The 144,179-nt window shown below is 39.7% G+C and overlaps 4 protein-coding genes across 7 annotated transcripts in view; 2 read left to right on the top strand and 2 right to left on the bottom strand.

Moving 5' to 3' along the window:
• Positions 1 to 5,202, top strand: part of LOC137247846 (uncharacterized) — a 26,812-nt gene extending 21,610 nt beyond the window's left edge. Inside the window, exon 2 of the mRNA XM_067778780.1 lies at positions 4,132 to 5,202. Coding sequence (XP_067634881.1) covers positions 4,132 to 4,859 — 728 coding nt within the window. The 3' untranslated portion in view covers positions 4,860 to 5,202. The remainder of the gene's footprint in view (positions 1 to 4,131) is intronic.
• Positions 5,203 to 18,338: 13,136 nt separating this feature from the next.
• On the top strand, positions 18,339 to 26,608 carry mei-9 (DNA repair endonuclease XPF mei-9). Of its 3 annotated transcripts, none has more exons than XM_067778778.1 (9): positions 18,339 to 18,766; positions 18,836 to 18,997; positions 19,072 to 19,668; positions 19,718 to 19,872; positions 23,196 to 23,806; positions 23,884 to 24,207; positions 25,140 to 25,379; positions 25,551 to 26,123; positions 26,291 to 26,428. In XM_067778778.1, exons 1-8 carry the CDS (start codon positions 18,459 to 18,461, stop codon positions 26,118 to 26,120), a joined length of 2,967 nt encoding a protein of 988 aa, XP_067634879.1. In that variant the 5' UTR covers positions 18,339 to 18,458; the 3' UTR covers positions 26,121 to 26,123; positions 26,291 to 26,428. The 3 variants fall into 3 exon arrangements, with proteins under 3 accessions (XP_067634879.1, XP_067634880.1, XP_067634878.1); XM_067778777.1 differs by having other exon boundaries at positions 18,340 to 18,766; positions 25,551 to 26,069; positions 26,291 to 26,608; XM_067778779.1 differs by lacking the exon at positions 25,551 to 26,123 and having other exon boundaries at positions 26,291 to 26,608.
• A 30,417-nt stretch (positions 26,609 to 57,025) lies between these two features.
• PPP4R2r (Protein phosphatase 4 regulatory subunit 2-related protein) lies at positions 57,026 to 110,751 on the bottom strand. 2 transcript variants are annotated; one of them, XM_067781339.1, is made up of 3 exons: positions 109,520 to 110,751; positions 64,316 to 64,504; positions 57,026 to 59,737 (listed from the first exon to the last, which is right to left on the bottom strand). In XM_067781339.1, the coding sequence occupies exons 1-3, from the start codon at positions 109,734 to 109,736 to the stop codon at positions 57,642 to 57,644; spliced, it is 2,502 nt and encodes an 833-aa protein (XP_067637440.1). In that variant the 5' UTR covers positions 109,737 to 110,751; the 3' UTR covers positions 57,026 to 57,641. The 2 variants fall into 2 exon arrangements, with proteins under 2 accessions (XP_067637440.1, XP_067637441.1); XM_067781340.1 differs by having other exon boundaries at positions 57,026 to 59,734; positions 109,520 to 110,750.
• Positions 110,752 to 136,608: 25,857 nt separating this feature from the next.
• LOC137249641 (uncharacterized) lies at positions 136,609 to 141,055 on the bottom strand. Its single transcript, XM_067781341.1, has 2 exons — positions 140,354 to 141,055; positions 136,609 to 139,326 (listed from the first exon to the last, which is right to left on the bottom strand). Exons 1-2 carry the CDS (start codon positions 140,390 to 140,392, stop codon positions 139,036 to 139,038), a joined length of 330 nt encoding a protein of 109 aa, XP_067637442.1. The 5' UTR covers positions 140,393 to 141,055; the 3' UTR covers positions 136,609 to 139,035.
• Positions 141,056 to 144,179: the final 3,124 nt, after the last annotated feature.

Genomic DNA, 144,179 nt, shown 5'->3' with positions numbered 1-144,179 from the left:
TTTCCGGGATAGTTTTTGCACCCTTCCGGGATCATTTCTGGATCTGTGCGGGATCCCATCTGGGTCAATTCCGGACTATTTCGGGATCATTTTGGAATCCTTCCGGAATCATTTCTGTATGGTTTTCGCGATCCATCGTGGATCCCCTCGGAGCCATTTCGGAACTTTTTTTGGAGTTAGTCGGTATAATTTAGGGACCCTTCCTGGATACTTTCTGGATGGTTTCTGAGATCCGTCCGGGAGCCCGTCAGGGTAATTTCGGAACTTTTTCGGGACTATTTCGGGATCAATTTGGTACCCTTCAGGCATCATTTCTGTGTGGTTATCTGGATAAGTCTAGAATCGTGTCGTTGTCATTTCGGGTTTTTTTGAGACTACTTCGGGAACTTTTGGAAACACTTCCGGGGCGTTTCTGGATGGTTTTCGGGATCCGTCCGCGATAGCGTCGGGGTCATTTCGTGGCTTTTTCTGGATAATTTCGTTATCATTTTGGGATCCTATCAGGTTATCAGCTCATAGAGTTCTTTTGTTTACTCAATTACAAAAATAAAATGCATTAGACAGAAAAAAAATTTTAAACAGATAACTTTATAAGCAGGCTAACGTGAATAGCCCACATATTTCATTTTCTCCTTGCGGACGGGGCCGCGGGTAAAGGCTAGTATATTATAAATGGGAAAGTTTGGATGTTAAGATGTTTGGATGTTTGGATGTTTGTCCAGACGTTTGTCTTTGTGACTCAATCACGCAAGAACGGCTGGACGGATTTGTATGAAATTTGGCACGCATATAGCCAATAGTCTAGAAGGATCTACTAGCTATATATTTTTTTAAAAGGGGCGTGGTCTCCGCCCCCTAGGAATAGTTATAATTTAATTATTATATTTTTTTGTCTTTGCGACTGAATCACGCCAGAACGGCTTCACGGATTTTGATGAAATTTGGGACAGAGATAATAGGCTACTGGCGAAATTTTTTTCGAACATGGAAAGGGGGAAGGGGGTCCCACGACCCCTTCGAATAATTACTTTTTAACAATTTTTACACATTATAACTTTACGTATACTGACCTTCACCAATATTACAAACTCAATGGGTGAAATAAGTCGAGGGCTTACAAAGTGAGCAGTGATACACCCCCCCCCCCTCCTTTCCCCTCTCGTGCAAAATCTATAAATTGTTATAACTCAATGTAAATTTTGTCCTAAAATCAATAATTTTTGGTATCTGGCTCATACAGATCGAGATCTAAACAATTTTGGAAAAACGATCAGTGGTACTCTCCTCCTCCCGCCATCCGCCCTCCATCAATTGTTTTTATTAGCACGCTTTTATTAGCTTTACCTGTATGTTTCTTTGTAACTCTTCATTCGCTCCAACGCGCCTGTTGCCTTATTAACATGGTTTTATAATTATCTTCACCCTATTTGTAATCCCGTTTGGGTCATATCGAGACCCTTCTGGGATCATTTCTGGATGGTTTTCGGGATCCGTCCGCGATCCCGCCGGGGTCATTTCTGGACTTTTTCGGGACTATTCCGGGATTATTTTGGGACCCTTCCGGGATCATTTGTGTATAGTTTTCGTGATCCGTCCGGGATTCCGTCGGGATTATTTTGGGACAATTCCGGGATCATTTCGGGACTATTTCGCGATCATTTGGGAACCCTCCCGGCATCATTTCTGGACGGTTTTCGGTATCCTTCAGGGTAATTTTGGGACTTTTTCTCGACTAATACGGGTTCATTTGAGGTACCTTCCGGCATCATTGCTAGATGGTTTTCGGGATCCGTCCAGGATCCAATCAGGGTCATTTCGGGACTATTTCGGGATCATTTGGGGTACCTACCGGCATAATTTCTGGATGGTTTTCGGTATCCGTCCGGGATCTCGTCGGTGTAATTTCGGGACCTTTTCGGGATCATTTGGGGCTCTTCCGGCATCATTTCTGGATGGTTTTCTGTATCCGTCCGGGATGCCGTCGGGGTAATTTCGGGACTTTTTCGCGACTAATACGGGATCATTTAGGAACCCTTTCGGCATCATTTCTGGATGGTTTTAGGGATCCGTCGGGATCCCATCAGGGTAATTTCGGGACTATTAGGGGATCATTTGTGGACCTTTCCGGCATCACTTCTGGATGATTTTCGGTATCCGTTCGAGATCCCGTCGGAATCAATGCGGGACTTTTTCGGAATCATTTGGGATTCCTTCCGGCATCATTTCTGGATGGTTTTCGGGATTTGTCCGGGATCCCGTCGGGGTTATTTCGGGACCTTTTCGGGACTAATACGGGATCATTTGGGGATCCTCTAGGGGTCGTTTCGTGACTTTTTCTGTATTATTTCAGGATCATTTTGGAACACCTTCAGGGATCATTTCTGTGTGGTTCTCTGGATACGTCTAGAATCGTGTCGTTGTCATTTCGGGTTTTTTTGGGACTATTCCGGGAACTTTTGGAGACCATTTCGTAGATTTTTCTGGATAATTTCGGAATCATTAGGGATCCTATCAGGTTATCAGCTCATTTAGTTCTTTTTTTTACTCAATTACAAAAATAAAATGCATTAGACAGAAAACAAAATTTTAAACAGATAACTTGATAAGCAGGCTAATGCGAATAGCCCATATATTTAAATTTCTCCTTGCGGACGGGGCCGCGGGTAAAGGCTAGTATTATATAATTAAATATGGATATATTGTTTTTTACTTTAATATTGTATTTGAATTTATTAAATATATCAAGCCGTTTGGCCAATTTGTGGCATAAAAAATATTATATAATATATAATTAAATATGGATATAAAGTTTTTTACTTTAATATTGTATTTGAATTTATTAAATATATCAAGCCGTTTGGCCAATTTGTGGCATCAAAAATATTATATAATATATAATTATATATGGATATAAAGTTTTTTACTTTAATATTGTATTTGAATTTATTAAATATATCAAGCCGTTTGACCAATTTGTGGCATAAAAAATATTGTACTTCATTGCGACTGCAGTGTGGAAAATCACCTTATTTCGGCAGTTGTTTCGGAAGCGGCCTATCTCAGAAAACGTTTGAAGAAATCCATATTTCAGATTTTGTTTAATAACGCCTTATCTGACCTCAAATTCAATACATTTTGACATTATGCATAAAATCCTGAGATAGGGCGTTTCGGAAACAGCTGCCGAGATAGAACGATTTTATATGGTTAAACTTAGATTAGTTGTTTACATTAGTAATGTATTTGAATTTATTAAATAAATTATATAATTTAACTTCGACGAGTTCCTTGTAGTGCAATATCATTCTGCCATGACACGGTTCCTTGAGGTGAATTGAAGTAGTCCTTAAGTTTATCCCGTACCTGTATGGCGTTATTGTGCAGAGCACAAGTGGCCAGGATGACATTATCTACGTGTTCTGGGCTGAGGCATATTTTTCGATAGTACACTCGAAATTTCTGAGATAAAATTCCGAACGCATTCTCGGAAACTCTTCGGACTCTGCTGTGCCTATAATTATAGACCTTTTTCTTCATATCGGTTAGTTGTGAGCCAGGATAAGGTCGCATAAGATAGGGTTTCAAAGGGAAAGCTTCGTCACCAACTATAACGTGTGGTATTTCAATGTTAGTTCCTGGCAATTTTTTTGTGCCTGGTATATTCAAACTGTTATTTTCCAGTCGCCTAGCCAAATCTGAACGCGAAAATATACCAACGTCGCTATTTTTCCCCAAATCGCCTACATTGACATAAATGAATTTGTAGTCTGCGTCTACTAGGGCGAGCAGAACAACAGAAAAGAACTTCTTATAATTGAAGAAGAGGGAGCCCGTTTTTGGGGGAGCGAAAATCTCCACATGTTTTCCATCGAGTGCTCCTATGCAGTTACTATAGTTCCATTTTTCAGAAAATTCCCTTTCTATTTTCTTCCATGTGCTCTCATTAGGTGTTGATTACTACTTCTGACAACACGTCCCATAATGTTTTGCAAGTGGAATGCACTATATCTGCTACTGTTGAGTTTCCCAATCGAAAAGAAGACGCAATTGTCTTGAATGAATCGCCTGTTGCAAAAAATCTAAAAAAAAAACAAAGATATAATATGAGTATTGTTTTTTTTTTATTTCTAGAAACTTTATGTAAAGAAAAGGGGAAATCTCTAAGGGATAGCTATTCGAGAAATATTAAAAAACGAAAAACCAGAAGTGGAGATGGTGCGTCCGCCTGTAAAAGGTGGAAGTATGAGCGTCAGATGGAATTTCTCCGCCCTTATATACAGGAACGACAAAATAAAACAAATTTCCAAAGGTCCGAATCGGCTTATGAGAGCTTTAGTGAAGAGTCTTTGCAAGATGACGATACTATAAGCCTACCCCGAACTTCTTCATCGACAACAAGAACATCAACTCCTAGTGCCAAGAAAAGAACTCATCAGTCGCAACCTTCAGTAGGTAGTGTTTTACAAAATTTTTTAACCAGTCGGCAAACAGAAGTACCGCAATCAACAGCAACTGGAAGTCCAATACATTCCTTCTTCAAGACAATGGCAGACTCCGTTTCAGTTTTACCCTTGGACTTGCAATTGAAGGCAAAGAATAAAGTTTTTTCAATTGTGCCAGAAGTGGAAGAGGAACATTTAGAAAGGAGCTCAAGGAGTACTCAGCAGGTCTACGATGATCGTTCGCGAAACTCGGCAGATGTACATATTCAACAAGTTGAAGAACGTTATATTGAGCACCCCGAAGATCCTTACAGTGAATATATTGAAGAGGATCCACGAGTACATGTTCAAGAAGACCCCCAAGTATGTTATGTTGTTGCACCAGGCGGCTGTTTAGTCCCACAACGCAACACATAAAATGTTAAATATAGGGCATGATTTAAATTTGAAAAATATTTCATGCCTATATGACACTACTTTCTTTTCGTGTATTTTTCTTGTATTTTTTTCTAAATTTTTTATCGTGCTCCCTCTCAATACGGCTTCAGTACTGGTGTAAGTGAGTAAACTATGTATATTCAAACAAAGAAAATACAAGAAAAATACAATATGTTTGTTAAAAACAAATCAGCCAGTTTGAATTTCGTTAGGTTTTTGTGCCATTTTAACAACCAAAAATTTATTTGGAAAAATTTGTGCATAAATACAAAACGAAAATCAAAGTCCTGGAGAAGTCATTTAAACCAAAAAGGAATCCATAATTTTCACTCATTATTTTCTTTCGTTTTATTGTGAAGAAACTTCACGAAAAATAAAGTTTTCAAAATGAACAAAAACATGTTTCGCTCATTTATTTTGTGTGTAATGTTGGTCTCGTCTTCGCATATGAGTTATTGTTATTGTAATTTGCTTTTCCGATAAAGTTTCGTCCGCTTTTCTAGTTTGGAATCAAAGACATATTCATATACGGCCTTATTAACCAAACCTTATTAATCAAAACAAGAAAGAATCAAAAAATTTCGTAATTGTAGCAGCATAAGTATGACAAGAAAAAATTTTAATTTAGGTACATTCGATTATTGAATATAAAAGCATTCAGGCTGGGTGCGAGTTCGCCTAAATTGTAGGTACCTGAACTAATATCCCACTGAAAATTTCCAGCACTGTCATAACTTAGGAAAAAATCTATCGAAACTGTTCGAGTTTACTTGACAGTTTATATTGTTAGCTTTTAGGAAAATTTAAAAATGTGCAGTGTATTTGCGTATTTGTTGGCGCTGTTGTAAATTTATTAAAATATTGGTAACGTTTTACAAGACATGGTTTTCTGTTCAAAGAAAAACTATGAATCGGGCCCCCATTTTCAATATTCCCGGCGTTATTTTTCATAAACATTTGGTATTGCGGCGTTTATAAAACATTACCCAAATATTTCATTGTGCTACCCAACTGTAACGTTTCCGGTTGATATCCTTTCTTGCCTTTTGACATAGATATTCTCCGATTCTGTCAAGCTTATTTGGCGAGCTGAGCTAGTAAAATGTTAACTTCTTCATGTTTGACTTAACAAGACTATCCTTCGGATTAACTGGAAATATATTATCTACAAGCCGTTTGTAGCGGTGATTTCTGTCGAAAGATATATAAAAAAAACAGAAAACGATCCCGAGAGGGTCCGAAATATGGGGCCCTATCCATAGTTTTTTGCACAGAACACCTTTTCGCGTTGGCGGTTTTCGACCGCGATTTAAAAAAAATAAGGTAAAAGTCTAGTTGAGGGGTCGACTGCTAATACGCGTCCAAAATTATCGAAAAAGGTGTCAAACGACGCGTCTTGACATCAGTATTAATAATCCGAAGGTGATAAATAAAACTTTTAACTTGTTCAATAAATGTTAACGAAAAACCGAAAAATTACCCCGGGTCCTTCCGAAACGTGGGTGCGATCCATACCCTAGGACTGGACCATATACTCCAGCTCAGCATGACATCAGAGTAATCCATGGAGTAACCACATGAATAAACATCGTGTAGTGATTACAACCGTTAAAAACGATCAATGATGGGCTTATAATATGTTCGTGTAGAAACATGAGTTGGTTCATTGCTGCATTACAGTGGAGTATAATGCTAAGTACTCCAGTATGACACAAGTGGACCACATCATCTAACCATTTTTGCAGGGTAATATTTTTGCGCTGAACACCTTTTTGCGTTGGCTTCCTTTATCCTCGCTTATAAGAAATCACCCTGGCCGGTCCACCAATGGAGTGGGATCAAAAATAAATCCGTGCAAAATCCCTTTGTACACAAAATTTTTTTTCAGTGCACAACAACATGACAACAGCCACATGAAAATCACCAAGAAAAATTCCAAGCATAACTTACCTCAAGGTTACCATTAGTCTTTCTTCCGGACATATCGCTCTTCTAAAAAAGGTGTCCTCTTTTTTAATGTGAGGCAACATTAAGGCTAACAATTTTTTAAACTTTTCTTCCATCATGCGAAAGTAAGTGTAGAATTTTGCACCATCTTTTTTTAATCTTGGCAAAAGAGTGTGGAACTCTCCTTCCTCATATCTTGAGGATGAGATGTCGTGCAACCATAACCGCGGTCTTTTTCTTTTCCTTTCCTCTTCCTCGCACAAAAACGAAATAATTACAGCTTCAAAAACTGTGTCGTCCATTTTGTTTTTTTTTTTGGGGGGTTTTGGGAATTGAATCTTTCAATTCCAAAGATGGCAAGAGGACCTTAAATTGCCCCTTAAATCGCCAGGTTAACAAACGAATAAGGGTAATATACTAGCAACATTTAGACGTGCCCAAGCAGCTAACACATATCGCAAAGTAAAAGCTCGTAGCACAAACTTTTTCCCTGTAATTATTGAATATATGGCTTGTTGTACTTTATCAAGAATTGTAATTCTTCGGAAATTATATTTTTGTGTCATTAATATATAATTAGGGTATTTCAATCCCGTTACTTGCACTTTTTGTCCTTTGTGGAATTATATGTATGTTTTCACAAATTATACGTTATCCATTGCTTGGTAAAATCACTACAAAAAACGATGTTTCTGCTTCGACGGTATACTTGCGAGTGTCTTCCATTTTGCAAACAAAAATAAACTCAAACTTTTGCCGCAATTTGTCGCTCGATTGCCGCTTAATGTGAATTGCCAAAATATGTCGCTCTGTGAGGCGCTGCTGCTGCTACGTGTCGCGCAGCGTAATGTGCGCGTACCTTTAGTTATCATTCACAATGCTGAATGCCTTTATGAAATTGTTGGTATTATAGTGGCGATTGATAGTCGATAACTATCGACGGGTATTGATCATGATGGAATTATAGAAGGTAGCGCATTGCGCATGTAAGCATTAGTTCAGCTGTTTTTTCTGAGCAATTTTTACGTCATTTTCCTTTAGCTCTTGTTTTTTTCTCCCTTTCTTTCATTCGCTGAAGCATTTAAGTGTGACGTAGATGCACAGAACGAAGGAATTTTGAACTCGTGAATGCACAATCTTCTGTGTGTGATTTGGCGTGACTAAGTTGTGTTGACGTGACGTGACGCAAAATTTGTGAACATAGTTTTTGGTGATGACAAATACGAAATTCGGCTATTAAATTTGGTAAAATAAGCTTTATTTAATATTATAAATACACGTTATACTATTTTCACACAGACGGCTTATTGAATAATAAAGGCAGTTTTCTACATTAAGACGCTTATTGAGCTCAATCTTCCCTACAAAATTCAAATCTATAATTATTTCATTAGTAGCTAATCGAATGCCTAATGAAGTCAAAAGCACAATGCAACTCTGTTGGCCGCATTCCGTTTCTTAGTTTTTGGTGTGTTCAGTGCTTAAAAATTCCATTTGTCAAAGCAAATGTCATTGTCTGCATGGCGGAACGATACAAGGTGGCCGCACCGAACAGCTGATTATAACCTTTTTTATTTGATTTGATACATCAACTACCGGTGCAGTACAATTTTGACATTTGTCCATCGAATTTACAAGTACATGGAATTTTTTTTGTTTGTAGGTATGTCACCATGCTCCCACCTTGTATCGTTCCGCCATGATTGTCTGTCTCAGCCTTCATACTAATCGAGCAGTTACTTCTGTGTGAAAGCAAAAAATTTACGATTTCATTAGCAGGTGAAATGAGATCATTAAGTTTCTGTGTGAAAACAGTATTATTTATTTATTTTAAATGAAATTTCAGAAAATGGTAAAAATAACCAACAACAACCAATTCACGGATCTTGTTGCAGAATTGGAAAAGAATCCAACCCTTGCCAAGGGATTTAACAGGGGGACAGTTCCAACAAATTTTAAATAAATTCTTTATATTTTGGCTGAATGGAGAAATGTGCGGTAATCGAAATCAGCAATTATAGGACTAACTTCCTATCTGGCAAATTTAAAATTTCAGACCTTTGGCGCACCTCTTTTCTTTGGAGAAATAACATCTCCTTGCACTCGTCACTACTTGAAGTTTCACTCTCCGATACGAAAAACATTTTAAATTACAAATTTTACATAATTACCAAATAACCACTGAACAAATTGTAAATAAACAATTTTCAAAAGTATAGTCATCATAGTTTTATATAAAATTATCGATAACACATCAATGTCAATACATTAGCCGTGTTTTTTAACACGCGCGTATACGTTTCGTTTTCGCGTGTAAAAAAACGCCTATCTTCGCTTAGATAATGCTTAGGAGACCCATCTAGCGGCTGTGGTTAAACAACTAGCTACAGCAACAGGGTGTACCGAAAAGCGGAGACGCAACGCTCTGATTGCCATAACAAAGAGGATAAATATAATAAGAGCCGTCACTCGTTATTTTTTAAGCATTTACTCGATGTAAACTGTGAGGTAGTCGCTACTTTTTTTTTGGGCGAGATGTTTATAAATGTCTTCTATACATTTTCATGGGGTATTTGTGTCTATTTTTCCGACTGTATTTAATTAATTACCACCGTGGTGTGATGGTAACGTGCTCCGCCTATCACACCGTATGCCCTGGGTTCAACTCCCGGGCAAAGCAACATCAAAATTTTAGAAATAAGATTTTTCAATTAGAAGAAAATTTTTCTAAGCGGGGTCGCCCCTCGGCAGTGTCTGGCAAGCGCTCCGATTGTATTGCTGCCATGAAAAGCTCTCAGTGAAAACTCATCTGCCTTGCAGATGCCGTTCGGAGTCGGCATAAAACATGTAGGTCCCGTCCGGCCAATTTGTAGGGAAAAATCAAGAGGAGCACGACGCAAATTGGAAGAGAAGCTCGGCCTTAGATCTGTTCGGAGGTTATCGCGCCTTACATTTTTTTTTTTTTTTTATTTAATTAATTATTTAATTCTCTTTCCAAAAAACATGTTTGCATAACGTGACAACACCGCATCGATAAATGGGAGGCAATTCAAAAATGTCCCTCATAAAACAAAAGTAGCGACTACCTCACAGTTTACATCGAGTAAATGCTAAAAAAATAACGAGTGACGGCTCTTATTGTATTTATCCTCTTTGGCCATAGGGTATAACCAAAGAGTATATATTTGTTAAGAGGTGTCACTCGATACTTTGTTGTTGCCAAAGCAACCCTGTCATGTCGAATGTGATTCTCAAGGAAGTTTTGTTTAGTTTTTTTAAATTTAATCCTATATAGTTATGCGGTAAAGTGACTTTGCATAATTACGATTTTTGGAAAGAGAATTCATTAATTAATTTAATACAATCAATAAAATAAACACAAATACCCCACGAAAATGTATAGAAGGCGTTTTTATAAATACATCTGATAAAAAAAACCAACGACTACCTTGAGAAAACATCGAGTAATTTGCTTTGGCAACAACAAAAGTATCTAGTGACGCCTCTTGACAAATATATACTCTTTGGTATAACATATAGTTGAATCAGTTGCGATGAATTGTGGACACACATAGAATACATAGAATTAGTGTAGAGGGTGAAACAAAGACACATATTTCAGTTACATCTGAGTATAATGCGTATTGAAATTTAGTAGGACAAAATTTATGCGCAGCAATTTCAGAGGTGTATTTATAGTTTGTCGCTTAGCAGTCAATATAAAGTTTAAGCGTAAACGGATATATGCGTGTTAAAAAACACGGCTATTGTTTTAGTAAATACTCATTCCGCATTGACGTGATTTTGATGTCGATACGACGTGATGTCGACGACGAGGTTAGGTTAGGTTAGGTTGCAAGGGCTGAGCTGGACACTATGGTAACAGCTCACTACTTTGGCCACCAATGGGCCCATTGTAATACACTATACGCTCTCAAAGAGGACCCCTACCCTGCCTAAGGCGGGTCTAACCACCTCGCGGAAATTATAAATTTTGCTAGAGCCTTTACTTCATAGCTAGAGACCTCAGCGAGGTCATGTAGAAAAGGTTTACCAAGGATGACCAACCTACGCCTACTAAGCGCTGGACACTAACAGAGAAGGTGCTGGACAATCTCTTCCTCTTCTGTACATCTGCAGCTGCGACAAGGTAGGTCGTTGCCCCCATTCTAGCACCATGCGTGCCTATTAAGCAATGCCCTGTTAGAACCCTTATCAGGGACGATAGAACTGATTTGTTTAAAATCAGAAGCGCTCCTGTGCGCCCCTTGTCATATGAGGGCCAGGTTTGCCTGGATGTCTAACACGATGATATGGCTGACCATAGTCCATTTGCAATTCTTATAGTGCTTGTGTCCACACGAAGCCTGAAAGTGGCCATGGGAAGGATATGGTCGGTGGTGCCTCTTCTGGCCAGCTCTGCTCTGTAATTGCCTTCAATATCCCTGTGCCCAGGTACCCATATTAGGCTGATACTGAAGTGCTGAGCCATCTCGTTAAGAGATTTGCGGCATTCAGTGACCGACTTTGCATTGTCGACGAATGAGTTCAGGGCCTTTAATGTGGCCTGGCTGTCGGAGAAAATAAACACCCGTTTACCATCCTTAGGCATAGACCCGAGATGGTTCACAGTCCTGTGTATTGCCAGCATTTCCGCTTGGTAAACACTACAGTGATCTGGTAGGCGAAAAGAGACCTCTAGTACCAGATCCGGCGAAAATAGGCCTGCTCCCATCTTCGCGTCAAGCTTAGAACCATCCGTGAACATGTTGATGGCATCTGGTACCGTATGTTGTCTGGTATTCCAGTCCTGTCGCGATGGTATATATATACTATAGTTTTGAACGAAGACGTTCTTTGGCGTGCAGTAGTCAGTGCGCACCGGTATTAGGACTAGGACGTTCGTGCCCAGGATTGTTGCGTGTCCACTAGATCCATTTGACCAGAGACCTGTTTCCCTTATGCGTAGAGCGGCGATGACCGCTATTTCCTTCGCCACCAGGTCAAGAGGTGGAAGGTGTAGCATTGTGTTGAGTGCTTCAGATGGAGTGGAGCCGAGAGCCCCGGTGATGCAGAGCTCCGAACTCCGTTGCACCTTTTGAAGCGTTTTAAGATAGGTAGCTTAAGCTAGTGCAGGCCACCAGACCAAGGCACTATAAAGAATTATCGGGCGCACAATGGCTGTATAAATCCAGTACGTCACCTTAGGGGAGAATCCCTAGGAGGTGCCAATTGCCCTCTTGCAGGTGAACAGCGCTGCTGCTGCCTTCTTGCATCGCTCCACTATATGGTCACTCCATAATAACTTCCTATCCAGAATGACTCCCAAATACTTGACTTGATCGCTAGACGCTAAAAACGTACCTCCAATTCTTGGCGGCGTTAGATTTGGTACCTTGTACCTCCTCGTGAAGAGGACAAGCTCGGTTTTATCCGAGTTGGCTTCCAAACCTGTGGCTGTGGCCCAGTGGGAAATTTTGGATAGTGCTCCTTCCACTAGGTTGCAAAGAGTTTGCGGAAATTTCCCTCGCATGGTGACGCATACGCGATCACTTGGTGACCTTCTGATTCCATGAGGCGTAGTAGTTGGTTGACGGTAACCCCCCAAAGCAGCGGAGAGAGAACACCTCCCTGTGGAGTGCCTCTGTCGACCGGTCTGCGGATTACGCATCCACCTAGCTTTGTTTTAATCTGCCTACGCGTAAGCAGATTGTATATAAACTCCACCAGGCACGCTGCCGAGGTGATGGCATCCGGGAGAACGTTGTTGAAGGCACGCGCTATATCTAGAAATGCCATCAATGTGTATTCCTTGAGAGCAAGGCCGTGTCAGTTGACTTGCCCTTAGTATAGGCATGCTGAGCTTGCGAAAGAAGCGACATCTCAATTCTCCTCCTGATGTAGTCCTCTAGGGGTCTTTCGAGTGCTTTAAGCAGAAAAGAAGATAAGTTTATAGGCCTATAATCATTTGGTTTAGAGTGGGAGGGTTTCCCTGCCTTGGGGATAAAGACCACGTTGACTTCCCTCCACGATACTGGTACGTAATGGAGCCTAAGACAACCTATAAACATACTTTTATACAGGGCCTTATAAGTTCGGCAGTATACTGTAGCTGAGCCGGAAAAATTCCATCCGGCTCCTGCGATTTATAGGGCTTGAAGGTCTGTAAAGCCCAATCTATCCCTTTATCATCTGTGATTTCGCTTATCAGCTGATCATTAGGTGACCCTCCACTGACAATACTTGAAGACAAACACGTCTAGCTCCTCCTCGCTTTCTGGGGCTCACACCTCTTCCGATAGCTTGTTACTTATTATCTTCTTATAGTAGCCCCAGTTCGTTCTTCTAATATTTTGTATGTACTTAGGACTTGTGTGCGCCTGTGATATAGAAAAGCTTATATATCTATGGTCAGAAAAGGAGTGCTCCTTTAGAACTCTCCATGAAACGATCAGGTCACTGAAAGAGTCTGTGACCAGGGTTATGTCAAGGACCTCTTCGCAGTTCCTCGTAATGAAAGTGGGATCATTTCCCCTATTACATATACTTATATTAGTACCTAAAAGATAGTTAAATAAAGACTCACCTCGGTCATTTGCATCACTGCTGCCCCACTGGGCGTGATGAGCATTAGCGTCGCCTCCGAGTAGGATGAAATCGTTGCGTGGATTTGCCGCTCTCACGAACTCCCTGAAATTATCCGGTGGTAATGAGCCTTGGTGATCGTGCGCTAGGTAGAAGAAGGAAGTTTAAAGCTCCTCCCTAGCACCTCGACGCTAACCGCTGTCAGATCCCCATCGCTAAAATTGGGTAGAAGAAAAACATTAAGAATAGACTTAGCCAATATACATGTGCGAGGCTTACCCTTTTCCTGAGCGCTATAAAGCTTATACGTTGGTGTCCGCAGGCCACAGATCCTATTGCCAGCGATCCACGGCTCCTGGACTAGTACGATGTCTACCGCACCTGAAGACAGGTGCAGTAGGAGTGCAGCTGATGCTGCTTTGCAGTGATGCAGGTTTATTTGGAGGACCCGAATCACTGTTTGTTTGCGTTCTCCTCCGTGAGCATCGCGTCCGAATCGCCATCCTCCAGAAGCTGACCCTCAGAATACAACCCTCTGAGAGCCAAGCTTCCGCTCGAGCCTGCCGAAGCATAGCCACCAGCTTCTTCGCCCTCGTCTACCTCCATCTCGTCTTCAATGGGGGGAGTTCAACCACCTCCGTACGAGACGCAAGGTTTACCAAGGCTTCAACGGCAGCCTTATAAACCTTAAGGCTTATATTCTTGAAGCCGTAGCTTACCCTGAAATCCTGCCTTTTCAACACTTCGACGCTTGCGCTGTCGAGCAGTAGGACTATCTGCATTGTGGTCCGTTCAGTCTTCTCCACGTTAACCACCTTCCAGTTTTTGGTCGGTAGACCCGGGTTGTACTCCTGGAGCAGCTCCAGGATATCAGCTGGGTCCGTTGGCGTTACTACCCAGGCTCTCGCCCCTGGTCGTGAGGGGTTATCACACGCCTCCACTACCTTGAGGCGCGCGCCTGGATACACCTCACCTATCAGCGAGACGGCGGCTTTGTAAAGCTTCGCTGACATGGCGTCGTCACATGCAATTAGTTTAATATTGCCCTGGAACCACCCCGCATCGGTATAAGAAGGCGGCAGACCACGGTTGTCTTTTTTGACAGTGCGCTGCCTCAATCCACTTCCACTGCTGTTTCGGGATCCTGCCATCTTCGCTGCTCTCGTCCATAACACCAATGATCTGCCGATCCTTGGCTATTTCGGCGAAAGACCGCGTCCAGCCTCCCTGCGTCTCGGCCCTTTTCGGTGCCGTAGGGTTGGATTCATCCATAGACCGCTGGCGCTTCGAAGCTTCATCGCTCTCGACCCAGTCCAGCCTGAACTCCGGCAACATCTGTTTCGCCCAAGCAAGGTCATGCCGCGCCTTCGCCTAGTCCTCCGCGGAAACTTCCCCCTACCTTATCGGCGAGGAGGCATTCCTGCGCATGATCCGGACAGCCCAGCGCTTGTCCTGGTGACTGGACTTTTTTACTCCCTTGACCCTAGAGCCGGCAACACCCGCACATCCCTGGAGCCCCCAGCAGCCAAACCGCCAGACGCTTGACGCCGAGTGGCAGCCGTGCTGGTGGCTACGAGATGGGCGGCCGCCGACCCCCCCCCCCCCCCATCTCCCTGAGGCCCCCCGAAGTCGACCCACCAGACGCTAGTCGCTGGGTAGAGGGCCTCCTGGTGGGGGCCAAGGGAGGGGCGGTAGTAAAACTGATGGCCTCCCGTTCAGTACCCCTTCCATGAGAAGTACTGGCCCTCGGACTACTCGAACCGGATAATCCTCGGCCCTTTTCTGTCTGTCTGCCGCTGCAGCAGCCAACGTCTGAGGAGTTCTCTCAGCTAACTTGAGGCCCGGCTGAGCCGTAGCCTTTGCGGAGCAAGCTCCTGTCGGCTTCTTATTAGGAGAGCCGCCCTCCTTATTATTTTTATATATTTCCTCCATACTAAATTACATCACGGGTATCGGAGAAGGGGAAAGGTTCACCCGGACAGAGATCCGCGATGTCCGGGTAAGGCTTAATACAATCGAAGGTCGGTATTCTATGCACTCCGTTAGCGACTGGGCTATTTATGGGCCCCCAGCCAGACTGATCCTCGGCACGGGTCGTATAACACCTTGATACAGCCCATTAAGGAGGAAGGGAGAGAAAAGGGAAGAGAAAAAAGAAAGGAAGATAGGGTTAAGGGGGGTGGGAAAAAACGTCGTCGCTCGAATTAGTCGCCGAAGTGTTACCAGGTGCCACCACGAGGAGGCTCCGCCCCTACGTGAGGGAGGGAGGGTGTAAAAACACCTACGAGTCGACGATTTGGAGTGACGCCGGTGAGTGCAAGGAGCAACACACCCATGAAAGGCACCCAACGACGATACGAAGTGATGGTTGACGTTGACAACCATAATAAGGGTGAATAAATATCTTTTGTACTTCCTCCGTGACAACTGTGATACAAATATCCCAAACCACAGAAGAGTAGGTCATTGGAATACAAATATTACTGGCAATCGCCATAAACCACCTATTGCGAAATAAAAAGAAAGGGCCTCACAGGGTGACCTTGGCTTCTTATCTAGAAAAGCAGCTCAGAAATTTGGGTAATAGTCTAGAACAGGGGTCCACGCTTATACGCGTCCATCGGGAGAGGTGTCAAACGATGCGTCTTGGCATCAATATTAATAATCCGAAGGCGGAATACACAAATTTTAACATGTTCAAAAGATATTAACGAAATCCCGAAAAACTACCCCGGGTTCGTCCGAAACCGGGCGTGGGATCCATAGTTGTTGTTGTTGTTGGAAACTTGCGTTTCAACATGGGTGGACCATAAGGAAAGGGGTGTTAGAGGCGTTGGTTCCACATTACAATTGAAGAGATGGTTGGTGGCATGTGGGGACACATTGCAAGCGGGGCATACATTTTGTATGACGGGGTTGATTCTGGATAGGTAAGAGTTTAACCTGTTACAGTATCCAGAACGAAGTTGAGCAAGAGTGACACGCGTTTCCCTGGGGAGTATGCGTTCCTCTTCCGCAAGTTTTGGATAATTTTCGTTAAGTACTGGATTCACCGGGCAATTCCCGGCATAAAGGTCCGACGCCTGTTTATGGAGTTCACCAAGGACCTGCTTGAGTTTTTTCACTTCATACGGCTGGGTTCTCAGGTGCCGTATTTCCTCAAAATGCTTACGGAGATGACTCCTTAAGCCCCTAGGCGGTGCTGGTTCATCAATCAGATGTCTGTTGGGATGCCCAGGTTTCTGGGTATTCAACAGGAACTGTTTGGTCAGCATCTCATTTATCTCCCTGATGGGGAGTATTCTCGCCTCATTATGCAGATGGTGTTCTTGGGACATAAGAAGACAGCCCGTTGCGATTCTGAGAGCAGTATTTTGGCAGGCCTGTAGTTTCTTCCAGTGGGTGATTTTTAGGCTTGGCGACCATATGGGTGACGCGTAGCACGTAATCGGCTGGCTAATTGCTTTGTATGTAGTCATGAGCGTCTCTTTATCTTTTCCCCAAGTACTGCCAGCGAGGGATTTGAGGATTTTGTTACGGCTCTGAATTCTCGGAACAATTGCGGCTGCGTGCTCACCAAAATGTAGATCCTGATCAAACGTCACACCCAAGATTTTGGGGTGTAGGACAGTCGGTAGCGTAGTGCCATCGACGTGGCTGTTCATTTTATTGCATAGTGCATCGATCTTTGGGCCTGGGCCTGTGCCCATTATTGTGCAGTCATCGGCGTAGGAAACGATTGTGACTCCTTCCGGTGGTGAAGGTAGCTTAGATATGTAGAAATTAAACAAAGTGGGGATAGGACACCACCCTGTGGCACCCCCTGTTTAATTCTCCTTGGTTTTGATGTTTCGTTTCTAAATTGCACCGATGCCTGCCGACCACTCAGATAATTTGCGGTCCACCTTTTAAGACATGGGGAAGGGTAGACCCTTCCAGGTCCTGCAGTAACGAGCCATGGTTGACCGTATCAAAAGCTTTTGATAGGTCTAGCGCTACGAGTACTGTTCTATGGTGGGGGTATTGATTTAAACCGCAATTTATCTGGGTGCTAATGGCATTTAGCGCGGTGGTAGTGCTATGGAGTTTTCTGAAGCCATGCTGATGAGGGGCTAGCTGCAAATTTGCTTTAGTACTTTTGCGCAGAATACCCCTTTGCGTTGGGGGCCTTCGGCCGCTCTTATAAAAAACTACCCTGGCCGGTTCACAAATGAGGTGTATCAAAATTAAATCCTTGCAAAATCCCTTTGTACACGACTTTATTTGCAGTGCACAACAACATTACAACAACCACATGAAAAATTACAACTTCAAATGCAAATGCCTCCAGACATTTTTGGAGGCGTATTAGCAGTCGCCCGTTCTAGATTTTTACTGAAATTTGCTAGACGATGTTTAAAAAGACAGAATTTTCCAAAACTATTCATGCAGCTTTTTGACATTTTATCTAGTTCTTATTTAGTGACCGCGAAATGTACGTAGGCAAAACAAAAATGAAGGGAGATTCGCATGATTACGTTACGCGAATGTCGAATGTAAATGGGCCGGATTTTAAGCGACTATATTCCTAAATATAAATAAACATTAGTTTCACCAAAGAAATTTCAATTTCTTTAGTTTCACCCTGTTCAAGGTTGACACATAGTGTACAAGTACAAGTGTGTTGACTTATCTGTCAAGCATTCTGACAGGCACTCGCTGGATTCGGAATGACAGCGAATTCAAAATGGATACCATTACCGAATGCTCCGAATGATTGAAAAATTGAAAAAGTCGAGACGATTGGTAGACAAAAATGTTGTCGTTGAGACCAAAAATGCGACTCTAGACCTGAGATTTCCATCAGGTGAGCGAGGCTGTTTGTAGTTTTGACGTTTATCGCTTAGTGAACACACTTGGTATAGGTACACTATGGGTTGACAGAGCTCTTGTATTTACATAGGTGATGACACGCCCTCCTCGCGATCCAATCATATTTCATAAACAAATTCACAGTTATTTCAATTCAGCAAGATCGCTATAATTTACTGATATTTATCAATAAATATGGATTGTGTAGATGACGATAAACCCAGCTGTAGTAAGTATAGCATGCGAAGCATGGAAGTTAGGACAGAATCATGTTCAAATAGCGACATCGCACAAAGAAATAATGCGGGTGAATCGGCTGGCCATGAGGGAAGCAAACCTCCGGCAAATCAAGAGGAATCTAGATTCCAAGACGATGATGAAACTTTAGCAAATATTATGACCGCTGAAGAATACCTCCAACATAAGGATATACAAATGCTCGAGTATGAACGGCAAATTTTTTTGGATATGGTGAACTCTGATGGTTTGCTAGTTTGCGCAAAGTGAGTGAATTGCAGCTTTTTGGAATAACTACTATCCATTTCTGCACTTTACTATATATTGTTTAATAGGGGTTTGCACTACGATCGCATACTTACAAATATATTAAAAGTGTACAGCGATGCAGGCAATTTAGTGCTTGTAATAAATTGTTCAGATTGGGAGGAGCATTATTATAAATCTAAATTGGAGCAGAAATATATTCATGAAGTAGCGAACACAGCTACGGAGAGGTAAGTATCTGAGACATTCTATAATTTGATATATCCGTAACGTATTTTTTATTGTTTTGCTTAATTTTTTGTAGAGAACGCGTTTACTTGGAAGGCGGCGTTCAATTCATAAGCACGCGAATTCTAGTTGTTGATCTCTTAAAGCGTCGTATACCCATTGAGCTGATAACGGGCATCGTTGTGCTACGCGCACACACTATTATTGAATCCTGTCAAGAAGCATTTGCTTTGCGTCTTTATCGTATGAGTAATAAAACTGGTTTTATAAAAGCATTTTCCAACAGCGCCGAAGCTTTCACAATTGGATTTGGTCATATTGAGCGCACTATGCGTAATTTGTTTGTAAAACAATTATTTATTTGGCCACGTTTTCATGCTATTGTACAACAATCACTGAAGCCTTATGAGGCACAAACTATTGAGTTGCATGTTCCCATGACCCATAAAATGACGCTAATACAAACACATTTGCTTGATATAATGAATTATTTAGTGCGTGAAATTAAGCGTATAAACAGATTGGTCGATTTGGAAGAGATCACAGTAGAGAATTGTATAACAAAAAAATTTCATAAAATACTGCAAGCGCAGCTGGACTGTATTTGGCATCAATTGAATTCGCAGACTAAATTGATAGTAGCTGATTTGAAAATTTTACGCAACCTTATGATGTAAGTTGTTTTAAAGAATAACCCTTACGTGATCAGAGTATATTTTTAGTTCCAATATATATCATGATGCAGTGGCCGCTTATGCACTAACCAAACGTTATCGCACTACAGAGTATGCGCTTAGTAATTCAGGTTGGACGCTTTTAGATTCAGCTGAGCAAATATTCAAATTATCCAAAGAACGCGTCTACAATGCACAAGGTGGTATGTATAAAATCGTAATGCTGTTGTGTTAGCTTTTACCAAACTACAGGACAGGGATTATATCATACCCCAGCGGGTTAGGGGATCAGAATATACCCGCGGTAGGTATGCCTGTCATAAGAGGCGACTAAAATACCAGATTCAAGGGGCTGTGTAGCGCAACCCTTCAGGTTGCCAGCTTAATATATAGCTTCTCCAAACCCAATTGTCAACCTCACCTATCCACGGCGAATCCTGTTTCACTAACAGACGAGGCTCTGGCGACCCCAAGCTCCTCTTGGAACTTGGGGGTGGGGAGGGGGGAATGGCCTGAAGGTTTAATGTGGCCACATAAATCGTTCCCGAGATGGTCGGGCTAGCACCTTAATGGTGCTGTGGTACCGGAGCGTACCGGATCTGTATCCGGCAAAGGACCATCACATCGATAACACTCCCCAAAGCCTTCGGGGAGCAACCTTATCGCTACAACAACAGGGATTATATTATATGCAATATTATATATTTGATCCTGACATCGACCGCAGAGACAATGTCTTAGAACGTCAAGGCCTATCTGTCGGGTCAGGCGATGCAAACCTAGAAATCATCAACATCTACATCCCTCCTGCCACCTGTTGCTCCAGTGGATACCGCCCTAATATCAGCGCCTTACTCACTGGCAACAATCGCATTATCTTAGGCGATTTCAATGCCCATCACGATCTATGGCATTCAAATTGCGGGCGGACAGTAGGGGTGAGATGTTGGCGGATCAAATAGAAGAAACGACGTTCTGCACAATAAACGGAGACAGCCCCACACGTATGGTAGGAAGCTATCACAGTTCGCCAGATATCTCAATCGTGAGCGCAGAACTCGTAAACTGCGTCTACTAGCAGCCGATGTTAACATTGGCATCCGACCACGTGCCTATACTTATTACGCTCGAGCGTACCGCCGACTTCATCGTCACAGAAAAACGCACTTTCATAAACTTCAAAAAAGGAAAGTGGGACCAATATAAATCTTTTACAGACAACCTCTTTGCTGTCCTCCCTATCCCGACTGATGCCCGCCAAGGGGAGCGTACCTTCCGCGAGGTCATTGAATCCGCCTCGGCACGTTTCATTCCCGCCGGGAGAATTCCTGAAATTCGGCCCCACTTCCTGGCGGAGGCCGCAAACTTAGCGAGAGAACGTGACCTTATAAGACAGCTTGATCGAGGCGATCCCCAAATAAGGGATATAAACCAACGCATCAGATTGCTTGTGGATGAACACAAGCGGGCGAAATGGGAGGAGCACCTAAGAGGTTGTAACCTCTCTACCGGTGTGGGTAAACTTTGGTCCACCGTAAAGTCCCGATCGAATCCGTCTAAGCACAATGAAAAAGTTTCCATCGCCTTTGGCGATAAAGTGCAGTCGGATGCGAAAAAATGCGCGAGCGCTTTCTGCCGACAATATATAATGCATTCTCCGGTCGAGAAGATAGTTTAAATCAAAACCCCCACCATAGAACAGTACTCGTAGCGCTAGACATATCAAAAGCTTTTGATACGGTCAACCATGGCTCGTTACTGCAAGACCTGGAAGGGTCTACTCTTCCCCCATGTCTTAAAAGGTGGACCGCAAATTATCTGGGTGGTCGGCAGGCATCGGTGCAATTTAGAAACGAAACATCAAAACCAAGAAGAATTAAACAGGGGGTGCCACAGGGTGGCGTCCTGTCCCCACTTGTTTAATTTCTACATATCTAAGCTACCTTCACCACCGGAAGGAGTCACAATCGTTTCATACGCCGATGACTGCACAATAATGGCCACAAGCCGTCGATGGCACTACGCTACCGACTGTCCTACACCCCAAAATCTTGGGTGTGACGTTTGATCAGGATCTAAATTTTGGTGAGCACGCAGCCGCAATTGTTCCGAGAATTCAGAGCCGTAACAAAATCCTCAAATTCCTCGCTGGCAGTACTTGGGGAAAAGATAAAGAAACGCTCATGACTACATACAAAGCAATTAGCCAGCCGATTACGTGCTACGCGTCACCCATATGGTCGCCAAGCCTAAAAATTACCCACTGGAAGAAGCTACAAGCCTGCCAAAATACTGTTCTCAGAATCGCCACGGGATGTCTTCTTATGTCCCCAGAACACCATCTGCATAATGAGGCGAGAATACTCCCCATCAGGGAGAGAAATAAGATGCTGACCAAACAGTTCCTGTTGAATACCCAGAAACCTGAGCATCCCAACAGACATCTGATTGATGAGCCAGCACCGCCTATGGGCTTAAGAAGTCATCTCCGAAAGCATTTTGGTGAAATACGGCACCTGAGAACCCAGCCGTATGAAGCGAAAAAACACAAGCAGGTCCTTGGTGAACTCCACAAACAGGCGTCGGACCTTTATGCCGGGAATTGCCCGGTGAATCCAGTACTCAAAGAAAAGTATCTAAAACTCGCGGAGGAGGTTCGCATACTCCCCAGGGAAACGCGTGTCACTCTTGCTCAACTTCGTTCTGGATACTGTAACAGGTTAAACTCTTACCTATCCAGAATCAACCCCGACATACAAAATGTATGCCCCGCTTGCAATGTGTCCCCACATGACACCAACCATCTCTTTAATTGCAATGTGGAACCAACGCCTCTAACACCCCTTTCATTATGGTCCACCCCAGTTGAAACAGCAAGTCCTTGGACTCCCGTTAGGGGATATTGATGACAATTTGTGATCGGTCGCGGCTGTTAGATGGGGCGAAGCACTGCTACAACAACAACAACAACAGAGTAACCAAACGCAGATAAAAAGGGTCAAGATTGGTTGTCATTATGAGTAATTGTATCAGCTTATAAATCGCTACTGCCCTATTTCAATTTTTTACAAAAGAAATTGTTGCTCACCAGCGTCTTATGGTTTGTCCTCTTAGGGTTCTGGCTGCTTTAGAGGCGAGTAGTTTCCCTATGCTAATATGATACACACCCGACAATTTAGCAACTAGTGCTATCGACATAATCGGACACAACACACTTTTTCAAGACCTTTACTATTAAATTCTTATTGATGTCCGACTATGCTTGGTAGATGCCGTTGCCGAGATGGAATTAAACATGTAGGTTCGCCACTAAAATTTTAGTGGTAGGTGTAGTTGCAAATTGAGTGCGCTATGCCAAAAATTCATTAGCAAAAAATATTTGTGGTAGCGGAATTGAAAGTTTAGTGTACTGTGCCCAACTATGACTGAAAAAGTTCGATATAACTTTTAGAAGTGCTGACACAGAATAGGTCTCTTTGTCTTAGTCAAAATTTAAATTTTTAACAAACATATCTTTTTTACTAAGAGTTCGAACCTGAACCCTGTCCCAAATGGAAATATTTAGCTGAAATACTCAAAGTTGAAATACCGGGCGATATGAAACGTTCACATCCCGACAGCGTAGTGCCACCTAAAGTCCTAATACTTTGTCAAGATACACGTACCTGCTTTCAATTGAGACAATTTCTCACACAAGGTGGTGAACGCTTTCTCTTATTTGCTGCAATGCAGCATGAAATACCAATTGGTAAACTAGCTGATTGCTATAATAAGTTAAAGAATGTTAAAGAAATTGAAAATGCACTAACGCAATTTGAGAAAACTCTTAGCAGCAAAAACACAAGCACACAAAAGATGAATAGCACGCAACAAAATGCGAAAGAGAATGACGTTCTAAAGAATGAAGCTTCGGACTCAGAACAAAGCACACCTATGGATGAGCTGACGCAGCTGTTGACTGGTGCTGATGGTGATGAAGATCTTGCAGCAAAATATTTTCAAGAAAGTTATATGCTAACTATTACACAATTAAGTGATGCTGATGAAGCTTTCACTTATGCTGGCGCGGATGCAAATGCTAGCGGGGCTACGGGGACCTCTAATATGGATACCTCGGTTTTCGAGCCATTTCCAGAGGTATACACACCCACTCATATATATTTTGCATAAATGTGTTCAATGTTTCAATACTATCAATCTGTGTCTCCTTGCAGCTAGAAGACCTGGATATAACTGCCGCTGTGGCGGCACGTAAACAACCACTAATCTGCATACAAACATTCAAAACAGAACGAGAGGGTGCTATGTCACTCGATCGCATACTCGATGAAATACAACCACAGTATGTTATAATGTATCATTGTAATGTGACCGCAATAAGGCAATTGGAAATATTTGAAGCACGTCAACGGCGCGCTCCGAAAGATCGTATGCGTGTATTTTTCCTTTTACATGCTCGCACCGTAGAAGAACAATCGTATTTGACTAGCTTGAGACGTGAGAAGCAAGCATTTGAAATGATTATTGAAACGAAGCGTGTAAGAAAATTATTTGAACTTTTGTATTATGTAATTGGAAAATGCTTATGAAATAATAATATTTTTCTTGAAAATGGTTCGTTTTCGAAGGCAATACATCCACTACATCCTTCACAAAATGGTTGGCTCGTGGAAAACATGGTATATTTTCAACCAAAATTTCGCTGAAGTACTATTTATAGACGGTAAAAAATGCTGTCGCTTGTCGCTTCGACAGATTCTGTGGCAACGTGAAAATGCTCATATATAATTCACTTTTAGCAATACCAATGTTATCGATTTTGGTCCAAGAGCTTTACGACCCACCTGGCTTACTTACACATATTATTTTCCACACCAACGCTTTCGCAAGCGTCCTTTTCGACTTGAAAAGCCCATACATAATTCACTTTTACAATCCCAATGTTATCAATTTTAATACAAAAGAGCTTTACGACCTATTGTGGAACCAACGCCTCTAACACCCCTGTCATTATGGTCCATCCCCGTTGAAACAACAAGTTTCCTTAGACTCCCGTTAGTGGATATTGATGACAATTTGTGATCGGTCGCACCTGTTGGATGAAGCGAAGCACTGCAACAACAACAACGACCCACATAACTTACGTTATTATTTTCCACACCTACGCTTTCAAAAGTTCATCAATATAATATAAACAGGAAGCTGTGCCTACTCCTTTTTTCCTAGCTTAGATCCATTCATAAAATACGAAAGGTGTAAGGTTGTCTTACAGAAGGCAATAGAAAATAGAAACCTGACTTGGAGTCCCTGAGCTGTTTTCCGGTCTACGTCTATACTCGCTTTGCAATCTCTGCTCTTAGCATAAAGCTCACATTTAATATAAAAATTTCGTCTGCACATTTCATTTACCACAAAACTTTGAAGGTCTTTTATCGTATTATATTTGTACATTGTTGTTTTTTTTTTCAAGGTTATGGTTATACCAGAGTATCAAGATGGCAAAACAGATGAAGCTTTCATGTTGTATAAAACCTATGCAGAAACTGAAGGCGTGGAAGAGGCTAATGCTGCTACTCGTGAAGCAGGCGGTCAAGTGAGTCTCATACCTTTTGCTTCAGCCAAAATTATTGTTGATATGCGTGAATTTCGTTCTGATTTGCCATGTTTAATACATAAACGAGGAATGGAGGTGCTACCAGTTACTATAACGGTATGTTTTTGTCTTTCTTTTTTTGTTTTTTTTTGAAGAAGCACTTGTTAAGAAACATGGGACGAGGGGTATCAAGTTTCGGCAGCAAGACTTTACCAAAAATACTTGTTCTATTTTTTGAAAAATTTCGGTACACAAACTTAAGTTTCACCTTTTTACTCCACTTCCTAGATTGGCGACTATATACTCACATCAGATATTTGTGTTGAACGTAAATCGATATCCGACTTAATTGGTTCTCTAAATTCCGGACGCTTATATAATCAATGTGTACAAATGCAACGTTATTATGCCAAACCAATTTTATTAATAGAATTCGATCAAAACAAACCATTTCATTTACAAGGCAAATATATGCTGTCACAAAATACCTCATTCTCACAAACAGATATAGTACAAAAACTGCAACTATTAACTATACACTTTCCAAAGCTACGCTTGATTTGGTCACCGAGTCCGTATGCTACAGCACAATTGTTTGAGGACTTGAAATTGGGTAAACCACAACCCGATCCGAAACAAGCTGCCGCTGTAGGTTGTGATGATGCCCCAGGCGGTGCTGGCGAAGAGCTGAAATATAATCCAAATATTTATGATTTTTTGTTGCGCTTGCCTGGCGTGAATACGCGCAATGTACACAAGCTAATGCGCCAAGGTGGCTCGCTGAAAGAGCTGTTAAAGTGTACGCAGGTTTGTTTGAAAACAAATGGAGATAATATAAAAGCAGAAGAACAGGGGTAGAGGGTGAGCAGAAACCTCATTTTATAGAGCGTAATGATGATAGCTAACATTGGCTTAAAAAGAGAGTAGAAACACTTGCTCACTTTTCGTTCACACATCTTTTTGTTTTAAATGCTCATCACACGTATTGAGTACATTTCATTATTAAATAAATCGAATTTTCATTTCAGATTGAAATTGGTGAAATGTTGGAATCACAAGAGAATGGTCGCATGTTGTGGGATGCTCTGCATGTAGCGCATTTACCTGAAAAGGATGAGGTGTCTGGTGCTGCAGCTTTGGTTGCAGGCAAAAATATTGGAAACCATTCACGCTTTCGGCGCGGTGCAGCAGCTAAAGTGGCGGCGCGTGGTGGTGCGCAGTGGAGATTAAAAAATTGATTATTAGCTTTCTATTTGTACTAATTTTGTTACCTTGCGCTTAAGTCTAAATGTTATATTTATGTACGATTAAGGTTTTTAATCTAAATATTGTTTTGTAATAGAAAACGATTTATTTATAATCTTTGCTTTCAAATCAGAGCCGAGTACTTAAATAGATCACCCAAAATGAGTTCTGAGAACACGAAATGTGACAGATCTATAAAAACAATTAATCTACATAGTCCAGCGAAAAGGATTAGAAATACAAAATCTTAAGACGTAGAAATAAAAGGGGTCAGGTACTTCAAACTCACAGTAGAGGAAAGCAAGCGCGCCACTCTAGAACGACTTCGATCTGGATAACGTAACAGGTTAAACTCTTGCCTATACGGAATCAACCACGACATAATAATAGGGAACAAACGTCTATTGTTGTTGTTGTTGCTCTTGCAGCGATAAGGACACTCCCCGAAGGCCTTGGGGAGTGTTATCGATGTTGATGGTCCTTTGCCGGATGTAGATTTGGCACGTGGCGGAAACAAGCACCATACTAGCCCAACATCTCGGGAACGGTTTGGTATGACTACATGCAACGTACTAGGCCATCCCGCCCTCCCACCCCTACATCCATCAGGAGTTCCAGATCGCCAGAGCCTCGGCTGTTAATGAAACAGGATTCGCCACGGGTAGGTGAGGTTGACAATTGGCTTGGAGAAGCTATATATTGCGCTGGCAACCCCTTGATAGGGTTGCGCTACACAACGCCTTGAATCAATTTAGTATTTTAGTCGCCTCTTAAGACAGGCATACCTACCGCGGATCTATTCTAAGCCCCCTAACCCCGCTGGGGTTCACCCCTCTCTGGTTCACTCCTGTTGAAACTGCAAGTTTCATCGGACTACCTTTAGAGGATATTGATGACAATTTGTGAGTAGTCGCACCTATTGGAAGAGCCAAAGCAATGCTACAACAACAAAAACTTAGAAATTAACACAGTTAAAAAAGGGCAAAGGCTCCGAATTCATATTCCGAACGAAATAACTACGAGTTCTACCCCCAAATTCCAGCTTTCGTTAAAACTCAATCGCCAAAAATATCTCAAACAGTATAAAGTGCACAGAAAAGTATGCAACATTTAGTACCATTTGATCATAAGGAATAACTGACTAAGGCACGGTTTTCAGAGCGAGTTTAAAGTATAGCTAAAACTGACTAGAGTTCAACTTCGCCACTTTGTTCGATAACATAAAATTTTGGTGCTCATCTCAGTGGGGGCATATCTCTAAAGCATTTCTTATCGCCGTCGATGAAAAAATTCTTAACCGGCGACCACAGAAAAACAACTGGTACGATGAAGAATGTTACAAGGTGCAAAGGAGTTCGGAGCTCTGCATTACTGGGGCTCTCGGCTCCACTCCGTCTGAAGCACTCAACACAATGCTATACCTTCCACCTCTTGACCTGTGGCGAAGGAAATAGCGGTCATCGCCGCTCTACGAATAAGGGAAACAGGTCTCTGGTCAAATGGATCTAGTGGACGCAACAATCCTGGGCATGAAAGCCCCAGTCCCAATACCGGTGCGAACGCCAAAGAACGTCTTCGTTAAAAACTATAGTATACTAGAAGACCCGGCAGACGTTGTTCTGCCCTAAATTTGGCCTATCTGCATACATTTTAGTAAGCTTTTTCCGTCTAACTCTGCCCTCCCCCCTTTCCACTTTTTCCAAATCCTTTTATTCACTCCTCCCTCCGTCTTTTTCGCTTCATCTATCTCCGTCTCATTCTATCTCTTTCTCAATCTCCTCTCTTTTCTATTCTCTCAATTTCTTCTCATTCTTCTGCATCCCTTATTGCCTGTCCCAGAGGGGTTATGTATTTTATTCCAGTCCCAGTGCCAGTCCCACTCAGAGTTTCAGTCCCAGTGCCAGTCCCACTCAGAGTTTCAGTCCCAGTCCCAGTCCAACTCCGAGTCTCAGTCCCAGTCCTAGTCCTAATCCCAATCCCAGTCCCAGTCCCAGTCCGTCTCTGGATAATATATTACTCTGTACTTAAGCACTCATCAACAGCTTTCATTTGATATAAACACATTCTAGGGGTACTCGGGTCCATGTTTCGGCCTATATCTCGAGACCCTGTCCTATGTAGTATGTAGTAACCACCGTGTGAGGTTTACGCAACTTGTGTGAAAGTTTGAACAAAATCGACCGACGCATCTCTTCAAACACCGGCGACCAACTAACACACATTTTAGCCTTTCTTTTTATATTGTAACGAATTTACTTGCAAATCCTCTTATTTGCAATCCTCTTCGAATCACTAAACTGTTGAATAAATAACTCCAATTTGTAATAATGCAAAATGGCCTTTATTAAAGTACTTCACAATAACACTCAAACTGTGCAACGAATAGCTTGCTTAATAACCAAACTGATTGATAGCTCAAATGAACTCTACTATTCAAAATAATACTGCTATTGCTCGCTAGATATCGTCTTAATCGAAACTGCTTGACAACTCAAATCAAACTGAATTCCAGCGCCTCTACAATTGTCGTCTTTTATACTCTTTGATTTCAACCTTCGCATCTTCTAGGTGCTTCCAGAATCTACTAGTCCAGTAGCTCTCAAACTTCTCAGCTGTAACTACAATTGCACAATTTTATAGTTTTTCTCATTGCATACTTATAGGAGTATCTCAGATATATGCATGTATTTGTGCATTGACTCTCCGCTGCTCGTATACGTACATGGTACATATGTGTACACGCAGTTATTGTTTCGTTTATGTAGATACATGATGATTGAATTATTGATGTGCATTCACGTAACTGCTTAGCATCGGCTTAGAGCTGGCAGCACTCCTTAGTTTTGCTAATATTCGTAACAATATAATTATAGATTTTTATTTTTCACATTTCACTATAATATTAAAACGAAATGCAGATTTTCGTTGCTTTTGAAATTCGACCTAAAAATTGCACAACTAAGGAATCTCCTGAATTAAAAAAAAATGTCACAGTACCTCTAAATCTTGGGCCCCCTCAGAAACCCCCACCCCCTCGGCGGGCCTGGTGATGTGCTGTACTTGATATCATTCGCTATAATATTGATAAGCACGTTGTTTAATTAAACACCAACCAATTACACGGAAGTATTTCCGCAACACCTGAAAATGTGAGGTTTACGAATCGGAAATGCTGGCAATACACAGGGCTGTGAATCATCTCGGGTCTAAGGATGGTAAATGGGTGTTTATTTTCTCAGACAGCCAGGCCACATTAAAGACCCTAGGCTCAATCGTCGACAACGCAAAGTCGGTCACTGAATGCCGCATATCTCTTAACGAGATGGCTCAGCACTTCAGTATCAGCCTTATATGGGTACCTGGGCACAGGGATATTGAAGGCAACTGCAGAGCAGACGATCTGGCCAGAAGAGGCACCACCGACCATATCCTTCTGGGAAATGATTTGGTGGGTATACCCATGGCCACTTTCAGGCTTCGTGTGAACACAAGCTCTATAAGAATTGCAAATGGACTATGGTCAGCCATATCATCGTGTGAGACATCCATGCTAACCTGGCCCTCATATGACAAGGGGCGCACAGGAGCGCTTCTGATGTTAAACAAATCAGTTCTATCGTCCCTGATAAGGGTTCTAACGGCATTGTTTAATAGGCACGCATGGTGCTAGAATGGGGGCAACAACCTTCAACTATTGTCGCAGCTGCAGATGTACAGAAGAAGAGGAGAGTGTCCAACATCTTCTCTGTCATTGTCCAGCGGTTAGTAGACGTAGGTTGGCCATCCTTGGTAAACCTTTTCTACATGACCTTGCTGACGTCTCTAGCTATGAAGTCAAGGCTCTAGCAAAATATAAAAATTTCACGAAGTGGTTTGACCCGCTTTAGACAGGGAAGGGGTCATAATTTGTATAGGGTATTACAATGGGCCCATTGGTGGCCTAAGTAGTGAGCTGTTACCACAGTGTCCAGCTCAGCCCTTGCAACCTAACCTAACCTAAGAATACTGCGTTGTAGCCTAAAGAAACGACGCTGCCTTTACAACTCCCAGCGGGTTAGGGGGCTTAGAAAATACTCACGGCAGGTGTGCAACTAAAATACCAAAGTTATTCAAGGAGTTGTGTAGCGCAACACTTTAAAGGGGTTGCCAGCGTAATATAGAGCTTCTCCAACCCAATTGTCAACCTCACCTACCCGTGGCAAATACTGTTTTTTTAACAGCCGCAGCTTTGATTTGAATAGAATATTTTATGTTGTCATATTACTTATCAATACCGACAATTAAAAATCAAGGCCACATGCGCTGATAGATTGCCTGCGGAGCTTTCCCAATACGGGGGCGAGGAGTCGGTAAGGCGCTTGCATCAGCTTTTTGCAAGATATGGTCGGACGTTTGCAATATATCGCAAATAAGGTCCTGTCAAGCGTGTTGTGCGAAAGATGGAAGTCCATCGTGAATCGGCAGATTGGACCTTATCAGTGTGGCGATGTGTATCGACGAAGCTTTCACTATGCGCCAAATCTTGGAAAAATTGACACACATCATCTCTTCGTCGAGTTTAAAGCCGCATAGCACGAAAGAGCTGGCTATATGCGACTATATCTGAATTTGGTTTCTCCGCAAAACTTATATGGCTATGAAAACTTACGTTGAGCAACACCGTCAGTTCAGTCAGAACTGGAAGGACCTCTCCGACCCGTTTGAAACTAAATATTCTGCGACTACTTTAATTCGATGCTGGAGAAAATTTTAATAGCTGCAGAACTTAACCGCTCAGGAACAATATTCTAGAAAAGCGTGCAATTACTGGCGTATACTGATGACATTGATATCATCGGCCTGAAAAACCGTGCGGTAAGTTTTGCTTACCTCAAACTGGAAAAAGACGTGGAAAAGATGGGTTTGATGGCGAATCAAAACAAAACGAAGGACCTGCTGTTATCGAGCAAAGAGTCAGCGCATATGCGCCTGGGCACCACGCTACTGTTGGCAACCATAATTTTTAAATAGTGAAGGACTTCCTTTATTTGGGAACCAACAATGCCATCCTCGAAACTCAGCAAAGAATCACTCTTGCCGATAAATGCTACTTTGAACGTAGTAAGCAATTAACGGACCTCTACGCGTTGGCGACGGAAAGTACCGAAGACGATATAGATATGAGCTTTACGGACTTACGCAGACATTATTCCATTTGTAGATGGTACTGGAGAGATTAAGTATGGTTATACGGAAATAGTAGACCCCGAGTAATTTTTGGCATGTAGAGCTGGCTCTGGTTGGAATAAAAGAGAGTAAATGCTTCCTACATAAAATATATACACTTTCTCAATATTACTAGGCGTGTATACTCATACAAGTCTTAAGGATCAAAATATGTATTATTTTTGGTATATCATTTTTTATTTACATACATATAATAAATACACTTAACTTTGCTTAATCTACTTTGCGAAATTCAGTAATGCACTCATTCTCTACCGTCTGCCATAGACGCGTCCATTCGGATTGAATGGCGGGGTTCCTGGTATGCGTACTGGACCACCGCCTCTCTTTGGACTGCGATCAACGAAAGGTGCTGGCTCAGCGTGAGCTAACTGAGTTACCAAAGCTATTACAGCTACTAATAGAACAGCGAAGAAGATTTTGCCGAACATTTTGAAAAGACTTCCGTTTAATATTTCTTTATGTTCTTTGTGTTTGAATATGGCGGAAACTGAATGATTTGAAAATCCAATCGATAGCTCAATTTATACGTTCGCATTTAGTAAGTGCTTTCGCTTTCTTGAATGCAAAAATCCCCTCGCAAGCCGACGCATAAACCATTTTTATATACACATACATATACACAGGGCCTGATTAACAAGTAGGCAGAATAGGGGTGCCCCCGAAAACTGAAAAAGACTTCTAAAATTTTCTTACAAACATAAAATTCTAGAAAGTGAAAGAGAAATATAATCAGAATTGAAAATAAATTTTACTCAAATAAATAAAACTCATTAACCGCATTCAAAAGGCGACGACCGACGAACTAGACAAGGTTCCTAAAAATGACATTTCCAACTCATTTGAAAATTGTATGGGCATGCAAAGAAGTGTATCGAAGTGAAAGAGTATGTTGAATAATAAAAAAGAATTATCTCAAAATGTACACTAGTTGTTTTTATTTTGAAAAATTTCGGTTATTTTTGGAACAGAGGGTGTAGAAGAAGCCCTCAAGTGGAGATTTAAACTAGACTGATGAATGAGTCAATGATTAATGATGGATGACAAATAAATGAATGTATTGTAACAAATTTGGGGATTTCCTGATATTTTTGTACGGATCGTTAGAAGAGAGTTTAGTTTCATTCCGTGAAATGTTTAATGATTTCGAGGAAAAAACAATTATTACCTGGTGTAGGTTATACAGAAATCATAAAACGTACTCGTCGTAGAAAAAAACAACCTAATAGTAATAATACACTAATGCACAAAAAACTCATAGTCATTTGTATAAGATTCTAATGGAAGATCAATTAGCCGATGTATTTCCTAACACAGAAATAGATCTTGGGATTTTTTTAATATTAATGATCACAAATTGTTCTGCCGAACGATCCTTCTCGCAATTAAAAAGAATCAAAGCTGCTGAAAGAGCTACTACGCGACAAGAGCGACCCGGGATGTTAGGTATACTTTGCATTAAGTCACATTTATTGAACAACAATTGAATTTGTCGAAAACAAATGTGGAAAACGACATGTTTAAAATGTAGATAGTAATTTTATTGATATTATTGCATAGTGACAATAAAATTTTTATGAAAGATATAAGTTAATATTTTTTAACCGAAAAAGAAGGGAACGGACGTGAAAAAAGGGTCCCAAATTGATGGTTGCCTAGGGCCCCGTTGAGGGTTAAGCCGGCCCTGCATATACACGTACACAGCCATGCATGAATGGTTTGCGAACAAATCGGGTCAGTGGAGGCGGAGAAAGTAAACTGATAACAGTCACTTTGGGGGATTCGCTGATGTTATTTTTGTAATACGATTTTATACAGCATACCAGCTAATGAAATGTGGTATATCCCGTTCGGGGATTTTTGACACAACATGAAAGAGTCTAGAAGACATTATATGTATAAAGAACTTCAACGGTACGCCGCAGTTCAGACTGCATGATTTATTTTGTACGTCATTATCATCATCATCATCATTTATTGCAAAAATAGTATTAGTACAATAAGATCTAGGATCTTTTATAGTACAACAAAAAGATAAATCGCAATGTAAAAAAGAACAAAAGTAATAACAGAGGGTTATGTAGGTTACATTATCATATTAAACATAGAGAAGTATCTTAATTTACTAGTATCTAAAATAAACAAATAATTAAATTCAATAACAAAACATTGTTTACACTCATACATATTGATGGCGAAAACTCAAGAAGTATAATGGTTTCAACTAAAATTAGCATAAAGAACATTTTTAAAGTTGCTTTTATTTAGACTACTGCGAATGGATACTGGAATAGAGTTCCATAGGCGAATAGCATTGACAAAGAATAGCCGTCCAGATGTTAGATAGTTATAAGTTGGTACTATTAGGTCGTTGATTCGAGCAGACCTGGGGAATATTAGCTTATCATATAGGTAACTAGGCTCCTTATACATCATAAGTTGACAAAGGAAAATGCTGTTTCTAGCTTTCAGATATTCGAAGATTTCACAGCCAAGTAGACGCGCTCTCCAGCTGGATATATGATCAAATCTAGCTGAGCCGAATACATAACGTGTAACATGATTAAATGCTACATCAATTTTATGAGCAGACTGGGAGCTCAGTTTACTGTACACTAGCTCAGAGTAGCAAATGATCGGCATAATCAATTGAATTGCAAGTTTTCTTCTAACATTGACCGGAGTATAAAGAGCAGACATTCGTAAGTTTCTTAAGATATTGTATACTTTCGTAACCACCGAATTTACATGATCATCACAGGACAGCGTCGTGTTAATAACAAAACCAAGATTAGTCACTTTTGAAACGAGTTTGAGCCATTCACTGGCAACGCGCAAGGGCGGAATACTTGAGAAACTTATTCGTTTTTTAGATATAGGCAACACGTATGATTTCTCACTGTTCATGCATAAGTCATTTTTCCTATCCCATTCAAATATGGATGTTAAGTCATTATTCAATCTTGGGCATAAATCATTTGTCCCCTCATGATTTCCCGACAAATATAGTTGGACATAATCAGCATATGCATGCATATGAGCATGCTGGCATGCATTAAATATGTCATTAATAAAAATACTAAAAAGTAGTGCACTCAAGATAGAGCCTTGGGGTACCCCTGCCAATAGTGGTTTCAGACCTGAAGTTTCGGAGCCGACTTTGACAAGCTGGGATCTACCCGTCAGATAACTTCGCATGAGCCGCACTGCGGAGTCATCAAAACCAAAATAACTTTAAGCACAGCAGGTCATGGTTCACAGAGTCGAAGGCTTTTGAGAAGTCGAGTAGGCATAATAAAGTCAACTGGTTTTTGTCAAAGGGTGCCCTGATGTCGTTGTTGTTGTTGTTGTTGTAGCGATAAGGTTGCTCCCCGAAGGCTTTGGTGAGTGTTATCGATGTGATGGTCCTTTGCCGGATAAAGATCCGGTACGCTCCGGTACCACAGCACCATTAAGGTGCTAGCCCGACCATCTCGGGAGCCCTGATGTCGTCTAAAATTTGTATGATAGCCGTGGAGCAACTGTGCTTTGATCGGAAGCTTGACTGAAATGGTGATAGCAGACTATGTTTGCTAACATGGTCTTGAATTTGTTCCGACAACAATATCTCAAAGACTTTCGAGAGTGCTGGCAAAATACTGATAGGCCGAAAGTCCCTAGGACAATCTGCAAACTTAGTTTTTGCAATGGGTATAACCGTGGCAACCTTCCACATATCAGGGAAGCAGGAGGTAGTAATACTGTGGTTGATAATATGCGTCAATGTTGAAAGAATGTACGGGGCAATTATTTTAACAAATTTGAGCGGTATATTGTCCTGACCGATTGCGTTGGACCTTATTTTATTTATGCATCTCGCCACATCAAGTTCCGAAACAGCTGTAAACTCAAATACTTGACAAACAGGAACCACATATAAGGGAGAGGTTGGGAAACAGGTATTAAGACAAGACGGATTAGCATGGCTCACAAAAACTGCATTAAGATCTTCAGGATTAAGGGAACAGTCAGAACTCTCACTCACATGTACACGAAGTTTTTTTAGATTACGCCACAAAACATGATTAGGCAACGATATATTCAACATTTTACTGTAGTATTTGCATTTTTCTCTCCTAATATAGGCTGTGGTCTCATTTCGTGTAAGTTTGTATGCACGCCAATTTGCGTCGCTTTGGTTTTTCTTCCAGAGGGAATAAAGCTTATTGCGCTTGATAATCATAGCACGGACGGATCTATTAAACCAAGGGCAAGAGGAAAATCTGCTGTTATATACCCGAGATGGAGCGTGAGTTGTATAGAGGTATAAAATAATTTCATTTAAAAATCTCAGCTTTTCATGCACCGAACACAAGCTCCAACAAGCAGACCAATTTATGCTGGAGGACCCAATCTGGGACCTGTACCTGATTCTGGTACAAAGCAATAGTTTTGCTCCGTTTGCCGGAAAATAATTTTTTTAGGACGGTTAGTGCCACCGGACGGGATGTTCTGGGCTAGACCCGTAGTAGAGTAGGTAGCAATGCTGAGTATCAGCCCCTGCCCACGTCTTCTTCTCCCCCTTTCTCCGGCACTAGCACACGAGTAGGCTCTTAGTCCCTACTACCTTGTGCACCGTTTGCCACAGAATATAAATACATACCTATGTTTGCCACATCTGCCCAATGCCGTTCCTGGTTTGGACGGTTCCACTTTCCTATATGTTCTAGCCTCAGCGACAGCGACCCCCCACGGATTTCATGGCGCCATGCTGCCAGGCCGTTAACCCAACTACACCGGGTACTCCAATGCTTGCCTAGGGACGTCCAGTCCCAGGACCACAACAGCACATACGTCCTGGCCTCCCTCGACTCGGGCGTAGTCACCCGTCACTTCCCCCAGAGTGACGATGTCTTACCCGTTGCACTTCAGAATACTGCAGTTAAACTGTAATGAGTTAACTGGGAAGACCGCGGAGATAGTTGATTTTATGAAGCGGCATAACATCCGCATTGCTGCGATCCAAGAGACTAAAATCATGGCAAGATCTGTTTTGCAGACCATCTCTGGGTACAACGTCCACAGAAAAGACCGCGAGAGCGGAAATGGAGGCAGTATCGCGTTTATCACCCACCACTCAGTGCAATATAATCTATTTGATCCCGACATCGGCAGCAGGACAGTGCCCTGCAACGTCAAGGTATATCTACCCGGTCAGGCGATTTAAATTTATCATCAACATCTACATCCCTCCTGTCACCTGTTACCCCAGTGGATACTGCCCTGACATCAGCGCACTATTCACTGGCAATAATCGAACTATTTTAGGTGATTTTAATGCCCACGACGATCTGTGGCATCCTAACCTACAGGCGGATAGCAGGGGCGGGATGATGAAACGACGTTTTTCACGATAAACGGAGACGCCCCCACTCGTATGTTAGGAAGCTGTCACAGTTCGCCAAATATATCAATCGTGAGCGCAGGACTCGTAAATTGCGTCAACTGGCCGCTGATGGTAACATTGACATTCGACCACCTACCCGTACTCCTTTCGCTCGAGGTATCTGCCCACTTCATCACCACTAAAAACGGACTTCCATCAATTTTAAGAAAGGCAAGTGGGATGATTACAAAACTTAAACTGACAATAGTTTTACTGCCCTCCCTATCCCGACTGATGCCCGTCAAGGGGAGCGTGCTTTCCGCAAGGTCATTGAATCCGCTTCGTCTCATTTTATTCTTGCCGGAATAATCCCGGAAATCCGGCCACATTTTCCAGCGGAGGCTGCAACTCTAGCGAGAGAACGTGACCTTATAAGACATCACGACCCCGGCGACTCCCAAAAAAGGGATATAAACCAACGCATCAGATTGCTTGTGGATGAACACAAGATGGCGAAATGGGAGGAGCACTTAAAGAATTGTAACGTCTGCCGGTGTAGGTAAGCTATGGTCCACCGTAAAGTCCCTATCGAACCCGACTAAACACCGTGACAAAGTGCTGTCGGATGCGAAATAATGCGCCAGCGCTTTCTGCCGACAATACATTCAATGGTTGACAAAGCCAGATGGCGGCCCAACAGATGCGCACACAAGCATAAATATAGCTCCTCCCCAATTACCACCACCGCCAAAGAGGCTGAAGATGCCATCGTTCATGCTAAATCATCTAGCCATGCCACATAGGAGATTCTTATCGTGCGATATCTCTCCTATCGCCAGTAGCCAAGACACTTGAAGCCATTCTGCTTCCCTATTTCACTACAAATTTGCGTCTTCAAATCATCAGCATTAACATGCAAACAAATTGCGGATTAAATCAAAAACCCCACCATACATAAGACAGTGCTCGTTGCGCTAGACCTATCAAGTCTATCCAAGTCTGAAAAGGTGAACCGCAATTATCTGTCTGATCGGCAAGCATCGATTAATTTTTTAAAGAAGGCATACATTTTTACTAAATATTCTTTTTTTAAACTATATGCTATTGTTTATAAATTTATATAAAAATAACAAACATTTCAAAGAGAAAACTATGGGCTATGGGAATCGGTTAATGTTTGACAGATTTATTGACAGTTGAAAAAATAGGTGAATAATATACCGATTTATGGAATTCAATTGCCGATAAGTCCGAAAAAAATTGTATGAGGCAAAAAAAAACACGTGTTTCATTATTTTGTCCAAAGAACAACATATTCAAATTATGTACATCGAAATCAAAAATCATGTCCTGCGCGGACCGGTTGTCTTGAAATGGAATTAGTCTGTTGTTGTTGTAGAATTGCTGCGCCCCATCAAATAGACGCGACCGATCACCAATTGTCATCAATATCCTCTAATGGGAGTCCAAGGAAACTTGCTGCTTGCTGTTTCAACAGGGGTGGACCGTAAGGAAAGGGGTGTTAGAGGCGTTGGTTCCACATTACAATTAAAGAGATGGTTGGTGTCATGTGGGGACACATTGCAAGCAGATCATACATTTTGTGTGTCGACGTTGATTCTGGATAGGTAAGAGTTTAACCTGTTACAATATCCAGATCGAAGTTGAGCTAGAGTGACGCGCGTTTCCCTAGGGAGAGTGCGTTCCTCTTCTGCAAGTTCTGGGTATTTTTCTTTAAGAACTGGATTCCCCGGGCAAACTGTAACACAGAGGTCCGACGCCTATTTGTGGATATAACTGAGGACCTGCTTGTGCTTTTTTGCTTCCCACGGCTGTGCTCTCAGGTGCTGTATTTCCTCATAATGCCTACGGAGATGACCCTTTAGCGATGGCGAGTACCGAAGAAGATTTAATGATGAGCTATACGAGCTATACGCAGACATCCACATAGTCCAGCGAATTAAAACGCAGCGGCTGCGCTGGATAGGCCATGTTATGCGAATGAAAGATGATGCTCCGGCCAAGAAAGTGTTTCTATCGGAACCCGCCTATGGAAGCAGAGGTAGAGTGCGGCCCCCACTCCGTTGGAAGGACCACGTGGAAAACGATTTAAACTCCCTTGGTGTGACCAATTGGCGCCGGTTGGTGGAGCGAAGGAGCGACTGGCGCGCCTTGTTGGATGGCCATAACCGTTAAGACGGTTAAGCGCCAATTAAGTAAGTAAGATGACCCTTTCAGCCGCTGGGAGGTTTAGCATCATCAATCGCATGTCTGTTGGGATTCCCAGGTTTCTGTCTATTCAACAGAATTGTTTGTTCAGCAATTCGATTCTCTCCCTAATGGGGAGTACTCTCGTCTCATTGTGCAGGTGGTTTCTGGGGACATAAGAAGACAGCCCGTTGGTAGTGGTTCTGAGGGCGGTATTTGGCAGGCCTGTATATTCTACCAGTGAGTAATCTTTAGGCTTGGCGACCATATTGGGGACGCGTAGCATGTAAACGGCCGGCCAATCGCTTTGTAAGTGATAATAAGCGTTTCTCTGCCTTTACCCCAAGTGCTGCCGGCGAGAGATTTTAGGATTTCATTACGGCTCTGGATTTTAGGTACGATTGCGGATACATGCTCTCCAAAATATAGATCCTGAGCGAACGTCAAATCCAAGGTTTTTCGATGTAAGGCAGTCGGTAGCGTAATGCCATCGACGTGAATGTCCAATATGGTCGACATTTGCCATGTCTATGTTGTAAATAAGGTCGTCCATGATTTGGTCGGTGACAATGTCTGGTTTCGCGATAATAGCTGTTTATTTTATTACAAAACTCATCGATGTGTGTAGGAAACGATTGTGACTCCTTCTGGTGGTTAGTGGTAGCTTCGATATGTAGAAGTTAAACAATGGCAGGGATAGGACACCACCCTGTGGTACCCTTATTTAATTCTTTTTGGTTTAGATGTTATGTTCCTGAATTGCACCGAAGCTTTGCGGCCAGACAGATAATTTGCGGTCCACCTTTTAAGACATGGGGGAAGAGTAGACCCTTCCAGGTCTTGCAGTAACGTACCGTGTTTGACCGTATCAAAAGCTTTTGACAGGTCTAACACAACGAGTACTGTCCTATTGTGAGGGTTTTAATTTAATCCGCAATTTATCTGGGTGCTAATGGTGGTATTGCTATGTAGTTTTCGAATGCCATGCTAATGATTGGCAAGATGCAAATTTGCATTAAAATAGGGAAGCAGATTGACTTCAAGTGTCTTGGCTACTGGCGATAGGAGAGATATCGGACGATAAGAATCTCCTATGTTAGCTGGTTTCCGAGGCTTTAATAGCGGAACCAACTTGGCGATTTTCCATTTTTCGGGGATGACGAAGGTGGACAGGGACAGGTTGAAGACATGCGGTAGATAATTAAATCCCTCTTTGCCTAGTTTTTTAAGCACCGGCAGGGCTACGCCGTCTGGGCCTAGTGCTTTACTTCTTTGGCGATGATGGTAATTGGGGACACGCTGTATTTATGCTTGTGTGCGCGTCTGTTGGCCCGCCGTCTGACTTTGTCCACCATAGAATGCATTACATATTGTCGGCAAAAAGCACTGACGCATTTTTTCGCATCCGACAGCACTTTATCGCCAAAGACGATGGATATTGTGTCATTGTGGTAGTCGGGTTCGATAGGGACTTTACGGTGGACCAAAGCTTACCTACACCGGCAGAGAGGTAACAATTATTTAAGTGCTCCTCCCAATTACAATTCTTTAAATGCTCCAATCATATGGATCAATTTGTTGTTGCATTTGAATGTTAAATTTTTATGGGTATCTGGATCACTGTTCACTGGAACACGAGGCTTGTTATACTCAGCGTGCTTTGCACACAGAGTGTGTTAACTTTGGTAACATCATAACGGTTCATCGTAGCTGTATAAAAGAATCGAGATAAATATAGACTTCCATATATCAAAATGTTGAGGATGAAAAAAGGAATTTATTTAGCCCTCCGTCCGCCTGTAGGTGCCCACGATAACTTGAAATTTGGTACATGGTTTCCGTGGCGCTCATTTCCCATCGCTATTAAAAATGAGGGAAATCGGAATGTTGAAATTTGATGTGTGGACTGATATTAAGTCTCTTGATAAAAATTAAATTTTTTTGTTTTAAATAAGGTGGCACCGCCCACTTGTGATAAAATTAATTCTACAAATATTATTAATCATAAATCGGGGAAGGACCAAGTCCACTTTTATATAAAAGATGTTTAAAAGGGTCGTAGACTAGAATAATAAGCTATATCTTAGCGAAAAATAGTTTTGTAACAATGATATTTCACTCACCAAGTTTTATTGTAAAAGAAAATTAGGATAAATTTTTTTTAATGGGCGGTGCCACGCCCCTATTCCGATCAAGCATTAAAAACCATTTCTAGAGCCTCAAAAAAATATAATTACCTGGTAACAATAGTGGAAAAAGTAATTTATCTGAAATTAACTGTACAATTCAAACTCACGCTGAGTATATAATATTCGTTACACCCAAACTTAGACACCCTTACTTTGTTTTTGTTTATTTTAATTAGCTGAACAAACACATTTTGTTCTATCAAAACAACAAACTAAATGTATTTATTGACATTCTAGCGATATGAAAAATGACAAAATATTTTGCTATACTTTTTCAAACGGAAATTTCCTTCCAATTGTTTGTTTATATGGGCAAATCCCAAATAAGGTCCGAATATCAAAATTGGGCAGACTTTATTCCTTTCACTTGGGATTAAACGTAAAATACGTATATGATGTGGAAATCAAATAGTGTATTCTTCCCCTCATGCTGGACAGAGAAACATGTTTTCAAAGAAACCTTTCATCCTTCTTGCGAATGTGGATGTTTTACTAACAATAACGTCCTTTTTTATATTGATGTACTGTTAAACCCAGATGTATATTTTTGCTTTTAATAAGATTTTGTCAAGACTTTTATTTAGCATTAAAAAAACTTTGGAAAACGGTTTTTTTTTTTAATTGATCCTGCCCTTATCCTTATTATTTTCTAGTAAGCAAACGTGGGCTTGGAATTAAAAAATCTTTGAGATGTTAAATAGATCTGTTTACTAAAATGTTTCCAGAAAGTTCGGGTAACATTTTTTATTCATGTTTAGAATTTGTCAAGTCCATTACCTCTCTTCCATTAGATGATCCATATATTGGCCAATAACTTTATTTCTGCTTAGCCAACGAACAAAACTTATATGTTGTCAGAAAGAGGGTATTTTGCGCTTTTTGCATTTTTCTTGTGAATCTTATCTGCTTAAAAAAAAAAATATATATATACATATATATATTTGTCGACTAGGAATGGTGAAATGGGAATATCTTATGGAAATTTCAATGGATTTATTATATTCGCGAGTTTTTGAACCCAAAATTATATGTATATGGCCTCTTTAAAGTTTTGATTTAGTTTGTACTTTTGTTCTATTTCTTCTATATTACTAACATTTGTTAATCGTTAGAAGCAGAAGAACGTACTCTATTGAATGACCTAAAAATTTATCGGAGAATAAACAGAGGCAAAGTTATATATGAAAAAAGGGGTTTTGGCTTCTTAGCCTGTCTTTGAGGGCGTATTCGAAATTCCAGGTATGCAGATTTTGTTTACTCTACTAGACCTATACCTAGGTGTCTCGCAAAGAATTTATTTTCAATGTCATATAGTGTTATTCATTGAAAAAAAATTGCGTGCGTTACGTCGTGTCCGTAATCGTACTTGAGGTTATATCCAGCGTTTTACAACAGACAAATCTATCGATCTAAACGCTGCCAGCATCTCCAAATGGACCACTTTCATTTTGGTTCGTGGTTTGGTAGTGGTTTGTATGCGGTACACTACATCGTTGATCCGTTTTACAACTTTGTATGGGCCTTCCCAATTACACTGCAATTTCGGGGACAAACCTTTTTTACGTTGTGGGTTATATAACATCACCAAATCTCCTTCCTGAAAACCTTCTGAATTTATTGCTTTATCGTATCTGGCTTTCATCTTGTCACTCATAATCTTTGTTCGTTGCCTTATCAGATCATGTATTTTTCTTAGCTTTTCTTCCAAATCACTAGTGGATTTCTTGACATTTCTCTCCGCATTGGCATCTATCCCAAACTTCAAATCAGCTGGCAGTCTAAGGTCATTGCCAAAAATTACTTTTGCAGGGGTTTGGCCCGTTGTCTCATGCACTGCTGATCGGTAAAACATCAAGAATAATGGTATGCGGGTATCCCACTCTTTATGGTACTTGTCTACTACTTTTCTTAAGTGCTCCTCCAATGTTCTATTGAATCGTTCTACCATACCATCGGATTGAGGATGCAATGCAGTTGTTCGTGTTTTTCGAGTGCCCAATGATTTACACATTTCCTGGAACACAGCTGATTCGAAATTCCTGCCTTGGTCAGAATGTATCTCCATTGGTACACCATACCTTGCAACCCAAATTATTTACAAACACTTCTCCTACCGTTTCCGCTTCTTGATTTGGGATTGGGTATACCTCTGGCCATATGCTGAAATAATCCATAACTACCAGTACATATTTGTTTCCGCCGTTGCTAGTAGGAAATGGACCGGCGACATCCATAGCGATCCTTTCAAATGGCGCACCTGAGTTATATTGCTTCATCTGGCCATGACTTCGGGTTCTGGGCCCTTTCGCTCTGCTGCAAACCTCGCAGTTCGCAATCCACTCAGCAACCAACCCAATAGAATCTCTGTTTAATCTTCTCGAGCGTCTTCGTGATTCCAAGATGACATCCGCTTGGACCATTATGCAGCTCGCTGAGCACGTCAGGAATCCTCTTTCTGGGAACAACTATCAGTTTCTTCTTGCATTTACCATCCTCACTCACCCATACTCGATGAAGGCAACCGGATATCAATTCTAAACTGTTCCACTGTGCCCAATATGACTTCGCAATGGGACTCTCTGCTGACATCTCTTCTCTGTTTTGTCTTTCGTTTCGTTCGAGCCCTTGCATAACACGTGACAGATCTGTATCTTCTAGCTGACACTTTCTTAGCTGTTCCTTGTCCCATTCATCTGTAAATCTTATAGTCATTAGCCGGACATCTATAATGTCTTCTTTAGCCTCGGCTTTTGAACAGTGCTTGCATTCCAAACTACATGGTCTTCGTGACATTGCATCGGCATTTCCATGGGTACTACCTTTTCGATGCTCAATGGAAAAGTCATAGCTTTGTAGTCGCTCAATCCACCGTGCCAATTGTCCTTCCGGATTACGGAATTGCAGAAGCCATTTTAAAGCTGCGTGATCTGTCCTAACACGGAATCGCTGTCGTAGAGGTATTTGTGAAAATGTTTAATGCACTCTACCAATGCCAATAGCTCTCTCCGCGTAACGCAGTAGTTCCTCTCTGGTTTTCCAATCGAACGGCTGTAATATGCAACTACCTTCTCCTGTCCATCGATCAGTTGTGATAAAACGCCTCCTATAGCATATCCACTCGCATCTGTATAAATGTTGCTCCTGGAATCGGATATGCTAACATTGGGGCAGTGCAAAAACGCTCCTTCAATGTTTGGAAAGCCACTTCTTGCTACTTCTTCCATTCAAAAGCTTTATTTTTTCTTGTAAGCTCATGGAGGCTATGGGCTACGCTGGAAAAATTTGGTACAAATCGGCGGTAATATGTGCAGAGCACAAGGAAACTTCTTAACTCATGTAGGTTCTATGGTCTTGGCCAATCCTTTACAGCCTCTATCTTTTCATTCGCAGTGCAGATGCCCTCTTTCGTTATCTTGTGACCCAAATAATTTACTTCCTTTTTAAACAGCGCACACTTTTTGGGACTTAACTTCAGACCAGCGCCAGCTATTCTTTGGAAAACGTCCTCCAAGTTCTTAAGATGTTCATCAAAATTCTTTCCCAATACGATGATGTCGTCCAGGTACACCAAGCATGTTTTCCAATGTAATCCTTTCAGTACCTGGTCCATGAGTCTCTCAAAAGTAGCTGGTGCATTACAAAGTCCAAAAGGCATCACTGTAAATTGACAAAGACCATCACCGACACTGAAGGCTGTTTTCTCTTTATCTTCCTCCTTCACCTCCACTTGCCAGTAGCCGCTTTTAAAGTCCAGCGTGGAAAACCTTTTCGCACCGGATAGCGAGTCCAGAGTGTCGTCAATTCTTGGCAATGGGTAGCTATCCTTTTTCGTTACGTCATTCAACTTCCGATAGTCCACGCAAAACCTCATTTTTCCATCCTTCTTCTTTACAAGTACTACCGGTGAGCTCCATGGACTAGCTGATGGTTCGATGACGCCGCTGTCGCTCATTTCTTGTATGATTTGACTCACAACTTCCCGCTTCGCCAGTGGAACACTACGTGGAGCTTGACGGATCGGCTTCGCATCTCCAGTGTCAATTTGATGTTTCACAACATTGGTGCGGCCTGGTTTGGAACCATCCTGGTCAAATATGTTCGCGTACTTTAGGAGCAGTTGTTTTGCCTTACTCTGATAGGCTTCCTCTAGCCCCTGCGTCCATGCCGTGATGTCATTTGAAAGATCAGTATTACTAGATGAAACGTGTTCCTGGAGCTGTTCACAGTTAATAACTATTTCAGCCTCTTGGCATCTTCCCAAAATAGCTCCTTTAGTCAGTTTGAGTGGTGACTTGAACTCATTGAGTACTCTTACCGGAATACGTCCATCTTGTTGTGTCATAGAGGGTTTTTCCTACAAGTATGTTCAGTGCTGATTTGTTTGTTGCTTCGACAACGCACAATTTGTTTGTCCCACAATCTCCATCAACCTTTGCCCAGATGACTGCTTCGGATTTTGGTGGTATTTGCTGACTCTATTCCACCAGCACTCCTTTACTGCTGTAGCCTCTCTCGTAGCCGAAGTTAAGTGGTACATCCATGTTTTTATATCGCATCGTCTTGCTTTGCATGTCGATCTTGGTACCCTGGTCGATTAAGAAGTCCACTCCAATTATGATTTCATCAACAATTTCTGCCACTATAAAATTTGGTACTACCGTGACGTTCCCAATTGCGACTTCACATGATACTTCTCCTAGAACCGTGCTGTCTTCTCCAGTGGCTGTACGCAATCTTGCTCCATGCAATGGTCTCATCTTCTTGTTGACTAAATCCGCTCGAATAATGGAATGGGATGCACCCGTATCTACAGTCAGTAAACGTTCCTTTCCATCCACATGTCCTCCAACAGTAAGATTGTTTGACCTTCTTCCAATTTGTGAGATAGAGATTATGGGGCATTCAATTGAGGGAGCCAGCTGTCGCCCCTTGCGGCTGACTCGCTTTAGTTTAATGATTGAGTGGATTTGGAGATTTGCTCATCTCCTTCAGCTCTGCGTTTACGGCCACCCACATTGTTGGATCTATTGGGACCGGTGCTGCAATGTCGTGCAATATGACCTGGGTTGCCGCACTTTGAAACATTTAATAACTCCGGCATTCTTCTGTTGTGATCCCTTCTATGCTTCCAAAATTGTGTCTACACAATCTGGTCTTTCCACTTCCACCCGATGAGCTTTGTATGCTGGTTTACTCAATAGTGAGGCACTTTCCTGAGTCAATGCATGTGATACCGTTTCTGCAAATGTTGGCTTTGGGTTTGCGTATGTGGCTCGCTTCGTTTCGACGTCCCATATGCCATTTATAAAGCTCTGAATTTTTACCCTTTCAGTGTATTCCACCGGTGTGTCGGCATTCGCCAAATGTGCAAGCCTTTCGACATCTGACGCAAACTCCTGCAAAGTCTCATTAGCCTTTTGGTAGAGGTTTTGCAACTCTATTTGGTGTATCTGCTTCCTGTGTTCGCTTCCGTATCGCCTCCCTAGAGCGCTCATCAATGTTTCGTAGTTGTTCCTCTCTCCCTCGGGAATAGTCTGTAGGATTTCAGCAGCAGATCCTTTCAATGCCACGAATAGTGCAGTAACTTTATCTTCAGCACTCCAGTTGTTCACTGCTGCGGTCTTCTCAAACTGAATATTAAACACCTGGAAAGGAACAGAACCGTCAAAGGATGGTGTTTTTACCTTTGGGTTGCTTGCTGAAACAGCTGGGCAATTTAGTTGTAACTGCTCCATACGACCTTTTAAATCATCTGCTTTTGCCTGAAATTGAGCCATTTTTGCATCCTGCGCTTCCAGTTTTGATGATACCTGTTCCAAAATTTCTGCCGACATTTCAGATATACGTGCCTCTTGCGCTTCCAATTGAGATGCCATATATGTCTTTTGGTATTCCAGTTGAGATGACACTTGCGACGTCATTTCTGAAATACGTGACTCCTGTGATTCCAGTTGGGATGCCATATATGTCTTCTGTTCTTCGAGCTGTGTTTCCATCTTGGATGTTATCTGTGTCGACATTTATGACATACGCGTTTCCTGTGCTTCAATCTTCGATGTTATTCGTGTCTCTTGGGAGTTGAGATGACATATAAGTTTTCTGTTCTTCTAGTTGAGATGACATATTCGTTTTCTGTTCTTCTAGTTGAGATGACATTGTCGATGTTTGAGCAGATATTGCAGCCAAAATCATGTTCAAGTCTGTGCTCGTAACTGTCTGCGATGTTTCGTTTTTCTCTTCAATTTTTGTTGTTGTCTCGTCCCCATTAGGATAAAAGACATACTCGTCCACATCAATTCCTTCTGCTTCCATTGCCTCTCGCAGCCGTGCCTGAAGTTCGAGTTTAACGCCGCTTGTATTCAATCTACGGTTCTCCAACTCCTTCTTTAGTTGCTGGATCTTCCATTCACTGAACTTTGCCATGTCCTTGTTGTCCTCTGGAATTTATTCAACAGTTCCTCTTCTGACACAATTGTAACGAATCCTCTTATTTGCAATCCTCTGCTAAGTTCGAATCACTAAACTGTTGAATAAATAACTCCAATTTGTAATAATGCAAAATGGCCTTTATTAAAGTACTTCACAATAACACTCAAACTGTGCAACGAATAGCTTGCTTAATAACCAAACTGATTGATAGCTCAAATGAAACTCTACTCTCTACTATTCAAAATAATACTGCTATTGCTCGCTAGATATCGTCTTAATCGAAACTGCTTGACAACTCAAATCAAACTGAATTCCAGCGCCTCTACAATTGTCGCCTTTTATACTCTTTGATTTCAACCTTCGCATCTTCTAGGTGCTTCCAGAATCTACTAGTCCAGTAGCTCTCAAACTTCTCAGCTGTAACTACAATTGCACAATTTTATAGTTTTTCTCATTGCATACTTATAGGAGTATCTCAGATATATGCATGTATTTGTGCATTGACTATCCGCTGCTCGTATACATACATGGTACATATATGTAGACGCAGTTATTGTTTCGTTTAGGTAGATACATGATGATTGAATTATTGATGTGCAATCACGTCACTGCTTAGCATCGGCTTAGAGCTGGCAGCACTCCTTAGTTTTGCTAATATTCGTAACAATATACTTATAGATTTTTATTTTTCACATTTCACTATAATATTAAAACGAAATGCAGATTTTCGTTGCTTTTGAAATTCGGCCTAAAAATTGCACATGGAACAACTAAGGAATCTCCTGAATTAAAAAAAAATATCACAATACCTCTAAATCTTGGGCCCCCTCAGAAACCCCCACCCCCTCGGCGGGCCTGGTGATGTGCTATACTTGATATCATTCGCTATAATATTGATAAGCACGTTGTTTAATTAAACACCAACCAATTACACGGAAGTATTTCCGCACCACCTGAAAATGTGAGGTTTACGAATCGGAAATGCTGGCAATACACAGGGCTGTGAATCATCTCGGGTCTATGCCTAAGGATGGTAAATGGGTGCTTATTTTCTCAGACAGCCAGGCCACATTAAAGACCCTGGGCTCAATCGTCGACAACGCAAAGTCGGTCACTGAATGCCGCATATCTCTTAACGAGATGGCTCAGCACTTCAGTATCAGCCTTATATGGGTACCTGGGCACAGGGATATTGAAGGCAACTGAAGAGCAGACGATCTGGCCAGAAGAGGCACCACCGACCATATCCTTCCGGGAAATGATTCGGTGGGTATACCCATGGCCACTTTCAGGCTTCGTGTGAACACAAGCTCTATAAGAATTGCAAATGGACTATGGTCAGCCATATCATCGTGTGAGACATCCAGGCTAACCTGGCCCTCATATGACAAGGGGCGCACAGGAGCGCTTCTGATGTTAAACAAATCAGTTCTATCGTCCCTGATAAGGCTTCTAACGGCATTGTTTAATAGGCACGCATGGTGCTAGAATGGGGAGGAGAGTGTCCAGCACCTTCTCTGTCATTGTCCAGCGGTTAGTAGGCATAGGTTGGCCATCCTTGGTAAACCTTTTCTACATGACCTTGCTGACGCCTCTAGCTATGAAGTCAAGGCTCTAGCAAAATATAAAAATTTCACGAAGTGGTTTGACCCGCTTTAGACAGGGAAGGGGTCATAATTTGAGACCGTATAGGGTATTACAATGGGCCCATTGGTGGCCTAAGTAGTGAGCTGTTACCACAGTGTCCAGCTCAGCTCTTGCAACCTAACCTAACGTAAGAATACTGCGTTGTAGCCTAAAGAAACGACGCTGCCTTTACAACTCCCAGCGGGTTAGGGGGCTTAGAAAATACTCACGGCAGGTGTGCCTGTCGTAAGAGGCAACTAAAATACCAAAGTTATTCAAGGAGTTGTGTAGCGCAATACTTTAAAGGGGTTGCCAGCGCAATATAGAGCTTCTCCAACCCAATTGTCAACCTCACCTACCCGTGGCGAATACTGTTTCTTTAACAGCCGCAGCTTTGGCGACACCAAGTTCCTCATGGATTTGAATAGAATATTTTATGTTGTCATATTAATTATCAATACCGACAATTAAAAATGAAGGCCGCATGCGCTGATAGATTGCCTGCGGAGCTATCCCAATACGGGGGCGAGGAGTCGGTAAGGCGCTTGCATCAGCTTCTTTGCAAGATATGGTCGGACGTTTGCAATATATCGCAAATAAGGTCCTGTCAAGCGTGTTGTGCGAAAGGTTGAAGTCCATCGTGAATCGGCAGATTGGACCTTATCAGTGTGGCGATGTGCATCGACGAAGCTTTCACTATGCGCCAAATCTTGGAAAAATTGACACACATCATCTCTTCGTCGAGTTTAAAGCCGCATAGTACGAAAAAGGGCTGGCTATATGCGACTATATCTGAATTTGGTTTCTCCGTAAAACTTATATGGCTATGAAAACTTACGTTGAGCAACACCGTCAGTTCAGTCAGAACTGGAAGGACCTCTCCGACCCGTTTGAAACTAAATATTCTGCGACTACTTTAATTCGATGCTGGAGAAAATTTTAATAGCTGCAGAACTTAACCGCTCAGGAACAATATTCTAGAAAAGCGTGCAATTACTGGCGTATACTGATGACATTGATATCATCGGCCTGAAAAACCGTGAGGTAAGTTTTGCTTACCTCAAACTGGAAAAAGACGTGGAAAAGATGGGTTTGATGGCGAATCAAAACAAAACGAAGGACCTGCTCTTATCGAGCAAAGAGTCAGCGCATATGCGCCTGGGCACCACGCTAATGTTGGCAACCATAATTTTTAAATAGTGAAGGACTTCCTTTATTTGGGAACCAACAATGCCATCCTCGAAACTCAGCAAAGAATCACTCTTGCCGATAAATGCTACTTTGAACGTAGTAAGCAATTAACGGACCTCTACGCGTTGGCGACGGAAAGTACCGAAGACGATATAGATATGAGCTTTACGGACTTACGCAGACATTATTCCATTTGTAGATGGTACTGGAGAGATTAAGTATGGTTATACGGAAATAGTAGACCCCGAGTAATTTTTGGCATGTAGAGCTGGCTCTGGTTGGAATAAAAGAGAGTAAATGCTTCCTACTTAAAATTTATACACTTTCTCAATATTACTAGGCGTGTATACTCATACAAGTCTTAAGGATCAAAATATGTATTATTTTTGGTATATCATTTTTTATTTACATACATATAATAAATACACTTAACTTTGCTTAATCTACTTTGCGAAATTCAGTAATGCACTCATTCTCTACCGTCTGCCATAGACGCGTCCATTCGGATCAGGCATGCTTAACGAACGAAACGATATCATTTCGTTACGATAATCAACGCTAATAAACGAAACGAAGTCGCAATAGTTTTGCTCCGTTTGCCGGAAAATAATTTTTTTAGGACGGTCAGTGCCACCGGATGTTCTGGGCTAGACCCGTAGTAGAGTAGGTAGCAATGCTGAGCATCAGCCCCTGCCCACGTCTTCTTCTCCCCCTTTCTCCGGCACTAGAACACGAGTAGGTCAGGGAAACATACTCTTAGTCCCTACTACCTTGTGCACCGTTTGCCACAGAATATATATACATACCTATGTTTGCCACATCTGCCCAATGCCGTTCCTGGTTTGGACGGTTCCACTCTCCTATATGTTCTGGCCTCAGCGACAGCGACCCCCCACGGATTTCATGGCGCCATGCTGCCAGACCGTTAACCCAACTACACCGGGTACTCCAATGCTTACCTAGGGACGTCCAGTCCCAGGACCACAACAGCACATACGTCCTGGCCTCCCTCGACTCGGGCGTAGTCACCCGTCACTTCCCCCAGAGTGACGATGTCTTACCCGTTGCACTTCAGAATACCGCAGTTAAACTGTAATGAGTTAACTGGGAAGACCGCGGAGATAGTTGATTTTATGAAGCGGCATAACATCCGCATTGCTGCGATCCAAGAGACTAAAATCATGGCAAGATCTGTTTTGCAGACCATCTCTGGGTACAGCGTCCACAGAAAAGACCGCGAGAGCGGAAATGGAGGCAGTATCGCGTTTATCACTCACCACTCAGTGCAATATAATCTATTTGATCCCGACATCGGCAGCAGGACAGTGCCCTGCAACGTCAAGGTATATCTACCCGGTCAGGCGATTTAAATTTATCATCAACATCTACATCCCTCCTGTCACCTGTTACCCCAGTGGACACTGCCCTGACATACGCGCACTATTCACTGGCGATAATCGCACTATTTTAGGCGATTTTAATGCCCACGACAATCTGTGGCATTCTAACCTACAGGTGGATAGCAGGGGCGATATGATAAAACGACGTTTTGCACTATAAACGGAGACGCCCCCACTCGTATGGTAGGAAGCTGTCACAGCTCGCCAAATATATCAATCGTGAGCGCAGGACTCGTAAATTGCGTCAACTGGCCGCTGATGGTAACATTGACATCCGACCACCTACCCATACTCCTTTCGCTCGAGGTATCTGCCCACTTCATCGCCACTAAAAAACGCACTTTTATCAATTTTAAGAAAGGCAAGTGGGATGATTGCAAAACTTAAACTGACAATAGTTTTACTGCCCTCCCTATCCCGACTGATGCCCGTCAAGGGAAGCGTGCTTTCCGCAAGGTCATTGAATCCGCTTCGGCTCATTTTATTCTTGCCGGAATAATCCTGGAAATCCGGCCACATTTTCCAGCGTCCCTATCGAACCCGACTAAGCACCGTGACAAAGTGCTTTCGGATGCGAAATAACGCGCGAGCGCTTTCTGTCGACAATACATTCAATGGTTGACAAAGCCAGACGGCGGGCCAACAGATGCGCACACAAGCATAAACATAGCGCGTCCCCAATTACCATCACCGCCAAAGAGGTTGAACATTCCATCGTTTATGCTAAACCATCTAAAGCAGCAGACCCAGATGGCATAGCCCCGCCGATGCTTAAAAAACTAGAAAAAGATGGATTTAGTTATCTAGCGCATGTCTTCAACCTGTCCCTGTCCACCTTCGTCATCCCGAAAAATGGAAAACGACCAGGGTGGGCCCGCTCTAAAAGCCTGAGAAACCAGCTAACATATAGGAAATTCTTATCGTGCGATATCTCTCCTAACGCCAGTAGCCAAGACACTTGAAGCCATTCTCCTTCTCTATTTCACTGCAAATTTACGTCTTGCCAATCACCAGCATGGCTTTCGAAAACTACATAGCACTTACCACCGCGCTTAACGCCATTAACACACAACTTGCTCCGGGCGCTACTCACAGGGGAGCGCAAATGGTCCGCAAAGCAGAACTTTCTGGATAAATTGTTTTTTATTATACGTGATTTCTGAAAAAAATGTCTATACTAAAAATGCATGCATATATCCGGAACACTTGCGACAGGTTGTGGAATAATTGAAAACATATACATATCTTTTATCGTCGATGGGCTAGAGAATGTCGTAGAACACTTAGAACAATTAGCAGAGGACACTAACACCACAAGTTACACCAGAAGCGCAGCTACAGTTCTGTTGCAAAATATACAAAATTTTAGTTTCCTAACATTAGTTCATTTCTGGTATGAAATCTTAAGGATTGATCGTGTGTGGCTCAGATTACAAGATCCGGCGATGAATTTTAGAGAAGCGTATTGTAACGAATTTACTTGCAATCGTTTTATTTGCAACCCTCTGCTAAGTTCGAATCACTAAACTGTTGAATAAATAACTCCAATATGTAATAATGCAAAATGGCCTTTATTAAAGACTTCACAATAACACTCAAACTGTGCAACGAATAGCTTAATAACCAAACTGATAGCTTAAATGAAACTGACTTTCAAAATAATATTGCTATTGCTCGCTAGATATCGTCTTAGTCGTAACTGCTTGACAACTCAAATCAAACTGAATTCCAGCGCCTCTACAAATGTCGCCTTTTATACTCTTTGATTTCAACCTTCGCATCTTCTAGGCGCTTCCAGAATCTACTAGTCCAGCAGCTCTCAAACTTCTCAGCTGTAACTACAATTGCACAATTTTATAGTTTTTCTCATTGCATACTTATAGGAGTATCTCAGATATATGCATGTGTTTGTGCATTGACTCTCCGCTGCTCGTATACGTACATGGTACATATGTGTAGACGCAATTATTGTTTCGTTTATGTAGATACATAATGATTGTTTTATGGATGTGAATTCACGTCACTGCTTAGCATCGGCTTAGAGACGACAGCATCGCTCAGTGCTGCTAACATTCGTTACAGTATCATGATCTAGCCCAGCGGGCTAGGGGGTCAGAATATACCCACGGTAGACATGCCTGTCGTAAGAGGTGACTAGAATACCAGATTCAAGGGGCTGTGTAGCGCAACCCTTGCAGGTTGCAAGCGCAATATATAGCTTCTCCAAACCCAATTGTCAACCTCACCTATCCGTGGCGAATCCTGTTTCACTAACAGACGAGGCTCTGGCGACCCCAAGCTCCTCATGAAACTTGGCTGTGGGGAGGGAGGGATAGCCTGAAGGTTTAATGTGGCCATATAAATCGTTCCCGAGATGGTCGGGCTAACACCTTAATGGTGCTGTGTTACCGGAGCGTACCGGATCTGTATCCGGCAAAGGACCATCACATCGATAACACTCCCCAAAGCCTTTGGGGAGTAACCTTATCGCTACAACAATAACAACAACATGATCTTAAATCATTAGCGACTGAAGTACCCGAAATTCGAGACACTCTGTGTGAAGAAGCAATAGAAAAAGTGGTCTCTTTGTAAAAAATGGGAAATTGATATAGTAAAACGTATAAGGCGCCACAAAATATACATGAATACAAGCTCTTGTCAGACAGTTAGTCCGGTTTCAGGTCAAAGCGGAGCTGTACAACGGCACTGTTATCTGTGACAGAAGAAATTAGTGAGCGAGTGGATGAAAGTTACATTGCCTTCTTAACACTTCTTGACCACTCTAAAGCTTTTGATTCTGTAGACCACACTCTGCTCTGTAGGAAGCTGGAAAACTTATTTAACTTCTATGGTCATGCAGTTGCCCTTATAAGATCATATCTTGGCGATAGGACTCAAGCAGTATGTATAGATGGTGAAAAGTCTGACTTCCTACATGTCTTAAGAGGCGTCCCTCATGGCTCTATCATGGGTCCTCTGTTATTTGTTCTGTATATTAATGACTTACCCGATGTCCTTAAGTATTGTAATGTTCATATCTACGCTGATGATGTGCAGTGTTGGCCTCGTGATCAAACTAGCTTGTGCATAAGTACCTGAAACCACGATTTGAATCAAATATTTTCATGGGCTACTATGAATGGCTTATGTATAAACCCGAATAAGTCAAAATGTATTGTTATTCATAGAAGGTATTTTCCCACTAATGATTTAGAGAATGTAGTGTTCGACAATTCCGTTATAGAATACGTAGATACGGAGAAAAACTTAGGTGTAATTTTTAACAAAACATTGACATGGAAAGACCATATTTTTAGAACGGTTGGAAAAGTGTATGGAATGCTTCGTACACTATGGTTAACACAGTATTTCACGGCTTTGCACATAAGAATACTTCTGGCTAAAGCGTACTTAATACCTACGCTACTCCATGGTTGTGTGATTTACTCAAACTGTGACTATCTGAGGAAGAACAAACTAAATGTTGTTTACAACATTGCTAGATATGTTTATGGGTTGAAAAGACTTGACCACGTATCACAACATGCTGAAAGGTTGCTAAACATTTCTTTCGAAAATCTTTTAAAAGTCAAAACACTGTCCTTCCTCCATAAATTGATACACACGAAGGAACCTGAATATCTATATCGTAAGCTTATTTTTCTGCAATCATCAAGATCGGTGCTTCTTCTTAAGCACATTAGATACCGCACGCTAACCTCTGAGCGCCAATTCTTTGTTACTGCAATACGTCTTTGGAACTCCCTACCTACAAGTCTTCGACTCTTAAGTAATGCTCTGCGCTTCAAAAAAGAGCTAACATAATTTTTTACGACTCTTAAACTGGATCTCAAATTTTTGTTGTTAAAATGTTCATTTCTAAGTTCTTTTCCTTTCTCCGTGTCTTCTTTCTTTATTTGTTAAATACTATTCGAACTATAACCAGCCAAAGGTTATCATCACTACTGCTGTCTTTTAATATTTATTAATTACTTTTCTTTAGTTTTAAGATTTACATTTACATACATAAATATTTCTTTATTATCCGTTATATTTAATTTAATTTGATTAATCTAATTTATTATAAGTATGTAAGTTAGCAATTTATTATTATTACAAATGTTCAATTTTATAGCTCATGCTATTCATGACTAGCACTGTTAAATAATTTGTAAGAATTGTTGTGCTAGGAACAAATTTTCAAATAAATACGTACATACATACATACAAATGCCTCGGCTAGAGATGTTGGTCTTTCCGTAGAATGTGAAATTTCTCACGTTATGAAAAACTACTAATACGCACAAGATTTACACGACTAAATGACCTTAATTTTAGGTTTAAATTTCTCTTACACGTTGCAAATTTGTTAAAATTTGTAACGACTTAGGAAGAAAATTATGTTTTCCTCGGGCGCAAGAAAACCGCACTACGTCAGTGGAAGATCTAGGTTCTAGCATTCTCATAGACTTTGCGGCAACCAAAATTATCACCTCGTTTTCTGTGTGCATGAAATAGCTGACAAACAAGGCGAAATGTATACGACTGAAACCCCTTAGAGGATTGTTATGGAGTTTGGGTTAAAGCCATTGGGAGATGATAATTGCGAGACCGCCTAGATTTCCTCTCTCGCGATCTTCCGTTCTAAAAGAAATGTAAGCTCACCATAGGACGGTGTCTTTATTTCCTCCTATTGCTTTGAATGATGAGCTGTGATCGATTAGAGCTCAACTGGATATGCCTTGTTACGCTGATAAAGCAGTAGGGAAAGCCCCCATTTACTTGAAAAGGGCAGGGGAGAGTTAATTGGGAAAATAAAGTCAAGGAAGCTGCTAATATCGAAGAGTTTTTCTTACATAATTCAATAAAAAAATGACGCCGTTCATTTTATATGATTTTATTGTATTTTATTTTTTTGTTTCTTTTATTTAAATGTTTATTTATATTCTTGTCTCGCTTTAAATAAACAAATAATAGGAAAGTTTAAAAATTTAAAAGTTTTAATACCATTTCAATACGCGTATCATTAAATTCTAAAAAAAATTAAAATGTTTACAAAAGCAAATTAATAAACATTCGCCCCGTGAAACGGAACGTCACATTACGCTTGTTTTTATTTTGATATAGTAAATGGATCAAGTATGTGTTATATATATTATATTCTTGTATGTGTGCAAGTTTAGCTTTTTTTTTGCATTGGTTGCCAACCGTCGTATATCATTTTTTTCGCTTTTTTAAATTATAATTATATCTCTGTTTCATTGTTTTGGTTTTTTCTTTTTTTTGTTAAATTAACTTACATCGAATTTCGTTACACATTCATGTGAATTTTGCTTATGCGCCTAAAAACACACTACATATTCAAAATTAAAAAAACAAATGTATTAAGTATGAAACAAATATCATCGACCTCTCTCACAATTACATTCATCTTCTTCTTTGATGTGTATTATATGTGTGTGGAAAATAATTATTGAGTTGCTATTATTGTTATAATTTACTGATCCATTGCTTCTTGACTGGTATCGTCCACTTCCATGCCAGCTGGTTCATCTTTAGAAGGTGCTGGTGCCTCATTGGCGTCAGTGGCCATTTCAGTAGGAGCATTTGATTCAGTCATAACAACTTCATCAACAGGTTGAACCTCTTCGATCGGTACATCCTCCATTGGTTGATCGTTGAGTGCAAGTGTAGGAGGAGTTGGTGTAGCAGCAACAGGAGCGGCAGTGGCAGAAACGGCGGACTCAACGCTTACAGCGGTAGCTGGTTCTGCCGGAGTTGGCGTTACAGTTGGTGCTTTCGTGTCATCAGCTACAGCAGCAGTGATCTCAGCAGCACTGCTCTCCTCAGTTGTGCTCTGTATGGTTTCGTTGGTGGTTGGAACTTCACTTTCCGTTTCAGCGACTGCAACAGCAGTACCAGTAGTTTCAGCAGTGGCAGCTTCTGATTTGTTTTCAGCAGCTGCAGAAATTTCGGTTTTAGCAGGTGAAGCAGCAGCTGCTTTTACAATTGTTTCTTCTTCTGTGGGTGTACTAGCAACTGTTTCTGCTTTATCTTTTTCTGTACTAGCAACAGCTTCTGCTTCGTTAGATGCAGTTTTATCAGCTGCATCCGTAGTCACTGCTTCGTCTACTTTCTTTTCTTCTTCTTTTTTCTTATCCTCTACCTCTGCAGCGCTATCGGCTTTGTTTTCAGTCTTTTCTGTTGTTTCAGTTGTTGTGGCAGTGATGTTGGAAGACTCTTCAGCTGGTGCGGCGGTGACATCTGCGGATTTTGACTCCTCCACAGTTTCTTTCCTTTCTGCACTAGCAACAGCTGCTTCGGCTTCCTTTTCAGTTTCGGCAGTTGTTGGCTCTGCTTTAGTTTCATTCTTCTCTTCCTTTTTCTCCTCCGGTGTACTAGTGGACACTTCAGCCTTATCGTCAGCTTCTTTCTCTTTTACGGCTTCAACAGGCGCTGGCTCTTTTTCTACCTTGGCTGCGGCTGTTGATTCAGCGCTATCGGTTTTATCACTACCACTAACAACCTGCTCTTTGACAGCTTCTTCCGCTGCCTCGGCTACTTCTTTAGCAGGCTCCTCTGCAGTTGGTGCAGGAGATTGCTTCTCTTCTACGGCGGGCTCTACAGGCTTTACAGCAGTTTCAGCCTCAGTCGTGTCCACAGCTACTGCTGCTACAAGCACTTCTTTCTCGCCTTTTTCGATCTCTTGCTTTTCAATAATTTTCTCTTCTTCCTCTTTTTCTTCAACTAGCTTTGACTCAGCTTCCGCTATTACTACTTTTTCTTCTTCCTTTACATCTTCCGTTTTGGCAGCGTCAACTTCTTCAGTTGACATTTTCTCTTCAGTGCTATCCACTACAGTTTTCCTTTCGACGTTTGTCTTATTATTAGCTTGCGCCGTTGATTTTGCCTCGCCTTCTTCTTCAGCTTTCTTATCTACTTTATTTTCAACTTGCTTCTCAACTTCTTTGACTTCTATTTTTTCTGCTACCTCCTCCTTCTTTTCAGCTTCTACACTGCCCTTGGACTTTTCACTCTTTTCTTTTGACTCAACGACATCTTTATTATCCACCTCAGACATTTCAACATCCTCTACACCTGGCTTAGCCTTAGCTTCGGTCTCACCATTATCAGCTTTATCATTTGCAATTTCTTTGCACTTATCGTCGACAACCTCCTCCGATTTGCTGTCCTCCTTAGCTGCTGCCTTAGCGCTCCTTTGTTCTTTTTCTTCAGTCTTTTCATCAACTTTGTCGTCTTTCGCATCTAAATCCAGCTTGGCTTTCTTCGGATTCGGTAGTATGTCATCATCGGTTGTTGCATGCTTAGTAGCCGTCTCAGTCGCTGCAGGCTTCTCCTTGGGCTCAGCCCCCGTGGATGCCTCATCATCAGCATTTGAGCTGGCTGCTACTGCTGTACCATTGCTGTTGCCATTGGTGTTGCCATTTTGTGCCTCCGTATTAAAAAGCGACTCATTCTCCATATCAATGTCGACATTAACGTCTAGAGACAAATCACCATTAACAACAGAGTCCAGTGAATCACCGTTTTCGCTTTCTGTGCGCTTACGACCGGGTTCGATGGTGCTCACTACTGGAGGTCATAGAAAAGAAGAAAAAAGACCATTATTTAGCATTTGATTAAATGAGAATAGATAATGTAAAGTAAAATAAAAACTAAACGAAATATTTTCTATTCTCGTATAAAATTCTACAGAAAAATCACTTTAATATCGTAAACCCGATATGTGGAAGATCTACGATATGTAGACCTTATACGTACTCAAGCCCCTAAAGAAAGACAAAAAAAAGCTGACCTCACATTGCACAACACCTAAAAATACTGGGTGTGCCGTTCAATCAGAACATGCATTTTGGCAAACACGCAGCCGCAATTGTACCTAAAGTTCAGAGCCGCAACAAAATCTTCAAGTCTCTCGCTGGCAGAACTTGAAGCAAAGACAAAGAAACATTCGTAGCTACCTAGAAAGTAAGTGGGCAGGATCTGATAGCTGTATCACTTCCTGTAGCTGGATAGCCAGGCGCAGGGCATGAAAACACAAAACGTACTCGGTCGTTTCCTTCTTCAACCCGAACTCCCTATATCTGCTCCCACTTACTAGGCCTAATTTGAAGCATATGAAGCCAGAAGGCATTGTCCAGTCAGAATACCGTCGAATTTTCTTAATCTCACTCACCCTCTTTAGCTAGCTCACCCGCTTTTTCATTACCAGCTATTCGCATATGCCCAGAGACCCAATATAGATATATGCTTCGCCCTATCCTGTAAATACTTATACTCTAACACACTTTTAGATATTGTGTTATGCGAGATTATTGACTAATTGTTGCTTGGTTGCCAATGTAAAAGTTGACGCGGTTTCGAATTAAGCTATTTTCTTCCAGAGTGTTTCTACTACTTTGGTTTTGGCTACTATTTCCGCCAACAAAACGCTACAGTGATCTGGCAGCTTAAAGGACATGTTTACTTCAGCACAGTATAGCGCAAACCCTACGCCAGCTGTGGGCCCCACTAAATTAATACGGTTACCAAATTGAGAATGTGTTAATATAAACGAACGCGTAGCGAGCACGCAAGCAAAAACATTAATTTTTAACACGCTTATATTAGCTTCACTTGTGTGTATGCTTGTTTGTAACTCTCTAGGCTAGGCGAGCAAAGGAGAGTTAGACCTATCTAGCTGTGGGAGGGACGCAACAAATTAGATGGGGTTACACTGAAATGGCAGTCCTTGGTCGGGAAAAATCCCGAGTCGCTCCGGTACATAGAACCGACGGCCTTAGGAAGCGCCGAAAATCCAGAGCCGTAATAAAATCCTCAAATTCCTTGCTGGTAGTACTTGGGGAAAAGACAAAGAAACGCTCATTACCACATACAAAGCAATTGGCCAGCCGATTGCATGCTACGCGTCCAAGCCTAAAAATTACCCACTGGAATAAGCTACAGGCCTGCCAAAATACTGCTCTCAGCACCGCCACGGGTTGTCTTCTTATGACCCCAGAACACCATCTACATAATGAAGCGATAATACTCCCCATCAGGGAGAGAAATGAGATGCTAACCAAACAGTTCCTGTTGAATAACCAGAAAACTGGGCATCCCAACAGACATCTGATTGATGAGCCAACACCGCCTAGGGACTTAAGGAGTCATCTCCGTAAGCATTTTGAGGAAATACGGCACCTGAGAACTCAGCCGTATGAAGCAAAAAAACACAAGCAAGTTCTTGGTGAACTCCACAAACATGCTTCGGACCTTTATGCCAGGAATTGCCCGGTGAATCCAGTACTCAAAGAACAGTACCCAAAACTTGCGGAAGAGGAACGCATACTCCCCAGGGAAACGCGAGTCACTCTGGCTCAACTTTGTACTGGATATTGTAAAAGTTTAAACTCTTACATATCCAGAATCAACCCCGACATACAAAATGAATGCCCCGCTTGCAATGTGTCCCCACATGACACCAACCATCTCTTTAATTGTAATGTGGAACCAACGCCTCTAACACCCCTTTCATTATGTTCCTCCCCTGTTGAAACAGCAAGTTTCCTTGGACTCCCGTTAGAGGATATTGATGACAATTTGTGATCGGTTGCAGCTATTAGGTGGGGCGAAGCATTGCTACAACAACAACAACCCACCTAGCGGTCCCCAGCGGGTTACTTACTTACTTAATTGGCGCTTAACCGTCTAAACGGTTGGCCCAGCGGGTTAGGGGTCAGAATATACCCGGGGTAGTTATGCCTGTCGTAAGAGGCGACTAAAATACCAGATTCAAGGGGCTGTGTAGCGCAACCCTTCAGGTTGCCAGCGCAATACATAGCTTCTCCAAACCCAATTGGCAACCTCACCTATCCGCGGCGAATCCTGTTTCACTAACAGACGAGGCTCTGGCGACCCCAAGCGCCTTATGGAACTGGGGGGTGGGGAGGGAAGGATGGCCTGAAGGTTTAATGTGGCCATATAAATCGTCCCCGAGATGGTCGGGCTAGCACCTTAATGGTACTGTTACCGGAGAGTACCGGATCTGTATCCGGCAAAGGACCATCACATCGATAACACTCCCCAATCCCTTCGGGGAGCAACCTTATCGCGACAACAACAACAACAACCCATCTAGCGACAATTAGCGGCAGTGGTTAAATAACTCGCTACAAAACGAGTTGTGTTTAATAGCGGAGACCCGAACCTCTGTGCTACGGTGCTACCAACATGAAATATCTAAGTGGATTGTAGATACTAAAACTAAATGTTTAAAAGCGTGTTTTTTAGTTTAACTATATTTTTATTATTAAGTTTGATATCAGCGCTTGTACACTGAGCACATGTCACACTCATTTGGTAATCTGTTATAAGTGCGCGTACGACACTTCTTTACTGTACGAGTATCAAAATCAAATTAAATGAGCCGTCGTTTATTTTGACGAAGTGGGCGTTGTGCTCTCGCTCATCGTATACTTATTAGGGCTGGGACTATCCGCACATTCGAATATCTGGATATCCATACGGATATCCGTTGACACGGATAAAATCCGGACGGCATGGATATCCGGTTAATATTCGTATGAGAAACTATCCGGATATCCGAATTTATTAAGATCCGGATAATAACCGTATTTTTGGATATCCAGTGCAAGCAAAAAATTGATTTACCATATATGTTTATTTAACATTAATAAAAATAAATTCGTGGGGCATTTAAATCAATTAACAGCATTTTTTTTCACAATATAAACAAATGATACTCTTCTTATTTTCACTTGTTTGTAAAATTGTAGCTTTTTAATTTTTGACGTTAATTTAATAATCTACAAACATCTTTTGTGAATAAGTTTTCGATGTTTGCTTCGTTCAATTCTGATATGCAGGTATTCAACTTTATATTCCAGTATCCGGATAGCCGGATTTTATATCCGGTTTATTCGGATAGTTCAAAAATCCGGATGCATTTCACAGCCCTAATACGTATGTATATGGTCGCTTGGCAGATGCTAAGCTCACGTCCACTGCTGCCCTACGCTTTCCATTACCTACCAACCATTGGGGTACACGTGTACCGCCATTTGGGCACACTTGCGCCAACCATCAACCTCTATTGTGACACCTTGGAAGCACAGGGACGGAATAAGGTGGTTTGTTCGTTCAGTATTTGATGACGCTACACCACCATGGCCGTATGTGCTGCGCTCAAGCTGTCCCGAAGCATTGAGCTTTGTTGCAGTTGCCAACGCAAAGTTTTTCACGTACAAAACATTTAAAACTGTAGAATTTTAATTATTTAAAAAAATAAATTAACTCTGATTAAATTAAAAAAAAAAACTTTTATTATATGTATTTAATTAGCGAGGCATGCACATGTTGCTTTATACATTTGTTTTTGTTATTGATATTATAGACAAATTACAAAGTTTGCTATAAATACAAAGTTAATAAGCTCTTGATAGCGCGCCTATAAGTATTCCAAACAGTTAGGATTAAAATTGTATAGAACTAGAAGACCCGGCAGACGTTGTGCTGCCCTAAATTTGATCTATCTGCATACATTTTAATAAACATTTTCCGTCTAACTCTGCCCTCTCCACCCATCTTCACTTATTCTTAATCCTTTTATTCACTCCAACCTCCGTCTTTTTCGCTTCATCTATCTCTATCTTCGTCTCACTCTATCTCTTTCTCAGTCTCCTTTTCCTTCCCTCTTTTCTCTTCTATCAAGTTCTCATTCTTCTTCATCCCTTATTTCCAGTCCAAGAGGGTGGTATGTTTTTGTACCAGTCCCACTCCGAGTCGCAATCCCAGTCCAGCCTAACTTCTATTACTTAGGTGGTATTTGCTATCGATCACATGGTACTAAATATTGCATGCTTTTCTGCGCACTTGATTTTGTTTTAGAGATTTTTGGCGATGGAATTTTAGCTAAGTGAAAATTGGAATTTGGGGCAGGCTCGGTATCAACTCAATAACTCAACACCGCACAGAGTTACGCAGCCTTACTTTATTCTTTTATATAAATCTATAACCTAAGTTATTAGCAATCACAAATTTCTAACCAAAATTTTGGGCAAAACGAAGTTTGCCAAGGTCAGCTAGTTCATTCAATAAAATATCGTTTAGTTCAAATAACATTTTTTTTTTCATTATTCGATCACTCACCTAAAATGTTCTTCTCCAGAGCGCGCATAAATTTATCAATGCGACTATATTGTTTACGCGGATCGATCAAGAGCTCACACAAACGCTGAATGGTAAATGGAGCAGCATTGAATAATTCTAAACGCTCCAACAGCGATGATTTCATGCTCTCATAATTGAAAGGATCGACATTCGGATATTGAGGAATCTCTGAAAAATATAAGAGAAAAAAATGTTATTTTGTTTATTTTGTCAAAACCCAACAGAATATACAAAGAAAAAATAATAATAACTAAAGGAAACGGTAGGGAGGGAGAAAACTGGAAAAGTGCTTATAAGTAAAAATTGAAGGTTAACGCTGATCTGTAGTGAATGCCACAAAAGCAGTCGAAAAAAAGAGATAATTATAAAAAAAACCACAAACATATGTGCAAAAATGTACAATAAAAAATTTGTTTAAGGTTCAAATAAACAAAACAAAAAAGTAAGGGCAAGTAATTTAATCTAAAATAGAGCGTTATATACCCAGTTGTGGATTTTTTCCTACAAATGGGCGGGACGGGACCTACAAGGCAGATATTAAGAAGAAGCGTGATGCATTGAAGTTTGATTCTGTTTGTATGGTAAACAGTTAGAATTGCACGCCCATGAACCATGGCTACTTATAGAATACAAATTGTCAATAGCTCGCTCATTATATGAGGAAGATTTTAAAAATACCTCGGTAAACGGTTAGCGGTCAATGAAAGACTAAGAGTCTCGCGTGGTGACCTTATCTACTTACTTCTTCATTTAACTTATAGTCCCCGTTATACTCTCCACTATAAAAAGCTGCGATTCCACTGGACATTCGCACATTCGCGCACAAGTCACGCTTCAGGTACGAGCTAGATCCGTCCGTCCGTCCGTCCGTCTTTGATGTACAAACCGAGATAATTACCTCCAAACTCTTTGAGAGATTTCTGGATATCTGTTAGTAGGCAAGCTGGGCTGGCTCTATATATAATTTTCTCCTAAAAAGGCTTCGGGTGTTACTTTGTCGTTTGGGGGTTTTCAACAAGTTTCAGCAAATACATTTCACACAGGCACATTACATAAGCCATCGACTCCCATCAGTGCGTATAGAAGATATGATACCACTGCATGGGAAAAGAACGTGGACTTGGGAAACCTACTTTGCAATTTTAAGCAACAATCTTTCTTTGTACTTTTACAACTGAGTATAATAATAGCATCAGAAAAGAGCCAAGAGCCATTAAATACATCTTGTTTTATTGTTGGACAAAAGAAATTAATAAAAAATTCGAATGGGGAGGGTTATTGCCGTTCAAGTAAGCGATTCGAGGTGAGGTTGCGCGTGTGCACGAAGCAGCATTTGAGAATAAATTTAAAAAGAACAAGTAAGGAAGGCTAAGTTCGGGTGTAACCAAACTTTACATACTCAGCTGAGAGCTTTGGAGACAAAATAAGGGAAACTTCGCCCTGCAGAACTTTTTCATTTTCTTCTACTTAATATGGCAGGTGTCACACCTATTTTACAAAGTTTTTTCCAAAGTTATATTTTGCGTCAAAAAACCAATCCAATTACCATATTTCATCCCTTTTTTCGTATTTGGTATAGAATTATGGCATTTTTTTATTTTTCATAATTTTCGATATCGAAAAAGTGGGCGTGGTCATAGTATTTTTCGCTTCATCTATCTTCATCTTCATCTCATTGTATCTCTTTCTCAGTTTCCTTCTCTCTTTTCTCTTCTCTCAAGTTTTTCTCATTCTTCTTCATATCTTATTGCCAGTCCCAGAGGGTGGTATGCGTTTTGTTCCAGTTCCATTCCAGTCTCAGTCCCAGTCCCACTCCGAGTCTCAGTCTCAGTCCCAGTTCTAGTCCAAATCCCAGTTCCAGTCCATCTCTGGTCTATTTCCCGGCAAAAATGATCGAAAATACTAATATAGGCAAATTTATATACCAAATTTCAGGCAAATCGAACAGGACATATGTAAATAGGGATGTGGGTATTATTAATTCATGTCTTTATTTCGGCTTCGCATGCATATTTATCAGTTTTGCCAGGCTGATGCGACTAAATCGAATGTCACAATGAAAATTACTTTAAAGAAGCTCTCAGTAACAGCTTTCATTTGATATCCATAATACACACACATTCTAGGGGTATCCGGGTCCATGTTTTGGCCTATATCTCGAGACCCTAGTCACCCAGCGGTGTAAAACTAACTCTGCATTAAAGCACACATCAACAGCTTCAATTTTACACCCATAATGTAAAAACACATCCTAGGTGTATCCGGTTCCATGTTCTGGCCTATATCTCGAGACCCTAGTCACCCAGCGGCATAAAACTTATTCTGTACTAAAGCACACATCAACAGCTTCAATTTTATATCCATAATGTAAAAACACATTCTAGGGGTAGCCGGGTCCACGTTTTGGGCTATATCTCGAGACCCTAGCCTCCCAGTTGTATGAAAATTATCCTGTACTATAGCACTCATCAACAGCTTTCATTTGATATCCATATTGTATAAACACATTCTAAGGGTACCCGGGTCCACGTTTTGAGCTATATCTCGAGACCCTAGCCTCCCCGCGGTATGAAAAATAGATGTTGGCCGATTCTCAGACCTACTCAATATGCTCATAAAATTTCATGAAAATCGGTCAAGCCGTTTCGGAGGAGTACGGAAGCGAACATTGTGACACGAGAATTTTATATATAAGAATATTCAATTTTTTGTTAAAATTTGACTTAAACAAATTTCTTTTTTTAAAGGTGGGCGTGTTTGTCATCCGATTTTGCTAATTTTTATTTAGCACACATATAGTAATATGAGTAACGTTCCTGCCAAATTTCATCATGATATCTCCAACGACTGCCCAATCACAGCTTGCAAAACTTTTAAATTACCTTCTTTTAAAAGTGGGCGGTGCCACGCCCATTGTCCGAAATTTTACCAATTTTCTATTTTGCGTCATAAGGTCAACCCACCTACCAAGTTTCATCGCTTTATCCGTCTTTGGTAATGAATTATCGCGCTTTTTCGGTTTTTCGAAATTTTCGATATCGATAAAGTCGGCGTGGTTGTATTCCGATTTCGTTCATTTTAAATAGCGATCTGAGATGGGTGCCCAGGAACCTACATACCAAATTTCATCAAGATACCTCAAAATTTACTCAAGTTATCGTGTTTACGGACTGACGGAAGGACATGGCTAAATGAATTTCTTTTTTCGCTCAGACCATTTACATATATAGAAGTCTATATCTATCTCCATTAGTTTATGCCGTTACGCATTACCGTTATGCGAACAAAATTAATATACTCTATGAGCTTTGCTCAGCTGAGTATAAAAATACTAACAACGAAAACAGAAAACCGGCAAATGTGTGTTATTGAAATGTTTGCAAAAAAACGTTCCGAGAGAACTCATTAAACAATAAGTCACCAAGTAACGAAGTGATAAAACAAAAAATTCAGAGAGGCATATAACAAAAAAAGGAAGCATACAAAATTTATGCACAGAATGATGGGATAGAAATTCGCGGAGTTTGCTTGGTGTGCGGCTGTTTGGATGACTCGTTGCTTAGATTCGTGGAATAATTCCATAGAGCACAAAAAAGCAGTGAGAGTATAACTCACAAATGTATTAAGGTAAATGCTTCAACGCCTCCAATGAACTGTGGGCCATTTTAACTGAAAATGAAAAACTGTTTCACTCACATTGAACTCTTACATTCTAACTCTTGGACTGGGTCACCTAGTGATTTGCAGAATAGCTGGATTTGTAGGTAATCCCACGCGCTTTCTTGTTCATTGGGAAATATTTTGTGAAACGAACGGCATTATTCTCAGAAAAAAACGCTAATAGTTGCTAATTTAAACATATTGTAACGAGTTTTTGGGGTTCCTGATAATAATGCCACTTCTGCTAACGTTCGAATCGCTGAGCTGTAGAATAAATAACTCCAATATTCGATATTTGAAAACTGTCTTTATTTAGACTACTTTGGGAGTAGTACTTCACAACTATACTTCACTTAATAGCGTGTTTAAATCATTTAAATCAAACTGATTCCTCAGTTTGCGCTGCTTTTATACTCTCGGTTACTTCGTTCCCCATTTCTCCTAAGGTCTAGACATTTCACCTTCTAGAACAGTTATGTTTTTTTCTTTTAGCCATATATGCGTGTGTATGCGTGCCTAGCAACTACTGCTCTTAGCTGGAATGTTCTTTGTTGCCTTGTACATACGTGTGCCGGCTTGCTTTAATGTTTACATGTACATAAGTGTGACTGCTTGCTGTTTCTGTTGTTGTGATTTTTTACTAACAGCATAAAAAAAAAAAAAAATGTAAGGCGCGATAACCTCCGAAGAGATCTAAGGCAGAGCTTCTCTTCCAATTTGCGTCGTGTTCCTCTTGATTTTCCCTACAAATCGGCCGGACGGGAGCTACGTGTTTTATGCCGACTCCGAACGGCATCTGCCAGGCAGATGAGATTTTCACTGAGAGCTTTTCATGGCAGCATACTAACAGCATAGTGATGCTAATATTCGCCACAATATGATACAGCCAATTTTGAAAAGATGTGTATAATTTGTCTGTGATTGGAAAGTGATGTCATCCACTTACATAGGCGCGTGATTTTAGAAAATTATAATTTTGCGTCTCTCCTAAGTTGTATATTTCATAACTTACTTACTTAATTGGCGCTTAACCGTCTAAACGGTTATGGCCGTCCAACAAGGCGCGCCAGTCGCTCCTTCGCTCCGTCAACCGGCGCCAATTGGTCATACCAAGGGAGTTTAAATCGTTTTCCACCTGGTCCTTCCAACAGAGTGGGGGCCGCCCTCTACCTCTGCTTCCATAGGCGGGTTCCGATAGCAACACTTTCTTGGCCGGAGCATCATCTTTCATTCGCATAACATGGCCTAGCCAGCGCAGGCGCTGCGTTTTAATTCGCTGGACTATGTTGGTGTCTGCGTATAGCTCGTACAGCTCATCATTAAATCTTCTTCGGTACTCGCCATCGCCAACACGTAGAGGTCCATAAATCTTTCGAAGAACTTTTCTCTCGAACACTACCAAAGCCGCTTCATCTGCTGTTGTCATGGTCAATGCTTCTGCCCCATATAGCAGGACGGCCACGATAAGTGACTTGTAGAGTATGATTTTCGTTCGCCGAGAGAGGACTTTACTTTTCAATTGCCTACCTAGTCCAAAGTAGCATTTATTCTTCGCTGGATTTCAGTGCTGATGTTGTTGCTAGTGTTGATGCTGGTTCCCAAATAAACGAAGTCTTTTACTATTTCAAAATTATGGCTGCCAACAGTAGCGTGGTTGCCAAGGCGCATATGCGCTGACTCTTTGCTCGATGACAGCAGGTACTTCGTTTTGTCCTCATTCACTATCAAACCCATTCTTTTTCCAGTTTGGAGTAAGCAGAGCTAACAGCGCGGGTTTTTAGGCCGATGATATCAATGTCATCAGCATATGCCAGTAATTGTACGCTTTTATAGTATATTGTTCCAGTGCGGTTAAGTTCTGCAGCTAGTATAATTTTCTCCAGCATCAAATTAAAGAAATCGCACGATAGGGGGTCACCCTGTCTGTCTCGTTTAGTTTCGAACGGCTCGGAGAAGTCCTTCCCAATTCTGACTGAGCTGATGGTGTTGCTCAACGTCATTTTGCACAGCCGTATAAGTTTTGCGGGGAAACGAAATTCAGACATAGCGGCATATAGGCAGCTCCTTTTCGTGCTGTCGAAGGCGGCTTTAAAGTCGACGAAGAGGTGATGTGTGTCGATTCTTTTTTCACGGGTTTTTTCCAAGATTTGGCGCATTGTGAAAATCTGGTCGATGGTAGATTTACCAGGTCTGAAGCCGCACTGATAAGGTCCAATCAGCTTCAATCTTTCGCACAATACACTTGAAAGGACCTTATATGCGATATTGAGAAGGCTGATTCCACGATAGTTTGTGCATTTTGCAGTATCCCCCTTCTTGTGGACTGGGTAAAGAACACTTAGATTCCAACCGTCGGGCATGCACTCTTCCGCCCATATTTTGCTAAGAAGCTGCTGCATGCGCCTTACCAACTCCTCGCCGCCGTACTTGAATAGCTCCACAGGCAATCCATCAGCGCCCACGGCCTTGTTGTTTTTCAATCTGGTTATTGCTATTCTAACTTCGTCATAATCGGGCGGGGGGACATATATTCCATCATCATCGATTGCGGGATCGGGTTCTTCATCTCTGCGCGGTGAATTAGGAGAACAGAGAAGTGTTCCCTCCATAATCTAAGAACTCTCTGGACATCAGTTACAAGGTCGCCGTTTTCGTTCCTACAGGAGTTTGCCCCGGTCTTAAAACCTCCCGTCTGTCGCCGTATTTTTTGGTAAAATTTTCGGGCGTTATTCCTGGTGGCTAGCAGCTCAAGCCTCTCGCCTTTCTGGTTCTGCCTTTTTCTTCCTGAAAAGGCGTCTCGCTTCCTTTTTCAACTCACGATAGCGTTCACACACTCCTCTTGTCGCGCTCGCTTTTAACGTAGCCCTGTAGGCAGCGTCTTTTCTTTCGGTTGCAACGCGGCATTCTTCATCGTACCAGTTGTTTTTTCGTGGTCGCCGGTAACCAATTTTTTCCTCGGCGGCAGTACGAAGTGCTTTGGAAATATGCTCCCACTGCTTCTGTATTCCTTCAGGATGAGTTGTGCTCTCAGAGAGCAGGTGTGAGAGTCGAGTTGCGAAATCATTGGTAGTCTGTTGTGATTGAAGCTTTTCGACGTCTAGCTTCCCTTGTGTTTTTTGTTCCTTGGTTTTAGCCGCGTTGAGGCGGGTGCGTATTTTGGCTGCAACGAGATAATGGTCCGAGTCGATGTTAGGTCCTCGGATCGTGCGCACATCTAAAACACTGGAGGCATGCCGTCCGTCTATCACAACGTGATCGATCTGATTGCGTGTATTTCGATCAGGAGACAGCCATGTAGCTTGATGTATCTTTTTATGCATGAACCTCGTGCTGGATATGACCATGTTTCGAACACCGGCAAAGTCAATCAGCCTCAGTCCGTTAGAAGTTTCATTGTGTAGGCTGAACTTTCCGACTGTAGGGCCAAAAACACCGTCTTTGCCCACCCTGGCGTTAAAGTCACCAAGCACGACTTTTATATCGTGACGGGGGCAGCGCTCGTATGTGCGTTCTAATTGTTCATAAAAAGTGTCTTTCACCTCATCGTCTTTCTCCTCTGTCGGCGCATGGGCGCAGATGAATGATATATTAAAAAATTTTGCTTTTATTCGGATAGCGGCGAGACGTTCGTCCACAGGTGTGAACGCCAGAACTTGGCGACAAAGTCTCTCTCCCACCACGAATCCGACGCCGAAACTCGTATGGCCACTCCAATATATGTCACAATTTTTGATCTTCTTTCTTCCTTGCTTCGTCCAACACATTTCTTGGATGGCGGTGATTTCAGATTTTGCTTTGACGAGGACATCAACCAGCCGGGCATCTGCACCAATCCCATTCAGGGAGCGGACGTTCCAGGTGCATGCCCTCAATTCATTGTCCTTCAAACGTTTGCCATGTTCGTCATCAATAGAGAGTGTATTTATCCGAGGCTTGTTGTTATATTTCATTCGAGTATGGTTTTACGTGGCGGGTCCCAAGCCCAGCGCACAACCCGCTCAGCGGGGGTGAAAATATTAATTGGCACGTTTATATAGCGAGCCGCTTGCTCCAAGACAGACGCCCGCTTGCGGCCGCACCTAGAGGTGTACAGACGCTACCGATGAGATCTCCCCCGGCTAGCCCTTAAACCGATTATGTCAGAGTGGCCTAGCCAGGTTGTCGCCTTCTCACATTAGCTCACCGCTAAACGGATGTTTAGCGGCTACCCAGAGGATACTTGGCCGCAAGCGACCGGCAGTAGTGAGCTGCTTGAACCGCATGCAAAAGAATCGCTCTGGCCATTCCCAGGTGAATGGCGGTCAGAAGCTTTCCCCACTTTCGTGGACTTCTACACACGGCCCCACCCTCCACACACGGCCCCATATATATTTCGTAAGCTTCGTATCAAATGAGTATTCGCCTTTAGTGATAAATTTTCAAAACTCCCATAGTTACTACTTAAAAATAACTTACTATAAGTTTGAGTCAAAGTCGAGTCAGCAATTAGGGGGTTTGGAATATACCCGCGGCAGGTATGCCTATCGTAAGAGGCGACTAAAATACCAAATTGGTTCAAGGGTTGTGTAGCCCACACCTTTCAAGGTGTTGCCAGCGCAAAATATAGCTTCTCCAACCCAATTGTCAACCTCACCTTTCCGTGGCGAATCCTGTTACTTTAACAGCCGAGACTCTGGCGACCCCAAGTTCCTCATGGATCTAGGGGGTGGGAAGGCAGGGTGGACTTTAAGGTTTCATGTGGTCATACTAAATCGTTTCCGAGATGGTCGGGCTGAGCTCAGGCCAAGGGGGTCACTGCTGGCGGACAGTGAACGGCCTATTAATTAGGTTAGCTGCGAATATCAAATAAGCAGCCCTCGACCAAGAGCGGCTGGTGAGGAGGGTTTGGCTTAAAAGGCCTAAAGCACCCTGAGAACATCCAGTGGCAGGGCGAGTAGATGCCGCCCTGAATTAAGCATCCACAGCCTAGTACGGGGTTGCTTCGAGGGAATACCTACCCAAGATAGGGAGGCAACTATACGACGTGGGATACACACTCAGGAAGGTAAAGAGGTAAATTATTTGTAAATTTAAGGTGATTGTCACATTAAGACTGAGCCCAGTAAGGTCTTAATTAAGGTATACTGGAATCAACGACTCGGATATGTTTGTTAAGGGCTGGCGAATGTGGCATTCGGAAATCTCAGTACACGGCTTGACACACCGGCGAAATGACTTTCCGGTTAATGTCCCATTCGTCTCCGTCCCGTTAAAACTTTGGCAGGCCTTGGGGTACGTTCAAAGTCTGTCATCATTAAGTTGGTGGTGCAGGTTCGGTTGAGATCCTCCCGATTAATACTGATCTGGCTCTGAACGCAGTCTTCATGAGGGACTGCGTCAACCTTCACGTGGCCTCCCTGCCTTCGCATAGACAACCACGGGATCTATATAGGTAACTGCACACTGGGACCAAGATAGCGGCCTCAAGTGGGGACCCAATTAAATAAATGATGAGCAACAACAATACTAAAATAAAAAACCAAACACAGGAGAATGAAATGGCGTTCAATCCATTTGTAGGAAGGAAGCTAGCTCGCTCTCCAGAAGGGCGTGGCCCATCGGCTGGGGGCCTTAACATTTCGTCGCAAGTGGTAACGAAACCCAAAGGAGCGGAGGCCGAAAGCAAGCAAGGAGCGTTGTCGCCGGGTGCTACACCGAAGCTTTGCAAAAAGAACTCCGACAACAAGGCTCAAACGGGCACACCATTATTAAGTGAGCTAATTAAGCAGGCGTAAGCTGCGTTAAATCAGCAAAACCCCCTGGAGAAAAAAAGATGACCAAGCTAGGCAAGGCGATTGAGGACTTGATGCAGTTCTTCATAGGGCGTAATAACATACACGCGGAAATCAAGCGCTTTGCCTCCGTAATAAAAGTGCTGTACATCGAGTCGGCCCTAGAGGTAAAGAATTTAGAACATAAATTGCGTGCAAGCGAATGCGCCAAGGATAGAAGTCCATCACCCCCAGGAAAGCGACCGAGGAATAATTCGTACTCGACCAAGGAGAACAACGTGGTAAAACCCACTACTACACTAAAAGATGTCTTACCAGGGCACGTGGGTGGTCACAAACGACGGCAAGAAACGCAAGAGAAGGCGGAGCGGAAAGAGGAAACTGCAGCCCAAAAGACGGGAGAGTGGCAGTTAGCCAAAAAGAAGAGCAAGAAAAAATCACTTAAGGCTAGGCCGGATGCAATCATCATTTCCAAGGCGGGGGATGCGACGTACGCCGACATATTGCGTAAAGTGAGAAGATGCGACGAATTAAAATCCCTGGGTGATGACGTCAAAACGATTAGTAGAACGGCGAAAGGAGAGCTGTTACTAGAGCTGAAAAAATCGCAAGATGGGAAAACAAGCGCGTACCAAGCAGAAATTGAAGCGGTACTAAAGGACTCGGCTAAAGTTATAACAAAGTCCCAAATGGTCACGCTACAGTGCAGAGATCTCCATGATATTACTACGCCCGAGGTGATTTGCAACGCCCTCCACCAGCAATGCAACATCAAACTTCCAGATGTCGCTGCCATAAAAAGCATACGCACAGGGTACAGTGGCACGAAGTCGGCATTTATAAGCCTTACAGCGGATGATGCCAAGGCGGTTCTTAATACGCAAAGAATCCGGGTAGGATGGGTTTCCTGCCGAATTAGAGAGCTCAAGCAAGAAAAACGCTGTTATAGGTGCTGGGGCTACGGGCATATAGCTCAGAAATGTAAGGAGACTGTAGATAGGTCTAGCCTATGCAGGAAATGCGGTCAGGAAGGTCATAAGGCTGCAAGTTGCGAAAATGCACCGAAATGCGCCCTATGTGGGGGACAACATTCAGCAGGCAGTTTTAAATGCCCACAACGAGAGGGCAGCAAAATGACTGTCTCATGAGGGTATTGCAGCTCAATTTAAACCATTGCGAGGCAGCCCAAGAGCTATTATCCCAAACAGTCTATGAAGGAGGATATGACATAGTGGTACTCTCTGAACAATAGAAAAATCGCCAGGAGCAGGGTTGGCTCTCAGATTTAGCAGGGAAAGCCTCAATTTGGGCACCAGGGAAATTTCTCCCACAGGAAATTATGACGCCAACGGTAGCAGGATTCACGTGGGCAAAAATCAACGGTATATACGTCTTCAGTTGCTATGCCCCTCCGAGCATGACCATCGCCGAGTTCGAAGACATGATATACGGGATCACCATTGAAGCACGAGGTAAACACCCGCTTTTAGTGTGTGGAGACTTCAATGCATGGTCATCTGTGTGGGGAAGTAGACGAACCAACGAAAGAGGGAGAGTTCTCCTCGAAAGCCTTACTTCTTTGAGGCTAGAACTCCTAAATGAACCAGGGATATATACCTTCGATACAGGTACCAGACGATCCATTATAGATCTCACCTTCGCTAGCAGCGAAATAGCAAGACGAGCAAAATGGTCCATAAACAACGTCTACACACACAGCGACCATAAAGCTATTAGCGTAGAGCTGCTCGAAACTCCACGAACGGTAGCAGCAAGACATCGACAAAGTAGGAAATGGAAACAGCACCTTTTCGACCCACAAATATTTGACATTATCTGGAAGGACGCCATAGTACGAGAATCGCATGCGGAAGACCAGTCGGTTCAAATCACTAAGTTGCTATGTATGGCATGTGATGCTGCCATGCCCAGAAGTCGCGGAAAAGCACAGCGCACTCCGGTATATTGGTGGAATGACGAAATTGCGGAAGAGCGTAGAAAATGCCACAAAGCACGAAGAATAGCGCAGAGGGCACGCTCATCACCACGATATGCAGAGCTACACAGCACCTATGTCGCACAAAGAAAGGCACTTAAAAATGCGATAAAAAAGAGCAAGAAGTTATGCTTTAGGGAACTGCTGGATAATGTCGACCTAGATCCTTGGGGATCAGCCTACAGAACTGTGATGGCCAAAGTTAAAGGATCGATATCACAGCAACCTACGCGCCCGATACTGATGAATATTATTGTTGAAACACTTTTCCCGGCGCAAGATCGCTGGACTTATCCAAGCGAGGATCTAGAAAGTACGGAAATTCCGCAAATTACAGAGCAAGAGGTGCTGGACGCTGCAAAAAGAGTTGCTGATAACAAATCCCCAGGACCCGACGAAGTACCAAACATAGCCCTTAAAGCCGCGATTACAACTAGGGCTACATTATTTACTGATATTTTTAATGCCTGTATGCAAGAAGGCGTGTTCCCTCGCCCGTGGAAACGACAAAGACTTGTCCTATTGCTGAAACGTGGTAAACAGCCGGACCAACCATCCTCATATAGGCCACTTTGTATGCTGGATTCCCTAGGGAAGATTTTCGAGCGTATAATTAGTGAGCGCCTACAGCTGACTCTAGAAAGACCAGGTGGCTTATCGAATAGTCAAAATTGATTTCGCAAATCAAGATCCACCGTAGATGCAATACAAACAGTCGTCAATATAGCTAGAGAAGCTATCTCTGGAGGCCAAAATAAAAGGAAGTCCTGTGCATTGATTATGTTGGACATCAAGAATGCTTTTAACACTGCGAACTGGATGCAGATAATGGCAGCGCTGCAAAGCTTCGGCAGTCCAGCTTACTTACGCAGAATTATAGGTAGCTATCTTAAAGACAGAGTACTTCTTTTTGACACGGATCAAGGAGCAAAAGAGTACAAAATCACAGGAGGCGTTCCACAGGGATCTGTTCTCGGTCCAACGCTTTGGAATGTAATGTATGACCGGGTGCTAAAGATTGATCTACCAGAAAACACGCAAATTGTGGGATATGCTGATGATATTGCAGTGGTAGTAGTGGCCAAGAAACTGGACCTGCTTCAAGCATTATGTAATGACGCCGTAGCAAGAATAAAGGAATGGCTGACCAATACAGGACTGGAGTTGGCTAGCCAAAAGACGGAAGTGGTATTAGTAAGCTCCAAACGGTCGGCGAACGAGTTAGTCTTAACTGTCGGGGATCATCAAATCACCTCAAAGGATTCCTTAAAATACTTAGGAGTGCACATTGACTCTAAGTTAACTTTCAAAGAGCACTTCAGAGCGGTGGGGGAGAAAATTACCAAAGTGAATGGATCACTTCTGCGAATAATGCCTAACATTGGTGGTCCGAGCGAAGCTATACGTCAGCTATTGTCCACAGTAACCAGCTCAATAATACTATACGCAGCACCAGTGTGGTATGGATCTAAACAGACCCATCAAAAATATATATTAGCAGCGTACCGACTTGCTTCTTTAAGAATAGCAAGTGCTTATCGGACGGTGTCCGACGACGCGATCCTGGTTCTAACCCGGAAAATCCCAGTGGACTTACTGGCAAGCGAAATGGCCGATCTGTATAACACTAATATCGAGCGACCATCTTAAGAAGACAAGAAAAGAGCAAGGACACAAACAATAGCTAAGTGGCAAGAACGGTGGGAGGCCTCGAGTAAAGGGCGTTGGACTTTCACACTAGTTTGGAACGTAGCTCAATGGAATGAGCGGAAGCACGGCGAACTGAAATACCATCTCACGCAGATAATGAGTGGACATGGCGGTTTCAAAGAGTATTTATGGAAGCGTAGGATAGAGGAAGATCCTCATTGCCCAATGTGTACCACATAGTTAGAAAACGCAGAACACGTCATGTTCTACTGCCCCCGTTTCCACGAAGAAAGACTCATCTTGCATGGAGTCTTTGGGGAGGAACCTACCACGAGAAATTTAGTTTCACATATGTGCAACAGGAAAGAGTGCTGGACTGCAGTGAGCAAAATGGCATTTATAGTAATGACACGCCTGATGGATGCTGAGAGGGAGCGCAGAGAAATGCGCATGCGAAGCAGTGGCGATTAAATGGACACTCAGAGCAAATAGCGGGAACCTGGACGCAGGCACAACAGTAGGCTCTTAAAAAATGAGAAATATGGAACGACACCCTGAAGTAATGCGAAAGTGGTGCCGGGGTGGGCGACGGTTCCAGAACGGGGCTGTTTTTTAGTCTACGGACACACGGTTGCTGCGACGGCAGCAATTATGGTGCATTAGGCATTTTTCAGCCTCCCCGCAAAAAAAAAAAAAAGATGGTCGGGCTGGTGCCTTAATGGTGCTTGTTACCGGAACTTTAAGAGCTGGCACTTGCATTTTTTTGTCAATACTACCACACCCCTTTTTTTTAGGTATGCTTCTTGTTTTTCTTTCAATGTTGATGTAAAATTTAATTACTTTTCGTTGACCTTGCCTTGAATCTGTCCTATAACTGTGCGGAAAAGGTTTCGATATAGTCTTGAAATTATCCTGAAGTTGTCTGAAAGGATACCTAAAATAGTCCCGAAGTGATCCTGAAATTGTTCCGAATGGGCCTCGAGATAGTCTCGAAATGAACGCATGACTATACTGCCAGTCAAACATTTTGGAGTTAACATCTAACCAAGGCGAATTCAGTACCAGGTGTCATTATCCCAAATGCTGATTGCTTCTTCTTGATAATTTTCCAAATATCGCCTTGTACAACAATATGTCAGTTAATAGAAATCAATGAAACATTTCTTTGGTCTTGACATTCTTCGGCAAGGCGAATTGGTTGAATTCGCTTTGCCACCACCTGGTATAGATCCGCCTTGCATCTAACCATTGATAATTAATTAAAAATTGACCTACTTTAATTCAAAAATATCATTTTGGTTTAGCGACATCTGCAAATTTTTGGCTCCATTTTGAAAATTTTATCCAGGGTCCAATTCAGTTGTAGCATAAGCCAGTAGACCGCCCACCTGCAAAATTGAAAAGAAGAGTTGCCGTGGATTTTGCGACTTATACCCGTGAGAAGTATCTTTGGACGAATAGTTATTCCCTGACAGGTGGTGTGTTTCTTAGGTGATTCGCTTAGTCTCTTGTGCCCGAAAAAGAGGGAGAGACGCTACTGATACTGGTGCTCGGGAATACTCCTGTTCGAACTTCTGAAATTGTAGCCCTTTGAACGCGAATGGAGTCTGTCTATCTTGCCAGCATTTTGGCTAGTCATTGTGCCACGAAAGTCATGACTACAAACGACCGTTTGGGATGCATTTGTGAACATTAGTTTTCAAATACTTCTCAAATTGAAATTAAACCAAATGTTTAGTGGGATCAAAGCAACCTCTGTATTTGATTTTGAGACAATTTTCTTCAAAATGCCTCATAGTGCGGCACATCGCGACAACGACGACACTTTAATCAATCGGGAGCAGGCAAAGGCATACAGAAAGCCGACAGCCGGCAAAAGCGGCTAGAGCTAAAAATACAAATTTATGATAATGGTTATGGGGGTACATAAACTAAAAATTCTTATAAAAACATACATACATATGCATATGTACTAGATAGGTATATACCTATGTATGTAATTCATTAAATATTCAGAAGTGAGAGGGTCAACATAATGTCTGTTAAATTTGTAAGTAATAGAGCATGTATAATGAATTAGTCGCTTCGTTTTACGTCGTATCAGTGACACGATTACTCGTAACGCCGGCGTTGCAATTTTTTACAATATTTTGTACATTTTTCTTTCTTAGATTTTTTAACTTTTAGCCGTCATAATATAATTGATAACTACACGGCTGACGGGGCGTAAGTGTGCTAATTTCGAGTGGTTCCATTGTGCATACTACTTGTTATCTATTTTGCTTTTTATGGCCTTCCGGCGGCCACCGTATGCCCTGGGTTCGCACCCCGGGCAAAGCAACATCAAAAGTTTAGAAATAAGGTTTTTAAATTAGAATAAAATTTTTCTAAGCGGGGTCGCCCATCGGCAGTGTTTGGCAAGCGCTCCGGGTGTATTTTTGCCATGAAAAGCTCTCAGTTAAAACTCATCTGCCTTGCAGATGCCGTTCGGAGTCGGTATAAAACATGTAGGTCCCGTCCGGCCAATTTGTAGGCAAAATCAAGAGGAGCACGACGCAAATTGGAAGAGAAGCTCTGCCTTAGATCTCTTCGGAGGTTATCGCGCCTTACATTTTTTTTTTTTTATGGCCTTCATGAAATTTAATGGAATGGAATGAGTGTATATAAACTTTGGTCTTATGTTTGTAAATATTCGATAGGTGAGTAGTGAAAGTTGAGAATTGAAAGTCACACAATAATAGTAAAGTGTCAACCTTTTCTAAACGCCGCAGTTATTCCTTTTTAAAATTCTCAAAACTTGGCGAAAATGTCTCTTTTCAATGTGATGTTTGTTTATCATTTGGCACGCCGGGGATTTCGTTATGCCGTCATATAATGGGTCAGTGTTGAGTCAATGTTGCAAAAATGGCTGATATGTTTTGGCTTTTGCAAATATGATTCGGGACGTTTCCGCACTCCTTTTATGCTTGTAGCTTTCTGGGAAGTTTGTTTGGTCTTACCTTTATGTAAGAAATAATCACGCCCCATAGTTTCGTCGCAAATATACTTTAAGGATCTAAGCGACACCTTTACAGGTTGCAAAACAGTTGCGCATTTCGACCTTCATTTAGATCTATTGCGCTTGTCCTTTCAGCCTATAGCTGTATGTGGAGGCTTTTAATGTGTTTAAGTAGTTTTTCGGGCTTTTTACTCTATGTTACGAAGGGACTGAGAGCGCCGCATTTGCAGAGAACCGGGGCTTCATTTTCCAGCTCACAAAAGCGCAAGACTTGTGTATCATTGATTTCAAGTGTCCCTTATAGTACACAGTGAGAGTTCGTGGGCCCTTTCTGCTTAGATAAATGAGTTTGACTGACACTCTCGTTGCTGGGAGTATAAACAATTTGGCCTGCCTTTGCCCTGGGTATTCGATCCAGTGTCGTCTGATTTCTGACCTCTCTGAAGTTGGCAAGACAACTTTTACGTGGAAAAAAATTACCTATTGGGAAAATTGCCGTGAATTTTCCGTAATTTATCCGTGAAACAAAAAAATACAGGGTGGCACGCCAACTTCACGTGAAGTTAGCGTGCCACCCTCGGAAAACCACCTTAGAGACCAGCTAGGAAAATAATTCTTGCACACGAATTTGCCGTAAATTTGCCGTAGGTAAGTGGCATATTATATAATTTCGAAAAAATAAAATTTAACTTTTTTTTATGGTGCACCGCCAACTTCACGTGAAGTTAGCGTGCCACTTTTCGAAAACCACCTCAGACACCAGTTAGGAAAATAATTCTTGCACACGATTTTGCCGTATATTTGCCGTAGATAAGTGCCATATTTTATAAATGCGAAAAAAGAAATTTCAAATTTTTTTATAGTGCACCGCCAACTTCACGTGAAGTTAGCGTGCCACCCTCAGAAAACCATCTTAGTGCCCAGCTGGGAAAATATTTCTTGCACACGAATTTGCCGTAAATTTGCCGTAGATAAGTGGCATATTTTATAAATTCAAAAAAAAAATTTCAAATTTTTTTTATGGTGCACCGCCAACTTCACGTGAAGTTAGCGTGCCACCCTCAGAAAACCACCTTAGAGGCTAGCTAGGAAAATAATTCTTGCACACGAATTTGCCGTAAATTTGCCGTAGATAAGTGGCATATTTTATAAATTCGAAAAAAGAAATTTCAAATTTTTTGTATAGTGCACCGACATGAAGTTAGCGTGCCACCCTCAGAAAACCACCTTAGAGGCCAGCTAGGAAAATAACTCTTGCACACGAATTTGCCGTAAATTTGCCGTAGATAAGTGCCATATTTTATAAATTCGAAAAAAAAAATTTCAAATTTTTTTATGGTGCACCGCCAACTTCACGTGCACTTATCTACGGCAAATTTACGGCAAATTCGTGTGCAAGAATTATTTTCCTAGCTGGCCTCTAAGGTGGTTTTCTGAGGGAGGCACGCTAACTTCACGTGAAGTTGGCGGTGCACCATAAAAAAAATTTGAAATTTTTTTTTTCGAATTTATAAAATATGGCACTTATCTACGGCAAATTTACGGCAAATTCGTGTGCAAGAGTTATTTTCCTAGCTGGCCTCTAAGGTGGTTTTCTGAGGGTGGCACGCTAACTTCACGTGAAGTTGGCGGTGCACTATAAAAAAAATTTGAAATTTCTTTTTTCGAATTTATAAAATATGCCACTTATCTACGGCAAATTTACGGCAAATTCGTGTGCAAGAATTATTTTCCTAGCTGGCCTCTAAGGTGGTTTTCTGAGGGTGGCACGCTAACTTCACGTGAAGTTGGCGGTGCACTATAAAAAAAATTTTAAATTTCTTTTTTCGAATTTATAAAATATGCCACTTATCTACGGCAAATTTACGGCAAATTCGTGTGCAAGAATTATTTTCCTAGCTGGCCTCTAAGGTGGTTTTCTGAGGGTGGCACGCTAACTTCACGTGAAGTTGGCGGTGCACCATAAAAAAAAGTTGAAATTTTTTTTTTCGAATTTATAAAATATGGCACTTATCTACGGCAAATTTACGGCAAATTCGTGTGCAAGAATTATTTTCCTAGCTGGCCTCTAAGGTGGTTTTCTGAGGGAGGCACGCTAACTTCACGTGAAGTTGGCGGTGCACCATAAAAAAAATTTGAAATTTTTTTTTTCGAATTTATAAAATATGGCACTTATCTACGGCAAATTTACGGCAAATTCGTGTGCAAGAGTTATTTTCCTAGCTGGCCTCTAAGGTGGTTTTCTGAGGGTGGCACGCTAACTTCACGTGAAGTTGGCGGTGCACTATAAAAAATTTGAAATTTCTTTTTTCGAATTTATAAAATATGCCACTTATCTACGGCAAATTTACGGCAAATTCGTGTGCAAGAATTATTTTCCTAGCTGGCCTCTAAGGTGGTTTTCTGAGGGTGGCACGCTAACTTCACGTGAAGTTGGCGGTGCACCATAAAAAAAATTTGAAATTTTTTTCGAATTTTTAAAATATGCCACTTATCTACGGCAAATTCGTGTGCAAGAATTATTTTTCTAGCTGGCCTCTAAGGTGGTTTTCTGAGGGTGGCACGCTAACTTCACGTGAAGTTGGCGGTGCACCATAAAAAAAAGTTGAAATTTTTTTTTTCGAATTTATAAAATATGGCACTTATCTACGGCAAATTTACGGCAAATTCGTGTGCAAGAGTTATTTTCCTAGCTGGCCTCTAAGGTGGTTTTCTGAGGGTGGCACGCTAACTTCACGTGAAGTTGGCGGTGCACTATAAAAAAAATTTTAAATTTCTTTTTTCGAATTTATAAGTTGGCGGTGCACCATAAAAAAAATTTGAAATTTTTTTTTTCGAATTTATAAAATATGCCACTTATCTACGCCAAATTTACGGCAAATTCGTGTGCAAGAATTATTTTTCTAGCTGGCATCTAAGGTGGTTTTCTGAGGGTGGCACGCCAACTTCACGTGAAGTTAGCGTGTCACCCTGTATTTTCTAAAACGTGGCCGCGGCAAATTTTTTTGTTTCACGGATAATTCACGGCAAATTTACGGCAAATTCACGTGCAAGAATTATTTTCCTAACTGGTGTCTGAGGTGGTTTTCGAAAAGTGGCACGCTAACTTCACGTGAAGTTGGCGGTGCACCATAAAAAAAAGTTAAATTTTATTTTTTCGAAATTATATAATATGCCACTTACCTACGGCAAATTTACGGCAAATTCGTGTGCAAGAATAATTTTCCTAGCTGGTCTCTAAGGTGGTTTTCCGAGGGTGGCACGCTAACTTCACGTGAAGTTGGCGTGCCACCCTGTATTTTTTTGTTTCACGGATAAATTACGGAAAATTCACGGCAATTTTCCCAATAGGTAATTTTTTTCCACGTAAAAGTTGTCTTGCCAACTTCAGAGAGGTTGATTTCTGATGTATTTCTGCACGAAGAATAGTGGGGTATCATCCCAACAGTATTATATGTCCATTATTCCATTTTGGGCCCCCATGTTTGGCCATAGAGTCCAGTGCATATGAGTATTTCACGTGAGGATTCTGCCTAGTGTAGCCCCAAGGTATTTTGCTTCCATTGAAAATTGGAATTTGTGCGATCCAGGAATAGGGTTGGCATGTAGAGTTTCTTCGCCCGATGAAAGGCAAGCCTTAGGTAACACACCACCTTTCTATGATGCGCAAGGCTTTTTGCATGCGATCGGATATTGTTTCCATGTGATGCAAATTATTAAGTCATCTGCATACTGAAGAAGTCTATCTATGACTAGTGTACACAAGATTGTAGGGAGTACACTCCCTTGAGGGCATTCCCTAGTGGTTACAATTGACTCAGTTGTCCCTCCCAGTATTCCAAAACTTAACCCTGCAGCTATTTTTGGTCAGCTGTAAATACATATATGACAACGCCCAACGCACTGCTACAACAACAACAACAACGACTTGCGCCCAACAGATGCATGTATGTATGTATGTACATATATGTTTATTTACCATCTTTATGTCATATACTAAGGAAATTAAATTTTTGTTGCTATGCGCCAAATTGTGAGAAATGTTTTGGATTAAATCAAATGCAACAACAATGTAGTATATTACTTCCAAAAAATAATTGTGCAACAGAACTATCTAAATGGATTAAAATTCATTCGTTGAACCGGGTACTTTAATAAGATGCCTGTTCTATGTCTTACAAGAACAGGAAAGCATAAAAGTACGGTTTTCAAAAGCACAAAACGCATATTTTTAAGTTGCGTTCCTCAAAATAAGTAGTTTCGGTGTTAGTAATCTCCGAATCTCCATGACATGGGGGACATAACTAAAAAAGCTTTGCTTCCGCATTGACTTCTTGGGGTCCGGGGCTTTAATTTTATGCAGGAAAGAACTGTATACACTTAACCTTTTGGAGAGCGTTGCTGCCGCTACTCAAACTGAAAAAATTACCTGAGCGTATTGGACCCATATCCGGAGTGTTCGTCACCCGCAGCGCGTCAATCCAGTGTCTATGGTTTTAGAAGTCAAAAAGATCGTCCCCGAGGCAGGCGGGCTGGTACCAGGAGGTACCTACCGGATACGACCAAACTGTCCGGCAACAACATCAGCAAAATCGGCAGTGTTGTTAGGACGCTTCCCACGACATCTGGTTCTAAGTACCGGAGCGATTTGGGATATTTTCCCCCGGCCAAGGGTCACTATTTTAATGTAACCTTATTTAATATGCTGTTTTCCTCTCTCAAATTGTCGACCTCGGAGCATCTCCTTGTAACTGAATTGCTTTATACCCTCCTACTCCGTGAAACTATGAAACCTCATGCGGTTATATGAACTAAACTAACAATGATAAAAACCCGATTACCTGCACAACAAAATAAACAGACCGACTCTTTGTAGAAGTGATAACAACACATAACCTATAAATATACAAGTTTGGAGGTATACAACTGGCTCAGAATTACGAACCATGCATTAATATTCCTGTGCTGCTGTTAAATTGGCGTAGATAGATATACATACAAATATCCATGTGAGGTGTGTTTGTGTGTGTGTGTGCTTAAAAGTATACAAAAGCCATTAAAAGGACGGTAACCGAAAATTTACAAAAAGAAACCATAAATCCAATAACAATGGCTTTCAAAACAACAGCAGCTCCAATTATAACACAGTTACAACAAGAAAAACAAAATAAGCACAGACAAGGCGTAATTTCAGATACATACAGTGGATACAGAATGTAATCTTACATTGGGCTTTCTGGGATATATGTGCATATTGTAACAAATTAAGTGCAATTCCGCTTATTCCAAACCTTCTGCTAACGTTCGAATCGCTAAACTGTTGAATAAATAACTCCAATATTCAATAATGCAAAATGGTCTTTATTAGACTACTTTGAGAGTACTTCACAATAACCCTTACTTCACAACTAATTGCGTGTTTAAATCAAACTGATTACTGATTCCTCAGCTTGCGCTGCTTTTATACTCTCAGTTTTCTCGTTCATCCATTTCCCCTAAGATCTAGTCATTTCGGGAAACTGTATTCCGGAACAATTGTATCCCTTGCTTAGTTATTAGCTATACACATGGAAACTTATTTGTAGTTTATGTCTCTCTTATTGCCATATGCGGGTATATGCGTGAGTACAACTTCGGCTGATGATTACATGTGTTTGCCAGTATCTCTTCGTTGCCTTGTATGTACATATGTGTGTAAATGATGATTGATTGGTTTACGTACATAGGAGTGGATGCTTAGTATCAGCTTAGTGATACTAGTATCAGGTTAGTGATGCTAATATTCGTCACAATATGTTTAAATCTAGAATCTAGCTTATAGCATGCAGAAATGAAGCTAAAAGGTAACTCAAACTTGCAGCGGAGCTCTTCATTTAACATCTACTCTGTCTTTGAGAGAAAAGTTCTTCGAAAGATTTACGGAGCTCTACCCGTTGGTGACGGCGAGTATCCACAAAGATTTATTTATGAACAGTACGAGCTTTATGCAGACATCCACATAGTCCAGCGAAAGGATTTTTATCGGAACCCGGCTATGGGCGGTCCCACGTCGCTGGAAGGGCCAGGTTTAACGATTTAAATTCCCTCGGTGTGACCAATTGGCGCCAGTTAACCCAACAAAGAAGCGAATGGAGCGCCTTGTTGGTCGGTCATGGGCGTTTAAACGGTTTAAACGGTTAATAATAATAATAATAATTAAGTTAGTAAGAATAGGCACATTTTGCTTCACCAGGAACGGGGAAACACCCCTGCAAAAGCGTTGGATCATGTGGTCCACTTGTGTCATACTGGATTACTCCATGGATTACTCTGATGTAATGCTGAGCTGGAGTGTATGGACCAGTCCTAGGACATCGCAATGTTAATTGGACCATATTTTTTGTATGAATTGTGGTTAATTTTGGAGCACTCGCTTGGTCCAAAGCAAGTACTCCATACATGCATGCAACGCGATTTCTTAAGAAACTAAGCAGTACAACTCCTCCAAGTTATTTTAATATTCATACAGATTTTCCGGGAAGTTCTTGTTCGAATACTTTTTGTAGCCACTATATATTTTAAACACACATTCGCGGCAAACTGGCAAAACCCTACTAACAAAAATAACACCAAGTAGCAAAAATACCAACATCAATGGCAACGTATAGATGAAATTTTTAGAAAATTTCGAAAGACATGTGATCAATTACGTAGTTACCGACAGATGGCGCTGAGGTCGAAATATTTCGAAGATTCCTGTGTTCAGTTTGCTTTGGGTTATATTTTGAAAATAAATTAGTCATACGAAAGTAAAAATATCCAGGGAAAATTTTCTTCTGGTGGCGCTTCAGCATAAAAAATCGGACTTCGATTCAAAATAATTTTGCTAATTGGGTAAATCATTTCTGTTTTTTGTTTGGTCGTATTTAGTATTTTTATACAGCGCATATTTTTTATACTCAGTTGAGCAGAGCTCACAGAGTATATTAACTTTGATTGGATAACGGTTGGTTGTACAGGTATAAAGGAATCGAGATAGATATAGACTTCCATATATCAAAATCATCAGTATCGAAAAAAAATTTGATTGAGCCATGTCCGCCCGTCCGTCCGTCCGTTAACACGATAACTTGAGTAAATTTTCAGGTATCTTGATGAAATTTGGTATGTAGATTCCTGGGCACTCATCTCAGATCGCTATTTAAAATGAACGATATCGGACTATAACCACGCCCACTTTTTCGATATCGAAAATTTCGAAAAACCGAAAAAATGCGATAATTCATTGCCAAAGGCGGTTAAAGCGATGAAACTTGGTAGATGGGTTGACGTTATGACGCAGAATAGAAAATTAGTAAGATTTTGGACAATGGGCGTGGCATCGCCCACTTTTACAAGAAGGTAATTTAAAAGTTTTGCAAGCTGTAATTTGGGAGTCGTTGAAGATATCATGATGAAATTTGGCAGGAACGTTACTACTATTACTATATATGTGCTAAATAAAAATTAGCAAAATTGGATGAAGAACACGCCCACTTTTTAAAAAAATTTTTTTTTAAATTCAAATTTTAACAAAAAATTTAATATCTTTACTGTATATAAGTAAATTAAGTCAAAATTCAACTCCAGTAATGATATGATGCAACAAAATACAAAAATAAAAGAAAATTTCAAAATGGGCGTGGCTCCGCCCATTTTCATTTAGTTTGTCTAGAACACTTTTAATGCCATAAGTCGAACAAAAATTTACCAATCCTTCTCAAATTTGGTAGGGGCATAGATTCTATGACGGTAACTGTTCTCTGTGAAAATGGGCGAAATCGGTTGAAGCCACGCCCAGTTTTTATACACAGTCCACCGTCTGTCCTTCCGCTCGGCCGTTAACACAATAACTTGAGCAAAAACCGATATATCTTTACTAAACTTAGCCCACGTACTTATCTGAACTCACTTTATCTTGGTATAAAAAATGGCCGAAATCCGACCATAACCATGCCCACTTTATCGATATCGAAAATTACGAAAAATGAAAAAATGCCATAACCCTTTCGAACCGATAAAAAACTGTGGGATATGCAATATCGACACTAGTTGGACTTTAAAGACTACTAAAAAGTTAAAACTTTGACCGAGCCCGAATATCAATTTTCCTTATCAGAGGCGCCGTGGGGGGTGGGACAATTAATCCCAAACGGTTGTTTAAGTTTAAAATTTGGGATATAATGTCCCAGCAGTGTCCATAATTAAATATTTCAACCAGAGTAAGTTTATAAAATTTATTCATTCAAAAAACAAATATTACATATGATATGGTGTAAAACACTTAAAACATAGTGGCACTTCGCACGTCTTGCATGTGAAGAAAGTACGCTTATCGTTCTTTCCACCTTTCTTGTCCTTTGAGCACTTCACGCATCGGCGTCGCGTTGTGCCTTCGATGGGCATATGATCGCCAACTATGCCGTAATTGACGTCTCGATTCTTCAAATGTCGTCCAGATTTCTTCTTCTTGGGCACTTTAGTTTTCTCTAGCCCAAACTTAATCATATCCTCCGCTAATGAAATGACAAAATCAATGTAAGGGTAATTTGGCAAGTGGTGCGTTTCTCTTTATAGTATCCATGAGTTGACACATGTAGTCTGCAGAAGTTTGTAGAATACCTTTTTCCACCACTTTGTAGACTTCCTGTTGATATCGTATAGCTGTGACATCTGGTCAAAGAGATCGACCCACCCATGTATTGATTGTATTCGATAATGGACTTTGGGCAAGCCAAGTTGATTTTTTCACCGTTTTTCTATTTCCGTTGAATCCAACCTATGTCTCCGCCATGACAATTGCTCATTACAGTCACCAGTTTAGTGTCTTGCCAGAAGGCACATGATGTTCCAAATTGATTTTGGTAGCACAAACTCTCTCTTCTCTTCAACTTCTCTGTACACGTAGGAAGCTGCTTCCGATTGGAAATTGAAAAGTTCCGACCGCCGGAAATGGTATGCTGTTGAAGAGGTACACTGAGGAAAAAAATCTATCGAAGAAAAGTGCCACATTCGTTCGCTTTATAGTTTTTGTCAAACTTAAAACTACCCTCTCGCCCAATGCCGAGTTGTCGGATAAATTTCGTGATTCATCTTTCCCACAATATATATTGAAGTCGTATACATAGCCAGAGGATGAGTCAGATCTTTCCCAAATTTTAATTCCACGTTTTATGGGTTTCATTGGAAGGTATTGCTTCAATGCTGATCGTCCTTTGAACTTGACCATTGATTCATCGATGGCTTGAAATGAACTATCCTCGCGACACGCAGTGAAGGTATGTTTTTAGGCAATTGACCACCTCTTCAATATAGTAGCTTTTTGAGCAGCCATTTGGCTTTTCTGGAGAGTTGCAATAAAACTTTGAGTGGAGCAACAGGTATCGGTCTCGTGACATACTGTCCCTAATCAAAGCGTTGCCAACAGACTTTCTCTTAGACCAGTACATGGGGATTTTCGGTAGTCTATTGTAGGAAGTCACGAGCATTATTCCTAGCATTGTCAAAATTTCATTCTGGTCTGTTTCATGAATATTTACAGGTTTCTTTTTATATTCACCTTGAGCTCTCTTGACGATATTGATCCTTTCATTTGTGCACTGGCTTATCCATATGAGAAGACTTGGAGGAAATAGTAGTAGTAGTTTCAAAAAAGTGTCCAGTTCAGTGGAGCCTCGATTCAAATCGCAAAGCACGGATGGGGTGTACTGTGGAGGCATTTCTTTTCGTGGGCGGCCGCCGTCTGCGATTGTCCATATATTCTCCGTAGCAGGTGTTACTGAAACGGCAAAATTCTCTTCCACGTCATCGGCACCGATATCTTCATCGCAACTGGATTCCTCATCACTATATCCATCACTTTCCATATGTGGATCCTCCTCTTCCCCGGTAGATTCATCGTAATCTTCCGAAGCTAGATACCCAAAGCCACTATCTTCAAATGGCTCCGATTCCCCTGAGGAATTGTAGAGCACATTTTCGATGTCATCGTCTGTTAATTTAGCTCTCTTGCTGGCCATTGTGTCTATTAGGTATAAAAATTCTAAAAATACTTTAGTAAACTTATAAGCATTTTGTGAACTCCAGGGATATATAATCCCGAGTTAAAATACTACTGGGACATATAATCCCATAAAGAAATAGCCTTGATTTTATTACGAATCGCTTTATTTCTAGGCTCGAATTGTAAATGTTTATCATAAACACATAATAAACTTACGATAATTGAAAGAATTAATAATATTTACCGTTCTGGTCGTGGTATTTATCAAATTTTCTGCAGAATTTCACAACACGTGCTCACTTTTTCACTGTTTACAACCTATTGTAGCTGTTACATTTCAAAGAAGTGTCAACACAATGTAGTGAAGACTATAAATAACGGGAAAAATTTCTTTTCACGCATATACTTCAGCAAATCTTACCAATAGGTGTCTTTAAAGTTTTTTGGGATATATTGTACCGACCGGGTCGAAAGGGATAATTATATACCAAACACGAAAAAAGGGATGAAACATGGTAACTGGATTGGTTTATTGACGCAAAATATAACTTTGGAAAAAACTTTGTAAAATGGGTGTGACACCTACCATAGTAAGTAGAAGAAAATGAAAAAGTTCTACAAGGCGAAATCAACAGCCCTTGGAATCTTGGCAGGAATACTGTTAGTGGTATTGCATATATAAATAAATTAGCAGTACCCGACAGATGATTTTCTGGATCACCTGGTCCACATTTTGGTCGATATCGCGAGAACGCCTTCACATATACATCTAAGGGCCACTCGCTTTTAAAACCCTCATTAATACCTTTAATTTGATATCCATATCGTACAAACACATTCTAGAGTCACCCCTGGCCCACCCTAATGGTGATATCTCGAAAAGGCGTCACCCTATAGACCTAATGCCCACTCCCTCTTAAAATGCTCAGTAACACCTTTCGTTTGATACCCATATCGTACAAACATTCTAGAGTCACCCCTGGCCCACCCTAATGGCGATATCTCGAAAAGACGTCCACCTATAGACCTAATGTCCACTCCCTCTTAAAATGCTCAGTAACACCTTTCGTTTGATACCCATATCGTACAAACATTCTAGAGTCACCCCTGGCCCACCCTAATGGCGATATCTCGAAAAGGCGTCCAGATATAGACCTAATGCCCACTCCCTCTTAAAATGCTCAGTAACACCTTTCGTTTGATACCCATATCGTACAAACATTCTAGAGTCACCCCTGGCCCACCCTAATGGCGATATCTCGAAAAGGCGTCCACCTATAGACCTAATGCCCACTCCCTCTTAAAATGCTCAGTAACACCTTTCGTTTGATACCCATATCGTACAAACATTCTAGAGTCACCCTTGGTCCACCTTTGTGGCGATATCTCGAAAAGGCGTCCACCTATAGATCTAAGGATTACTCCCTTTTAAAATACTCATTACCACCTTTCATTTGATACCCATATCGTACAAACACATTCTAGAGTCACCCTGGCCCACCCTAATGGCGATATCTCGAAAAGGCGTCCACCTATAGACCTAATGCCCACTCCCTCTTAAAATGCTCAGTAACACCTTTCGTTTGATACCCATATCGTACAAACATTCTAGGGTCACCCTTGGTCCACCTTTATGGCGATATCTCGAAAAGGTGTCCACCTATAGAACTAAGGATTACTCCCTTTTAAAATACTCATTACCACCTTTCATTTGATACCCATATCGTACAAACACATTCTAGAGTCACCCCTGGCCCACCCTTATGACGATATCTCGAAAAGGCGTCCACCTATAGACCTAATGCCAACTCCCTCTTAAAATGCTCAGTAACACCTTTCGTTTGATACCCATATCGTACAAACATTCTAGAGTCACCGCTGGCCCACCCTAATGGCGATATCTCGAAAAGGCGTCCACCTATAGACCTAATGCCCACTCCCTCTTAAAATGCTCAGTAACACCTTTCATTTGATTCCCATATCGTACAAACACATTCTAGAGACACCCCTGGCCAACCTTTATGGCGATATCTCGAAACGGCGTCCACCTATGGAACTAAGGATCACTCCTTTTAAAAATACTCATTAACAGCTTTCATTTGATACCCATATCGTACAAACATATTCTAGAGTCACCCCTGGTCCACCTTTATGACGATTTCTCGAAAAGGCGTTCACCTATAGAACTAAAGCCCATTCCCTTTTAAAATACTCATTACCACCTTTCATTTGATACCCATATCGTACAAACACATTATAGAGTCACCCCTGGTCCACCTTAATGGCGATATCTCGAAAAGGCGTCCACCGATAGACCTAAGGCTCACTCCCTCTTAAAATGCTCAGTAACACCTTTCATTTGATACCCATATCGTACAAACAAATTCTAGAGTCAGCCCTGGTCCACCTTTATGGCGATATCCCTAAATGGCGTCCATCCATAGAACTATGGCCTACTCTCTCTTAAAATACTCTTTAATACCTTCCATTTGATACACATGTCATACAACCACATTCCAGGGTTACCCTAGGTTCATTTTCCTACTTGGGATTTTCCTTATTTTGTCTCCATAGCTCTCAACTGAGTATGTAATGTTCGGTTACACCCGAACTTAGCCTTCCTTACTTGTTGTTCTTGTTGTTGCTGTGCTGACGGTCTTACACATACATATGTACATATATCGGTTGGTTGTACCGTGCGATTCTGCGGAAATCGGCGCCCCACAACAAGTATTAAAGGCTGTTGTAGTTTGCCTTTTAACAGACGTCACATTGTGAGTGCATGCAATGGTAACACAATTTGATTATTACTCTTTGTTTAATGCTTGTTAGTTTTGTTTTTGTCATTAAGGTCTAAAAATAACACAGCGATTTTATATTGCTGACAATGTGATTCAAAAGGAAAATCTTAAAAAAATTAAGTTAACTACGTAGGCTGTCGAGTAGGTCTTGTAGCCTAATCTTTATGCGGCTATACTGCAAAAGGCTCGAGCTACATACATATTCTTCGGGCCGTTTTCTTTATCTTCTGTTAGTGATTTATCTATACGTTATCGAAATTCTCGTTTTCTCGACTGTCAGTTAAGTGCAAGGCAAAAGTGGAAACAAAAGTCAGTTGTTTTGTTGATTTTCGAGAATTCACAACAGATTTTCGCGACTTGTTCCACAAAATGTTCACAATTATCTATTTAATTGGTGGTAGATCACCCTGTGTTAATGAACACGAAAATACCAAGAAGGTTTAATGTGATCATATTAATCATTCCCTAGATGGTCAGGCTATTACCTTAATGATGATTTGTTACCGGAACGTACCGTATCTATATACGACGAAGGACCATCAACATCGATAAAACTCCCCGAAACAACAACAACAACAACGGCAGGAGTTTACTTTGGGGCTTATTGATCGTTTTAAATTTTGCAACTGCTTCGCTTCAGTTAGTCTTATCTCTAGGTTATCGACATTCTCATTTTTCATGCCAACCGAAGAATCGACTGTCAGTAAGTGTAAACAAAAGTAAGCTGTTTTGTTGCTGTTCGTGTATTCACTCCTCTAGCCAGTGGCGGAAACGTTGGAAATCGTCCTGCTCCCTCATTATTATTATTAGTTCTAGTATAAACAGCTATTTTCCAATCACCGACCAAATCTACGGCCGCGCTGTTTTAGACGTACAATAAAGAGATGACGCAAATATTGGACGTTCACATCGATGGCAGTCGCTTGCCGACAGCACTTAGGGAAAAGATAAAGAAACGCTGCTAACAAATTACGAAGCAATTAGCCGATCGTGCCACGCGTCGCCAGGCCAGTTTGGTCGCCTAGTCTAAAAAACACACACTAGAAAAGGCTGCATGCCTGTCCAAATGCTACACCCAGAACTTCCACGGAATGTCTTCTTTTGACCCCTGAACATCATCTACATAGTGAGGCAAAAGAGCTTAACTTTTATTTAATAAAATCGATGTTACCCTAGGGAAGAAACGACTGGCGTGCCTTGTTGGACGGCCATAGCCGTTTAAGCGGTTTACCGCCAATAAAGTAAAATCGACGTTTAAACTCTTAATCTCCCTGAGGATGATGCAAAAATGCGCGTGGGAGAAAAAATTAAGCGTTCATAAAGTCAACCGAAAAACTCCACAAACACTAATTTGCAAATCTGGTCCTAAAAGCTCACTTCATCTATGGGCTTGAATAATGACCAACATATTTACTTCCGAGCTTGCCACTTAACAAATTTTGCTTGGCAACACTACGAAATTCTCCATATTTTCGACTTTCATTTTGCTTTGTATTATAATTATCATTTCGCGTACTATTTAAGATTTTAACGAGCGAGTATTCTCTTAAGCCTTCGTACATATATTCAAAGACAAGAAAAACGAATAAGAAGTGTGGTCCACGAAATGGAATACATATATTGATTGTGGAGGTTAGAGAACAAAACAATTATTAAAATTTAACAAAAGATGCGAATGAACGCATTTTAACGAATCAACAACGAGCATATTTTAGATAACTACGTTCGCTTGACTTAAATTCAGACTTGAAAAACTTGGAATTTGCCATTCAATTCATTGTTATTGCTATTGCTGTATGTTTTTATGGTGTTTCTTTTATTTTGTTGGACTCATTCACTTAGTTTTAAGTTTTATTCCTTTTCTGTTGTTTACATTCTGTTCCTTCCCAGTTTTTACGGCGTATAAATATGCATGAGTATTTCGACTATTTCCACTTAAAAACCTTAAGACGCAGTAGTTAATCAGCATGACTGGACTTTGTGATTTATGGCATATAAAGGAGGTGCAAATAAAAATTTAAAAGAGCATAAAGAAAAAAGCTAAGAAACATAAATAAAAGCAGGTAAATTTAAAAATAATAAAAAAATCAGAAATTAAACTAATCATACACGCCTCTAAACAGAATTGAATTACTTCACCCTCTGGTTGACCTAATTATGCAGAAGTATATTCGTGACTTCTTGGATTTATGTTTATAAATAACCGTTTTCATCATCTCCAATTAAGTTAGATTTACATGGTGGATAGCAACCTTTCAGAAAGCTTCATTTTTTTTTGGTTTTCGTAATCAAACCTTCCAATTCCAATTGGTGGCAAGAGAACTTTTAAGTTGTCTCTAGTTAAAGCGCCAGCTTAACAAACGTATAAGGGGAATATACTTGCAACATTTAGACGTGCCTAAGCAGCTAACACATGTCGCAAAGTAAAAACCGGTAGCATAAAAGATTTTTTCCGTTTTATTATGGTCAAAGGATTTATGAAATTCCCTTAAAACACCAGGTTAAGCAAGGGTTGACGATTTATATACTGAATTTTAAACTTCTTTTGTATAGTAGCCGCTTATCCTTTGATAATGCTTAGGAGACCCATCTAGCGGCAGTGGTTAAACAACTAGCCATAGCACAGGGTGTACCGAAAAGCGGAGACACAACCCTCTGATGGTCATAGCGTATAACATATAGCTGAATCAGTTGCGATGAATTGTGGACACGAACCATTTTAAGAAGTGATACATAGAATTAGTGTAGAGGTGAAACATAGACACATATTTCAGTTACATCTGAGTATAATGCGCATTAAAATTTAGTAGTACTAATTTAATGCGCAGCAATTTCAGGTGTATTTAAAGTTTGACGCTTAGCAGCCCATATAAAGTTTAAGCGTAAACGTCTATAGATGTAAAAAAAACACAGCTGATATTAACAAAAGCTTCAATTCACAAAAGCTTTTCATTTTCGTTTTCATCAAAACAGGGTTACCAACCTTCCGTTAAATCATTAATAGTGAATATTTCGTAGAACCAATCGCAAAAATCTATTGCGAATACGCGAAAATCAATCTACCAGCTGGCTTCTGTTTACAACATAGTTCAGATCTGGGGGGCATTACAATGCAAGTGAAAAAAAAATTCGCTAGGTGGCGCACGGATCGAGATATACAGAAAATTAATTTTAAAATGGAAATTTTGCGGTCGACTTTTAACTAACTTCTCGGTGATCCAGAGACTTTAAACTTAGCACATAGTTTGTGGAAACCTAAATGCCGCCAGCTGGCAGACGAATCGAGATAAACGAAAATCCCTGAAAAAACGCGGGAATCTTGCGATCGATTTTTAAGTAACTTCCCGGTGAGCTGGAGATATGAAACTTGAGCCGTAAGTCGGAACCCGGTGACAATGCAATATATGATCAAAAAAATTTCGCTAGGTGGCGCATGGATCGAGATATTAAGAAAATTAGTTTTGATTTGGGAATCTTTAAATTCATTTTTAACTAACTTCCTGGTGACCTAGAGACTTGAAACTTGGCACACAGTTCGAGGCTTGGTGACACTTCAATTTACAGAAAACAAAATTCCGCTAGGTGGCGCGCTAATTGAGATAACTACAAATCCCTAAAAAACGAGGGGAATCTTGCGATCGATTTTTGAGTAACTTGCCGGTGAGCTAGAGACTTGGAACGTGGGTCGTGGGTCAGAACCCGGTGACAATGCAACATTTGATCAAAAAAATTCGCTAGGTGGCACGCGGATCGAGATAGTAAAAAAACAAATTTTAATTTGGGAATTCTCAATACATTTTTAACAAACTTTCCGGTTACCTAGAGACTTGAAACTTGGCACTTAGTTAGAGGCCTGGTGACAATACAACTTATAGAAAACGAAGTTCCGCTAGGTTGCGCGCTAGTAATATAACTGCAAATCCTTCAAAAACTCTATTTTGCGTCGTTTAAGAACTTCTGCTTCATTTTCACCTTTGGAGACCAGAAAAAACTTAGCTATACTATAGATTGTGCCACACATAACATACTCTGAGCTTGTCTGCAGTCAATTAGATTCTGCTTCGAGCCATAAAATTGATGTTGCATTTAATAATATAACGCGTTATGTCTATGGCCTTAAAAAGTATGACCACATCTCTACATGGAGGTGGAAAGTTCTAGTATGCAGTATTTTTGATTATATTGCTGCACGAAACTGTATATTTATGTTCAAACTTATTGGTATCAAAACACCAAATTATCTTTACGAAAAACTAAAATTTTCCAAGTCTTATAGACACCGCAAGCTCTTAAACTTTATTTGCATGTCTGGCGGAATCAAGCTCTTAAAAGATATTTTGTATTTTTATACATTCTGTACCAACGGACGGTAAGATTCATGAGGAAGTTTTCAGATGACTTTAATTTCGATATTTCAACAGTTCTCCAATATATCAACCAAAATATGATTGATTACACAGACCGGCAAATTTTAGACCCAGAAATGACACTATACTTTTTAAAGGCCTTCGGACCGTAGATATGTATATCCACTACGCTTTTTTGTCACAAAAACTTGTTCTTACTACAAAACAAATTGCTTGAACAAACACAAAAGTTCAAATATTTTTGTGAAGTCTCTTTTTGGGCACGTTAGTCACTTAGTAACCGCATGTTGGGGAGTTCAACAAACCATGCATTTTTGAAATGAAGTAATACTAAACTCATTGAATTAAAAATTCAAGTTGAAAGTATATATATAGACTACCCCATCTGCTACACAACTACAAATACAATAGGGGGATTCACTTTGTCTTGCAAGGTGCATGGATTGTTTATATGCTGTGCAATACTACGAAACTACAAGCGTAAAAATATTGGCATAGATCATCATAACAAAATACATAACACGAAAAATTATGAAAAGCAACTGTTCAATGTTGTGAGCGAAAGGGGAGGAAACCCGTTGAAGCAAGGTTGCATTCTTATTCCCTACAACTCGTTTCACAAAAATATGCATAGCATTAATTGCATGAATTGCATAAATTTGCGTGTTTTTATACTCAGCTGGGCAGAGCTCACATATATACATATATATTAATTTTGTTCTCATAACGGTACCCTTTAACGGCATAAACTAATCAAGATAGATATAGACTTCTATATATCAAAATGATGTGGGCGAAAAAGAAATTCATTTATCCATGTCCGTCCGTCCGTCCGCAAACACGATAACTTGAGTAAATTTTGAGGTATCTTGATGAAATTTTGGCATGTACGTTCCTGGACACTCATCTCAGATCCCTATTTAAAATGAACGAAATCGGACTATAACCACGCCCACTTTTTCGATATCGAATATTTCGAAAAACGGAAAAAGTGCGATAATTCATTACCAAGGACGGATAAAGCGATGAAACTTGGTAGGTGGGTTGACTTTATGACGCAGAATAGAAGATTAGTAAAATCTTGGACAATGGGCGTGGCACCGCCCACTTTTAAAAGAAGGTAATTTAAAAGTTTTGCAAGCTGTAATTTGGCAGTCGTTGAAGATATCATGATGAAATTTGGCAGAAACGTTACTCCTATTTCTATATGTACGCTTAATAAAAATTAGCAAAATAGGAGAAGGACCACGCCCACTTTAAAAAAAAAAATTTTTTTAAGTAAAATTTTAACAAAAAATTTAATATCTTTACAGTATATAAGTAAATATGTCAACTTTCAACTCCAGTAATGATATGGTCAACAAAATACAAAAATAATAGAAAATTTCAAAATGGGCGTGGTACCGCCCTTTTTCGTTTAATTCGTCTAGGATACTTTTAATGCCATAAGTCGAACAAAAATTTACCAATCCTTGTGAAATTTGGTAAGGGCATAGCTTCTTGACGATAACTGTTTTCTGTGAAAATGGGCGAAATCGGTTGAAGCCACGCCCAGTTTTTATACACAGTCCACCGTCTGTCCTTCCGCTCGGCCGCTAACACGATAACTTGAGCAAAAATCGATATATCTTTACTAAACTTTGTTCATGTACTTCTCTGAACTCACTTTATCTTGGTATTAAAAATGGGCAAAATCCGACTATGACCACGATATCGAAAATTTGGAAAAATGAAAAAATGCCATAATTACATACCAAATATGAAAAAAGCGAAGAAACATTGTGATTGGATTGGTTTTTTGACGGAAAATATAACTTTAGAAAAAACTTTGTAAAATGGGTGTGACATCTACCGTATTAAGTAGAAGAAAATGGAAAAGTTCTGCAGGGAGAAATCCAAAGCCCTTCGAATCACAACAGGAATACTGTTCGTGGTATTACATATATAAATAAATTAGCGGTACCCGACAGATGATGTTCTGGGTCACCTTGGTCCGATAACTCGAAAACACCTTCACATATACGACTAAGGGCCACTCCCTTTTAAAACCTCCATTAATACCTTTAATTTGATACCCATATCGTACAAACATGGAGTCATCCCTGGTCCAACTTTATGGCGATTTCTCAAAAAGGCGTTCACCTGTAGAAATATGGTCCACTCCCGTTTAAAATACTCTTTATTACCCATGTCATGCAAACACATTCCAGGGTTACCCTAGGTACATATTCCTACATGGTGATTTTCCCTTATTTTGTCTCCAAAGCGCTCAGCTGAGTATGCAATATTCGGTTACACCCAAACTTAGCCTTCCTTACTTGTTTGTTGTTGTGATTTTACAATCCACGCAGTCTATGCATTTCGTTCAATCTGTGCACCGTTCGTAAGACAATAAGTAATGGCCTAGAAGATTTAATGGTCATATTAATCGTTCCCGAAATTGTCGGGCTAGTACCTTAATGCTGCTTTGTTACCGGAACGTACCGGATCTGTATCCGGCAAAGGATATAGGACCATCGACATAGATAACACTCCCCAAAATCTTCGGGGAGTGCCTTTGTCGTTAATACAACAACAACTTGCGATTACTGCGGTCGACAGCTGAGTGGAATATCACCCGGTTCTAGCTCCCGTTGCAGCAGATTTCTGAATACAATTTGGCCGAAGAGCGGGTGTACTATAAACCAATTCTGAGTTATAGCCCTCTGAAACTGAGGCCGTCATTCTGTATTGCGATTGATGGCTTAGACGAACGAATCTCTAACATTTTTGTTCGGTATTTACGTTTCTTATCTTATGTCAAACAGGAGGAGGGATGTAATTGTCAAATGATATGTTGCCATCGTTTAACATAATGCAAATAAACGAACGATTCGTTTGAATCTGAAGCGAAGCGAACGTTTGTTTCGTAATATAGAAAGTGGCCGCTAACTCGAAGTTGGGGCTTTCTTCAACCGAGTTCTGAGTTAGAGAAGGATGTCAATCTATGTACATCTACAGCTTCCATAATATTAGCATTGATTTGTAAAATAAAATTTTCTGCGGATGTTTTAAATTTTCTGCCAAATTTAAAAATAAAAAATTGTCCCACTTCGTTTGGGAGAAAAACAAACACGATGAAATTAATATTCAGGTGTTCTCATCCCGTTGCCGTTTTCTCTTATTGTGACAATTTCGGCACGCATAATTTAATGGGTTGTCTATCATACATACGTAACTGCCTTTGAATTCTACTACGATCGGAGTAGATTTTATTATACCTTTAGAAATATAATCACTATATAAGCCGCTACGACAATTTTTAAAAACCCCCAGCGGGAGTAACCTTATCGCTACAACAACAAGAACAACAACATAATTTTTAAGACATAAAGATTAACGCAACTTTGTATTCCCCAAAATATTATAGGTAACATTTAGCAGAAAACTTTTGTTTTGAGGAAACTTGTACGAAAAATCAATGCAAATTTAACGAGACTTCAAACTTGGCTTCAATGATTTGGGCTACTCAAAACATTTTCCAAAACTCTAAGCAAATTTTGGATTTTTTTAACAGTTTTTAAAACTTTTCGAATTTAAGAAATTGTTCAGATACGTTGTCGAAATGTGATTACATAGTTTTTGTTAAATTATTCAGTCAAACAGTTTTAGGCAATTCAAAGTGCAAAGAATTTACGAAAAATATGAAATTTGGACACACGTTAACAGCAATATTCTATAAACGATGGCAGTACATATATATGCATGATTTTTTTTTCAATTATGAAACAAAATCTTTGAGAGGCAGAAAATAATGAAACTATTAATAAAAAAAAAAATGATTCGTGGAGGTCAACAAAAAGTTTTTATAAACAGAGTAAGGTTTTCGCAATGAAAATAATAATTGAAAACACTTGTTTTCGGCCTTGCACTCACTGGTATCCGCTATCGAAAGGTCACTAGACCTCAAGGAATACACATTGGTGACATTTCTAGATATAGCGGGTGCTTTCAATAACGTTCTCCCTGAGTCCATCACCTCGGCGCTGACCGATCTGGGGGTGGACGCGTGCCTGGTGCAGTTTATATACAATCTGCTTACGCGTAGGCAGATTAGAACTGAGCTAGGTGGATGCGTGATCCGCAGACCGGTCGGCAGAGGCACTCCGCAGGGAGGTGTTCTCTCTCCGCTACTTTGGGTCGTTACCGTCAACCAACTACTCCGCCTCATGGAATCGGAAGGTCACCAAGTGATCGCGTATGCAGATGACATCTGCGTCACCATGCGGGGGAAATTTCCGCAAACTCTTTGCAACCTAATGGAAGGGGCACTATCCAAAAACTCGCACTGGGCCACAGCCACAGGCTTGGAAGTCAACCCGGACAAAACCGAGCTTGTCCTCTTCACGAGGAGGTATAAGGTGCCAAATCTAACACCGCCAAGAATTGGGGGTACGTTTTTAGCGTTTAGCGATCGAGTCAAGTATTTGGGAATAATTCTGGATAGGAAGCTATTATGGAGTGACCATATAGTGGAGCGATGCAAGAAGGCAGCAGCAGCGCTGTTCATCTGCAAGAGGGCAATTGGCACCTCCTGGGGATTCTCCCCCAAGGTGACATACTGGATTTATACAGCCATTGTGCGACCGATTCTTCTTTATGGTGCCTTGGTCTGGTGGCCTGCACTAGCTAAAACTACCTATCTTAAGACGCTTCAAAAGGTGCAACGGAGTTCGGAGCTCTGCATCACCGGGGCTCTCGGCTCCACTCCTTCTGAAGCACTCAACACAATGCTATACCTTCCACCTCTTGACCTGGTGGCGAAGGAAATAGCGGTCATCGCCGCTCTACGCATAAGGGAAACAGGTATCTGGTCAAATGGATCTAGTGGACACGCGACAATCCTGGGCACGAGCGCCCCAGCCCCAATAGCGGCGCGCACTGACTACTGCACGCCAAATAACGTCTTCGTTAAAAATTATAGTATATACATATATACCATCGCGACAGGACTGGAATACCAGACAACATACGGTACCGGGTGCCATCAACATATTCACGGATGGTTCTAAGCTTGACGGGAAGGTGGGAGCAGGCCTTTTTTCGCCGGATCTGGGTCTAGAGGTCTTTTTTCGCCTACCAGATCACTGTAGTGTTTACCAAGCGGAAATGCTGGCAATACACAGGGCTGTGAACCATCTCGGGTCTATGCCTAAGGATGGTAAACGGGTGTTTATTTTCTCTGACAGCCAGGCCGCATTAAAGGCCCTGGACTCATTCGTCGACAACGCAAAGTCGGTCACTGAATGCCGCAGATCTCTTAACGAGATGGCTCAGCACTTCAGTATCAGCCTTATATGGGTACAGGGATATTGAAGGCAATTGCAGAGCAGACGAGCTGGCCAGAAGAGGCACCACCGACCATATCCTTCCGGGAAATGATTCGGTAGGCATACCCATGGCCACTTTCAGGCTTCGTGTGAGCACAAGCACTTTAAGAATCGCAAATGGACTATGGTCAGCCATATCTTCGTGTGAGACATCCAGGCAAACCTGGCCCTCATATGACAAGGGGCGCACAGAAGCGCACGAATTGTCATAAAAGTCCTTTAACGGGAGTCCTGGGTAACAAGCAGTTTCAACAGCTGTGGACCACAGGGAAGTTGCTGTTAGGGGCGTAGGTTTCACATTATAATTGAAGGACATGCATTACGTATGTATGTCGGAGTTGATTCTAGACAAGGAAGAATTTAAATTGTTACAATATCCAGAACCATGGTTCAATTATGTACAGGTTGGCTCATCTCATCAGCTGACTTTATTTATGTCATTCCATGGTCGAAGGGATTGTCAAAAGGAGATGGCAAACTCAAAATGAGACCAACACATTGGCAACATTTTACTTACACATACAAAAACTGCTAAGTTTTATGTTTCCATTCCATACCATTCGCACCAACACCAATACACAGATTTTGACAATTTGAACAGACATATTTTGTTGCTTTACAGATGAGCCAACCTGTATATAGTTGAACCATGATCCAGAACGAAGTTGGTACAGAATGACTCGTGTCTCGCTTGGTAGGATAGTGTTAATCGATATGCGATTCACCGGGCCGAACTAGCAAAGGCGTTCACCGATTTTTGTGGTTAATCAAATATTTAAAATATTTATTTATGTATTTAAAAAAATATTGTTTTATTTATTTGATGTTTAAAATTTTTATAAATCAAAAATTTTCATTTTGATATCACCAAAATTTTCATTTTTTAAAAACTAATTCGATAACAAAATATTCAAAATGTAAAGTATCAAATACAAAGTTAATAATTTAATAATAAATAATAAACACTATACCGATTATGTATGGATTTGGCCTAAGGCCTCATTATGCTTGTATGGACCAAACGGCTGTGTAGGCAGTAAGCAGGTGCCGGATCTCTTCATAGTGCTTACGAAGATGTTCCCTTATCCTTCTTGAAGGTGGGCTAGATCAAGCAGTTGTTTGCTAGGGCGTCCAGGTTCCTGGGAACGAAGCAAAAACTGTTCAGCATTTCGTTATGCTATTAATGTTGAGCACTTTTGCCTCACTATGTAGGTCATTAGAGGACATCCGGTCGCAGTTTTGAGTGCAGAATTTTGGCAGGCCAGAAGCCTTTTCCAGTGTGCGTTTTCAAAACCATGCGACCAAAAGGGAAAGTTGTTGATGTTGTTTTTTGTTGTATTAATGATAAGGACAATCCCCGAAGGCTTTGGGAGTGTTATCGATGTTGATGATCCTTTGCCGGATATAGATCCGGTACGCTCCGGTAACACAGCGCCATTAAGGTACTAGCCTGACCATCTCGGCAACGAATAATATGACCACATTAAACAAATTAAATAACTATACCGGGAATTGCCCCATGAATCCAGTACTCAAACAACAGTACCCAAAACTTGCGGAAGAGGAACGCATACTCCCCAGGGAAAGTATCGGCTTATCGTCTTATCTTTTGAAAAATTGTTTGGCTCTGGCATTTCCCCTCCTTTTAATTTTCAACAAATCTTTAGAGTGCTGCGAATTTATTGATTCGTGGAAGATAACCTTCATCAGCCCTATTTTCAAGTGCGGTAGCAAGAACAATGTCGCGAATTATAGGCCCATTGCAAAATTATCATCTGTTTCAAAATTATTCGAGTACATTGTGAAACAAAAAATGTACTTTGCCGTTAAACCTCTAATCACTGAAAATCAGCATGGTTTTATGGCCGGTAGATCCACTGTAACAAACCTATCTATCTTCTCTGATTTTTGCATATCTTCTTTTAATGACCGTTGTCAAGTTGATACTGTGTACACCGACTTCTCAAAAGCATTTGATAAAGTTAGTCATTCTATCCTGATTTCTAAATTGACTCGCGTGGGCTTCCACTCGATGTTTTTAGCATGGATTAAATCATACCTCCACCAGCGTAGCTGTGTTGTGGTTATAGACAATAACTCTTCAAACACATTCACAGCCACCTCCGGGGTGCCTCAAGGTAGCATACTTGGCCCATTACTTTTTGTAATTTTTATAAACGATATTTCCACCTGCTTCCAGCACTATAATTTTCTATTATACGCTGATGACCTAAAGATTTTTAATACCATCGCAAACTCAGACGACGTGATTAAAATGCAATCTGATTTAGATAACGTTGCTGTTTGGTGTCGTGCCAATAACTTGCCACTAAATGTTAGCAAATGCTTTCTTGTAAGCTTTTCTAAATCATGTGGCCTCATTCCCACTTCCTACTCTCTCGATGGTACCCACCTCTCAACTCTTAACGAGATAAAGGACTTGGGTGTTGTCTTCGATTCGAAATTTTCTTTCATGACTCATATAAATTCTACTATTGCTAAAGCGTATTCACTTCTGGCTTTTATTAGGCGTTCCTGCACAGACTTCACGGATCCCTGCACTAGTTCGTTCGAAGCTGGAATATGCCTGTTTTATTTGGAGGCCGTATCATGAATGCCATATTGTTAGGCTTGAACGTGTGCAGAAAGCGTTTGTTCGGTTCGCGCTGCGCTCGATGAACTTTTCTGAACCGATTCCATCTTATAAATCCAGGTGCTCACTTATCAAAGTAGAGTCCCTGGAATGAAGAAGAACTGCTATATCGCTCATGTTTGTTCATGACATCATTAATGGTGTAGTTGATGCACCTTGTCTCCTCAGGAGTCTCCGATTCCATATCCCTATAAGGCCTCTTCGTAATATACCTATTTTCTATACGGATTGTGTCCGAACCCTCTATGCCTCAAACGCACCTTTGCTTAGAGCTATGACCGACTTTAATCGCATCTCTGATTCTTCAGCTATTGATTTTGCTCTTTCTAAGTTTACTTTTAAAACAATACTTACTGATATGTTTTCAAACAGATAAATGTGCTTGTCAATCTCTTCATAGCATGTAAGTTTTATTGTGTCTATACTCAACTCATGTACTATACTATTAAATAATTATCTAATTTTAATTTAACATTGTTATCTAGTCTGTAAGGGCTTTAAATGCCATAGACTGAAATAAAGAAATATGAAACGCGAGTCACTCTAGCTCAACTTCGTTCAGCATACTGTAACAGATTAAACTCTTACCTATCCAGAATCAATCCCGAAATACGAAATGTATTCCCCGCTTGCAATGTTTCCCCATATGATACCAACCATCTCTTTAATTGTAATGTGGAACCAACGCCTCTAACACCCCTTTCATTATGGTCCACCCCTGTTGAAACAGCAAGTTTCCTTGGATCCCGTTAGAGGATATTGATGACAATTTGTGATCGGTCGCAACTATTAAGTGGGGGCGAAGCACTGCTACAATAACAACCACATTAAACCTTCTAGGCCATCCCGCCCTTCCCAACTTGGGGTCGCCAGAGCCTCGGCTGTTAATGAAACAGGATTCGCCACGGGTAGGTGTGACAATTGGGATGGAGAAGCTATATTTTGCGCTTGCAACACCTAGAAAGGGATTGCGCTACACAACCCCTTGAAACAATTTGGTATTTTAGTCGCCTCTTACGACAGGCATACCTGTCGCGGGTACATTCCAATCCCCCTAACTCGCTACGTTTATTTTGGAGCGGAGCACATAGCAGACTAAAATTTACGAATGATATGCTGTTTGTAAGGAGCGTTAGCAAAAAAATGTTAGTGCTATGTGCTCCATTGGGCCTTCCTTAGTTATGTTGGGGTCACTGCCAGGATCATACGTTTCGGAATGCTTTTTGGCCATTTTTCAGGGGTATTTCAGGGTTACGCGGGCATGACCTCAAGAACTATTTTAGCATTATTATTTATTTTTGGTATTTTCTGTACTTTTATTTTGGTTTCCACGTTTCTTTTTAATGTTTACTATTTTTATAGTTTTCTTAAGTGTTTTATTATTTAATCGTGTTTTGCTTTTATTTCAGTTTACATTTTCCAAGTTTTTAATTATCTCTTTTACTTTTTTACAAATTTGTTTTTTTTTTATATTTTTCTGTATAATCTTTTTAAATATTTTTTTCTTAAAATTTTTTTTTATTTAAAACTTTTTTTAATATTTAAGAATTCATGAGCTAATAATATTCAATTATTATTTTTGTTTTAAGAGAAACTGAAAAGAAAGAAACTTTTACTGGCATTTTTTTAAATTTATTTATTTCTTGATCTTTTCAATTGCTCTCATTTTAAATCCATATATAGTGCTAAATTTTTATCTTTTTTTTTATATACTTCATCATTTTATATCCTTAATTTTTATTAATTTTTCACTCATGTTTCATTATATTTTTCAATTTTTTATTTATTTTTAAATTTTTTATTTTGTTTTTTCTTTATTAATTTTTCTTAATTTTTAGTTTTATTTTATTATTTTTTATATAATACTGTGACGAATATTAGTATCACTAAGCGATACTATCATCACTAAGCCGATACTAAGCAGCCACTTGTATGTACGTAAACAAATCAATCATCATCTACACACATACATACAAGGCATCGGAGAGATACTCATAAACTTAATAATAAACATATATACAATAATTCGCCAACACATGTAATCAGCCGAAGTAGTACTCCCATATAATACACACGCATATGGCTATGCAAGAGGCTTTAAACTACAAATACACACGCATATAGCTGGTAACCAAGCAGGATATTCTGGAAGAATAAAAGTCTAGACATTTGGAGAAATGTGCGGACGGGGCAATTGAGAGTTTAAAAGTAGCACAAGCTGAATAGTCAGTAATCAGTTTGATTTAAGCACGCTATCAGTTGCGACGTGAAGTATAATTGTACTACTCCCAAAATAATTTAATAATGATCATTTTTCATTATTTTTTCGACAATTTAGCGATTCGAACGTTTGCAGACGGTGTAAAATAAGCGGAGTTTCCCTAAATTCGTTACAATACTTTATTTTTAAATTTTTTTTTTTTTTTTTTATATATACAATAATTCGCCAACACATGTAATCAGCCGAAGTAGTACTCCCATATAATATACACACGCATATGGCTATGCAAGAGGCTTTAAACTACAAATACACACGCATATAGCTGGTAACCAAGCAGGATATTCTGGAAGAATAAAAGTCTAGACATTTGGAGAAATGTGCGGACGGGGCAATTGAGAGTTTAAAAGCAGCACAAGCTGAATAGTCAGTAATCAGTTTGATTTAAGCACGCTATCAGTTGCGACGTGAAGTATAATTGTACTACTCCCAAAATAATTTAATAATGATCATTTTTCATTATTTTTTCGACAATTTAGCGATTCGAACGTTTGCAGACGGTGTAAAATAAGCGGAGTTTCCCTAAATTCGTTACAATACTTTATTTTTAAATTTTTTTTTTTTTTTTTTTCATTTTATAACTATGTTTCACTCTATTATTTTTTTTAATTTTCGATTTTTTTTCGCTCATTTTTTTATTTTATATTTATTTTTATTATGTATTTTTCTAATTATATGCCTCTTTCTATTTTTTTTTTTTTTATTACTTTTCAATTTATGCAACTGTTGTTTTTTCCAATAGTTTTAAATTTTTTCACTTTTCTTGAATTCTTTTTTAATTGACAACCTATTTTTTAGCTCTATTTGATTTTTTATTGTTTTATTTTATAAATTTTTTTTTTTTAATTTTTCTTAAGTATTTGATTTCTTTATTATTTTATCCTTTCGACCTATTCCATATTTAATGTTATTTCTTTCTTTTTTTATTTTACTTATTCTAGTTTATTACCAATTTTATATTTGTTAATATTCTTATTAACTACTTTCTTTACCCAATTTTTTGTTTTTTAAATTTATTTTGTCGAATTCATTTTTTTCATTTTTATTCCTTTTAGCTAATTTGCATATTTTTCTTTCTTTAAATAATTTTTTTTTAGATTATCACTTTGAAAATATGTATCTACCTCGTCAATATTTTTTGGTAATTTTTTGTTCAGATTTGCATACATATGTACGTATAGATATGGAGACATGCGTATAACAGTTACTCCTTTTCTGCCTGCACTGTCTGCGCTGTGCAGTGTTTTTTTTTTTTTTTTTTGTATGTTTCTTCCACCAACTTTCGAATTAATCAAGGAGAAAGTTGCACATCAACAACGAAATTTTATTACCCTTTTTTCAAACTATTTACGATTGCAACTTGCATTTTGGACGTGCGAAAAGAATACAAAAAGATGGGAAGAAAATGTGCTACGAAAAGTTTACAATGTTGCTGGAAGAAGCCTCGCGGTGTTGGTGGTGTAATTGTAGGAAATAAGTATGTGTATGTATATGGTCAAAAAGCCGGTTAGTAAGAGAGCAATTAAATGTAGCCATGCCAATGAAAATTTCAACATTACCATTACCAACTATTTACTATGTAAGTGCAAATTAAAATACTGTTGTCGCTAGGTACTCACCATCAACACGAGGCGTTGTATCATGAAAATGCTTAATTACATTCAGCAATTTCTCACGGAATAAATATTTCAGGTTACACCATTTAAAAACGGTATCACCAGTTTTGGCCACATACTGCAAATAATCATCCAGCTCCTTAGGTATCTCCTTTTGCTTCAAACGCGTAAAGCGATCTAGAATTTGCATTACTTCTTCGGCGTTTTCCATTTTAACCATCTATTTAATGGATTTTAAGCCAACAATGAATTTAAAATGTATGTGTGTGGAATGCAGGCAATTAACTGTCTGGGATTTGTAGAATAAAAAATTTGTTTGCTGCTGCTACGTGCGCTTATTTAACACGACTCTCCTTTTTTCGTCTACAGAGCACACTCTCTGTGTGAGTATAAGCAAAAAAAAAAACAGAGTTAACTAAATATTTCGCAATATGTAGTCTACACGCTGTGCTGTTGCGATGTCTTCAAAATGTGATTCGGATATGGTGAAACTGGCTGGCTCACTCTTGTCACTGCTATGAATTGGTTGATGATATAGACACAGAATAACGACCACGACGATGACGATGACAACGAAAAGCAACCGGCAAAATTTGTTAAAAAATTTTTCGTTACACTCCTTTCGATGCACACTTCGGAACCAAGCCACTCTCCGCTGACTATAGAGCAGCACAGATGATAAGTTGGTCGAATTTTGTTTTGCCGAGTTTTCTCGTAAATTTTTGTGGCACAGCAACAAATTTGCAAAACACGAAAATGAGATGAGACGGGAGCGAGTTCTGGAGACTGGCAACGTTACACGGCGCATACACAATTACGTATATAATGAATGCGGGCGCACGGGAACCGGTAACCGGACACGACAACGAAAAAGATCGCGACAAGGATAACGAGCTACAAAACAGTAGGTACAAACGCTACTATCGCACACGGACGCCTTCAAACTTACAATGGTACACGAACACGTTTACCAAACGGTATGGAAAATGTTACAACTAAGACAAAATGTATCCGTTCAAAAAATACAGGTTTATGCAAAATTTGCAAATGATACAAATATAAGAATTTTTTCCTTCCTTTTCAAATACACAACTGCCTTACAGGAAGGGGTGATGGTGGTGACTGCAGCAGTATATATATCTTAGATTTTTTATATATTCAATTTCCGTCGTGCTCGATATGACGATGCGTTGTTAATGATGACTGTTGGATGTGCGCTCTGAGACTAAACTGAAACCAAAGAGGATAAACTAACAAGAGACATCACATGTTTGTTTCGAACCCAAACTACTCGCTGATTTAGATTGGGGTTGCTGACATTTCCTTTTATGGCTGTTCGCAAACACGCGGCGAAAACCACGGTTGCCACTCCGGACTCCTTTTAGTGCGCTGGTACCTTTTTGTAACTTTTGGTGCTTTTTAAGCAAGTAGCCACGATTAAGATATTTTTGTCGTTTTCACTACTGCACAGATTCAAAAATCGTTCAATCATTTAATTGTAGCAGAACAAAGGCAATTCCGGCACATAAAGGAGTAATGTCGGATTTTCCAAAAAAGATAGTTGTAGATAGTTGATGAAACAACGGACTTATCAGAACGAGAGGTCAAATTTTGGTGGTTAGATATTTCGATCGATTAGCAAACAAATTTCGTCATAGATTTTAGTCACTAGTTGAACCTAATAAAAGTGATACAACACTGAATTAAAAATTTATTTCAAAATCACGTTTGCCTCTTGGTAATTTTATCAAACTTGCCATTGATGGAGCCAATAAAATGGCCAGCGATTAACTGAAAACAAACTTTTACATTTAGTGCATTCAGGCGAATCGACTTGGAACTAGGTAACCTGACACTGTGCAAAATGACTGAGTTTCTACCCCTTTTCTTATTCTGTACGAAATATTGCCACGATTTGTATGCTGCCACGACTTTGAAGAATAAATATAAGAAATAATCACATTAATTCTCATACATGATGAATAGCGCTGTGATATTTAGGCTTATTTATCTATATGGGCAAGTCTGGGTTCCTGCCGCGACATTTTCGTACATTTTAGCTTGCATAAAAGGGAGCATGAGCAGTGGACTGAATTGATATTATATTGTTTGGATAGTACTACCAGAAAGCTTCTTTCCAAAGTAATTTTGGCGATCTTGAACTTTTAAGTAATTATATAGGACCACAGAAGTATTTTTATTGCTGGTGAAAGTATGAGAATCTTCGCGGAGCTTAGGCGAAAATTCACATTCCTTAAATGAGAGGCTAATGCTCGTAGATTAACACACGCGACAATGTTAACTCAATTAACAACACTATATAACATTGAAAATATATCTTTTTCGAGACATACCTCAAGTTTTAGTTGTAGTCTGGTATACAAAATCTGTATACTTGGATTTTGAAATACGCCCTCAAAATCCGGAGTTGTGCTCCAAAAGCCCCCTTTAATAAGCGGAAACAACTACTTTCCATCTGTTTATTCTTCCATGTATTTTCAATTCATTGAAATCAGTAAATATGTGTGCTTGCAACGATGCACAAATGTAGGTTTAATTGACAGAAATATAGGAGAAACGGTATAAAATAAACCCAATGTTTGAATTTTTGTATTTTGAGTACCGTAAAACGCTTGAAAAGTTGCCTTTAACTTTTAGCTTTTATTCTTATACCTATATGAAACTATTTTATTTTCGTGTATTTTTTCTTGTATTTTATCTTCAATTTTTTGTCGCTCTCCCTCCTAATACGGGTTCAGTACTGGTGTAAGTGTGTAAACTATATTTCAAAAAACTAACGAAATACAAGGAAAATACAATGTAGTTCATTAAAAACAAACGAGCCAGTTTGTATTTCGTTAGCTTTTTTTGACATTCGGCCGTATTTTCTTAATTTTTTTCTGACACATGAAAATTTTGTTTTTAGTTTGAAAATTTGGTGCATAAAAAACAATTAAAATCAACTTTCTTGTGAAAAAGTGAACCATTATAGACCGAAAGAATTTTCGCGTGTTATTTGCAATGTTTTTACTGTTAAAAGTGTTAATGTAAGAATAAAATGTAAAACATAAACATAAACATCTCAAACTCACTAATTTTGGGGGAATAGTGGTCTCGCTTTTTCGTGATAGAAATTGTTTTTGTGTTTTGAAGTTCCGATAAAGTTTCGTCAGTTTTTTTAGCTTGGACTCCAAGCAAAAATAAAGTGTCATATAAGATTTAGCTTTAAAATTTTTTTTTCTTTTAGCCTTTAATTTTTGTCCATATAGCCTTTTTTCTGTAGAAAATGTGTGGCAACACTGCTCTAGTGTTTTGATGCGGCGAAAATTAAAATCAAAAGTGGGAAGCAACTGTCAGAAACCCCAATCTCTTGTAACGAGTGTTTGATATCAAACTTACGAACTGGCGTCTCATGTTATGTATGCTCTTTGCTGAAACGCGCATCACAATTACAAAAACCTTGATGTTCATATGCACAAAACCGACGAACATTGTTTACTATATAGTTGGCAGCTTAAATTGAGGTTATGTTGCGAATAGAGTGAAAGGCACTCGAATTCAGTGAAAGAGACACTCGAATGGAGTGGAATGAAGAACTGAAGGGAGAGTAGAGTTGCATTGGATCAATCATTGCATCAATATTAAAGATAAATTTAGAAAAAATAATTAAATACTTGAGTATAAGCAAACATTTTCTTTCAATTACTGCAACTAAGGTGTCCTAGATGCTATATATTCCAAAATTATAACATGTTATGTCTGTTTAAAAATTTAACTTCAATTTCCCTAAGATTTCCGTAATATGGCCATTAGTGATGTTTGTGTGTGTGCGCAAATTTTGAGCGATCAGCTGTTAGTTGCGCTACTTGGTAAAGTTTACAATGCCGACGAACAAGCAAATTTTGCTAATCTCACGGAGAGCCTAGAATACAACCGGCATTTATTTTTTTATGCGATTATGTGTGGATGTACGTATCTGCATATGTGCAGCAAGTATAAATGTATAGTTACCCGGCTTTTACAGCTGCAACTTTATATATATGGATGTGTGTATATTTACTCAATGGACGAGTTTCTGACAACGAGAGGACTTTGCAACTGAAGGCAATGAAAAGTGTGCTTTTGGTTGTTGTTGTTTTCAACGATGTCGCTGCTTCCCTTCCTTCAGCGGCAAATAAGGAACAGGCGCAAAACAGACGAGATTTACTCTTGACGATACCTACGAGTTGCAGCTGCCCCTTTTTCAACTGAAGTAGTTAATTATGCGCAAGTTTGTATGCCTTCGGAGCAGGTAAATCACAATTGCATGCGGCACGCTTCCCTAACTTTTGCACCTACAAGTAAATAATAAATAAATGATAGGTATATATTTATATAAAATACATTTATCTCCATTTATAACTAGTTTTCTGATATGTATACTCCATGATATCACACTTTTTGAGCTTAAGAATTGTCTGCTAGCTATAACGGAACTTCCTGGAATTTGGAAACCTGCCATAACCCCCATTTACTTACCTAACGAAATTGTGCAATCACTTGCCAGAAAATAAATTGCAGTTAACACCTATTCACAACTTTACAAACACTTTTGGAAAAGATTTTCAACTTTGCAAAATTCCTGACACCGGAAAAATGGCCGCAAACCTAGCTTTTTTTAATATAATTTGCAAACTTCCAGTGTAGTTTACCATTTGGAATGTTGTTGTTGTTGTTGTAGCAGTGCTTCGCCCCACCTAACAGCCGCGACCGATCACAAATTATCATCAATATCCTCTAACGGGAGTCCAAGGAAACTTGCTATTTCAACAGGGGTGGACCATAAGGAAAGGGGTGTTAGAAGCGTTGGTTCCACATTACAATTAAAGAGATGGTTGGTGTCATGTGGGGACACATTGCAAGCGGGGCATACATTTTGTATGTCGGGGTTGATTCTGGATAGGTAAGAGTTTAACCTGTTACAGTATCCAGAACGAAGTTGAGCAAGAGTGACACGCGTTTCCCTGGGGAGTATGCGTTCCTCTTCGGCGAGTTTTGGATACTTTTCTTTGAGTACTGGATTCACCGGGAATTCCCGGCATAAAGGTCCGACGCTCGTTTGTGGAGTTCACCAAGGACCTGCTTGTGTTTTTTCGTTTCATACGGCTGGGAGATGACTCCTTAAGCCCCTAGGCGGTGCTGGCTCATCAATCAGATGTCTATTGGGATGCTCAGGTTTCTGGGTATTCAACAGGAACTGTTTGGTCAGCATCTCATTTCTCTCTTCCGTTTGGAATCATATGTGATGTTACCAGCTGTTGCCGCTAATATATTCCAATGAGTTGCCAACGCGTGCTATATATCTGTAATACAGTGGCCACAATCAGCGTTGACAGATTGACGACGCCGTCGTCATTTTGACGATTTTCAACTAGAAAGACGCTTGGACGATTTTGTAATGAAAAATGACGATTTAAGCCTGCCTTCTATGTAAGATTTATTTTAAATATTCGAACACCAAGAAATTACATATATTTAAAATTCAGATACAAGCTTTTTATCAATTTGCACTTTTTATGCCATTTCCAACACTAAGTTTTATTGACATTTGCGCTTATCTTTTATACGCTTACTAGCGCTGTGTAAAGCCGGAGTCATTGGTGCCGAATGTCGTATCGCTGTATCCGTATCCCTAACGTAATCAGCTGTTTATCGTTACGACGGTAAACCAAAACCCAATTGGTTGGCTACGATACGGTTACGACCTTAGCGGCACCAATAATCGATTGCATTGATTCTCATAAGGTTGGTCGAATCAGCTGTTATAAAGTTACCGATACGGTTACCGATAAAGCACCAATGTCTCCAGCTTAAGAATGACATTTGATGTATGTACATTAGACTGGGTCGATTTATTAACCGATATCGCGCCATCGACTTTTCGATAGGATTTGGGCTCAGGAAAAAAAGTTCCACTACGCATACCCAAAAAAATAATTTTCGAACCTGCAAAATTTCATTTTTTTTACATCTTTCGACTTTGATTTTTAAGGTTTTTTTATGACCTACTAAAAACATTTTCATTTGATTGTAAAATTTTCATGTATACCCTGTCCGACCCAAAAATGTCCGCTAAAAACATTTGCGATAACAGTTTTTTGAAAAAAAAATAAAAAACATTATGAAAATTTTTTAGTAGGTCATGAAAAAAACCTTAAAAATCAAAGTCGAAAGAAGTAAAAAAAATGAAATTTCGCAGGTTCGAAAATTATTATTTTTGGGTATGCGTAGTGGAACTTTTATTCCTGACCCCAAATTCTATCGAAAAATCGTTGGCGTGATATCGGCTAACTTTCGTCCATACAAATCGACCCACCCTAATATACATACAAGACGCACAAGAAAAATTTGGGTGCGAAAGTGAAAAATGAAAGAGTTTAAGCAAAATCGATAAATTTGTGAAATTTTCGAGCAAGAAAAAGTCAAATTTAAACAACATTGTATTAGTTGTTATATTGAACAGTGTGATCAAATTCGAAAGCGTTTTGATTTTAACAATGTTGTTCTACAAAACTTAAGAAGTTTCATGTATCCCAAAGAAGTTGTTGGAAAAAAATTGATTCTTTGCATATGGTCCTGCAATATTTTTCGCACACAATCGATCAAAAAATTGTGAAGGATATTGCTAGCGAGTATGGGGAATTATAGTTTTCAGAATTTAAGACATATTTTGAAGACATTTCTAAGGTTCGTCCTGAAGTTTTTTGGAAAATTACTTCTCCTATCAAAAGAGCTAACTCTACATACGCTTTTTATAATTTATGTGCATTCGTTGCAGATCTAATGTGCTTGCCACACTCTTCAGCGAATGTAGAACGAAATCAGCCCACAAATCAGAATTTAAGACATATTTTGAAGACATTTCTAAGGTTCGTCCAGAAGTTTTTTGGAAAATTACTTCTCCTATCAAAAGAGCTGACTCTACATACGCTTTTTATAATTTATGTGCATTCGTTGCAGATCTAATGTGCTTGCCACACTCTTCAGCGAATGTAGAACGAATTTTTTCAAAAATAAATTTAAACAAAACAAAAATCCGAAACCGTCTGGAAAGTTATACATTAAAAGGAATGTTGATAGCCCAAGATTATTTAAAATTGAATAACTTTTCCTGCCATAATATTGAACCGCAAAAAAATGAACGCGAAAATGTATAAACAAGAAATTAAAATGATATAGGAGTTTATGCGAGCCTCGATTCGAGCAAAAAGAAAGCAAAAGAAAAATAATTGCTAAAAACACTAAAAACAAGTACCTTTTGTATGTAATACAAAATTTATCTTTTAAGACGTTTTTGTTATTTATAAAATAAAACGAAATGAATTGAAAACGATTTTATATGTTGTATGTGGCAACAAAAAATAACAATCAAAAACAATTTTCAGAAAAGCGCTTTTAAAATTAATATTGTTGAATGAAATCCGGCGATCTCATTTTGGTTTCCGGCGAATACAATCGTATGTCCCCTAGTAATAACCCAACTTCGTCCTAACTCAACTTTGGTTGTTATTGGTTGTTGGCATAGATATGACGATTTTTGACGATTTTTTGGGCGGCGTCTGACGACTTGGAAAAAAAATATATGGCAACGCTGGCCACAATAGTATTCAGTATTGCTGCCACACTAGCCCACAAATCACCTGAGAAATAAATTTTTTCATTTTATCACATCACTTTTTCATATTAGGCGATTCGTGTTCTTTGCAATACTCGTGAAAATCTAATAACGAGCACTGTGGTGAGTAAAAAAAATGATATTTTCTTAAAAAAAAAAAAATTTTATGAAAGTATAAATATTTTCAAGTTTTCAATACGAAAAGAAGAAAATGCCCAATATTCGCCTTTTGCTTTTTTTGAATTCACATCTCCGTCTCGCGACTGCATCGCATTCCATCAGGATGTGTTCTACAGTCTCACCTTCGCGATCACAGAATCGACAGAGGCTACTAGGAGATATACCTAGCTTATCCATGTGGCTCTTTGGCCTGCAGTGACCTGTGATTATGCCTGTTAAAATTCTAAGGCTGCTTTTTGGGAGCTTTATCATGGCTTTATATCGCTTATCCTCCTATCCCGGACTTTCGCGCCAGTGTTGTTCTCTGAGGCACGCTTTTTTTGCCTGAACTCTTCCCTTATTGTGTGTCATACTATCGGTATGATGGGCCCGGGTCCTATTGGCTTTTCCGCCGCCAACCTGGCAAGCTCGTTACCATCCACTCCTCTCTGTCCAGTTACCCAGGCTAAACGGATGGTGTTATTGGCCCCTAGATTGCTCAGCCTCTCTACGCACTGAAGGACTGTTGATGATTTAATCTCAACTGAAGATAGTGCCTTGAACGCAATCTGACTGTCGCTGAGTATAGCGATTCCCTCGTTTGTATATCCCCGCTGTAAATTTATCTCTGCTCACCGGCTCATGGCGAAAACTTCGGCTCGGAAGATGCTCGGACATTTTCCGATTGATAAGGACATTTTGGTTCGGGGGCCGAAGATCTCCGCTCCTTAACCCTCCGGTGTCTTAGAGCCATCGGTGTACCATAAATTCTGGAGGTGTCCTATATACACTTGTTCCCCAGCTCTATTTTGAAGCGCATCTCAAACTTAATTAGCTTCCTCGTCTCATCACTGGGAAGTTGGATGAGTGGAATCTGCTCCTTCATCTTCTGCATGTTCCGTGACGGTATCACTTTGCCTCTTCCGCATCCCTCTTTAGCTATGTTTACTAAAGTACTCCTGGCTGACTGCTCAATTATTATGTGTAGAGGCGTAAATTTAAGCAGGACCTCTATTGCCACCGTCGGCCATGTTCACATGCCAAGCGTTGAAGCTTCGTGAGTGACTTTTGTACGGTCACCATGGTTCTCCTTGATGCCCACGCAACTGCTTCATACACTATGATATGTCTCACTATAGTAGTGTACATCCATCTTAGGATCTTTGGGCTGCATCCCCAGGATCTACCTGCAATACGTCGGCACACCAATGGCTGTCTTGTTAGGGTTGATACTTAGCTCCACCTCAGTACACCATTCTTTCGTTACCCTCAATTCCCTTTGAATTATGTCGCAAATGGTGCTTTCAAATCTGCCTCTTACGATTACAACAATATCATCCGCGTAACCCTCACATCGGATTTCGTTCTCTGAGAGCCTCTGTTGAAGTTCATCTACTGCCAGGCTCCACAGCAGGGATGTCAGGACACCCTCTTGTGATCATCCCTTCGTTGTCTTGAACTCTACTGTACCGTCCCCACTCGAGGTTTCGGCAATCCTCGTATGCAGTATGGCGCTTATCCACATACGGATTGGACGTTGTATCTCTCTTCTCTCGAGTGCCCGATTCACACTCTCGTGGGCCGTGTTGTCGAATGCCCCCTCTATGTCCAAAAATGCGCATAGCACAACCGCTCCGCATTCGAACGCACTTTGGATTTCTGAGAGCTGATACAATGCAGTTTCTTCTCCATTGCTTTCAGAGCAAAGGATGTCAGATGCTGTAGTGACCAGCCACCTTAAATTTGCGGCTTGCATTTAGCTCTTGACAAAAGGCCCCCACTAACCTTTCCGTCCATATCCGACCCATCTGTCAACAAGTAAACCAGTCCTCTTCTCCATTCCTCTCCCGGGGAATGACTGGGGTAAAGGTTGCACAGGGAGCAGTTATCGGCATACAATAGTCCGTCCTGTCAGGGATAAAGTCGAAGGCTAGAGTGTCCAAAGTCAGAAAGCCCATAGCCCATATCAGTAGATCCCCTAGTAAATAATAAACAACTTTTTAAAGAATTTTTGCAATTAGTGCGTCTAATTTATTTGTTTCTTTTTGGCATTAAGCATCTCTTTAGCCTCATTCTTATGTCTCTTCCTCTTCTCCATCTTTGTATATCCCTCCCTCTCATTCTCCTTCCCCTCGGTCTCCTCCTCTCCCTCCGCCTTTCCTCTCCTCCCCTTTCTTTTCCCTCTTCCTTCCCCTTTTCCGTTCCGTTTTTCTTCTCCTTTCCTTCCCCTTCTTTTCGTTTCCTTTTTCCTTCTCTCTTTCCTTCCCCTTTTCCTTTTCGTTCTACTTTCCTTCCCCTTCTCCTTTTCCCTTTCTTCTCCTTTACATCTCCTTCCCCCTCTCCTTCTCTTCCATCTTTTTATCCCTCTCCTTATCAACCTTTCTCGTTCGCCCTCCCGATCTCTTACTCTTCTCCATTTCCTTGTCTCTATACTATATAATCGTTTACGTTCCCTTTTCCTTCTCCTATGCCTTCTTCCTCTCCATATTCCTATGATTTTTCTACCCTTACCTGTATTCTTGTATCTATTCTTATTCGTCGGATAGGGACCATTCGCAAGAAGTGGGTTAACCTCAAGTGGTATGCATCACTACTATATATATATTATACTAGCTTATCTTGTTTGGTTGATTTTCCGACAGGGTGGATAAATGATGTATATTGGAACGATTTTCCGTCATCCCTTGTCAAATTTGGTTTTGAGACAAACCGGTTTCGGCGTTGTGCCATCATCAGTGTCGATTTTCGTTCTGATCTGTTGTTGTCATTTGTCCTGTATTTATAGTTCGTAGGTATATGAGCAGGTATTGTCAAATTGATGCTTGTGTATATTTAGTTATGTGTATGTGTTGTGTGTTCGTTCAGAACCGAGGGTGGTTTACTAATCGATTTGTGTGGCTGACTGGGGTAGGTAGAAATCTGTGATTTTAGTCGTTTGACCTTCTTTGTCGGTTTTTTGTTTTGGTGTGTTAATTGTTTTGTGTTTATTTGTTGTTGTGCGTTTGTCTGTTGTACCTGTGTGATTAAGTTGTTTCCTGTAAACAAGTTTTAAAGGCTCGAATATTGTGTCAGAAATGGTGTTTATCTGTTCGTTTATTATTCTACCGTCGAATGTTTTCTGTTTGTAGATTTCCATGTTTTCGAGTACGTTAAGACGTCGGCCCTTTTCTTGTATGTGAAGAACCCTAACTGTTTTATTGATGTTTGCTGGGGAACATTCATTCTCGACCATGTGATTCGCGAAGTTAGACTCGGGTATAATGTTTGGATTCCGTATTTTTTTGTTGTAATCTCTAATATGTTCTCTGAACCTCGTTCTTATTTGCCGTCCTGTTTGTCCTATGTAACTATGCTGGCATCCGCAGGTAAGCTTGTATACCCCGTGGCTGCTAAACGGATCCTCTGAGTTAATGTTAGTTCTTAGTTTTCGCCCTAGATTGTTCGATGTTTTGAATGCTGTGTTAATGTTGTATTTTTTAAAGAAATTTGCCAATTTATATGTTGCTTTTCCAGTATATGTCATAGTCGTCCAGCTATTATTTTCTTTTTCATTATTTCTTTTTGGTTCTCCACTTGTCCTTCTGAGCTTATCTACTAGTGCTTTTTTATATCCGTTGTTTGCAGCGATATTATATATGACCTCAAGTTCTCTCTTATATGCCTCTCGTGTAAGAGGTGTTCTTTCAAGTCTATGTACCAAGTGCCTTAATGTTGCATTTTTATGATGTTGAGGGTGATTTGAGGTATTGTGTATTATTGTGTCGGTGGCCGTTGACTTTCTATATATGTCATAGTTAAATCTTTTGGCTTCTTTATCAATATTTATCGTGAGGTCTAGATAGTTGATTTCTCCGTCTTTTTCGGTTTCCATTGTAAATTTTATATTGCCGTGCTGTTTGTTGAGGTACTCCAGTACGAGCTCTTCGTTATTAGTAGTTAAAACGCATATTATGTCATCCACGTATCTAGCATAAAATGACACGCCTAATTTGGAATTCAGCTCCTGTATGTACTTTTCTTCCAGATTTTGCATGAACACTTCCATAAGAATTGCTGATGTGGGGCTTCCCATTCCAAGACCGTTTGTTTGTCTATATATTTTATTGTTGAATTTAAAATAGTTTTGACGTAAAGTGGTTCTTAGCGTATTTGTGATTTGCATACTTTTCACTTTGTTTTTTGTGTTGTGAACTATTGTTGAGCTAACTATGTCCAAAGTCTCCGATAGTGGTATAGATGGGTATAGATCTTTTATGTCAAAAGATACCAATTTGCTGTTTCTTGTTAGCTCTACGGTCTCGAGTCTCTCTATTAGTTCTGTTGTGTTAGCTATTGCATATTCGTTCCTTAGCTCCAGAGTGTCTATCAAGATCGTTTTTAAATATTTGGACAGTTTGTAACATGGTGCCGATTTAAAATTAATGATGGGCCTCATTGGCGTGTCCGGCTTGTGGATTTTTGGTAGCGCAACCAGTGGAGGAGCCGAAGGGTTCATTTGGACCAATCTATGTGCCATGTTAGAATCTACTATATTTGTTGCATTTTTTATAGCAATTTTGATTTGTTTTTGGTATTCATCTGTGGGATCCTCTCTCATTCTACGACATTTCATTTCCTCTATGAGATCCTCGGTTTTGGATATATATTGCTCTTTTTCGATTAGCACAGTGGTGTTTCCTTTGTCCGCTTTCGTTGTGACAATATTGTTTTTCCTTAGTTTATGCCGTAGATTCTTTATTGTTTTCTCCTCTGTATTCGGTTTTTGTCGTTCCTGTGCTTTCACCTCCTTTCTTATGATTTCCCTGCACATGTGTCTTGCGTGCTCCTGTTCTTCCTGTGGTATCAATGATATTGCGATCTCCGCATCTACAATGGCTTGCTCCGTTTTTCTTACTGTATTCTGGTCCATGATATTGTGCTTCAGGCCCTTTTCGAGAAGTTGTGCCTCTTCCTTGGTAATGGCCACTGTTGTGAGGTTAACGAACTTGTCATGAAACTGGTGAGTGAAAGAATCTACGGCATAAACTAAGGAAAAACAATATTGTCACAACGAAAGCGGACAAAGGAAACACCACTGTGCTAATCGAAAAAGAGCAATATATATCCAAAACCGAGGATCTCATAGAGGAAATGAAATGTCGTAGAATGAGAGAGGATCCCACAGATGAATACCAAAAACAAATCAAAATTGCTATAAAAAATGCAACAAATATAGTAGATTCTAACATGGCACATAGATTGGTCCAAATGAACCCTTCGGCTCCTCCACTGGTTGCGCTACCAAAAATCCACAAGCCGGACACGCCAATGAGGCCCATCATTAATTTTAAATCGGCACCATGTTACAAACTGTCCAAATATTTAAAAACGATCTTGATAGACACTCTGGAGCTAAGGAACGAATATGCAATAGCTAACACAACAGAACTAATAGAGAGACTCGAGACCGTAGAGCTAACAAGAAACAGCAAATTGGTATCTTTTGACATAAAAGATCTATACCCATCTATACCACTATCGGAGACTTTGGACATAGTTAGCTCAACAATAGTTCACAACACAAAAAACAAAGTGAAAAGTATGCAAATCACAAATACGCTAAGAACCACTTTACGTCAAAACTATTTTAAATTCAACAATAAAATATATAGACAAACAAACGGTCTTGGAATGGGAAGCCCCACATCAGCAATCCTTATGGAAGTGTTCATGCAAAATCTGGAAGAAAAGTACATACAGGAGCTGAATTCCAAATTAGGCGTGTCATTTTATGCTAGATACGTGGATGACATAATATGCGTTTTAACTACTAATAACGAAGAGCTCGTACTGGAGTACCTCAACAAACAGCACGGCAATATAAAATTTACAATGGAAACCGAAAAAGACGGAGAAATCAACTATCTAGACCTCACGATAAATATTGATAAAGAAGCCAAAAGATTTAACTATGACATATATAGAAAGTCAACGGCCACCGACACAATAATACACAATACCTCAAATCACCCTCAACATCATAAAAATGCAGCATTAAGGCACTTGGTACATAGACTTGAAAGAACACCTCTTACACGAGAGGCATATAAGAGAGAACTTGAGGTCATATATAATATCGCTGCAAACAACGGATATAAAAAAGCACTAGTAGATAAGCTCAGAAGGACAAGTGGAGAACCAAAAAGAAATAATGAAAAAGAAAATAATAGCTGGACGACTATGACATATACTGGAAAAGCAACATATAAATTGGCAAATTTCTTTAAAAAATACAACATTAACACAGCATTCAAAACATCGAACAATCTAGGGCGAAAACTAAGAACTAACATTAACTCAGAGGATCCGTTTAGCAGCCACGGCGTATACAAGCTTACCTGCGGATGCCAGCATAGTTACATAGGACAAAGAGGACGGCAAATAAGAACGAGGTTCAGAGAACATATTAGAGATTACAACAAAAAAATACGGAATCCAAACATTATACCCGAGTCTAACTTCGCGAATCACATGGTCGAGAATGAATGTTCCCCAGCAAACATCAATAAAACAGTTAGGGTTCTTCACATACAAGAAAAGGGCCGACGTCTTAACGTACTCGAAAACATGGAAATCTACAAACAGAAAACATTCGACGGTAGAATAATAAACGAACAGATAAACACCATTTCTGACACAATATTCGAGCCTTTAAAACTTGTTTACAGGAAACAACTTAATCACACAGGTACAACAGACAAACGCACAACAACAAATAAACACAAAACAATTAACACACCAAAACAAAAAACCGACAAAGAAGGTCAAACGACTAAAATCACAGATTTCTACCTACCCCAGTCAGCCACACAAATCGATTAGTAAACCACCCTCGGTTCTGAACGAACACACAACACATACACATAACTAAATATACACAAGCATCAATTTGACAATACCTGCTCATATACCTACGAACTATAAATACAGGACAAATGACAACAACAGATCAGAACGAAAATCGACACTGATGATGGCACAACGCCGAAACCGGTTTGTCTCAAAACCAAATTTGACAAGGGATGACGGAAAATCGTTCCAATATACATCATATTATACTAGCCTTTACCCGTGGCCTCGCCCGCAAGGAGAAAATAAAATATATGGACTATTCACTTTAACCTGCTTATCAAGTTATTTGTTTTAAAAAAAGTTTCTAATATAATTCATTTTTGTAATAGAGTAAAAAATATAACTAAATGAGCTGATAACCTGATAGGATCCCCAAATGATCGAAATTATCCAGAAAAAGCGACGAAATGACCCCGACGGTATCGCGGACGGATCCCGAAAAACATCCAGAAATGCTCCCGGAAGGGTCTACTAATGGTCCCAGAATAGTCCCAAAAAAGTGCCGAAATTACAACGACGCGATTCTAGACTGATCCATAGAACCACACAGAACTGATCCCTGAAGGGTACCCAAATAATCCCGAAATAGTCTCGAGAAAGTTCCGAAATGACCCTGACGGGCTCCCGAAAATCATCAAAAAATTATACGTCTGTCATCTTGATGGCGAGGAGACAACAAAAATTGAAAAGAAAAACGAAGCATCGCAGACAGTTACGAGCACAGACTTGAACATGATATTGGCTGCAATATCTGCACAAACATCGACAGTAACATCCAAGATGGAAACACAACTGGCAGAACAGAAGACGTATATGCTTTCCCATCTGGAATCCCAGGAGACATGTTTAATATCCAAGATGGAATCACAGGAGACACGTATATCCGAAATGTCGTCGCATATGTCATCCCAACTGGAAGAACAGAAGACATATATGGCATCACAACTGGAAGAACAGAAGACATACATGATATCTCAGTTAGCTGAGTAGTCGAAAGCACAAGAGGATCGCATATCCTCGCAGCTGGAGGCACAGGTAACAAAATTCTCATCGCAGCTGGAGGTTTTTAGTGAAAGACAAGATAAAATGGAGGCCGAGATGGATGCTTTGAAAGATCGGATTCAGGAGTTACAATTGAACCGTCCAATCACTTCAACGTCTACTCTGAAGATAAAATCGCCAACGTTTGGTGGTTCTGTTCCTTTCCAGGTATTTAAGCTCCAATTTGAGAAGACGTCAGCAGCGAACAACTGCAATGCCGAAGATAAAGTTGCTGCATTGTTCGTGGCTTTAAAAGGACCAGCTGCTGAGATCTTACAGACCATCCCAGAGTACGAACGTAACAGTTATGAAGCATTGATGGCTGCTGTAGAACGACGGATGGAAGCGAACACAGGAAACAGATCTACCAAATAGAATTGCAAAACCGTTACCAAAAATCGAATGAGACTTTGCAGGAGTTCGCATCGGATGTCGAAAGGCTGGCACATCTAGCAAATGCCAACGCACACGTGGAATACACCGAGAGGGTAAAAATCCAGAGTTTTATAAATGGCATACGGGACGTGGAAACGAAGCGAGCTACATACGCAAACCCAAAGCTAACATTTGCTGAAACGGTATCCTATGCACTGACTAAGGAAACAGCGTCACTTTTGAGTAAGCCCGCATACAAAGCTCAGCGCGTGGAAGTGTAAAGGCCGGACTGGGTAGACACAATTTTGGAAACATTAAAAGGAACGAGCAGAAAAATGATGGTGCCGTCAAATGCTTTAAGTGGAAAGCCAGGGCACATTGCACGTTATTGCAGTACCAACCCTAACAATTCCAACAATATGGGTGGCCGTAAACGCAGAGCTGAAGGAGATGAGCAAATCTCTATATCTACTCAATCGTTAAACTAAAGCGAGTCAGCCGCAAGGGGCGACAGCTGGCTCCCGCAATTGAATGCCCCATAATCTCTATCTCGCAAATTGGAAGAAAGTCAAGCAATCTTACTGTCGGAGGACATGTGGATGGAAAGGAACGTTTACTGACTGTAGATACGGGTGCATCTCATTCCATCATTCGAGCGGATTTAGTCAACAAGAAGATAAGACCATTGCATGGAGCAAGATTGCGTACAGCCACTGGAGAAGACACCACGGTTCTAGGAGAAGTAGCATGTGAAGGCGCAATTGGGAACGTCACGGTAGTACACAATTTTATAGTGGCAGAGATTGTTGATGAAATCATAATTGGAGTGGACTTCTTAATCGACCAAGGCATCAAGATCGACATGCGATATAAGAACATGGATGTGCCACTTAATTTCGGCTACGAGAGAGGCTACAGCAGTAAACGAGTGCTGGTGGAAGAGAGTCAGCAAATACCACCCAAATCCGAAGCAGATATTTGGGCAAACGATTATGGAGATTGTGGGACAAAAAAATTGTGGGTTGTTGAAGCAGGAAACAGATCAACACCGAATGTACTTGTAGGAAAAACCCTGGCTATGACAAAACAAGATGGACGTATTCCGGTAAGAGTACTCAATGAGTTCAAGTCACCACTCAAACTGACAAAAGGAGCTTGATTGGGAAGATGCCAAGAGGCTGAAGTAGTTATTAACTGTGAACAGCTGAAGGAACACGTTTCAACTAGCAAGGCTGATCTTTCAAATGACATCACGGCATGGACGGAGGGGCTAGAGGAAGATTATCAGAGTAAGGCAAAGCAACTGCTCCTAAAGTACGCCAACATATTTGACCAATATGGCTCCAAACCCGGCCGCACCAACGTTGTGAAACATCAAATTGACACTGGAGATGCGAGGCCGATCTGTCAAGCTCCTCGTAGTGTTCCACTGGCGAAGCGGGAAGTTGTGAGTCAAATCGTACAAGAAATGAGCGACAGCGGCGTCATCGAACCATCAGCTAGTCCATGGAGCTCACCTGTGGTACTTGTATAGAAGAAGAAGAAGGATGGAAAAATGAGGTTTTGCGTGGACTATGGAAAGTTTAACGACGTTACTAAAAAGGATAGCTACCGATTGCCAAGAATTGACGATACTCTGGACTCGCTATTTGGTACGAAATGGTTTTCTACACTGGACTTGAAAAGCGGTTACTGGCAAGTGGAGGTGAAGGAAGAAGACAAAGTTAAAACAGCCTTCAGTGTCGGTGATGGCCTTTGGCAATTTACAGTGATGCCTTTTGGACTTTGTAATGCACCAGCTACTTTTGAGAGACTCATGGACCAGGTTCTGAAAGGACTACATTGTATTGGGAAAGAACTTTGATCCCAAATCAAGAAGCGGAAACAGTAGCAGAAGTGTTTATAAACAATTGGGTTCCAAGGTATGGTGTACCAATGGAGTTACATTTTGACCAAGGAAGGAATTTCGAATCAGCTGTGTTCCAGGAAATGTGTAAATCATTGGGCATTCGAAAAACACGGACAACTGCATTGCATCCTCAGCCCGATGGTATGGTGGAACGATTCAGTAGAATATTGGAGGAGCACTTAAGGAAAGTAGTGGGTAAGTTCCAAAAAGAGTGGGATACCCGCATACCATTATTCTTGATGGCTTACCGATCAGCAGTGCATGATACAACGGGCCAAACCCTGCCAGCTGATTTGAAGTTTGGGATAGATGCCGATGCGGAGAGAAATTTCAAGAAATCCACTGGTGTTTTGGAAGAAGAGCTGAGAGAAATACACGATCTGATAAGGCAACGAACAAAGATTATGAGTGACAAGATGAAAGCCAGTTACGATAAAGCAATTAGTTCGGAAGGTTTTCAGGAAGGAGATTTGGTGCTGTTATACAAGCCACAACGAAAAAAAGGTTTGTCCCCGAAATTGCAGTGTAATTGGGAAGGCCCATACAAAGTTGTAAAACGGATCAACGATGTAGTGTACACCATACAAACCATTGGTAAACCACGAACCAAAATGAAAGTGCTTGATCTGGAAAGGCTGGCGGCGTTTAGATTAGGAAATTTGTCTGATCGGGACGATCAGACTTAGGTGGAGGGCAGTGTGACCAATATTAGAACCACTAAGGGATACATCTTTAAGCCGATACTAAGCAGTCACTTGTATCTACATAAACAAATCAATCATTATGTCTACACATATGTACATACAGCAGCGGAGAGATACTCACAAAAGTATGCAATCATCAACAAAGTAGTTCTCACACATACATATGTATATTTCTGAGATACTCACAAAAGTATGCAATCTTCAGCGAACTAGTAAATTCTAGAAGGAGAAACGCCTAGAAATATTCCAACGAGGGAACCGAAGAGTGTAAAAGCAGCACTAGATGAGGCATGAGCAATCTGTTTGATTTAAGCACGCTATCACTTGCGAAGTATAAGTGTTATTGTGAAGTATTTTCAAAGTAGTCTAATAAAGGCCGTTTTGCATTATTGAATATTGGAGTTATTTATTCAACAGTTTAGCGATACGAACGTCAGTAGAAGGTTGCAAATAAGCGGAATTTCCCTAAATTCGTTACAATATGAAAGTTTGAACCCTATGAGTTAGTCTACTAAGAAAATAATAACAAAATGGCTCAAGGAGTATGAACATGGAGGTGATTTTGAAGAAGAAGGCTTTAATTGTGTATGAACTTCTCGAGATTGTACATATGAGATATTTTCGGAAGAAAATGTTGCTAAGTTCAATCCAACTGACCATAATAGAGTATCCCAAAACTGCTTAGTCTTACTTCACTTGTCAATAATTAATTTATCTCACATGTGCCTCATTCGAGTGACTTTATCCATTGCACGAATTTTTCTTTTTTAAGGGGAGCAAACCTTGAAGGTTTATTTCTTAAGAATCATGTCATGTTTAAATGAAGTAATGAAAATTTTCATTTTCCTTGCATTAATTTTAAGACCTTTTTTCGTTTGTCCTTTAATTTTCAACATTTTTTTAACGAACTCAGAAAGGTACACTAAACCAAAAAGAAAACCTCTCCAAAACCCGTATTAAGAATATAAATAATATGATTTCTTATATTATAAGAGCGAAGTTTTGTCATAAATATAATTTTACGAATTTTTTCTAAGATCATACGCAAATTTTCTTAAATTATATGTTATTTTTCTTAAATTTTAAGAAAAAATTGGATTGAATTTCTGTGAAACTTTTTTTTAAGAAAACATGTACGTTTTTGGTTCAGTGTAGCAAAAAAATAAAATTTATGACGAGTTTAATAATTTGCTTTATTTTTTTTTACTGGCGGCCGCCGTGGTCTCGTGCCTTGCAAATGCCGCTCGGAGACGCCAAATCGCGCTAAATATTTATTATTTTTTTAAGAAATTAAATTCTACATTTCAGTTTAATAAAATGATTAAAAAAATAATGGCACATAGTCATAGTAAAAAAATAAAATGGATTTAAATTTAGTTGCAGCTCTTTTGACATATAATTCAAAGGAATTTATGTCAAAAAGCTTCATTTAAATTTAGAACCTAGGTATTTTACTTTGACTATAACTATGCGCCAATGACTTTAATGGTTCTTGTTAATTTTATTACTCAGAGTGCTTTGCACACAGAGTATATTAACTTTGATTGGATAACGGTTGGTTGTACAGGTATAAAGGAATCGAGATAGACTTCCATATATCAAAATCAACAGTATCGAAAAAAAATTTGATTGAGCCATGTTCGTCCGTCCGTCTGTCCGTTAACACGATAACTTGAGTAAATATTGAGCTTATCTGGACCCAGAATAGATTGGTATTGAAAATAAGTGAATTCGGATGATAACCACACCCACTTTTTATATATATATTATATTTTGGAAAACACAAAAAACCTGATATTTGACGTGCTATTGAGACTCTTGATAAAAATTTTTTTAAAATGGGCGTGGCACCGCCCACTTGTGATAAAATCGATTTTACAAATATTATTAATCATAAATCCAAAAATCGTTAAACCTATCGTAACAAAATTCGGAAGAGAGGTTGCCTTTACTATAAGGAAGGCTTTGAAGAAAAATTAACGATATCGGTTAAGGGCCACGCCCACTTTTATATAAAATATTTTTAAAAGGGTCGTAGACGAACAAAATAAGATATATATTTCATTTCATTTCATTTCATTTCATTTCATTTATTTTTTTAGTCTATGATTTCATAATCTTACAGACTAGATGTACATTCATTCAACTTAAATGGTAATAAATTTATTTTATACATAATACGAGTAAAGCTTAGCGCTAAAGGACGCTCTCGGGAGTGCGAAGTCAAGCTCAAGGCTAAAAAAGATCCTGTTATATTCACTGAGGGCCCTAGAGATTGGATCAAAATTGTGATAGTTAGCTCCGATAACTTTCACGTGGAACGGATATTGGGCACGAAGGGTTCTGCTCGGGACGTTGAAGCCAATTTGCGCTAGTAGTTCCGGGCAGGCAACCCAACCACATATAAGATCATACACAAACAGCAGAGATTGAATATAACGTCTGGCCGCAAGCGACTTCATGTTTATGAGGGCACAGCGGGCGCGGTAAGAAGGTATTGGTTCTAAAAAATTAAGCGGTTGGAGTGCGAATCGAGTGAAACTTTTCTGTACTCTTTCCAGTCTTTGAGAATGAGAGGAATAAATTGGGTTCCAAATTATGGAAGCATATTCCAGCTTTGAGAGAACTAAAGAATTATATAAAATTTTTCTGGTGTATGGATCTTTGAAAGCTCGTCCATATCGCCGCAGGAAAGCCAAATTGGAATAGGCTTTAGGAAGAATGGAGCTAATATGATTCGCGAAGGTAAAACCAGAGTCAAACATTACTCCAAGATCAACGAATTCCCTGACGCTAGAGAGATTATCATCAGCAATTGAATACGCGGTATTAATCGTATTGAGGTTTCTCGAAAGCGTCATAAAGAAACATTTCTTTATATTAAGGCGTAGATTATTTATAATGCTCCAATTAGCTAATCTATTTAGATCATCTTGTAAAAGACACACATCTGACATGCTCGAAATTGTTCTAAAAACTTTTAGATCATCTGCGTAGAGCAGGTATTTTGAACTCCTAAAACAGGTTCCTATATCATTTATAAAAAAAAGAAATAAAATTGGCCCGAGAATACTACCCTGAGGTACCCCAGATGTGGCAATGAATGAATAAGACTTGGTATTCTCAATTTCGACGAACGAGGTTCTATTAGTGAGATAGGACCCAATCCAACGTAAAAAGGTAGAATGGAAACCCAATAGTTCAAGCTTGCCTAATAGTATGCTGTGGGTGACAGTATCAAATGCCTTCGCGAAGTCAGTATATACAACATCAACTTGATGTCCATTTTTGAAAGACGAAATGCAAAAATGAGAAAATGAGGCTAGGTTCGTAACTGTGGAGCGACCACTGACAAACCCGTGTTGACACTCATCTATGGAACCTTTTATTACAAAGGATAACTTCTCTTTTACCACTTTTTCAAAGAGCTTAGAGCAAGTGGGCAGTTTAGAGATGGGTCTGTAGTTAGTTACTATGTTTTTGTTGCCAGATTTAAAGATAGGAGAAATCGAGGCTATTTTCCACCTATCAACAAACTCACCTCTTGCTAGGGAAAAATTGAAAATGTAACTTAATGGGACGCAAAACGACGTGCTACATTTCTTTAGAATAAACGACGAAAGACCGTCAGTATCGCCTTTTATCGACGTTTCCAGAGCTAGGATGGCTTTCATAACGTCTTCCTCTGAGACTAACATGGATCCGAGGTCAACCATTTGTTCGACATCGGCGGAAAAATTATTAGCAGGGTTGCTAGTAACGAAGTTTGATTTAAAGAAATCTGCGAAAAGATTAACAGTATCCAATAAGCTCTCAGAAGCTATACCGCCGTAGGACATACAATTTGGGATATTAGAGCAACCTTTTTTAGATCGTATATATCTCCAGAACGCCTTAGGGTTTTCCTTCATCTCTACTTCATACCGGGAAATATATTGCTTGTATAAAAATTTGTCAAGTACATTAAAGCTTTTACTATAATAAATATATTTTTCTTTATGGGAGACATCCTTCGAAGCTTTATAGAGTTTAAGATGTTTATTTCTAAGATTCTTAAGCTTTTTTAGATTTTTCGTATACCACGGAAGTTTATGCGTTCTCGCGGGAAGTAAGGGTAGATTATCAGAGAAAATTTCGAGTATATTAAGAAGAAAGGCATCGTAACATTCCGCTACGCTTTTAGAGGCGAAAATTGAATTCCAATTTAAATCCAAAATTTTTTCATTTAAAGCATTAATATCGGCGGCACGAAAATCAAACTTTGCAGTGGAGATTATACTCGGGCCTGATACAAAATTAAAAAATTCCAGAGTTAAGGAGAGTGGGACATGGTGCATATCGCACCTGCATATAGGGAAAGTGGCCTCCGAAACACTAAAAATCAAGTTTTCATCTACAAAGATAAGATCTAAAATATTATTAAGCTCATTGTAAAATGAATTAATTTGGGTTAAGTTAATGCTGAAAAGACTATCTATAAAATTTATTTCGTGCGAGCTATTCACCCTTGTTGGTGTTAAGATACCATTATCAAGTAAATTTGACCATACAATTTTATTGAGGTTAAAATCACCCAAAATACAAAAATGACACTCTTCATTATTCTCATAAAGATTCACAATATTGTTTATATGAGCAGCATATAAAGAATCGGGGCTGGAAGGTGGAATGTAAGAAGTACAAATGAATAATTTACCGAGACTTCCAAAGATGCATACACACAACTGGTCGAGGAGAGAATCATCATTTTCAAAATGGACTGAAAAAGAACGGAACATCCGATTCACCGCAATTAAAACGCCTCCACCTCTCAAGCAATTTGTTTTATTTGCGTCTCTATCTTTTCGATATATATTATAGATATTAGGATCGAAGAATTCAGCATCCGCGAAGTTGCTGTTCAACCATGTTTCCACAATAACATAAACATCAAACTCACAGCGAGACGAAGTTAAAAATACGTCACTAGCTTTTGAACGCATTCCCGAGATGTTTTGAAAATAAATACTTAACAACTTATTATTTATAGCACTAGTGCTATATTTGTAAAAAAAACTGTATATCAATGGTATTCCATTTCCCAAGTGTATTTATAACAATAAATAGGAAAAACTTCAAATTTAAAAAAATTGGGGGTGGAAAAGTTCATTTTATGACTAAGCAATTTTCTATGTTTCGGGGGCCATAACTCGAAGAAGAATTAACATATCGTAATGAAATTGTTTACACATATTTTTCTTATAGCGGAAAATATTTCTAGTAAAAATGGACGGAATCGGTTAAAGACCATGCCCACTTTTATATAAAAGATATTTAAAATGGTCGTGGACGAATAAAATAAGCCATATCTTTGCAAAAAACAGCTTTATATCAATGCTATTTCATTTCCCAAGTGTATTTATAACAATAAATAGGAAAAACTTCAAATTTTAAAAAATGGGCGTGGCACCGCCCCTTTTATGACTAAGCAATTTTCTATGTTTCGGGAGCCATAACTCGAAGAAAAATTAACATATCGTAGTGAAATTGTGTAAACGTATTTTTCTTATAGCAGAAAATATTTCTAGTAAAAATGGAGGGGATCGGTTAAAGACCACGGAAACTTAGATATAAAACAAGTTTAAAAGGGTCGTAGACTAGAATAATAAGCTATAACTTAGCAAAAAATAGTTTTGAATCAATGATATTTTACTTTTCAATTTTTATTGTAAAAGGAAATGGGGAGACATGTTTTTAAATGGGCGGTGCCACGTGTTATGTAGAAAAGTAATTTATCTGAAATGAAATGTACAATTGAAGCTCACGCTGAGTATATAAAGTTCGGTTACACCCGAACTTAGACATCTTTACTTGTTTTTTTTTTTTTTTAATGATGAATGTTGCTCGGAATAGTGTTTTTCGTAATTGGGTGCGATTGAGGGTTAAATTAAAAAAAAAAGTTTTTAAAAGTCCTGCGAACTTTGCCTTTGTCCATAACTTTTCTGCTTGATGCTTGATTTCAATTGATTGGTATACTGCTGCAAACGTATTCACACAGTGAGGACATTATCGACAAGGTATCTGTTTTTTGTTTTAAATATTTGCAAAGACTTAGTAAAACGTGGTCCGTGAAGAAAATAAGTAAGGCTGCTGTCCAAATTGGGAGTTGACATATTTTAATTACGCAGATATATTATATATGTATCTAACAAATATTGATCGAAGAGTAAAGATGTTGCATGCGCGAACTTCAGTGGAAAGCAGCGGAGCTTCACAAAATTCTAGTAGGTCACTTCCACCACACCACAAACTTTAACACAAGTTTTAACATAATTTAAGCACACAATATACACGTATTGTAGATTTAGAGTATAAAAATGAAAATTCTAAACACATTAGCTGAATAAAAAGTGTACAAATAATTGTTAAATAACAAACACAGACAGTGGTAGTTTAACAAATTCTGCTGTGGTAAGTGGTGAATGTGACCTACTAGAGTTTTGTGAAGCTTGCTTCACACTATTTTTCGTCCCTGCAACATCTTTACTCTTCGCTCAATCTTTGTATCTAATAGCAACTCCAAGGCTAACTGAATATAAAAGAGATAAGCAAGGTTTACGTTTTCATAAGTTCGACAATTATCAAAGTGGTTCAAATATGTTTCCGCATACATACATATTTGATTGCATTTTCAAACACAAATGTTATATTTTCATTGCCTTCCTTAGATATATGCAATCTTTCATACCTACAAAAATAGCTAAATATCACTTACCTGCAGTCACGTGCTCTTTATCTTTCTTCTTACCTCAAGACATCGTACATTACTATTGTTTGCAGTACAGAAGATTGGTGAATACTTTCACACTTATTTGTATTTATGTAAAATTTGGCTTTAAAAAGGCAGTGAAATTACGCACAGCGAAATCGCTGTAGGTATAACATCTAGAAGGACACCTGCCTTGCATTACATATATGCGTAGTTGTATAGCATTAGCGGATTTGCACTACTGACCCAAAAATAATACTGAGAAATTGTTTTTTGAATTCGAATGGGTTTTACGTTTGCCATGGAGCAGAGTTTGCATTTCAGGCAAATTTTATATAAAATGACAATGCAATCATTTTATCGTGGGGTAACATAAGGTCAACGCACATACGGTCAGTTAAACTTATGTCCACTTCAAATGGATCATATTGTTGTAGCGATAAGGACACTCACCGAAGGCATTGGGGAGTGTTATCGATGTTGATGGTCCTTTGCCGGATGCAGGTCCGGTACTTTCCGGAGGTTCACAATTGGGTTGGAGAAGCTATATATTGCGCTGGCAACACCTTGAACGGGTTGCGCTACACAACTCCTTGAATCCAGGGACGGAAAATAATAATAATTTTTTTTTTTGGGGTCGAAAAAGTCTTGGTCAAAAAATTGTCCTAGGTGAAAATCTTTGAGTTCCCAGGTATCCCTATAGAAATATCATGTAGAATCATGCATCCTTTTTATTTTTCGAACTTTTTCCATAAAAGTAAAATCTGTATTTTTATTTTTTTAGTCCGATAGAACTAGTTAAACTCGGACTTTTGAAAAGAAAAGTCCGGAACATGTCCGAGTTTAACTAGTTCTATCGGACTAAAAAAATAAAAATCCGAAAATAATAATAAATATATTAAAAGTCCATAATTAATAGTTTTGCAAGGAATTATATTATAAAAGGAATAACAGTTTCGGCCCCTGCTTGAACCAATTTGGTATTTTACGACAACCATAAATCTAAAAGCTGAAGATTGGCAATATAGAAATGTGCCGTAATAAGGAAAGCGGAGCCATTTTCACTAAGGCATCGAGCCCCGAACATCATTTGCAATCCCAGGATTTCCGGATTTGAAAATGGTAGTCTCGGGATCCAGCGATTTTTCATGATTTTCCAGAGACTGTTAGCTTTGAGTTTTCAATGTTTTAACAAGAATTCAATACAAATATTATAGCCAAATAAAAAATTAGTTCTGTTTAAAAAAAATTTATAATGTACATTGTGCACGTATTACATGAAAGTTCGGCCAATTCAAATATGCTAGATCACTTAAAGTATCTGCTGAAAGGCTATTTAGCCGTAAGTAGAGACTCCAAACTAGTAAGGGAAATTGTTATATACCGCGTAGAAAATGTATATTTCATTTGAAATCAGATCATTGAGATTTGTAACACCTACTTGGTAATTTTGTTATTGTGATTCCTGTGGATTCCAGTCATTACCCATATCCTATTAATACTAATTGGCACTTTATTTGACTGGCATTGTCAAAAATATAAAATAAACAATGAAATCATATTTGGTTTTATTTAACTTTTATTAAGTGTTTTATTGTTATGGATGTGTGCATGATCTTATGGAGATGCTGATTGTTTGGAATAGTCGTTATTTTCTTTAAATTAAATTCTATCATAATAATTTGCTCAAATATTCTCAATGGGGAAGCCATTATATGAGATCGTTTTTCAGTTAGTCAAGTAATTTTCGCAGTAGATTTAAAAAAATGAACGGAATGGTGCAAAAGTATTTATAATTTATGCTTTATCGATAATCTAATATGTATTTCTATATATTATAACACAAATTGTGGTCTCCCCTTAAATACAGTTAAGTTATTTAAGGACTAGTTCATAAAATTGCGCTGTCTCGTATGTGCTTTAAAGTGTCTTAACTCTCTAAACGTAGGTATATGTAATTAATTGTGCTAGTTTAAGAATAAGTATGTTGATGAATGATTCAAATGTGTATGTAGATGTAGCTAAATACTCGTAAAAGCAAATAATATATTATGGCTAATTTTATAATAATATACTTAAATAATCTAATATGTATAGTAGACATTTCATTGTATAGCAGTTAATGCGTCTTTTACGAATACGTACTTCAATGGATAATCGATAGTTTAATCCCCATACAAAATTTGCCTTCAATAATAAGTAATTATGGAAAAATGTATGAATAAGGTTGAAATAAATTTATTCAGCATATTTGAGCTATTTTTAAAGTTAATGCATAGATAAATGTTATAATTCTTTTGTTTTTGATTAGTTTCGAAACTTACCTAATTCTTAAACCTAAATATTGATCAGCTTACAAAATATTCGTCATATATGTCATGGATGATGGTGTTATGTTGCAAAATTTAAATTTCAAGAAAATCTAATTTCAAAGTTTGAAGTTTTCAGTAGAGTTCTTATCAATTAAATATTTTCGAAAAATTTCAAGAAAACTACTTTTTTACGGCTAAGGAGTCTATAATACATAAAAACTTTCCGTATATGCTTAAAGTCCTCAATAAAGATTTTATTATAAAAGATATTGTGATTTCTCTTTAAATGCAGTTGAGTTATTTAATGACTAGGTCCATAAAAGTACTTGGTTTCTCAAGTTCCCTAAAAGATCTTGATTATCTAAACGTATATTTAAGTGCGCTAGTTTAAGAATAAGTGCTTTAATGAATGATCGAATGTGTATATATATTTAGCTAAATAATAGCAATAATATTTTATGGCAAGTTTTATTATAATATACCTAAATAAAAATATTTACCAAGTTAATGCATCATTTACGAATAAGTAAGTACTTCAATGAATAATCGATAGTTTGACCCGCATAAAAAACTCTTCTTCGATAATCGGTAATTATGAAAAAATTTATGAGTAAAGCTAAATTACATTTATACAGCACATTTCAGCTATTAAAGTTAAATAATGTTTAGATAAAAATTATTTTTTCTGTTTCTTTGACTTGTCGCGAAACTTGCCTAAATCTTAAACCTAAATATTAATAAGCAAAACTTTTAAAATATTCTTCATATATGTCATGGATGATGGTGTTATGTTGCAAAACTAAATTTTCATGAAAACTAGAATGTTAAGTTCTTCTCTATTAAATATTTTATTTAATGTTCAAGAAAACTACTGTTTTACGGCTAAGAAATATGTAATATATAAAAAATTTGCGACTATGCTTAAAGTTCATAATTAAAATTTTCTTATAAATGATATTGTGATTTCTTTTTAAATGCAGTTGAGTTATTTTATGATTAAGTCCATAAAATTTCTGCGTTTCTTAAGTCCCTTAAGTTGTCTTAACTCTGTAAAAGTATATTTAAGGGTGCTAGTTTAAAAATAAGTACTTTATTGAATGATTAAATATTTAATTAAATAATCGTAATAATATATTACCGCTAATTTTATAATTAAATACTTAAATTACTACTTATCAATTAAATATTTTCAATAAGTTTCAATAAAACGATTTTTATATGGCTAAAGGTGATTTCGTTTCAACAAAAAAATGCGCCGGTGTATATTCTTGCACTATTGCACTCAATCCTTTAAAGGTGTGTCTGCCCTTTTTCTTTGAAACAAACACAAACCAATAAAGCGTCTCTCTTCTGGAACAATCAAATCTGCATGAAAAAAAAAAAAAACAAATTAATTTTGCCAAAATAATACATCGAATAAAAATAGCCGCAACTGATTTGCAAGGCAATCATCCACCCTGACAAAGCTTAACGGGCAGAAAATTTATCTTCTTTCCATTTTTGAAAGAACACAAGTTTTGTTTGACGTTTATCCTTTAATTGCTATCGAACACGAAAAAATGGGAAGGTAATAAAAATGCGCCTATTTTGTTGAAACGAAATCACCACAAGAAATCTTCAATACATAAAAATGTTGTATGAAAAAAATCATATACAAGTTTTATAATAAAACAATCTCCACTTCCTAATAAATATTTGGCATATCTTAACAGCATAACCAAGTCTTTCAATTTTGCGTAACACGTAGCTCAATTCGTTTTTTCAGCGACTCAAATGTTTGTTGCATGCTGCGCATTTGAAAGCGTATAGATGTAGTGACGTCACGTTGCAGCTGATGTACTTCTCGTAAATTCTGTACTAAATGATGATATTCCGCCTTGACCTCCTCCATGGACTCAAGCAGTTCCATAACACAAACTCCATCAATATCATCTAAGCTGCTTGTATGGTTCAATGTCGTTTCGACTTCATGCAGTTTGTTAGCGACCGTATACAGTTGGGTACCAGCATGAACGACCTGTTTTTTACGTCATTGAGGAGCAGAAAGAGAAAAGGAAGTAAATTCGAGATAAAATGAATGCATATAAGGGGAAATGTATTAAGCTACGAGGGTTGCTGCGTAATAGATGGGATTATTGGAGCATTTTTCTAGGTAGAAATAATAAATATTTCCGGGTCTTTTGTTTGTCTGCGATGATTGGCAAGTTTTTATGAGTAATTTAACATTTCCATAACTACAATTTGAGGTTATGCGCTTGAGTTGTTCGGTACTTTAATGGATTTAGTTGATCGAAACATGTATAATGATGAGCCGTAAGAGCTGTACGCAGATATGACGAAAATACAAAGAATAGAAGAACAAGGGCTTCTCTGGCAACGTCATGCTATGCTTGCGTGACTTGTTACGAAGCGTCCAAAATAACTTAACTGGTGACGTCAGTGCCAATTAATGATTTTGATACCTCGTTATAGCAAATGCTGATGGCTTAGTAAGCCTTGAATATAACCGGGACCAGAGGCTAACCGAGTACTTATGTTGTTATTCTTAAACATTTCCCAACAAGGTTTGTGGGCTTGAACTTGTCCATTTCTTAGATCCGGTGCGAAAATACAGAGCCATGAGATCATTCGTACCTCAATTCAGAGGTATTGCGCCGTAACCTGGAACACACATACCTGCTATCTGCATTCGATTGCTGTGTATCTTCGTTAGAACCTTCCTGAGGAAAGAAGCTTTGACTTCTTCATGTTACAGTAAATCTACACTGACATAACATTTCTAGTAGCCACCAAAAGAAATATTTGTAAACCTGAGTAGCAGCCCTTCTAAAGTGTAGGTATGTGCAATGCATTTGGTGCAACAACAATGTTCACTATAAATACTTAAAACACACGAATTGAGGAAATATTGGTTATAGGAAAGTAATGAGGGAAAGTAATGAATACAAAGCTGATAAAATAGGTCAACGCACATACATTTTGAATAAGCCGCAGTACTATTTATACTTTAATACGCAACCTAATTATATATAAAGTATATTTACCGACTTTTCCAATTCGCTCATATCCTGATAGGGTTCCATTTTAATGCGTTTTAAAGTGTATATTTAAATGGCGGCGTGTAAAGGCTCCTCTGTATTATTTGCCTTGACTTTTACGTCTGCTCAACTTTATTTTTATATTTCTCAATTACATACATATTTCTATGTTTTCTAAATGTTAAAGTCATCAGATAAAAGAATTATTTGACAAACACTTTTAATTAGCACTTTGCAATACTATTTCATCTAAAGCTTCTCTATTCTTTATAGAATTTCAGTCACTCTTATTTATCGGTTTTATTTATTTTATAAAAGTATACTTCATAATAAGTATTTTAATATCATTCTAAATATTTACACATTTTATCTAGTACGTTGCAGTCTTCACATGTTAATATACGTTCCGCCCAAACTTCAATGCTATTTATATCAAAACCTCTGCTAGACTTTAACATTAGCATCAGCTACTATAGTAGACACTGTAGCAGAGGCATCCTCCATTTCAGCAGTAAATACCTCAAACTCCTAACCTATGTCAACACATTTTACTCAAACCTTCATTTAGCAGCTGCTTAAACTCTTTTATTCTCGGGATAAAAACCATCGGCACATGAAGTGAAATGAATAGATTCAGCTGCGCGCAAACATGCCTTAAGCTTGTACGTGTTTCAAACAATAACAAAATGTAGAGAGGCCAATAAAATCCGCTATAACTTTCCGCCCCACTCATTCTGTCAATATAGAAGTCTCTTATGTCGGTAGATGTTAATAAACATTATGAGAGCGTGATGCTCTCTCTCTGTTATTTTACACTATCCCAGTGCACGGACTTTTAAAAAGAGAATGTTGGTAGACGAAAAATGAAAATAGTGGTAGAAGTTGGTAGATTTTTTTCCAAGAAAACTGTAACGACACCCTAAGAGCAACTCACCACATCAACCATACATCAGCTGATGTATGCACTAGTTGACCGAACACGCTCGCACGGGCGAATGCAACCCGGCGCGTGAGTGGCTCGGCCATTATAATTTGGCAGCGAAATCTGTAAGTTGAACTTACAAAAAATGTATTTGTGCAACGTTTCGACAATTAAAGTTATAAAAAACTAAAAAGTTAAATTGTTGGACATAAATTTTATTTATTTGCTTCATATTTGGATGCGCTTATTGGAAGCCCTCCAAGATCCGCCTTACAGCATTTTTACAAATCGTAAGTAGAGGCCACATGGCGACCGTGACATCGAAACCACGCCACGCGAAATACAAAATGGTGGCATTACACCTGATTTTCTTCACAATTTCACAATATCATCAAATTCTGAATATCACCATTTCACAAACTTTAACTCAAATTCATGCTACATTCATTCTACCAAACATTTTTGGGATGCCGATTTTAGTCCATACGACTACAACACAGTAAGTGGCATATTTTCAAGGTACAAGCACCAGTAGGAACCAGCAAAGACCAGCAACAGAAAATATGTATATAATATGTATGTATGCAATACATTTTTTTACCTACGTCTTTTTATTAAACACATATGTATGTGTACGAAATATTGCAATCTTTATTAAATGCGGTGCGTTCGCATAATATATTTTGGATTTTGATTACAACGGTGCGTCTGTTAATAAAACACCTGGATTTTTTTTAACAAAACGGTGCGTGCGTCTAAATTCTAAACTTAACCACTAATAATTCTGCAGTTTTCAACAAGTTTTAAAATTTTCAAACCATTTTAAAAGTATCAACATTTTCAAGTCTGCAATTTTTATTTTGCCTCCAAATTTATCTCATTTTTACCAACTTACATTTTCTTCAAATTTTTCTTATTTTCAAATTTCTAATTTAAAAAAAAAATGTATGATTCATCTTACAAATTCTCATATTTTCAATTTTCCATCATCATCTCACAAATCTTCCATTTAAAGATTTCTCTTCCTCCAGGTAGAATTTCTTCAATACATTCATTTTTCAACAAAATATCATCATATAAGACTGAGTGAACTAGATAAACAGTCTGCAAGTACCCTATAAAATTGAAAATTTTTTTTGAAATATCCATCGCCTATATTCCGTTAAAAACCAATTAAAATTTTTTTGAAATATGCGATGGTTCCGTTAAAAACCAATTAAATTTTTTTGTAGCTACACTTTATATTTGTACAAAACAATTCATATTTTATTGTAAAAAAAAATAAAGCACATTTCACGGAAATAACATTTAAAGAAAACATGAAAAGAAAACAAAAAAATTCATGTAAATCTGTATATACATATGTACATAACTTGTGCCTATATGATACTTGCTTTTTTCCTGTATTTTGAGCTTGAAATACTGAGGAAACTTTACCGATATGTCTAATTACAAAAACAATTTTCCTATGTACCAGTATTTTTCTGCCACACTGGCATGTTATCGTGTACTTAAAACTTTTTTATTTTCGTTCAAAATTATTCATGAAAAACTGATGAAAATAGCGCAGAAAAATATTTGCAAGTAGATAACTGCTACATTTCTTTCATAAACAAATTTATTTCCTGTATTGAATTTGTGAACAAATTTTCAAAATAAAAACCAAATTTTCAACAAAAAAAAAATTTTCAGAAAAAAACAAAAGAAAAATCTAGTGCCATGTGGGTGTTATTAAATACAAAGAAGAAAATCACCTTCTACAAATTAAATTTTTTTATAAAATCTTATTAATTCAATTGGAAGCTGAAATAAAGTCCATCCGATACAATACCCTTTTATTAATATTTGATTGGAAATGCTTGAAATTTTTAATCCATTACGCTTGGTGGTTTTTATGTCGTTCATTATAGAGAACGACCTTTCTGCGGCTGCACTACTGTGAGGTAATATTGCTAAAGAGCACATTTTTTCATTCAAATTTTGAAACAAATTTTCTTCTAGAAGACTCTTTTCAGTTCCCAAGATTATCCATTCTTTAAGAATATCGTCGGAAAATGTGTTTTCTATTTTTTTTCTTATTATATAACATTACTGATCGCCATTCGTTGTTAAGAATTTCCATGGAAGTCTTGTGAAATGGAAAAGCTTTAAGTAAGGGAACACTCGTTGTCATTTGACTAGATTGAATATTTTTTGCATCAAAATATTCCAAAAGGTGTAATTTTTCGTCTTCGAAATTGAATCGTTTCTTAATTTCCTTACAAAGGCAAATATTGGTAGTTTTTTGGGGATTTGGTGGTAGAAGTGGTAGAAAATGAAAATGGGCTAAAAAGTTGGTAGATCTACCAATAAAGTGGTAAAGTCCGTGCACTGAGCTATCCTCCTAATCTACATTCACATTAACAGTACACCATAGCGTATACGCAATATTTTCTTTTCTTTATTTATAGCAAAGCCGGCCAAAAGTTGCACATTGTGCAATTTGAGTTCGTATTTTCACACCGACACTAACGATGTGTGATCACGAGCGTTTGCTTTCGCTTGTCACTCACTAAAATCAACAGTGAATGCAAAAGGAAAAGGCCATGCTACTTTTTGGGCACATAATAAAAAAAATATGCTGCGATGTTAAAGTGACTTTTAATACGTTTAAGTTCCTTTGAACATACATATTAATATTGACAATTTAAATATTAATTATTAATAATTAATAATAATTAATTAATTAATTATTAATAAATATTCACAATTTAATATAAATATATTTTTATACGTTCTACTTAGTTTTATTAATTTTCATACATTTTTTTTTTGAATAACTTTATGTTTTGAAAATACTTATATATTTCTATCTTTACATTTACTTTGTTTTATAGTTTTTTCTTAATGAAAAAATGAATTTTTTAAAGT

Source organism: Eurosta solidaginis, chromosome 4 (genome assembly GCF_040869045.1).
Source record: "Eurosta solidaginis isolate ZX-2024a chromosome 4, ASM4086904v1, whole genome shotgun sequence".
Classification (NCBI taxonomy): domain Eukaryota; kingdom Metazoa; phylum Arthropoda; class Insecta; order Diptera; family Tephritidae; genus Eurosta; species Eurosta solidaginis.
The sequence above is the reverse complement of the archived record's forward strand: the minus strand, read 5'-3'. Positions and strand labels throughout refer to the sequence as shown.

Coding starts and splice junctions, on each gene's coding strand:
- mei-9 (XM_067778777.1), top strand. CDS start 18,459: ATGGATTGTGTAGATGACGATAAACCCAGCTGTAGTAAGTATAGCATG. Junction 18,767..18,835: donor GGTTTGCTAGTTTGCGCAAA/GTGAGTGAATTG, acceptor ATTGTTTAATAG/GGGTTTGCACTACGATCGCA. Junction 26,070..26,290: donor AGCTGTTAAAGTGTACGCAG/GTTTGTTTGAAA, acceptor TTTTCATTTCAG/ATTGAAATTGGTGAAATGTT.
- PPP4R2r (XM_067781339.1), bottom strand. CDS start 109,736: ATGGTTAAAATGGAAAACGCCGAAGAAGTAATGCAAATTCTAGATCGC. Junction 64,505..109,519: donor TACAACGCCTCGTGTTGATG/GTGAGTACCTAG, acceptor TATATTTTTCAG/AGATTCCTCAATATCCGAAT. Junction 59,738..64,315: donor TCTGGAGAAGAACATTTTAG/GTGAGTGATCGA, acceptor TATGACCTCCAG/TAGTGAGCACCATCGAACCC.
- LOC137249641 (XM_067781341.1), bottom strand. CDS start 140,392: ATGGAACCCTATCAGGATATGAGCGAATTGGAAAAGTCG. Junction 139,327..140,353: donor TGAGCGAATTGGAAAAGTCG/GTAAATATACTT, acceptor CGTAAAAAACAG/GTCGTTCATGCTGGTACCCA.